The sequence below is a fragment of the Equus quagga genome, chromosome 1, assembly GCF_021613505.1.
Source record: "Equus quagga isolate Etosha38 chromosome 1, UCLA_HA_Equagga_1.0, whole genome shotgun sequence".
Classification (NCBI taxonomy): domain Eukaryota; kingdom Metazoa; phylum Chordata; class Mammalia; order Perissodactyla; family Equidae; genus Equus; species Equus quagga.
Genome location: NC_060267.1, coordinates 14,866,682 through 15,003,737, shown reverse-complemented (window position 1 = coordinate 15,003,737; position 137,056 = coordinate 14,866,682). Strand labels below are relative to the sequence as shown.

The following is a 137,056-nucleotide window of genomic DNA, read 5'->3' as shown; positions in this document are numbered from 1 at the left end:
AGACAGCTTCTGGCAGCCATAAGCTGGGGGAGGGACTGGGTGGCTGCACCTGGGTCTGAATAAGGGGGTGGGGGATTGAATCCCAGTGAATCCAGGTCAGAGACTACCCTCTTCTTAAAATACATCTATACAGGGACAGTTAACAGTGAAGGCATTTCTGGTTAAAAAGGCAAGAGAGAATTTCAGGAGATCAGGAATAACTGGCCCTTAATTTATTCCTTTGATTTATTCCCAGAGACACTGCAGATCTGAGAGAGAAGGTACTTTGTTGGGTCCTGTCTATGCAGGACCCAAAACTCAATAACTGGGGAAGCTGTCAGAGAAGAAACTACACTATAACCTCCTCCCATTGGCTGAAAATCAAGTCCTTGGGTCTCCTCCCCAAAGAGAAGGTCATGGTTGGAGCAGCCATCCAAATGCTCAGGGCACAGCCGAACTCTAGATGGGGCAAAGGTTGCATCTATTTTGCAGCTATTTGTGTGGTTTAAGCCCTCAAATTACAGTTTACTCCAGTGACTTTAAGAGAGAGCACTCTGTGTCTCTAAGTGGGTCTTGAGGAGCAAGAAAAGGGGAGAATTATCTGGATAATTCAGGTAGAAAATATTTCAGCTGTTGTGTGTTTGAAAGCTTATACCATCCAAATGAGTTGTGTATTTGGCCCTATCCTCACCCAGTTCTACTCCATTCTGACCCTTATAGATGCAGCTAGGGTATCTAAAGCCACCATCTGTCGAGGGGCGGGAGATGGCCCGGCAGCCCAGGTTCTGTGGGTGCTAATGCAGCCGGAAACTTGGCGCGATCGATGGTTCAGACCCAGAGCAAAGCAGGGACCGCCGCCCGGATCTGAGAACAAAGCAAACCCCGGGGACCTTGGGTTCCAGACAGGCCGGAGCCCCCGCCCATCCTCCCCGCCATTACCAGGAAAATACGAACGGTTTTTAGGCCCCGGGCCCGCGCGGAAAACGCACCCAGGAGCCCCCAGCCCTCTGCGCTGCGGGCGCATGGAGGCGCCGTAGGTTCCGGTGCAACTCTGCGCAAGGTGGGCTGCAGGCCCCGGCTGCCGCGGCCGCGCGTATGCCGAGCCTTAGGCCCCAGAGGCCGCCTTCCCGCGTCTGGCTCGGTGCAGGCCGAGCTGCCGGTTTTCCGTGGAGAAGCGAGTGGCCGGCGCCCACCGCTGCAGCCGGCGCCGGCTCTCGGTCGCCGCTCAAGGGGAGGCCCCGAGACAAAGGCGCCTCGGCCGCTGGGGGATGACGCGGACGCCTGGGCCGCGCGCTCCCCGACCCACGCCTGCAGCTCTCGGTGCCCTGGCCGGGGAGAGAGGGCTCTGCGGCCTCGGTCCAACTCCCCGCCCACCCGGCCCCGGCCCCGGGACGCTCCAGGGGAAAGGAGCCCGGCACTCCCCACAGCCTCGGCTGATCCGCGTAGCTCCCGGCCCGAGAGCGCCGGCAGCGCCGGTCGCCGCCCGAGGGCCGCCGGGGCCCCGCGAAGGAGGGGATGACCCCTGCTGGCCGGAGCCATGGAGGCGGCCGAGACCCAAACCCGCCTGGGCGCTCGGCCCTGAGCACCCCGGGCCTGGGGGACGCCCCATGAGTTCTTGGGAGCCCTCGAAGAACAGCCTGAGTCCGAGGCGCTGCCGGGCTGCAAGAACGGGCCTTTCTCCTCAGTGCCCTCCCTGTGCCGGGTACGCGGCATCCCCGCAGCGGCGGCCGCCCTCCCGCCGGGCTGCCCACCGCCAGCGGCTCTGCCCCGGAGGCTCCTAAAGCCTGCGCTGCCCGAAGGAGCGTGGCACAGGAGCCGAGAAGCTGGGCTGAACGAGACCAGACACAGCCGGACCTTTAGTCAGCGTGACCCAGCCGGTTGCCCGTGGGTGATTTCTCCTGGCCTAGCCGGAGCCACTTCCTGGGGACTCAGAAACCAGCCTTGCAGTTGTCAGTTTCCCGGACCCGGAGTGAAGAACTTCCTTCAAGGATAGGTCTGCGCGGATGGAACTCACCTGCAGTTCTCGCTAAGAAAGCTCCCCGTGAAAGACGCTGGTCCACATGCAGAGCATGGAAAAGATGTTCCATAAAATGCACACTTGGCCATACTGCTGACATAACCAATATAGGGAAACAGTCTAAAATGCACAGATATCTATATTACACATACATTCTGGACATGGAAAATACACTTCTCTAGAAAATATGCACACAGAGGCACTTTTATCTATTGTATGGGAAAGCAACCTCCTGAGAAAAGATTACATACAGCATGAATATCCACCACACGTAAAAGTAAAAATTTATTTACATATATAAACAGTACACTTGCACATGTCTACACAGTGAATGTACAGTCCTGCGTCTATTTAGCTACATGGGTGTATACATTCCATAGGACATATAAAATCAGTGCATGGAAAATGCATCCAGATATCAATATAGCCACATTAAACATTACATGGAAAATACATCATATTATTACATATATACAAAATGCATATCTACCCAGTGTATGAAAAATATCTTCCTTAAATTACGTTTGCATATGTGGTGTGCATGTCCCAAACACACTGAAGTACATTCTTTGGGTTCACATATTATGGTACTTGTGATACACATTTCTCTGGAGATCTTAAAAACAGTAGCAGGAGGAAGCTCAGGCACTGGCATGACAATCTCCATCGGCTGAGCCTCTTTTCTGTTCTTCTGTGTTTCTGTCTTTTAAAAACTCCTTCTGTGTCTACATGGATTGTTTTCATGAGTGGTCCCCCATCTCGATTTCCCTATTGTATCTCTTGTCTGAAGTCAGAGTCTACATTTAGAGCCTAAGTCCCATTTGCAGCAGGGTCTGACTGCATAATCACGCCTATATGGAATTAGCATTATATAATTAGGTTACCCCCCCCCCCCAACCCTGTGTCTCAGGACATGTTCTTTTAGACCTAATATAAATATATTATAGAGTTGCTCTGGGCTGCCAGTTAGGAAAGGGGACAAGGGGGGAGCACTGCGGCCCAGTGAGGTGTGAACCCTCCAGGTTGAGGTAACAGGCAGGTTCTGGGTTTGTGCTGAGCACTCAAGGGCTCCTGGAAGCTAAGGTTTGTTTAAATTTTTTAAAATTTATTTTTAAATCTCGAGCCTAGGGAGCAGCGTGACGCAAAGGCTGGACCTCCTCTCTAGTGCCCCTCTCAAATCCCAGAGCAGCCCCACTCCGTCCCAGCCAGCCAGGGAGAAGATTCTGCCCCACCCAGCCCCCTGCTCTAGGGCCCATCCTTAAACTCAGCCAGGTCTACACAAGCAGCAGGGAAAGGTTATCCCATAATCCACGCTATTCTCAACAAAACCCGTTCCCAACGCCTTTAGAGAGGCAGTAAAGCATTTTCTGGCACCGAGCGAACTCTGTCTTGGCCCCCTAAAAATTAGTCCCACTTAGCTCTTTCTTCAGCAGCTAAAAATGCGGGACTACCTGACACAAGCCTATGGAAAAATCTTTTGAGAGACAGTGCACTTACAACGAGCAGAGATAATGTTTATGAGTAGTTGGGTTCCATGTAGACGCGGCCATATTTTACTGTCCAAAGGAATCAATTAATTACTGCCTCGCCAGTCCCCCCAGCCTGCCGCTGCTTGGCTAAGCATGAGCGGCTGAGATAGATGTGCGTGGCCAGCTCGCTGGTCTTGTTAACAAGCCTCGTCATAAAGATGGAGATGATAAGGAGAGAGAGGAAGCCCTGGCGGCCGCGAGGGGGGGCCTCGAGGGCCCAGCCCAGCAGTCTGTGGGGCAGCGGCTGACTGAGCCGAGGAAGTGGGTGCGCCCCGGTGCCCGCTCAGGTTCATCCAGCGTTCTCCCCTTCTGGGGCGTTTGTGCTGGATAATTCCCTCTCCTCTCCCCTTCTCTGAATTTTCCCTTTTCTTCGTTGAGTCCTAAATTTTGAAGAACATTTTTTTAAAAAATAAAAATACACAAACCTTGGTCCGTGAGTGCCTGTCTCTCCCTCTGCCACGTTTGTTGGGGACCTGCTGCTGCCTCCTGTCTCTGCATGGTTCCGTTTCATCTCTGTCTGGTGCTCTCTTCCCTCCTTTCGCTCTCCCTCTGGCTTCACTGTTGCTTTTTCTACCAGGTTGGTGCTGGCTCAGGCCCCAATGAGCTTGTAAAAAATAATAATATAAATACCCCCTGGTTATCTCGCAGCAGAGTGAACACCCCCAGATAAGCCAGACTCAATGGAAAAAAAGAACAACTAAAACCTTGGATGTAATTGCTGGTTTGGGCTGCAGCACTTAATTCTGTTTATTCTCACCAATGTGCATACTTAACAGAGAGATATTGATATTAAAAGGCAGAGGGGAATTAATTTTACTTTTATAGTTATCTATTAAGAGCAGAAGATGATCTGAGTCTGCTTTAAAGGGACCAAAAAAGGGGGGAGGGAGAGAGAGAAAGGGAGGGGGAAGGGAGAAATATGACTGAGGGTGAACAAAGATCTTTGCCTGAAGAAACAATGTAACACTAGACAGAACTATAAAGTCTGGGAATGTACCAAGGCAGGACTCTCTCAGCTGCCCCCATTTGCAATCCGGTCCCCTGCACTTCCTGCTGAAATCCCAACCCTGACTACACAGCAGTATTCCAGGAAGAATCCATGCAATTATCCGGATAATTGTTGGGGGAGAGAGAGAAAGCATTTCCCTTTTATTATCTGATCCTCTCTGGTGTCTGTGTGGAGGAGGAGGGGGTCGCGTATGGGATACAGAGGAAAAAAAGGTGGTTGGGTCTCCCAATAGCAGCCTAGCCCCTACAGGATGGCTACTCCTAAACCAAGGAGGCCCTAGGCAGGAGCGGACAGATTCTGGAACATACTCAAGAAAGGACAAGAGATTTTGAAGGCCTCAGTGATTCACTTTCATTTTCCAGGATATTTGCTAGGCTTTGCTTTGTCTGCATAGACCTGCCTCATCTAGTATTGTAATTATCACAAGTAAGTGAATAATAGATAATTATAGGGGTGTCAATAATATCATTTATTTTATAGCTGCACAAGATATGATTAGAGTTAATGTTGGAGGCTCTGTTGGAGCCTGGGAGGCAGCAAGAGGCAAGGTAGAGAGGTCCCGAAAGTCTTTTTCTTTCCTATTTTTGTATGTGAATCTCCAGAAATCCCTAATTCTATAAATTCCCTCCCCAAATGTCTTAAGGAAAATCTCTAGGATTTTAGGGGCTGAGAGCTTACAAAAGGGGAAACAACAATTTGGTAGTTAAATCTCTCCCTTCATCTCAGGAGCAGTGGTCTCTGCTCTCCTCATGCCCCCCACAAACAAGGGCTTCATCTCAGTTCAAGACTACTAGGGTCACAGAGACTTAGCAGGTGAGGCCAGTGAGAGGAAAACCAAGGTGAGGGTCTTACCAAAACCAAGTTCCTTGCCATCCCCAAGTGGGCACTGGGCCCAGAGTGAAGCCCCCTTGATCCCAAATTGGCCTTCTTTCCTGGACCCTCTTCCCCAGGGACACCTGGATGGGTCAGAAGCCAGGCTAGGGCTGTGGAGGTCAGCTGGGGTAGTAATGGGGAGAATATTAAAAATACTTTTTCTTGTTCCTGGGATTCAAAAGACCAGAAGGCTGCAGGAGAGAGAGAGAAAGAGATTGCGATAGAGCCACCCCAGTGAGACAGACCCAGGGAAACCATGAAACCGGCAGGCCAGAATAAAAGGAAGGAGTGAAAGAAAAGGGGCAGAAAGAGGAACAGCAGGAAAAAAAAGACGGAAATAAACAGGAGAAGGTAGGAAAAAGGAAGAAAAAGAAGGAAAAAGGAGAGAAATGGAAAAAAGGAAAGAAGAAAGAGATTTGACAGAGAAAGAGAGGAAGAAGGGAGGCAGAAGCCGGGTCGCTCTGCCTAGCGGCCTCTAGCAGTCTGGGTGGGCGGGGGGCGCCATGACAAAGTGAAGGTCAAGTTAGCAACGTACCTTATAAGGAAGACGTCGGGTCCTCCATTTCAGCCTTTCTTTCTGCCAGGACGCGGCCGTGGCATTTCTGGTCATGTAAACACTGGACTCTTCGGGGCCTTAAAAATAAAAGACCCCTCTCTTCCTTTATTAGGAGTGAGCTCGACTGACTGGGGGAAGAAGCATCGGACAGAGAAGTCAACTAATGAAGACTCCCGGAAACTTTTCTCTCCTTTTCTCTCTCTCTGGCTCCGCTCCCGCCAGCTGGGGCCCCCTCCCTCCCTCCCACCTTCCTTCTCTCTCCCTCCCTCCCTCTCTCTCCCTCCTCTCTCTCCTCTCCCCATGCCGACGCCTCTTTTCTCTATCTCTCGATCTTGCGTCTCTCTCGCCACTGCCTGTAACCCTGAGCTCCCCACTCCCCTCCTCCTCTACAGCAGACTTCTAACTCCCTGCTATTTCACCACGAAACGGAGCAGGGTGTAAATTTGAGAGAAAATTAGCCGTCACAAAGAAAAAGTTCATTTACAGCTTAAATGTCTATTAAGATTTCCTTCTGAAAACAAGGCGGTACATTCGGTAAGGAGGACAAGTGAGGCAGCACGAGTGGGGAGGGTTGATGGGGTAGGAGGCTTGGATTTATTTATTTCTCACATCCAGAGGCGGAAAGAAAGGGGGAGAGGCAGGAAAGCGAGAGAGAAGCATTTTAACCCGGCAAGGAGTAAAGGAAGAGCCTGCCGCCGACAGGAGTGGGAGCGAAGGGCGCCCGCGCAAGGACCCGGGGATCCGGCAGCGATCCCAGAGCGCTGAGCCGGCTCAGCCGAGGCCTTGGGTGCGGAGAAACAAGTATACTAGATATTTGTTGGTCTGAGAGCTGGGGCAGCGGTAGGATGGAGGGAGGCAGGGAGACGGCGAGAGTGAGGCGGCGCGCTGGAGGGAAAGGGAGTTCCGGAGCAGCAGCGGCGGCGGCCTGGGCTCTGGGCAGCCGGCAGGCTCGCCAAACCAAAGACGCCCGGAGAGAGGAGCCTGAAGTGGAATCCTTGATCCTTTTCCTCCAGGGTAGCACTAGGGATGAGAGAGAGAGAGAGAGTGAATATTGTGTGGGGGTGTCTGCAAAGGGCTCACCTCTTTTTTCCCCTGGACCTCACAGCTTGTTTTTGCCTGCTCTGCGCCATGGAGCCTTTTTTAGTCCTAATCATCGCTTTTAAAATGGGAATTCTATGGCAAGGAAAAGGACTGATGCTCAGAAAGCAACGATGGGGGCTTCTGGTTAAAGCTGATTCTGCCTAGTTTGTTGTCACCTCCACCTTTCTCGACTGGAAAACCAGCCTCTGGGGTCAGTCCCCTCCCCCTTTTCCTACCTGGCTGAGGGTGCCTAAGGGCTCTCTGGGACCTGAAGTGGGGCCTGGGGCCCAGAGGGGATCAGTCAGGAGCAGTAGGGGTGGTCAGTGGAGCTGCCAGGCCTCTTTGCCGGGAGCCCTCCCAGCCTGTGTTCTGATAATGAAAAACAAAGGGGGAGGATTTGATTCTTCCTGCTGGTGTCTAAGGACCCTGGCTTTCAAAACCAGCATGTGCCCCCTGAGATCTAAGGTGATAAGCGTCTCTCCCACAGACATTTAATCTGGGCAAATGACCTACTGCCTGGGCTCAAGGGCTGAGAGGGTGGTCAGGGTGAGGACATGTCCTGCCAGGAAGCCCCAGAGAGAGAGCAGCAGGCCCTCTTTGGCGTTTTCTAGAGTTCTGTGGAGAGCATTTCTAAAGGTCAGATGGACTGGGGAGGCCCTTTCTGATGTCCCCTTCAGCTCTTGGAAGGGGGAGCCCCAGGATGTGAGGACGTTTGCGAGCTGGGACATTTCCCCCTAGTGTGGGAAGGACAGAGATAGCCAGACCTCATCCTGCAAAAATGTGTTTTGTGTCTGCGACAGAAAATTGGGAGCCACTTGGGAGATTTGGAGACTTGCAGGGAGTGGAGCAGGGCCAGATGCTCTGGGGAGGGCAGAGGCTGAGGTTGACTGCAGGTGGGTAGAAGAATCTGAGGGAACAGGACTGGAAAGGTATGGCCCAAACCCACGTCTTCAGAGAAGCCAAACACACACACAATGGGCCCCAATATTGAAAAACACCAGATGATCTGCTTCGGAGGGACATAAACAGGCCAAGCGGATGCAGGTTAATAAAACCTGCAAAAGCCCAGACAGGAACACTTAAAATGCCCCAGAAACAAAGCATACCGTGACAAATTCTCACCCAATGCACAAGTACATGCACCAGAATGTTCCCAGGCACAGAGGGACCTTCGTATACCGAGCCTCCACCCGTGGACACTCAGGTGTACCTGCCCAGCACCAGGAGCACACACACATTGCTGTGCCCTCCTAGACCTACCCACAGAAACCCTCGGGGGAGGGGGACCAAGCACTTGGCTGTGCACACACCCCACAGAGCCAGGCCCCGTGTCTCCTGAGCCTCAGTAATGCACGATCCATACCCGGAGATAAAAGTCTAGACAATAGATGGCTGTTTATGACAACGAGGCTCTCCAAGTTTGGGGCCAGGCGATAAATCTCTGGTGAATCTTCCTATAACTCAACTTCTGGCTGTAGTGACCAGAGACACAGACAGGAAAGCAGCAAAATGGGAGAGACTTTTCAATCCTGAGCAGAAGGCGACTTCCCCGATGGGGCACACTCACCCCATGTACAGTGTCACACTGTGGAAGGTTTTGGATCAAGCTTCAGAACACAGGCGAGTCAGGCTCCTGGCTCCGGGAAATTGGGGGAAATGTGCAGGCAGACGGCAGGGCCTGGAGGCTGGGACAGACCTACAAACCATTCTTGCTGCAGGCAAAGGATCTTTTTTGTTAGTGACCAGAATCTTGCTATGTGTCACCTGAATTTTTTCACTCCACATCTCTTTCTCTCTCTCTCTCTCTCTTTCTCTCTCTCTCTCTCTCTCTCTCCTTTTCCTTTTTGGATTGATGGGCTGTTCCCTTTTGCATTTTCGACCCAGGCGTCTGATTACAAGTAAAGAGGCACTGAAGTTGATCTCATAAAAATGCCACGAGCTCACTTTGATCTGCACGGACTGGGTCCGAGCCTAAGCAGGCGCTAAAGCCAGGGAATGGCGGCTTCAGCCAACCCAGCATCCTCCCGGCGGCCAGGCCAGAGATCCGGGTGGCCCAGGAGGGCCATCTTGCCCAGAAAAGGCATTTTCTATGCTGCTGCAACTGAGTTTGGAAAACAAGGTCCAATGGTAGCGGCTCCATTTCCAGACTGCTTTTAAGACATTTCCTTCATTTTAGAGCATTTGTGAGGGGGCCAGTGAAACTGGCTCGTAAAATGGGACTTTTATGGGGAGAAATGGGGTCGACTTGCTAGCCTCCTGGGACAATCCCTCCACAGAGGAAAGTGGGTGGGGCTGCGGGGGCGGAAGAGCTGCCCTTCTCCCTCCCCCCATCCAGTCCAGGGGCCTGGGGAACCACGGAGCAGCGTCCACCGGCTTACGTGGCCTGACTTGGGGCCTTGGGCTTGAGGTGATGGCCGGGGCTAAGGAGAAATGGGGGCCGAGAACTGGCAGTCCTACCGCCTCTTAGTTCCCTGGCTGGGGGTGGGAGGTGTACCTGGTGCAGTATAAACCACTGGCCTGAAAATCCCCAAGCACACTAGAGGGATTATTAAACGCAGCGGTATTACTCTAAGGGAGAGAAATGTGCAAAATGTGCAAGCCGACTTCTCAGGAGGGCTCACCGTTGCCTGCTCAGCCTCAGAACCGATGAGGGTGTCCACGCGCTTGTTGCTTATCGTTTTAGGGACTCCACTCGCAACTGAACTTCCAGTCCAAGTCCACCAGAATTCTAAAGGCCCCCTTCCTCCTCCCTGGCTTTGCCTCCCAGTTCAAGGTCTGTAGGGTGGGCTCCTTTCCCCACCACAATCTGCTCTCTAGAGTCCAGAGCAGCTGCAGAAGGTGGACCCGTGGCAAGGTGGCCCAGGGCTGTGTTGGGGTGCTGCACTGGAGTCTCCTGAGCCACATTCAGGAGTTACTGACCCCTTCTGGAGCTGCCTGTGGTGTCCCACTGGGGACGGGAAGGGTGCTGTAGTCTGTCGTGGCCCTGGCCAGAGTACGTGACAGCTGCTCAGACCCCAGCTGCCTGCTAGCAGCTAGGCAGGCAGGCGATGCTGACTGAAGTCACCAAGAGCCAGTGGGACAGGCAGGATAGCCGCGCGGGGCAGAGAATTTCGGGTGAAAGCTGAGACTCCAGGACAGCAGAGGGGCCACAGGCACCCAGGAGACAAGAGAAAAAAGCCGCCTCCACCCCAGGGAGTGCAGCATGCCAGGGTTCTTGGGAACCAATCTGGGGCCACGATGAATCTTATGTCTAGGGAGGCACTGATGCCCTGGGGGGCAGCCTGGAGCAGGCAGCTCAGTCTATACTGCAGAGCCCCTTGAATCTAGAGTCAGGCAGGGGCCACTAGCCCATCCCATGCACATTTTTTTTGCCAATCAATGCTTCGCTGACCTCAACGGCTGGGGCCTTCTCTCCTTGACCCCAGTAGCAATCTCCAGTTGCTGGGATTTTTAAAAGTTGTTGAAAAGTTCAAAGTCAGACCAAAACTAGAAAAAAAATTGAACTTTGTGCCTTGCTTTCAGGGGGAAGAATATTAATTCTCAGAAGCCTCTGTTGGGTGACCCTAGTGTTGCCTGGACATCAACTCCTTTGACATTCTTTCTTACCTTTCTTTTTTGTTTCAAGGAAATAGAGCCGCCAGCAGCTTCTTGCAGCCGCCTGGCTCACTTTTATGGTGGCCCTGGAATAAACTTTGGTGGTCAAATTCAAGTGCTTAGGCCCACAGCTGTCTCCTCACAGGAAGCGCACCCCCTCCCCACTGGCAGCCCTGGCGGTACAGAATTCGCCTTGGGGGCTTGGGCCCCACATCGCCCTGGAGGCCAGGATCGGGAAGGAGGCTGGGCCCTGAAGGGAAGTGGGGAAAGCCACAGCTGAGATTCAGCCCCTCCACACATCTGCAAGGGATGTGGGTGCCTCTTGCTGGCTCCTATCACTGTTTGGGGAGCATTTTGCCTCCAATAAACTCAAGCTTAATGATGTCAGCACGAACCCCATAAAAGCCATAGTCCATAGTTCCCCATCATTATAATTAAAAATTCTGGCCCCAGCTCACTCTATAAAAAGGGGTAAAGGAAGGAGGAAAAGCAACAGATTTTTCTTCTTGCAACCCCTTGCCGACAGAGAAGTCTCACACTTTAGCGAAGCCCCAATCTAGTTCTTCTCTGCCCTCAGTTAAGATCTGACTAGGACTAAGGAAGGGCTCAGGAAGCAGTGCCCAGCAAAGAATGGGGAGGGGGTGCCAGCGGCCTGTCCCTGGGTATTCCAGAGCCACCCGAAGACTGGGATGCATGGCCGAGGTGGCTTCACCTCAGGTGTTGCTCTAAAGCCTGAGGTAATTTGGGGGGAACCCAGAGGGTTGTGAAGAAATGGATTTGGGGGGCTGTATTTAGGGACAAGTTACCATTTTTTGTGGCTTCCCCATCTGGTTTTTTGGGGTCTCAGTACCTCATCAAGTTCAGCAAGGAAAATCAAATTCAAATAATATTTTTAAAGTGGAAACCAACTTTAACCAAGAGTTATGGATGTAAAGAGGTTTGGGGCCATTTCTGGCTTTCCCTGAGAGCACAATGGACTGAATCCTTGAGGGCTTCAGTTCCTCCCCTCCTACCCAAACAAATCAAACAAATGGTGCCCTGGCGGTTCCTCCTTGGATCCAAGGTTGCTTTCTGCTCCTGGCGGTTGCTCTGGCACCGAGTCCAGAACCTTTCAATAGAGTGATTTTCAGCTGGCCAGATGTGTCCTGCGGCATCTGGAGGTATGTGAGGCAAGCGAGGGCAGAACCACTGAGTCCACTCCTTGGGCTGCAGCCATCCAGGAGGCTGGCAGACCTGAGGGAGGGCAGGGGAGGGCTGAGAAACAGGAAAGAGTCACCAGGCCTGGCTGCAGCCCCTGGAAGCAGGGCCAGTGGGGACTTCCCCTAGGGAGTGGGGAAGGTTCCTCAGCTCCCTTCCATTGCCCTTCTGGTCTGTCCTGAAGAGTCATACCTGGCCCCACCACCCTCCTCACAGCCCCCAAATCATTCAAGGATAGGAGCCTCAAACTCAGACCCCTCACTGTATCCTTCCGTGACCCTGACACCGGGCTTCTTTTTAGCCCCCAAGCTGAGGCTGACCCCCCAACCCAAAGGGCCCCAATAGAGCAGATACATGGCTCTCATTCCAACCTTTTTCTTTGGAGTTTGAGACTTAAAAATCCACAGTGAATGTAGCTTTCTGTGCATTGATTGACAATAAAGGCAGGCATGAAATATTCACCCAGGGCCACTCTCTCATACTAAATATTTAACACAACATTAGAGAAGGTTTTTCCCAGACTTCACCAGGCACCGGCTGGGCGGCTGGCTCACTGCTTACCACTGGTTTATGACTAATCTGAGTCCCTAGCCGCCGGCAGCACAGCGAGCCAGACAAAGTTGGGACACTAGCTTGCTGCTGGGCTGCCTCACCTTTGGGAAACTTCAGTTGCTCTTCTGGGGAGTCTCTCCAAAGGGAAAAGGGAGTCTCGATGACACCCAGCCTTGGTCAGGAAGAGAAGCCCCTTCTTCAAACTCTTCTATACTGGCGCTGGCCCTCTGCGGGTTGGCGGTAAGAGTTCCTGAGAGGTGGGGGTAGGATTCACATCTCTGTCGGAATCAGGCAGTGGGGGAAGAGTCCTAATCCCCACCCTAGTCTCAGGCTGATCACGGGGAGGAGGCAAGACCCCCCATACGTGAGAGCCCTCCTCCTTCCCCCAATCCTGGGGAAAAGAGAGCAGCAGCTAGAAAAAAATACAATTACCCCCTCCCAGCCACCGCCCCCGCCCATCCCACCGCCCACCCCACCCCAACTCTCTCTCCTCCTTTGCTCGCTCTGTGGAATGGAGAGGAGGGGAGTGAGGAGAGAAAAACGAATACAAATCTGCAATTGATTTTCATAATGTTTCTGCGGTGTTTGCAAACCAATCGCCTGAAGGTCCCCATCTTACCTAAGAGAGAACCCCTCCTACGTCTGCGAAGTGCTCGGAACTGATATATGACAATATCTACTTTGGATCACGTGCTCCAGGAGAGAGACTAAGACGGATAACGCGTCATCTCGCCTTCCCAAATTTTCCCCCCTCGCTAGACTGGGTCCAAAACCTCCATCTGGAGCCGGCAGGAGAAGAGAACGATGTTTAACTCGGTCAACCTGGGCAACTTCTGCTCGCCGTCGCGCAAGGAGAGGGGCGCTGATTTCGGCGAGCGAGGCAGCTGCGCCTCCAACCTCTATCTCCCCAGTTGCACTTACTACGTGCCCGAGTTCTCCACGGTCTCCTCCTTCCTGCCCCAGGCCCCCTCTCGTCAGATCTCCTATCCCTACTCGGCCCAAGTGCCCCCGGTCCGGGAGGTCTCCTACGGCCTGGAGCCATCCAGCAAGTGGCATCACCGGAACAGCTACTCCTCCTGCTATGCGGCGGCCGACGAGCTTATGCACCGGGAGTGCCTGCCTCCTTCCACCGTCACCGAGATCCTCATGAAAAACGAAGGCTCCTACGGCGGCCACCACCACCCCAGCGCCCCGCACGCAGCCCCCGCCGGCTTCTACTCCTCAGTCAACAAGAACAGCGTCCTGCCTCAAGCCTTCGACCGCTTCTTCGACAACGCCTACTGCGGCGGCGGCGGCGACGCGCCTGCCGAGCCCCCCTGCCCGGGCAAGGGCGAGGCCAAGGGGGAGCCCGAGGCGCCCCCGGCCTCGGGACTGGCGTCCCGGGCTGAGGCCGGTGCAGAGGCCGAGGCCGAGGAGGAAAATACGAATCCCAGCTCGTCTGGTTCAGCCCACTCGGCGGCCAAGGAGCCGGCCAAGGGAGCCGCCCCCAGTAGGTAGCAGCGGCCGGGCGGACAGGCGGGCAGCGAGGGAGGGAGCGCGAGAGGGAGGGCGAGGGTAGGGGGGAGGCGAGGGGAGCGGGGACGGCCTCGTGTTTTGGGTCAGTCCGATTTTATGTGGAGTTTTATAAGCATTCAAAGGATTTTATTATAACCTACAAAGCCCTCTCTCCCAACGACTCGACTTTTTACGATGGAGAAGGGGTGGGGAGGGAGGGAAAAGGGCTCTTTGGAAAAGCCGGGTGAACCCCTCTCCCGGTTATCTCCCTCGGTCTGTGAAATTTTTAAAAGCGCCACCATCGCGGGCGATATTAACTTTGATCGTGAACTTAGAGGAGCATTTAAGGAAGGATGGGGAGCCGGGCCGCCGGGGGGTGGGAGGGAGGGGAGGGGTGGAGGGGGAGAAAGGGGAGGGCGAGGGAAAGACAGGGAGAAACTCAGAGAGGGGGAGAGGTGGGGGAGAGAGGCGATGGAGCAGAACCTCAGTCCGGAGAGGCCAGCCAGGGCTGCTCTGCTTCTTTTAAAAACTATTTTTGAAATGTTCAAACTATGTGTTGGCGGGTCCTCGAGCAGAACCGCGAGCAGCCCGGGGTCAGCGGCGACAGGGGGTTGAGGAGAGGCAGCTCGGGGCTCCCCTCCGCTCCAGGCCGGGGTCTCAGCGTTTCTGTGCGGTCCGCGGCCTCAGCGCCGGCCTAGCGGGGATGGCGCGGCCCGCCGCGCGTCCCGGGGCGCCAGGGCCCCCGGAAGCTGTCTGGGCTCTCCGGTGTCCCTGGTGCCTGCTCGCTCGCTTCCTCCCCGCCTCCCCACTGCTCCCGCCTGATCTCACTTCTTGGCGCCTGTTCTCCGCGGTTGCCCTAGATTTCTGAGGGAGGGGTGGTGGGCTCTCAGAGCCACCGGGAGGCAGCGCAGGAAGGGGCAGAGGACCGCGGCTGAGCAGGCGGGGGCCCCCAGGACGCACTTGGGCCCGACCGCCTCCCTTCTCCCCCAGACTCCGTCCGCCCCGGCGCTCTCCCGAAGGGAAGGGGCGCGGGCCCCGCGGTGGCCCGCGATCGGGTCGAGCTGGACCTGGCAGGGGGGTCGCGGCTCCCCCAGTGCTGCCCCGCGGAGAGCCGGCGGCCTGGCGGGAGGGCGGCTGGCGGTGGGGCTGGGAGAAGGGCCGCCGAGCGCTCAGCGGGCTGGGGTCGCCTGGGTCTCACGTGTCTCTCTCCCCCCTCCTCGCACTTGCCCCCTCCCCTCCCCTCCAGACGCCCCCCGCACCCGCAAGAAGCGCTGCCCTTATTCGAAATTCCAGATCCGGGAACTGGAGCGAGAGTTTTTCTTCAACGTGTATATCAACAAAGAGAAGCGGCTGCAGCTGTCGCGGATGCTGAACCTGACGGACCGACAAGTGAAAATTTGGTTTCAGAACAGAAGGATGAAAGAAAAAAAACTAAGCAGAGACCGGCTGCAGTATTTCTCGGGAAATCCTCTGCTGTAACCGCAGACCGGGCCCTTTTGGGGGAGGGAGGGAAAAGGGGGAAATTATTTTATTTTATTTTTATTTTTTATTTTCTAAATCGCCTTCTTTCTGCGGGTGGAAAACTGGACTGTGGCCAGGGCTGGCCCCCACTGCCGTTGCCCGCACTTCTTTCCGGAACCTCCTTCACCTTCGGGCTGACTCTCTCTAGGGGACAGGCCGGGCCTGAAAGGGGGTGAAGGGAAGTGTCTGACCCCTGGCGAGTGGACTCCGTTGGCGCCGAAGCCAAAACGCTTTATTTAAAAGAAAACACACCTCGCGACGCTGTCTTGCCGCTCGGATTGGGTGGGGGAGGGGCGAGAGGAGTGGGCGCTTGAGCGAACAATCCCCGAACTGAAAGCCTTCTTTGCCCAAGTGTAAAGATCCGCTAAGACGCCGTGTCCGTGAGGGGAGGCCTCGCGGGCTTCCCGCCCCTACCCCACCTGGCCCCACTGCTGGGGGCAGCTAAATGTGATCCCGCCTTGCTGTGAAATTTCTGTACCTTCGACCTGGTGTTAGGTGTGCAAAGTCCGTGTCCTACCTCCGTCTGCGCCCAGGCCCCGCCCGAGCCTAGCTGTTCGCCCTGTGAACGTGTAGAGCCTTCCTTTGAAATTTCTTAACTGGTGCATTGAGGTTTCCTAACCTTTTTCCAAGCTGTGCCCCACTCCATGGATTTATAGCTATAGTCGATGCAGTTGTTACCTCCTTTTTTTCTTATGAGACAAAAAAAAAAAAAAGGTGGAGGTAGACAGGCAGGAGGGAGATTGTATTGGGCGCCTCCTCCATGCTGGAGCCTGAATTTTTGTAAATACATTTCACAAGCGTTTCTTTCTACCCAGAGGGGGTGGGGGGAGGACCCGCCTGGAATGAGATTCGAATCACCCATCTCTCTCCATGTGCGTGTGTGCGTCTGTACATGTGCAATCCCCACCCTGCTCCCATCCCAGAGGGATTGCTGTGAATTTTTTTGTGTGGCAAATAAAGATACTTCATCCTGTTCAATATTATGATTTTATTTGACCCTTTTATAAGCCTCTCTCCTCTTAAAACGCTCAATGCTCCCAAGGCGGGGGAGGAGGCAGGCGGGCGGAGCCCGGCCATGAGGACAGGCACGTGAAGGCGAGGTAGGCCGAGCTGGCGGCGAGCCTGCACCCTCTTCTCCACTGGCAGGGGCAGAGCGTGGCGGTAGCTTCCTCCCGCCCTCGAGCTGAGGACATTCCCTGGCTACTCTTATAGCCTTTCTTTCTCACGTGCAGCTGGAGCTGCGTCCAAACGCCCAGAAACGCTTTCCGTTTAAGTACACGTTTGTTGTTGAGTTAATTGTAACCATCATCGAATTTAAATTTATAGGAATTTTCTTGGCTCCACCAAGAGCCCTCCCGCCAGATGTCTCCGTCTGTCACAGTTAAATATGTAGGGTTGGTGGTAGGGCTTTCCTTTTTTTTTTTTTTTCTCCATGAGAAGACTGTATTGGAATTTTTATATACAGTTTTGAAGGAAGGAGGGGAGGGGAGGAGAAACAAGCCCCCTCCCTTTCCTCACTGCGGGTGCCCCTGAGGGTGGGAAGGTGGGACTGGGCCCCTTCCTCTCAAGCACAAATGGCCAGGCTCCTCCAGACACAACAAGATGACAGGCTGGGGCCACCCTGATGTCTATACATTGGGTCTCCCAGAGTAGAAAGCCCTAGAGATTTGTTTCGTAAGAGGTTGGCATGGGTGGGGCACTAGAGAAGGAGATGACCGTGGGGACAGTCGCCACACCCATCTATGTTTGATGCGTGTTTCTGCTGTATAAAGATAACCGTGGTCCCTCCAGTGCTTTCAGTGAGGACAAATCTGGCAGTCTCTGATCCAAATTCGTTATTGAGGGGCAGAGATTTGGAACCAATTCTCTCATCTTTCCCCTCTCTTTGGAACTGTTCTTGTGTAATTCAAAGAAAATGTTTGTGTCAATACAATTCTGTTGAATGAAAGAAAAAGGCAGCATGACTACTGACTGTGCGTCTAGATTCTGTCACCGTTTTCCATGACAGGGATCCTTGCAGCTTAGGTGTCTGGATCTCTAATGTATAAATGTGAGTCTTGAGACAAAACTTGCAAACTGGTGTATATATGCGGCCCCACAATTTCCTCATGTGCCTGCACACGAATATTTTATTTGTCGGTGTGCCTATGGGTGCACGAGAAAGAATATTATCTGTACGCTTTTGCCTGTAGTATGGAGTAAACCTAAGGACATGGACATCCAGGGCTTGTGTCCTCTGTGGTGTGGAACCACAGGCAGTGTTAGTGAGTGTCGGCAGGGATGCAACTGAGCATCCTCTGTGTGTGTGTGCATGTGTGCCTATGAGAAACTTCTGTAGGTATGGTGTTTATCCACTCACATCAAGGAATATTGGGCCGCCAGACATATTTCCAATAAAATAAGATGGAGATAACTCTATAGAAAAGACCTGTTTATAAAGCAAAATATGAATCTCCAAAATCGCTCCTGATTTTGGAGAAAAATATTTAAATCCCGCAGCTACCACTTTCTCTGAAATGTGCAGCCCAGAAAAGGTCCCCAGTTGCAGAAGGGATTTCTGAAGGGGGGCGGGGGTCATAGTGAAAGAAAAACAAAGGCTTCTGTGACCCAGGCCCAGGAAACTGCCAGTCCTTGGTGACTCTCTGAAAGTGAGGAAAAAGGGGTCTCTGTCCCCCAAACAGACCCACCTTCGGCCCGGGATGTCCAGCCCCCCTAGCCGGTCGGGGGCACTCTAGGCTTAACCTCTCGGGGTAATCCCCTCCAGCCACCGCGCTGCTCGGGAACAAAAGATCCTCGTCTAGACGCCGCCATAAAGCGACCCCCCCGCGCCTCCAAACCCAGTTTCATTTCGGCCTTAACGACCCAGTCTGGCCTGTGTTAGAAAACGCTTCCGCCCTAAATAGTAAACAAATCCGCAGTGGAAGGTCTTGGCACCCCCAACACACCCCAGGCCCCGCTCCATTACCCCCTTGCCCCATGTTTTCCCCCTCTTCTCCTCCAACCTTTCTCAGCTCCCGGCTCCCCAGCCCCCTTGCCCCCCTCCCCCAGTAAATAAACCCGAGGCCGAGTTCAAAGTTTCCTGGAGCTAAGGAGGAATGTTGGTTGTAAAAATCCAAGTTTATAGCGCACGTGGGAGTTTACAAGGGTATTAAGTGGTGTGGGCTGAGAGAGAGAGCACTCTGGGCCCCTCCCCATCCCACCATGGGCTTTGGGGGTGCTGGGGGACTTGAAAGGAGAAATGGATTGGGGCCAGCCTTGGGTTGGGGTTTCTTTGTCCCTCAGACCCCTAGGTTGTTGGGGAAGGTCGATGCTAGGGCCTCTTGGAAGAGGGCTCACACAATCCCCACCAAGTGGGGCTGAGAGAGAGCCCACGGGTCCTAGGTGTCCCGGATGGAGAGGATGGGGAGCTCCGCTCTGGGGGAGCAAGAAGTTGTAGACCTGGCATCTGAAAGGTGAACAGAGTTGGGGGTACCTGGAGCCAGTTCTCAACCAGAGGGAAACTAGCTGGGGCTAATTTCTCGAGTGGGCTGAAGGCAAGAGGGCTTTTCTCACCAGGGCGAAGAAGAACTTTGAACTTCAAGGGAGTCAAGGGCACCCCCCCTTCCCTCTCCCCGCCCCTCTCAGGAATCTGTAGGGCAATTCTTTCTGGGCCAATATTCCCTCAAGGGGGAAGCCCCTGGGGTTTCCTGGTGCCCCAGGGCTGGATAATGCTGTTTACTGAACCCTTCCTGCTCAGATCTCTGCCAGAACCGTGTGCACGCGACTACACTCTTTATTATTCATATAAACCTTTGGAAAAGGCAACGCCTGGGAAGTTTTTATAACTTTGTTTGGCATAAAAGTTTTACAAGATTTCTCCTCCCTTTTTGAAAAAACTTAAAGTTTTGGTCTTTCCATAGAATGAAATCTCAGGATCTTTGGGAGCTTGGGGAGAGAGAGGCTCTGGGGCCCGGTATGTGTGACGGGAATGTCTGGGGCTGCTTCTTTCCGCCTAAGGCAAAATAAGGCTCAAAGGTTGGGGTCAATCCTTCCTGAGGCCCACTTTGGACTCAGCTTTGGGGAGTCCTTCCAGGCCTCCAGGAGGGTCCTGTCCACTCTGCTCTGGAGACTCACCCTTACAGACCCCGAAAGTCAGTGGGACCAGAGCCTCCCCATCACACCCTCTTGTTCTCCTGCAAGCATCATTCTCTCTCTCTCTCTCTCTCTCTCTCAAACACACACACACACACACACACACACACACACATAGCCCCTCACACACCCTCAACCCACTGCACAAAGTGGAGACCCATAACCTTGACTCAGACCACCGATTTGGGATTTGGGAGGATCTCTGCGCACACAGCCCTGCATCCCTGACTCCTGCAAAGTCCACAATGGGTTTGAAGAAAGACAGATTCAAAACACCAAGGAATTCCTGCCCAGAGGTTGCAGCGGTTGCAGGACTGAAGGAGGGCCGGCTGGGCTGCAGTCTGGGAGCTCAGAGAACAAAGGTGCCCGTGCGTGCGCGGGGACATGGCCTTGAGCTGCTAAGCCCACGGTGACCCCTTGGATCTGCCCCCCTCCTGGGACTGACAGATCCCCACTCTTTCATTTCCCCTGACTCCAGCCTTGGGGACACCAATTGAGCTCAAATTGGGGCTATTTTAACGTCCATCTCTGGAGCTCAGGACAGCGATGGTGCGACTCCTCCAAAGACAGGCCTGGTGGACAAGGCTCCTGTGGGGCGGTGGAACTTAAGATACCTGAGCCCTGGAACCGGCACTTCAGGGAGCTATCTGAGTCCGTAGGAACGTCCCAGCGCCCGCTTCTCCTTCCCTCTAATGGCGACTGCCGAGGCCTGGCCGCCGGCTGCTGGCAGCCCTATACTTCGCCTTGTGAGGAACCGAGTTAAGACTGAAGGCAGGAGAAGGTCAACTCCAAGCCTGAGCTGCGGGGCTGGGGAGGGGTGCGGCCGAGCCTGGGGCTCTCTCCCCACTGAGCCCAGCGCAAGAGAGAAAAACAAAAAAGGCTTGGGGAAAAGTCAACGGGAAGGAAAGCATTGAGGAGGAAAGAAAAGAGCAAAGAGTAAATTGCATAATAAAGAGAGAAAGAAGGAAAAGGGGAAATGAGGAAGACAACGAATTAAGGAAGAAAGAAAAGATCTGAAAAAGAGAAGGAAAAAATGAATTGCAGAAAAAAAGAGAAAGAAAGAAAAATACAAAGAGAAAGAAGCAAATAAAGAGAAATGAGGAGGACAAAGAAAGAGGAAAAAAGATGGAAAACAGATCTTCGAGAAGAAATTTAGCTGGTAAGGGAGAAGCGGGGCGGGGGTGGGGGGGGGGGGTGTCTCCGCAGTAAGCCGGCCCAACCACAGCCCTGGTTCCGGCCGGAAACCCGACCTACTGGAGCAACTTGGAAACAAATCATTAAAGTGGGGAGCAAGGCTTTCCCCCCAAGACATCCTCCCATCCTTCTCTTCCTCCCAAAGCTTCTCTCGGACATGTTTGCTGTCTGGTTTCGATTCAGGAGGCAAAGCTAAATAACTGGCCAGCTTAGGCAGGGCAAGAAAGCAGTTGGGCTGGCTCAGGTTAGCAGACTTGGGGAGGCACAGAGGATGTTTCGGGGTAAAATAAATATTTGGGGCTGTGTACACACAATCAAGCTCAATTTAGACACAGGTATAGACAGCAAACTTCATAGCATCTGAGTGCAAATGTGTACAATGTCCAGATGTGACAGCGACTCTGATGGCTGGGCTGCCGGTGTGGCTGTGAGATCTGGCGTAGACCAAAGGCCCCTCCAAGCATCCTTGGCCTCCCATCTCCCTCTCGTACCTGTCTGAAAATATCTTTTTTGGGCTTCTGAGCATTCTGCATTTTTCCTGGGCTTTGCCTGCTCCCAGTTCAGCGGGAACAGAGCCCGGTGTTGGTGAAGAAGAAAAGCAAATGTTTCCTTCAAATTTTGGGAAGAGAGTGATTTATCTGGGTCTCCAAAATGAGAGGAAAAACCCCTGCAATTTTCACTACTGGTGTGATTTTGTTTTCCATTTCCATTGAAGACACTTCAATACACACACTTTATTATTATTACATTTTATTTTACCCCAAAGGGAGAGACAATCCTCCTTTTTCTCTTCACCTTTGGAAATTCTCAGATGACTTTCTTAACCTTTTGAGGAAAGCCCGATAATTTTCCTTGAAGAAATCAGGGTGCTTCTGAGGTGCTTTGAGGGCTAAAGCCCAGGAAACATCCGAGGGCCCTTCCTGTTCATTGAGCACCACACTTTCCTTCTGTTTTCACACGGGGACTCCTGGTGCCCCAGCCCTCCGCCTGCCCTCTGGAACCCGCCGATAGTCCCAGCGTTCGCACAGAGCACCCGCCTCCTCTCCTTCCCTCACAGTCCCACAGGCGGCAGGAAGCCCAGCCCCCCATAAGTGCGGCCCTTCCAGGGTTCGGGCCGGGGAGGAAGGGCATGAGGTGCCAGGGCTCTTGGGCTGGGTGGGATTTGTCAAGATGTAGGCGCAGCCTGAGCCGGGCTCTGGCCTGCAGCTCCTGGATTTTCACATCCCCAAGTTGAGGCAAGAGGGAGCCTCCGACTCAGGCAGAGGCACAGGTCTCTCGGCACTCCCGGAAAGTTGGGGAAATGGCTTAACAGGGTGATTCTACCAACGCAGACTTTTCCTGGACCCCAATGCAGTTCCCCAGGGGCGCAGGCTTGAGGGTCTTGGCCCTGTGGGGCCGGGCTGGTGGGCGCCTGGCAGCGGCGGCAGGCGGGATGGCCGTGGCAGCCCGAGTGCCTTTGAACGCCAGGCCCGGACAATAGGACGGAAGCGGCCTTTGCTCGTGGCCTCGGGAAAGACCGAGCCCAAGGGGGCAGGGCTGGGACCCACATCCGACTGAACTTTCCGGGACCCGCACAAATGCTCCCCTCACCCTGTCCTCACTCTCACGTCTTCCTTCCTTTCGCCTCCCCTGGGGCAGAATCCCAAAGTCTGCAAAAACCCAACTAGTTATTCCTGTCTGCGTCGGCGCGGGCTCTGGTTTAACAGCCCCGGGTTTGCGTTTATCCTGCGTAATTAGAAGCAAACATTTGTCCCACCGGGGGTCCCACTTAAGCTGATGAATTTGATTTCTTTTTTCATTAATGGGCCGTGTTTATCATACTTCTAATTATTTCAACTTTAAACACTATTCGTTCTTGTGAGGAGGTGGGAGTCGAGGCGGGAGGCTCCTGCTCCCGGGGGGGATTACTTTCCTTAATAATGGCAAGGATTCTGAAGCGACTCCATCCCCTCCCTTGGCCGAGGTAAGGAGTGAGTTTGGGATGGGAGTCGGGCTGGTAGGGGGAGACAGGTCGTGAAGCCGAGCGACTCTGCTCCTCTCCCGCTGGCTCCCCAGGTTAAGCCTTGGGGCTTGCTGGTTTTAAGAGGTAATCTGGAATTTGTCTCCTTCACCCTCCGCCGCTGCCTCCCTCGCCTCCTCCCAGGCGGGGCTGAGACCCTTCCTCTGCGAGGCTCCTCGCAACCTTCCGCCGCCCCAGCCGGATCCCCGCCGGGCCTGGGCAGAGGCTCCGGTGGCGGAGTCCCGGCCCCGAGCCACTAACACCGAGAGAAACACTAGGAAAGGCTGAGGTGGCCAGGCCGCACCTGGGCGTGGGGGAGAGGGCCCAGCAGACCCCTAAACGGGAGCGGGGGCAAGGGCAGGGGCCTGTGATGCCAAACTCCAGGGACAGGCACACCAGGCAGGAAAATAAAGGAGATGTGAAAGAGGGGGGAGGGAACCCCCAAAGCCATATAATTCTCAATTGCTTTGGTCTTTAATTTCATCGCCCCATAAATGAGGAAATATCAGTTCCCATACTAAATTTTTATCCCCGGCTGATAAATATGACGGGGAATTTTCGTTGGGTCCTCGTAAAAGCGAACAGTTTCGATCAAACTGGTGGGGAAAGACTTATGCAGATAATACAAACAGAGTGGCCATAAAGTCTCGCCGTTTCCCGCGGGGTGGGCGGTGGGACAAATGGCTCCCTGGATTGACTGCCGCCCGGGCTGTCCCAAGTCTCGTCTGGGGCCTAAGCAGCCTAACCTTGCCCGGGCCAACCCCTGTGCCGAGCCCCCGGCCACCCCTGCAAAGAAAACACAAACCATCTCAAACCTCCCCTGGCTGGCCCTGCGAGCAAGTCACACGTTACACGTTTCCTTCCAGTTTTCCCCGGGTTCGGGGACCCCTGCGCCTGCTCTCTCGCCCCCTGGATGAGAGAATTAGGCGGATTTCTTTCCGAAGTCCCCCTCCAGCAGCCGCGGGCTTAGGCCTCCCTAGAAGCGATCCAGCCTCCTCACCCCACCAGCCAGGGCGCCCGGAGCTCCGGCCCCTTCCCAGCTAGGCTCCGACCCTTCGGAAAGTCGAAACCCGAGGCTTCCTCCAGGGAAAAATGCGGGGCGACCGGAAAGACAAGTTATTCTCCAGATTCCGTTTCCTGAGGAAGGGGTGGGGAGTTTAGTTCGCTTTGGGAGAAAGACGATGGAGAAACGGAAGGAATTATTTGAAACATACCTGTCCTTTATTTCTTGTTTCCCTTTATTAAAAAATAACGACAACAAAAATAGACCGGTCCCTCTTCTCCTCTCAAAAATGTCCCCCGCTCATTCGCTCTGTAAATGTCACTTCTCTGGGTCGGATTTTGTCGCTGTTAGTGTCCTGGTTTCCCGCGTGGTACGCGACTCCCCCAAACCGGCCGAGGTCCCGCGGGTTCCCTCTTTCTCTCTGGGAGTATCCCCTGGTTTAGTGGGGGCAAGGTCAACTGGAAAGCAAGGGCCGCGAGGGCCTGGAGCAAAGCGGCCGAACCCACTGCCTCCAAGGCCAAAGGCTTCCAGCCGCTGAGACGCTGTACCAGGAGCCGCCCACCCAGCCAGGCCCAGGCCGCGCTCCCCGGTGCCTCTGGTGGCCGGCTTCCTCCTCCCCTGACCCCTAGGTCCCCTCGGAGCCTTCTTTCCCGGAGCAGCCCTGAAGTGATCGCGACCCCCTCCCTGACCCACCTCGGACACTGCGATTCCCCGTCAACCCCCCCAGAGAACTTGCAAGTCAACCAACTTCCGTGACGGGGCGGTCCCCGAACTGAACTCCCAGCCCAAAGGGCCAAGCCCGACCAACGACGAACGAGGACGCAGGACAGCAGAAACTTTAGTCCTGTTTGGGATTCCCTAACTTTTTCTCCCTTTCTCTGCCCACTGGAGCCTTCTACCCCAAGCCTCAACCCTACTCCCATTCCATGGGGAGAAGCGCGGGCGGGAGCCGAGGAGAGGAAAGGGGGAGGTGAGGAGAGGGGAAGAAGTACCTGAATCCTGTCTTGACCTTTTAATTTGAATTTGACTGTTTTGAGCCCCGAGTTGCCTCTCTCTCTCCCTCTCTCCCTCTCTCCCGTGTTTACCCCCCGCCTCCGCCCCCCTCTCCCCAGGAGGTACAGGCTGGCTCCCGAATAAACAAACCGCATCTTCCCTTGGAATGGGAGAACCCCCCCATTCCCCTCCACCCCCTCCTGCCCCTGCCGCCCCGGGGGCGCTTCCTTTGTTCGCGGGGAAGGGCTCCGGCGCCCGTACCCCGAGGCGGCTGCTAGGTGGCGCTGTTACTCCACGCTGAGCGCTCCGCCTGCCGACAACTTGACCCCGCTGACGTCACGGCCGTCTGAATCATCAAGGCCATTTTCAAATCCCATTGGTCTAGCCGTCACATGGTGAGGACCGAATGCGCGGATAATTATGGAGCTGATATTTCCCCCCCTCCCCTTCTTTTCCCTCCCGCCCCTCCAAGCGCCCCCCCTCCCGGATGGGGAAAAAAAAAAGATGTCAGCTCCTCCGCTGTAGTATTGCTCCTTAAAAACCCCTCTCTCTGAAAATGACATGCCCTCGCAATGTAACTCCGAACTCGTACGCGGAGCCCTTGGTTGCGCCCGGCGGAGGAGAGCGCTATAGCCGGAGCGCAGGCATGTATATGCAAGCTGGGAGTGACTTCAACTGCGGGGTGATGAGGGGCTGCGGGCTCGCGCCCTCGCTCTCCAAGAGGGACGAGGGCAGCAGCCCCAACCTCGCCCTCAACACCTACCCGTCCTACCTCTCGCAGCTGGACTCCTGGGGCGACCCCAAAGCCTCCTACCGTCTGGAACAACCTGTTGGCAGGCCGCTGTCCTCCTGCTCCTACCCACCTAGTGTCAAGGAGGAGAATGTCTGCTGCATGTACAGCGCAGAGAAGCGGGCGAAAAGTGGCCCCGAGGCAGCTCTCTACTCCCACCCCCTGCAGGAGTCCTGCCTCGGGGAGCACGAGGTGCCCGTGCCCAGCTACTACCGCGCCAGCCCGAGCTACTCCGCGCTGGACAAGCCGCCCCACTGCGCCGGGGCCAACGACTTCGAAGCCCCTTTCGAGCAGCGGGCCAGTCTCAACCCGCGCGCCGAACATCTGGAGTCACCCCAGCTCGGGGGCAAAGTGAGTTTCCCTGAGACTCCCAAGTCCGACAGCCAGGCCCCCAGCCCCAGTGAGATCAAGACCGAGCAGAGCCTGGCGGGCCCAAAAGGCAGCCCCTTGGAGAGCGAAAAGGAGCGGGCCAAAACCGCCGACTCCAGCCCAGACACCTCGGATAACGAAGCGAAAGGTAAGGCCGTCCGGTCCGCGGCCCAGCTGGGAAGCTCGGGCACTTGGTCTTCGGGGCCGGGTCTGGGGCGGGGGCAGGGGGAGGGTTGGGCCGAGGAGGCCCTGGAAGGTCCCGGGAATGCGACCCCGGCTTGCGACTCGTGCCTCCTGAGCGCCAGACTGGTGGCGCGTCATTTGGCAAGGGAAGGTAAGCGGCGAAGTGGAGGTGCCGGGTCGGCAGCGGCTGTGGGCGCCGAGACCGGGGGTGGCGCGCACCGCGGGCAGCCTGCAGGCGCCCGGTGCTGCCCAGGGCGAGTGACTGCTCCCGAGCGCGTGCTGGCTTTGGTTTGCTTGCTCTACGCTGGTGTCCTGGGGGGGGCTCATGTCGCCCCCCGCGCCCCCCCTGCTCAGGTCAGAAGCTTGCAAAAAGCTTAAAATGGCGATCTTGGGCCAGGGACTAGGGAAAACGTGGGAGAAGGGGGATTTCGCTTTACTGCGTTTTCCCAGTTGAAAATTGTTTCCTGCGAAGCGCGATTTGTTGTTTGTGGGTCTGGTGTGTGCCTGTGGTTTGCGCTCCTGCGGTTTTTGGCTCGGCCGGGGGCCTCGGGCAGCGGGGCTGGGGCCGGAAGAGGTGGAGGTGAAGGGCTGCCCGCCACGTTCCTCCCGCCCCAGATGCCTAGCTTGGGGATGGCGTTGGAACAGGGCATTTGGAATGATGTAAGTTTTTTGTCTCCCCTTCTAAATTTTTTCTTTTCCTTTTTTCTAGTTAAATTAAGAAAAAAATCTTTTCGTTGCTTTCTAAAAGCAGCTTACAAATGAATGGTTGGAAAATTTCTGTGTGCGTGGCATGCGATCTTCTGGAAGGGAGTGTGCCTCTAGTTGAATTTCATTGTGATTTTGGTTGAAGAGAGAAAGCCTAGCCAGAGTTCAAGCTCAGGGTTCAAGATTCATTTCTGCTGCAGGAACTGGGGGCCTCCAGGACCTTTCTCTGACATCTGGAGGAAGAATGTGGAGGAAACGGGAGCAGTGAAGGGGGGCTGAGAGGACCGACTTTCCCTAAAAAGTTGGAGCAAAGAGCATCAGAAAAGGCCCAACTGGGAGCGGAGAAATAAACCTGCTCCCCATGGCACTGGCTACTGGAAGCTGTATATAAGAAGGGCGGCTCACTGAGCACAGAGGCAGATGAAATAGTGAGAGCTGAGCAGGTTGGGGGCGGCCTGGATCTTGTGGCGCTTTGTATATGGATGCGGTGCACACGCATGCCTGGCTGCAACCCGTGTCACACTTATACACACCCCTCTCGCGTGCTCTGCGCACACTCATGGATGCCTGCTCCCACACACACACATATGCATGCACTCTTGGGGCGGGCAAGGGCAGAGCCTTGCCCTCTGGGGTCTCCTCTGCAAAGGTGGCCTTGGCAGATCAGTCCATGGAGACCCTGGCCGAAGATGAGCATGGGTGTGTTCATGGGGGTGAGGGGAGGGTGAAGCACATGTACCCAGGAAGCCTTCATTGGGGCACATGAGTAGCATGAAAGTTTAATTTTATACTCTCTCCCCAGACCCTGGGCTTGGTTGGGGTGTAGCTTTAGGGTAGGAAAAGCTGCATTCTAGCCCCATCAAAAGCAAAGTCAAGGTTAGCAAGTCCACCTCCAACCTGGAACTGCCCCCATTCCAGCAGGCTCCCCTTCTCTCCTGCCCTCCCCACAACAACCTAAGCCCTCCCACCCCAGCTAACCCCTCTCAGTCTTCCCTGTGCCTGTGCCCTTCTTGCCTCCCCCGCTCCCATTTTGGTGTCTCCATCAGGCTAGAGGCAAGAGGGCTTTCAGCCAGACTTCATCATTTATAATTTCCCCCCTACCCTCCCCCAACCCAACAACCCCAATAAGAAAATAAACAGGACATAGTTGGACATGGAGAGCCTTTAAACAATTTGGCAGGAGGTTGCAGGTGCAGAGGTGGGAGCAGAATTAATGACATTTGGATGTTTTAAACTACTGCCTCAAGTTTGCATTTTTCTGGTCCTTCCTGGTTCTGCTAGGGCCCCCACCCCACTCCCCATCAAGGTGAGATCCAGGAACCTGGCAGTTTCACTTGGTGTACAGGGGAGATAGAGTGTAGAGTCCTTTGCTGGGTGCCCCTCTCGGGTCTCTGGACTCTGAGTCTTTCCCTAGAAAAGATGGCCAAGGTCTCTTCTGCTGCTTAAGGAGCAAGGCTGGTCTATTTCAGCAAGAATGTGTGCCAGGGAGAGAAGCTATCAATAAGATAAAGGGAAATACAAACTATTCTTATAGTATCTCCTTATATAAAGAGACACATGTGTACATGCCTATGTGTCTGTATATCTGTGTAGGAGTGTGTATGTGCAGGAATACACATGTATGTGCAGGCATACATACCTGCATAGTCTAGGCAGGAGATTTCCAGGAGGCTGCATTTCCTCAGGATATCTCTCTCCCTTGACCTTAGGTCCTACGGCCAGGGCAGTTGTCTGAGGACCCTCAGCATGCCCAGAGCTGTTGCCCCTGACCTCTGCTGCCTGCACAAGCCCCCTGCCTCAGCTACTCACACCTGGGGGAAATGGCCAGGAGAGGAAGAGCTGGCCATGGGAGATCGAATGGAGCAGAGTTGCTCTGTGGCACTTCAGGTGGGAGCAAGGGCTGGGGGTCTGGTGCAGGGACAGCTGCAATGGCCTCTGGCCGCAGAGACTGGGGCGATGTTCCTCCGCTTAGTTGGAAGGGGTCAAAGCTCTCTGGGAATTGCTCTAGGCAGCATGGTGGACTCTGCAACCTGGTGTGGGGCCTGGAAAATGCTTATCCTTCTGGTTGCAGCTTTCCAGAGCTGGAAGGGAACAGAGAGGAGGGAAGGCCTGGTGAGCTTCAGAGCACCCACGAGGGTCAGCAAACTGAGGGAGAGTGGGAGTACTCAGAATCTGCTAGGTCAAGGTGGATTTGGGTAATTTACATTTAATAAGCACTTTGGAGGCAAGAACCTTCTGTCTTTCTCCCCTGTAAGTCTAGACCCCAAAGACATTCTGAGAGCCCTGAGCCCCAGAGGACTGCACCAGCCGGGCCTGTGGGGCAGAGCAGCTCCCCAATGCTCCCTCAGCCGCCCCCACAGCAGGCTGGCAAAGGCTGCAGCATGCTGCGAGGGCTTGCCTCTTCGAGGGTTACTTATGTAAATAATGTTATTTTTAACAGAGGAGATAAAGGCAGAAAACACCACAGGAAATTGGCTGACAGCAAAGAGCGGAAGGAAGAAGAGGTGCCCCTATACTAAACACCAGACGCTGGAATTGGAGAAAGAATTTCTGTTCAATATGTATTTGACGCGAGAGCGCCGCCTGGAGATTAGCAAGACCATTAACCTTACAGACAGACAAGTCAAAATCTGGTTTCAAAATCGCAGAATGAAACTCAAGAAAATGAACCGAGAGAATCGGATCCGGGAACTGACCTCCAATTTTAATTTCACCTGAGCGCGCGGCCTCCCCTCCCCCTCCCCTCTTCCCCCCTCCTTCCTTTCCCCGCCCCTCCTCCCTTTGTGCCTGGTGGTATATTTTTTTTTCCTCCCTGAGTATAAATGCAACGCGCCTGCAAAAAAGGCAAAGACCTCAGACTCTCCTTCCAAGGGACCTATGGTTCGTGCTGCGAAGATGCACCGTCCTAAAGCATGAGAAATGGCGTGCCGGGTGTGGGCTGTGGGGTGCCCGCATAGCCGAGGGTGGGAGTGTGGCTGGTGTGTGTGTCAACCCCTCACTCACCCACGCACTCACGCACAGCATCCTGTTCTCCCTGCAAAGTTAAGGTTGAATCCACCCGATTGTAGGGGAAAAAAAGAGGACAAAAATCAACCAGAGAAGGTCTGTAATCTCGCAGAGCACAGTCAGAATTGCTCCTTCCTTGCTGCATTTCCTTCTTAGAATAATAGACGTTTTGGAAAGTTCGGCTAGTGTTTGTGTGTTTGTTGTAGCGCCCAGCGCCTCCGCCAAACCCCTCTCCGTGTCTTTACCTCCCAGTCGCTCTGGAAATCTGCTTGAAGTCTCGTATTTGTACTGCTTTCTGCTTTTCTCCCATCCTCCCAGCACCCCCACATTCCCCATCCACTGACATCTCAGAAATTCCATCCAGAGGAACAAAAAAAATTAAAAATTAAAAATAGAACATAGTGAAGCAAAGACAGAATGTCCCCCCCTCCAATATCCTCCTGTCCCTGTCTGGGAGTTGTGTTATTTAAAGATATTCTGTATGTTGTATCTTTTGCATGTAGCTTCCTTAATGGAGAAAAAAATCCTAATAAATTTCCAGAATCGTAATCCTCAAATGGGTGGTTTTTTGTTTTTAGTGTTTTTCGGTGACACCCCCCCTCCCAAAAGAGGCTGAGTGTGTGGATGTGTGTGTTTTGTGTTTGACTCATCTCCTAGAGCCTTTCTAGAATGTCTCTTGGTGGGTTTAATGTAAGTGAGAGACCATAACGTTGATTTAAATATTATCCAGGTGACCACAATAAGTCAAGGTCATAAAACAGTAATGTCAGGACGGTCTTGGTGCGCGCGAGAGGTGGATTTTATGATCTGCAAATATAATGTGGTGCTGCAGTAAAAGATGCATTTAAAGGTGACTGGAGGAGGGAAAGAGGCAGAGAGCAAACTGCAATCTTGAGGAGCAGACGGATCTGATTGCCTGGGGTGCTGGGCCAGGCAAACCCCACCGCTGCTGGGGGGAACCCCAAGAGCCCCCCACCTATCCAAGGAGAGGAATAAACTTAACCGCCGGAGGGGGACGAGGAGCTCAGCCACCCCCCCTCGACAGCAGCAGCAGAAGCGCGGGCAGCGGCAGGAGGAGGAGGCAGCAGCGACAAGGTAAGAGAAGCGGTTTCTTGTTCTTCTCTTGGCGGCGGAATGGGGACTAGCGGCGTCCCCAGGTGCCCGGCGCGCAGCGGGCAGAGCAGGGAGGAAGGTGTTTCGGGCATCCGTGCTTGCTGAGAGCCCAGGCTTGCCTTGTGGCTGCTCGCAGCGGAGGGCAGTGGCCGTGAGCTCCCTTTCCTCCCCTCCCCGGCCCATTGCTGTGGGGTTCGGCAGTTAAAGGGGTAGATTGGTGGTTTTTGGCTTTTTTCTCTACATGGGCACTTAGGGTCGCCTTGAGGTCGACACATGGGTCTTGATGTCGCTCAGTCTGGTTGTCTGCTGGGGGTAGCAGAGAGGGTGGGCTAGAGAGGGTTGGAGCTTGAAGCTTAGGTTTTCCTGCTTTCTGCTGGCTTGGATGTGAGCCTTGTCCAGGCTCTTGGTCCCCACGCTCCCTGGCCGTGGGGCTTTACGAGGCAAATGGCCTGATTGGAAGAGGCTCTGGAGCACAGGCACCGTGGTTTGGCCACCCATAGACGCAAGGAAGCTGGAGTCTAGCAGAGAGAGGGAGAGGATCAGAGGAAATCTAGAAGGAGAGCTCAGGAGAGCCAGATGGACAAGACAGGGGACCCAGCTCAAGAGTGGAAGGACACTCCAGCTTCCCCCAGGGCCAGGGCCAGAGCCAGGGGAATAGCTCCACTGCGGTGCTGGGGGCGGGGCGGGGGTTTGGCGGCTGGAGGTCCCATTTCACCAGAGTTTCCCTGAGCAATTTGCTTAGACCAGAAGCTGATGAGGCAGTCAGATCCCCTACCCACTCAGCCACCCAAAGTCTACTCTCTAGTCCTTAGGGAGGTTGTGGGGGCGGAAAGGGGGACGGGGCTGAATTTCTTCCTTCCCCAACCCCCTTCCCTTCTCCTCCCGGTAGATGCAAAGCCGAATCTCCCGCCCTGCTCGCTCAGCTGATCTGTGGCTTAGGTAGTTTCATGTTGTTGGGATTGAGTTTTGAACTCGGCAACAAGAAACTGCCTGAGTTACATCAGTCGGTTTTCGTCGAGGGCCCCAACCCACCTATCCCACTTCTCCCTTCCCCGGTGGGACTGCCCCACAGCCCCCTCCCAGATAGGGTACAGTGGGTACAGACTGAGGAGGGCAAGTTGTGATTGGGGCCACAGGACAGGTCTGGAGAAGCCTGCTTTGTACTGTCCGCCCTCAGCCTGTCCCAATGCCTGTGACTGAGGGAGAGGAGTTTCTCCTGCAGCTATTGTTTCCTGGGCCAAGCTGATGGAGACAGACAAAGAAGGTCTAGCCAATTCCAAGGAAATTCAGGAATTTGAGTAAGAGGTGGCCTGATGGGCCAGCTCAGTTGGGCAGCAGGGTGAGGCAGGAGTGCTAGGAGACTGAGGAACACAGAAAGGCAAAGCAGTCTCTGGAAGGGTTAGCTTCTCTCACCAGCCACCTCCAAGGAAAAAATACGCCTCCAGTCAGCTGGAGCTGGAACTTCCCCTTAGAAAAGTGGGGTGCCTACGGGGGGGGGGTGGATCCCAAGAGTTGGAGAACTCTGAGCACCAGCTCAGCCACCTCCCCTTCCCCTTCTACAGCTCTGTTTCCAGGAGAAGGGAATATTTGGGGTGTTAGTTAGTGAGAGGAAAGCCATCAAGTCCAAGTAGAAACCCCTCACACACACCCTAGTGGGGAACGTCAGGGCAGGAACCTGGCTCTGGTCTCTGTCTAGCTGTCTGTGGCCCATAGGCCTTGGTCTGTTGTGTCTGTGGCTGTCAGGCAGCTGCTTGTCCTTGTGCTGTGTGGAAATGTCTGGGTGAGCGGAGGCTGCCAGCGCCCACCATTACCATATTGTTGGGAAGGTTGTTGGCTGATGCCAGGGGGAGGAGGGGTGGATAATGGGGTCAGGGAGAATCTGAGAAATGTGAAACTTTGCAAAGCTTCTTCTCCTCCTTTTCCCTCCTGGTCCCTCAATTCTGGTCCTGGTTGCTAGAGAAAAGGCTCTCAAAAAAGGTTTCTCTGCCTGCAGAGAAAAATGGGGGGGGGGGGTCAGGAAAATGGGGAGATTTACCCCTGTTCTCAGAGAGACTAGAAAAGAGAAAGCCAAAAGGAGGACAGGTTCTTGGTGTTCTTACTTTGGAATTATTATGATTATTAAAACATTATAAACTTTCAGACAGGGGAACAAAATCATGTCCCGATGTCAAAATATATACATGGAGTTCCATATTCTGGCAATTGTCTGTGTGTGGGGGGATATTTGTAACCTTGTATAAGTGTGGGTCTCTGCTTCTGTATCTCTTTCTCCTCCAGGTCTCTCAGATCCCCAGTACATAGTTACCAGCATACCCATGTATCTTTCTCTCTCTCTGTACAAAGAGATTTCTTTTGACCCCAAGGAGGCTGGAGGAAAAAATGGTAACAGAGTCTTTCTTCTCCCCAGCTGAATTTGTCAGTCTGTCTTTCTGTCTGTCCCTCAGCCCTTTGTAGGGGAAAAAAATCTCTTCCTTTGGAGGCAAGTGCTCAAATCTCTCTATGGCTCCCGGGAACATAGGTTTTCAGAGAGGAAGACCAGCTGGGTCGAGGCAGGCAGGGGCTCCCCTAGTTTGGGAGCCCCCAGCAGTCTCTGAGTTTTCAGGCTATCAGAGGCACAGGGCCAGTTGGAGTGAGGGGAGTCCCAGGCAGGGGCGGGGGCTCCCGAGTGCCTGGCTTGGAGACAGCATCCCTGATGGGCCGAAATTCACCAATGAACGACTTCTGCGCTTTGGGTCTTTCTACCCCCCCCCCCCCCCCCCCGTTTCCGTTTCAGAGCCGCTGGGCTTATGGAGGGGGGGTGGCCACAGAGCCATGGGTCTGGGTGTGTCCCCCCCCTCAAATCCTGAGAAATGGGACAAGTTTTCATAGGGCCAAGGTGAGGGCCAGTCTGGTGGCCAGAGTCCACCCCAGGGCCCTGGGGCCGTGGATCATGGCTAAGGCAGTGGTGATTATTTATTCGCTTCGCTGGAAGGGAGTCTTCAGAAGAAACAGCGTGAAGAGGAGGGAAAAAATTATCTCTCTCGTCTGCGGATATTAAGATGGATTTTTATTTCTTAAAGGACCCTCCCCGCCGAGAGCGCATAAGCGTAAACTTAATATATGCTCCGCAGCCCAACTCCAGAAATCGCAATAAAAGTTAAAACCTCCCCTACTGGTTTTTTTTAATTATGATATGGGAAAGAGGAGCAGGATTTATAGAGCTGAACTCTCGGCGTGTGAGTGTTTAAGACTTGCGGGAGAAGGAGGAAAAGGCAAGAGCTTGCCAAGGAGAGCTTTGGTCTCTGAGACACCTCGCCGGCTGCCGCTCGGCTCAGCCTGGCCGATCCCCTGTGGCCTCCCTGGGACCTCGGTTCCCCAGCACACTCTGCCCGGGCCCACGGCCTTGCCTCGGCTCGGAGATGCAGCCCTTCCCGAGAACAGGTGAAGGGCAGCGGCGGCCGGGGACGGGGGCCGAGGGTGGGAGCGTCAGGGCACGGGCTTTGTGTGGGTCCCATGGAGGGGAGGATGTTTGCAGTCCGGGGAAGGGCCGCAGCCCGAGTGGCCAGGCGGGTGCCTTGGCTAGGAGGGGTGTCCGGGCCGGGCGCGAAAGCACGGACAAGGTGGATTGTGTGTGGACTTTGGCCGCAGACGGAGCGAAGCGGGCTCCCAGGCAGAGGCCAGCGGCAAGGCAGGCAACCGGATGTTGAGTCTGTAGGAAGGACCTTGAGGTCTGTTTAGTGTTTGGGCTGCCGGGGGGCGGCGGCCGGGAGTGCGGAGCGCGCAGTGCGCGGGGCGCGGCGGTCAGCGTGGGCGAGGCAGCAGGCCCGGCACACCTCTGCAGCTGCAGGGCCGGGTCCAGGGCGGCTGAACTGAGGCCGACCACTGGTCAGGGCATGACAAATAAATGCAGTGAGGGGTCTTTCTTTCTTTCTTTTCCACGTGAGCGGTCCTTTCTTTTTTCTCTTTCGGAGATACCTGGATTTGGTCCAGAACAGGTTGCCCGCGGGAGGGCCCCGCGAGCGGCAGCGCTCAAGGGAGGGAGAGAGGGAGGGAGGGCGAGACAGAGGGAGGGAGGGAAGGAGGGCGGGCAGCGGCGGCTGCGGTGGCCGGGGCTTCCCTCCCCCGGCGGGAGGCGGCTGCCCTGCATCTGTGGCCGTGGGGAGCCGAGGAGCAGGTAACGAAGGCGCTTCCCGAGGCGGGATTGGACCAAGCCAGAGGGACCGAGGGACGGAGTCTTCCGGGTCTCTGCCCAACGCCCTGGAGGGGAGAGAAGGTAGGGAGATCGGCGCCCGCCGGCCTGGCAGAGAGGCCCTGGGCAATGTTGAACCTGTATTTGATTTCAGGCTCACACTCATGTTGTGAGTCTGTCTGCCTCCGGAGATGCGGTTTGCCTGTCTGTCTGTCTGTCTGTCTGAGAGGTCCCAAAACCTAGGCTCTCCTTCCAAAGGCTGAAAAAATCGGGAAAATTCGTCGGAGTGTGCACTTTCATTCATTGGATTCTCTGTAACTCAGCCGGGCTGGTTGCTGCGCCCCCAAGTTGGAAGGGAGCTTGCTGGATGCCGGATCCCCTGGTTCCCTCCGCCACGGGCTGAGTTTCCGGCTCCAGGTTCGCGGGTTGCCCTGAGGTTTGAGGCCAGACAGCTCCTAGTCTGGCAGGGAGGGCGGGGGAGAGACTAGCAGCTCTGGCCCCTTAATTGTACTTCGGACCCGTATTGTCTCTCCTTTCGCCACCTCGGCTTCCTCAGTCTGGGCTCCAAAGTCACTGCAAATTTTCTTGCGACACACACGCACCACACCAAGATCAGGTAACAAGGCGCCCAGGGCCGTGGGGGCTCCAGGCAGAGAGCACCCCTAGCTCTGAGGCTGCTCCCCCTCCAGCCACTTCCCAGGCTGGGAAACTAGACCGGGTTGGGGGCGCCGGAAATAGCCCCGTTTGCTGCGGGGCGGCAGGGCAGGGGGCCGGCGGAAGGCAGGCCGTGGCGTTGAGAGGGCCACGTTCACAGGCCCTAGGGGTTTCACTCCTGCTGGGCTTGGGGACCTGACTCCTGGTGTGTAGGGATCCCGGATACCCACCTGGGGTGGGGGCAGGACGCGGGTCTCCTCGCGGCAGGCCAGAAGAATTCAGTCTCTGCTTCCAGCGCAGGCCTTAGCTAGGAGGAGTTGTGTGTGGGTGTGTTTTTCCCAACAAAGAGGGATCAGGAGAGAGAAGGGGGGAAAGTAGAGGGGAACCAGGGAGGGGGCGGGGAGGGGGAGAGGGCAGCGGAGAGGTGAAATGAGCCCATTTCAGGGGGAGAAGGAAAATGAAAGCAAATGGAGCAGGGCCTCCTCCGCGCGCAGGCAGACGGGCGGGTGCTGACGAGCCGGGAGCGGGCTCCCTGCCTGCAGAGGCCGGGATGGCCGGCTGGGGGACGGGGAAAAGCCTGTTTTAAATTTAATCCGAACTTGACGGTGTGGATTGAACCGGAGGGAATTTAAATCACTAAAAGGGAGGTGCAGGGCAGGGGGAGGGGATGACTCTAACCTGTCTTTCTGTCTGTTTGTCCTTCCCACGGTGGTGCTAGCTTGGTTGTGGTGGCAGCTGTCCAGGTCTGAGGTGATGGAGTAGGGTGCCCCTCCCCCTTAGGGGGCTCTCCTGTGCCCTGTGAAACCTTTTGGGGTCGAGGAGGCACTCTAAGAACCAGAGTGGATGCAGAGCTGCCAGCTAAACCTGGGGTTCCCCAACCCCCTCCCCAACAGAGACTCCCAGTGGCCTCCAGTCCCTTGGTTTTGCCCCAGCAGTGCTGAGGAAAATTGAAGGGAGAGGTGGGGGTGAGAGGGAGTCTGGGAGTCTGGCAGGAGATTCAGCTGGAGTCACTGAACCTGGGAAGACAAGCCCCTCCTTCTTGGTGCCCCTACACTCTTTGTGCCTCCACACCTACAGGCCTGGATTAGGGGGAGCCTGAAGGTCTGCTTCAGAGCCCTGAGCTACCACCCCACCTCCAAAGGCAGAGAATTGGGGTACAACCCACGTGCAGTTGTGCAGTTGTGGAACCTGAGGGCCCTCGGCCTGGCCTGGTGAACTCAGGGACTCCCAGCCTCTTCCAGCCCCCTCCTCAAGCCTGCCTCTCTCAGCAAGGCCTAGGCAAAATGGGGCATTGGTGGCGAGGGGGCTGTGGGCGAGGCCTGCTTCCTGATCCACAGCTGTGTCTGTGCCTGAGTGGGGAAGGTCTGAGTTCACGGTCTAAAACGAAGGTGACAATCTCCCCTCAGTTTCTCGGGGAATTTGATGGCAGCAGGGAGCGTGGGCTGAGTGATCCTGGGTGATCCCGCTGCCCTGCTGCTGCTGCCTCTGCTGGGTGGGCAGGCAGGGTGGGCAGGCAGCTCCAGAGTTGAAAAGAAGGCAGTGGCCAAAGTGGGGTAAGAGAGAAAGGGGCATCTGTTTACAGCCACTGTGTCTGAGGGGCTCTCCCAAATAAAAGAGGCCCATAAGAGAGGATCTTTAGGGGCATCTTTCTTCTAGGAAAACCGAGGTTGGGGCGGATGGGCCTGTCGCCTGGCAAAGATGCAAAGGAGGAGCCGGCGTGAAAGCTCCTTCGCCCTGTCTTCTTCGCTCCTGGGTGGATGCCTGGGCCGAGATGGGGTTCTCCATCCCAGAGGCCTAGTGTACCCACCCCAGCAGGTCGCCTGGGAGGGGCAGGAGAGGAGGCCTCTTCCTCCTTTGTGTCCGGACAGAAGTGGCCGCTGCGCCCCGGAGCTGGTCCCGCGGCAAAGGCCCGGCAAGCTAGCGGACTGCACAATGCCACGGCTGCTCCGCCAGCCCGCGCCCTGCCCCGTCCTGCCTGCCTGTCGCCGCCCTTCCTCCGGCTCGCTTTCTGCACGTCTTCCTTTCCCTACTCTCCTGTCTCCTTTCATCTTGCCTCCCCTCTTTTCTTTAATTCTCCCCTCTCTCCTTTTTATCCAAATTCTCCGTTTTCTTCTTTCCTTCCCTCCTCCCTTCCTTCCTTCCTCTCCATGGGCCTGGCGCCGTGTTTCAGATGTTCTTTCTCAGGCTGTCTCAGGCTCAGTCTCTCACAGGCTCTGTCCCCTGATGTCCTCTTGGTCGCAGTCTGGCCCCGGGCCTGCTGAAGGCTACATGTCTCTGCTTATCGCTGCCAGCAGCCTCCCAAGAGCTGGGCAGTGTCCCCCAGCCACCCTGGCTGGAGGAGGTGCTGCCCGTGCTGGGGATTTGGAGAAAACCTCGGCAGGGGGAGAGGAACCTCCTGTCTTTTCCTTGAACTAGTGAGGGAGAATTTTTGATTGACAGCTAACCCGACTCCTTCAAGGCCAAAGAGATATTGTGTTTCTTGCTGTAATTTAGATTTCCCAGGCCAGTCCAGTCCGGGGGAGGGGAAGACAACCGGAGCCGAGGGTGAGGAGGCTGAGGCCCTGGGGTCGCCTCTCCCCAGCCAGGCACTTCTCACATCCCCCCCCGTGCGTCGAAATCCCAGCCCCGCTTGACCGAAAAGGAAAGAACCAGAGAGGGGGAGGAGCAGGGACTGGGGAGGGGGCCTGGCAAGCTGGGGTCAGTGCTGCAGGCTGCAGATCTACCCTTCCCCCCTCAACTTCCCTCCCCCCCAACACACACACTACACTCTCTGGGACACCTCTTTCTGGCCTTCTCCACCCCAGAGGAGACAAGTCAACAGAGATGCAGGAGAAAACTAGCCTCCGCCCCCACCCCTGGCATTTGGTGCCCTCCTGGGGACAGGAGTGGGAAAGAAGGGCAGGCATCTTGGGTCTGGGAATCCTTGTCCTTCCCTGCTGCCTCAGAGCCTGCAGCTCAGCCTCAGCTCCTGCCTATTTCCCTTAGCGCAAACTGGGGCTCTTCCCTTCTGACTCTGAAATTGCACCCCTCCTCCAAACTCACTGTGCCATGCCTAGGATGCATCTGTCTCTGGGGACCCCACCTGCCCTTCTGCCCCCCAGCCAACCTCCCTGCCCCTCTCTTGCACCCATTCTGAGAATTCCTGCTTGCCTAAAGCCCACCTTTACGAAACCATCATGGGACAGTCTGATGGAAAGCAGAGGGCTGGGCAACGAACCCCAAATTCAAGGAGGAGGGTAGCAGCCAACTTACTGGGGGGAAGAATCGAAGTTGTCTGATCTTTCCTACAATCACACTGCCCCCTCCAGAATTTCTGCATCAGACCCCAAAGAAACCGCTCTCTCCCATCCCTCCGTTGCTTTTTTCCCGTTCCAAAACAGCCTACAATTTTATTTAATGAAAGACACATTTATGAACAATCAAATGATCCTCATAAAAATTTTATTGAAGGACGTAAAAACAAGCTACTTGCCCACGACCGAGGTCGCTCTCTTGCCTTGCCCGCTCTCACCCTGGCTCTCTGCAGACAGAGCCTGGGACTGACTTCTTTGGGGGAGGGGGGCAGGGTGTCGCAGAGATGGAGCTGGGGACAAAGTAGGGCGAGCAGGAAGACGGGATGGGGACGCCTCACTTAAGTTGTGTAGATCTCTCCTCCACTTCTTCAAGCTGGCAAAGAAAGATAAATAGACATAGACAAATTTAAAATAAAGGCGCTTGCACATCTGTGTCAAAGCAAACAGAGGACTTCTGATGATAAAGGTGTATGAGGTCCCGAGGTCCTACCCCTCCCACCCGCGGACCACCTTCCCCAAGCTTCCTCTACCCAAGATTTGGGGGGCTGAGTTGGCCAGTGGCAGAAGGACGTTCCCCTTTCCTTCCTTCCCTCCCTCCACCCCAGCTTCCCCAGTCCCCTCCCACCCTCCCTCCCTCGCTGCTGCTGCTCCTGAAAGAAATACATACATACACACCATTTAAAAACGCATTTTTAAAAGCCACGTTCCGAACTGACAATCGCTGATCTCGGCTCGCGCAGAGACTGCGGGAGCGTCGGGGCCGACAGAGACGGATTACGTCAAGAAATAGTTCCTCCACCTACCTCGGCGGCCTCTCCGTCCCTGCGGGGCTCCCGCGCCCAGCTCGGCCCGGGGGTCCGGGGACCCTGGCTTCGGGGACTGGCATTTTCACCCCATTAAGAAATCCGCCTGGGGGAGGGGCGGGAGGCCATCTGCTTATGGGTGGACATGGGCCAGGGGGCTCCCTGATGAGATACGACTTGTCCTGAGGGGGTGGCCGACGCCTCGGGTCCAGAGTCCCGGACCCCCAGGAAAACGCAGGTCGCGGGGATCAGCAGAGAGAAGGGGGTGGGAGAAGAAAAAAAAAAAAGCAAGGAAAAAAAGCCCCTGCGCATTGATCCGCGCCGTATTTTTGGGTAAATACGATCACGTGGGGGCCGGGGAACCAATGAGCTGCGGGGAAAAGGCTGGAAAAATAATTACCTGCCTTGATTGTTCTGTGAGCAGATAAAAAGTACATATACAGTTCATACAATAATCTTATGTATGTAAAACCCCGTTACGATGTCGGCGACGGGGCCCATCAGTAACTATTACGTGGACTCGCTCATCTCCCACGACAATGAAGACCTCCTAGCGTCCAGGTTTCCGGCCACGGGGGCTCACCCCGCCGCCGCCAGACCCAGCGGGCTGGTGCCGGACTGTAGCGATTTTCCGTCCTGTAGCTTCGCGCCCAAGCCGGCCGTGTTCAGCACGTCGTGGGCGCCCGTGCCCTCGCAGTCGTCCGTGGTGTACCACCCGTACGGCCCCCAGCCCCACCTCGGCGCCGACACGCGCTACATGCGGACTTGGCTCGAGCCGCTGTCCGGCGCCGTCTCCTTCCCCAGCTTCCCGGCCGGGGGCCGTCACTACGCCCTCAAGCCGGACGCCTACCCCGGGCGCCGCGCCGACTGCGGCCCGGGCGACGGCCGCAGCTACCCGGACTACATGTACGGCTCGCCCGGGGAGCTGCGCGACCGCGCCCCGCAGACACTGCCCTCGCCCGAGGCGGACGCCCTCGCCGGCAGCAAGCACAAAGAGGAGAAGGCCGACCTGGACCCCAGTAAGTTGGGAGCAATTTTCCTTTACAACCAGCGCAGGAGGGGAGGGGAGGCCGGGCGGGGGGAGCCGGATTACAGCCCCTCGGAGCGGCGCAGGGAGCGCGGGAGAGGGGCGAGGGCGAGGGGGCGAGGACTCAATAAAAGCGAATTACCTTGCGGAGCTTTCAGGGGCAGGAAGGTCTGAGAAGGGGGCCCAGGGAGCCAGGTTGGAAGAGGGCTGAGGGGGGCTCCTATCCCAGGAGCTGGCTTTGATGAGAGACCCCCGCCCCCAACACCCCCAGCCCAGGCTTTTTGGCTCAGTCGCTACTTTCGAAGAAATGCACACAGGGCCAGGGGATGGGGTGGGGGCGAGGTTCATTTTATGGTTGGAAGTGGGATGGGAGAGAGATGAACAGGACACTGGGGGCAAAGAGGAAGTACCCCAGGGAGAGAAATCACCCCTACCTCCCAGCCAGCCTGTGTGGGGGGTCCTCACCCCACTAGAGATTTGTAAGACAGAAGGTCCATGCACTTCTCCCCCAGGAGCATTGGGTGAAGGATCTGGGGGATTTCACAGCCTGGGAACTTGGAGAGATCAGGACTTCCAGAGTTGGGGGAGAGAAGTGGGGTCCCAGTCTCCTTAAACTTGAGAGCCCTCTTCTGAAGGTCTGCAGGAGAGAGGGCTGAGAATGAGGGTCAGGGACGAGGAGTGGGGAGAGGCAGCTCCCCAGATTAGAGAATTATACACATACATACACACACACACACACACACACACACACACACACTCCAGTCAGGGAGACAGGAGCCTTCTGAGTATTGCAAAGAAGTGTGTGTGTGTGGGGGGGGGGGGGGGGGGGAGGGGGGAGCTGCAGGGCCAGAGAAAGGGGAAAGAAGGGGAAACAGCAGGGGAGGGGGTGCAGCCCCCTGGGTGTGAGGAAGTGTCTGGGGGAGTCCCAGGAGGGGGCTACAGGAAATCCTTTCCTCCAGCCCCATAAGGGGCCAGGGCCTAATTATACCCCTCTGAAGGCTTTCCTCCTTGCCCTCAGCTACTCCCATAAACCTGAAATTGGAGGCTTGGCTCCTGCAGAGCCTGTCCTGAGGCTGGCAGGAGGGGGGCACTGGAAGCCAAAGAGGGAAGCTGAGATATAGGGGAGCCTGTCCTCCAAGGCCAGCAGCTCTCCAGGGAGAGGAGAAAGGCTTTTCCCATCCCAGCATCACCCTGAGAATTCGCCTCAGCAGGGTTGAACTCCGAGAGCGAAGACAGCGGAGACGGGCGCTGGAGAGAGTCATGAGGGGCTTAGGGACTCTCAGGGTCAGGAAGCAGAACTGCTGAAATTTCAGGACTTGGTCGTGGGCTGGGAGGATGGGAGGGGGCAGAGGAGGAGGGAAGTGGGGAGGAGAGAGACCTCGCTATAAAAATAAAAAACAAGAGAGAGAAGCGTTTATGGGCCTATGAAACGGTTGGGAATTTGGACTTTTTATGAGGATATTCTCGAATTACTACTCTTGAAGCTGAGGAGCAGACTGTAGGGGCTTTGATAGCTTCGATTTCCTATAGTTTTAGGTGCTGGAAACTGAGGAGCGGGGAGATGGGGAGGGGGCAGAAGGCAAAAGGAGTAAGGGGGGAAATTCCTAAAAACAAAACGTGTCCAAATTCAGGTTCAATTGATGGGTTTGGGGAGCCTGGTGAAGCCTGGGGGTGGGGGTGGCAGGGGTCCTGGGCTGGAAAGGGGCTCCACTGACCCCTGCCTGTGTTTGCCCCTCCAGGCAACCCTGTGGCCAACTGGATCCACGCCCGCTCCACGAGGAAGAAGCGCTGCCCCTATACCAAGTACCAGACGCTGGAACTGGAGAAAGAGTTTCTCTTCAATATGTATTTAACCAGGGACCGTCGGTATGAGGTGGCCCGGGTTCTCAACCTCACCGAGCGGCAGGTCAAAATCTGGTTTCAGAACCGGAGGATGAAGATGAAAAAGATGAATAAAGAGAAAACCGACAAGGAGCAATCCTAAACCCTGCCCCGGCCTGCTGCCTCGGCACAGCCAAGGGAAAAACAAAAAAAACCCCACAAAAATACCCCAAACCAGGCGGGAGAGAGGACGAAAAAGAAAAGGAAAGAGCAAGATAGAGAAAAGCCAATCAGCTTAAAAAGGAAAAAAAAAGGAAAGGGAAAAGGAAAACTCTTGCAATTTGGGAGGGTTCAATGTTGAGAAATTGGTGTTTTAGAGTTAGTTCTACCCAGCGAGGAGGAGGAGGCGGGGAGAGAAACCGCGTTCTCTTCTCCCAGCGCAACTGAAATAAATGACACACTCAAATGTGATTTTTTTCTCCTTTCTTCAGAGAAGCCAGTACTTGAATCGCTATATTTCTATTTTTTTTCCTGTATTGTATTTGGTCCGGGTCATCCCTCCCCAGGCCTGGGGTGCTCTGCGTGCAGATTTTGTACAAAAAAGACACACATACATATACAATAACGATTCCCAGCCCAGGCGCTGAGGGTTGAGGGCCGGGGACCGTGCCGCAGGCTGGGTCCGGCGGCTCAGGCCGGCGCCTCGGGCATGTACATAGCAGTGTCTCCTCTCATTCCCAGCGTCCGTCCTGTAATGTGCTTCTGTTTGTTATGGTAGAACAGCTCTGTGTTAATATATCGAAGTCACTTAAAAACCCAGAAATCCAACTGCATCCAGTTCTCGTTATTTCTCCTCCCTGTGGCTCCCAGGCTGCTGTCCTGGAGGAGGCAAGTGCTCAGATCCTTTGGGGGAGATGGGAGCCAGCAAAGGAGCTCCCTCTACCTTGGAAGGACAAGTGCCTGCCGCTTCTCTCCAGGCAGGGTGGGGTGGGGGTGGGGGCTCCAGAGGTAGTGTGGAGGCTGCTGAGGCCATGGCCCAGCTTGTGTCTGCCCCGGCTGGCTGCCTGCGAGTTTCCTGGTAGCTCAATGGAGTCATGGGTGGGTGGATGGGGGCACGGCTTGAATGGTTTTCCCTAGCTGTAATTAATTGTAATAATTTATGAGTACATGAGATCGGAGGGAAGAGATAGGTGAAGATGAAAGTTGGGTGCTGGGTGAGGGCCCAGGTTGGATTCTTGCCTGCTTGTTTTGGTGCTTCGAGCGATGGCTGCGGGGGGGAGGGAGGGTGTGCGGTGAGCGGTGAGGAAAAAGGCTGAGCAGGCCTCAGGGAGCAGAATAGACGCTGAGGATTGTGCTGAGAGTAAAAGAAGGAAGATGCAGAGAGCAAGAGGAAGTAGGGAAGGAAGAAAGAAAGATGGAAAAGGAAGGAAGGAAGGGAGAGAGAGGGGGAGGAAGGGCAGGAGGGAGGAAGAAGGAAGGAAGGAAGATAGGAGGAAAGGAAGGGAGGGAGGGAGATGGCAAAGTCAATACAATCAGAACTAGATTTAGTTTCTACTTCTCAGTGCATTCTCAGCTTCTCTCTCTCCCCATCTCCTAGTTCTCTCTTTTCTTGTCTATCTCTCTCTGGTGTTTAGTTTGAATGTTGGTTTGGGGGTGACCTGGTTTTGCTGAGCGGCTGCAGCATTTCTGGAGGATGGTGTGGCCAGGGCCCAAGGATTAGCCAAGAGTGGAGTGTGCCCTGGTGGCTGTGGGACCCCAGGCGCAAGAGTGTGGGGATGTGTGTGTAGCAGCCCGATGGGGCTAGTCAGCTGCACCGCACCCCATAGTGCCTCCCCAGAACCGGCAGTTTTCATCTGCTAATCAGAAGCAGACACAAGCTGCTGGGTCTGCTTCGGCCCGGCGCCCCCTTTCTCGGAAATCCCCCAATCTGGAAACTATTAAACTCAGACTGCTTGAAATATAGCCCTTTAATATCTCAGGCTGCCCATTCTGGCGAGGGTACAGGGCGTTGCTCCGAATACTTGGGGAATACCACCATAAAAGAAAATAATTGGGGACCCCAGTCCGTGTGCAGCTCCCCCCATCTGTCACCTTACAGGATTGGTGAGGCACTTACAGGGACCAGCCCCTTCCCCATCATTTGAATCTCCTACCCGCTCCTCCCATTGAACACTCCAATTTCGGGGGCTGGAGGAAGGTGGGAAGGGGTGAACATTTTGTTTCGATCATATTTCGAGGGGGTCCATCAAAAGTCGCAGGAACCCTTTGGTTTTCCTAGTCACTGAAGCACCCTCTCCTCTTTCCCCGTAAGAGACCTCCTCCCCAATTGCAGAAGCGATTGTTTTCTCGGTCATTTTGAAAGGTGCTTTGCCCGTATTTTTCTCTCTGCTCTCGGCCTCACTCCTCCCCTTGGCCATTTTGTCGTCTGGGACCCTGGCCTCAAGTCTGCACCGGCAGAGGCCCAGGCATCCATCTCCCTTGGTCCTGACCGCGGGACTCAGGCTTCTCTCCCAGCCCGGCTCGGCGGCCTTCCGTGCTCCCACCCCGCCCCTGCTCCAAGGCCCTGTCGCCTCCCCTCATCCGTCAGCGCGGCCTGCTTCCTGCAGCCCGCCCAGGCCGGCCTTACTCCGGCAGGAAGGAGGGCCACAGGGCTCGGAGGGCCCTGGCGAGAGCGTGGGATCCAGAGCAGACCCACCCGGCCCAGCCCACTGTTCGGAACCAGCTCAGCCTCCAGCCTGCAGGTCAGGATTGGATTCGATTTTTATTTATGACAGTTTGTGAATTTAAACAGCAACACAACACACATCTGGGGAAAGAAACGAAAGCTGGGGGGAAAGAGGGGCTAGCAACCGCCCTCCTGCCCTAATCTTCCCCTCCCACCTCTCCTCTGCTCCTTTGTCAGATTCACAAAACCCTAAAGGTTGTTCCACTTGGGAAGGCAGCGGATAGGTACATTTCCGCAGCCCCGAAATGCCACTTTTATGGCGCTGTTTGTCTCCCCGCGCTGGATTCTGAATGGGGTCGAACAAAACAGCAGCGCGGAGCTGGCTAGACGTCTGGGCTTAATTGTTTTATGGTTTAAATAAGGTGGACACTCTTTCCTTTGAAATCGGATTATAGGAATGTTTTGTCTATGGCCCACGGAGAACAGGACCTCACTGGCTGGGAGGGAGAGGTGGAGAGAGAGCGCGCGTGAGAGAGAGAGGGATGAGCCACAAACCGGGGGGCAAACAGCCGGAGAAGTCAGAGTCCCACCGCAAAGTCCTGCAGGCGGCGGCGGCATAGGCGGTGCGGAGCCAGCAGCAGGGTAAGAGGAGCGAGGAGCTGCGGGTGCGCGCCGTGGGCAGGCGGTAGCGGGAGCTGCTGAGCGTGCATCTGCGTGCGCGGAGGTGTTCCGAGTCCAGAAATGCGCGTGAATGGGGAGAGATCGCTGCAGTTCCTTTGCACAGGGTCTCCGTGCGGGAATGGAGGGTGACAAAAAAGAGAAAATAGTGTGAAAGCTTTGACAAGGTTTATTTCGAGAACTTAGAAAACAAAAGGACAGCGGCCCCTGGGGCACTCCCTTCCGGGGACCTCTCTCTCTCTCTGTCTCTCTCTCGCACCCATTTGGAAACTCCTTCCTCCCACTTCCCACCTTTGGGCCAAGCCTGGGACCAGCTTGTTCTCTCTGTTGGCTTTTTCCCGGCCGGACTGCATTGGAGCAAGTGGACGCGAGGTGGCGCTGTTGCTCAATGTTAGAGGCGGCGGCTGTGCCCCGGCCGGCCTGGCCGCACTGACATTTGAGGCCCGGCCCCGAGGAGCAGCGGCGAACAGGCCTCGCACCCGGCCCGGCCCGGCCCCACTGGCTCTGAGCGAATCAATCCTCTCACCTGCGAGGTGTAAATAAATCGCGAGTGGCGGAGGGAGATGGGCCCTCGCTCTGGTAGCAGACTCGGGAGGCTCAGGAGGGCGGGCGTCGAAAATAATCGCTTTGCGGAGGAGATAAGCACGAAACGGGCAGCGCGTAATTAACACAAAAAGGCAGCATGACCCGGACAAACGAACATAAATCCGTGGTACCTAGGAGGGCGGTGCAGGCCTCGGGGCGAGGGACAGAGACGCCTCAGCGAGGACGGCTGCTTGCGGTTCCTTTATTTCCAGGCTCCGGGAGCGAGATCAAGCAGATACGTGTAAAAGAAAAAAAAAATCAAATGAAAGAAAAAAAAAGAAAAGGTGAGGGACCCCCAAAAGGGGAAACCAAGTCCAGCGAGGGATTTGGGGACTGGTGGGCCCTCCGAGCAGGCGGTGATGGCGGCACACTCGGGACAGTCGCATTCCAAGACACAAAGACCGGGAAGAATAGCTCTGTGGCAGGGTTTTCGCTGGACCATAAAATGTCGACATATTCCCCCCACCCCCTAAAAGATAAGGCGCAGGCCCCAGAGCGGATCCGGCCTGCCGAGCCTCCTCTTTCCAGGTCGGGAAAGGAAAGTATTTATGACGGTCCCCAGTGACCCAGATGCTGGGAGCCTGGAGTCCATCTCGTTCGTTTAGCTCGGTACCCGCAGAGCGGGCTCCGAGAAGGCAGGACTGAACCAAGGCTGGAGCATGCTCTGGTAGTGGAGGAGACCTGTGGTGCCCCCCACTTTCCTGGACCCTAGGGAGGCCTGCAGCCCTGGCATAGTCCTTCTCTGACCCTCCCTCTTGCCACTCTAGGGCCAGAGTTGGGGTATTGCAGAGTTTCAGCAGTCCCTAACTCAGATGGGGGCAGGTTCCTCCAAATTCGGGGGATCATGGAAGCTCTCTGGCTAGGGCACCCATGAATCTCCTTTGGGAATTTGGCTGAGAGTCCTGTTTCCCCAGCAATAATAGAGAGACTGGGGGGGGGGGGTGCTCATTCTCTCTATCCCATCCTCCCCTGCACTGCCATTCCTTCCTCCATCACCAGAGCTGGGCTCCGGATGGGGAAGAAAAAGATCTGGTTTTCTAACTGCTTCCTTCCTCATCCAACCCTGAAACCCCAGGATGTGGAAGGAAAATAGCAAATTTTTTCATGATGCAAAGAGCTAAAGATGCCTGTGTGCTTGTCAGATGTTATTTTCATATGTCCCCGGGTGTGCATGTGTGTGCAGGGTCTGTAAGGTGACAGGGTACTTCCAGGCATGCATGACAGTTTAGTGAGCAGCATTTGATGTTTCAGGAGCGAAGGTAGCACATACAGTATGTGTGTATCCTGAGTGTGCCCCAGTGTTGCCCTGTGTGTCACAACCTCACAAACCATGGAGAGGGAGGACAGGGAAAAATCATTCTTATTCCTGTTCATTCCTATGCACACAGCACACACATCCACAGCTCTCTCACTTTCTCCCTTTTCTCTCTGTCTGTGTTAAGCCCACATAACTGTACACACTCATGGCCAAAGAAGCGTGCTGATGGACTAAGGTTCTTTCATCTATTAGAATTAACTTGAATTTACCCAGTCTTGGGAATGGGGGGAACCCCCCAGAGAAAACGTGAGTAAATATTTAAAGAGTGTCTGTTGACAGTTCCCATCCACATCCAGGCCTGGGCAGCCTGCCTGGGAAAGGGGGGTTGCGGTGAAGCCAGAGGGCTCCTCCAGGCTGAGCTGGCATTTCCTATGGGGTTAGGGTATGTGGGGACAAGTGAGGGGCCTGCTCCAATCTCCTCCAACCAAGACACAAGTAGTTTCTCAAGAAGAAACATCCTGGATCAGCCCAGCCAGAAGCCGGGGACCCACCAGCTGCTCTCTCCTTCTCTGTCCCCACAAACAGCTTTGCTCTCAGTGCTCCCAGCCAAGCTCGTGGCCATTGCCTGGGCTTCCTGCCTCAGGCAGGAGCTGGTGTCTGAAGAGGCAATGCAGCCCTGACTGGGTATATGGAGTGCCCCCCACCTCTAGCCCTCTTGTCCCCACAGAAGGCAAGCAAGAGAATCTTAAGGATCTAGGGAAGACAGGCCTGCTTCCCACCTGGGAGGGGCAAGAGACATGGAGGGTTCTGATGCCTGAAATATTGGGGGGTGCCAGTGTGCTTGCTCCTCCTCGGAGCCCCCAGACTTAAGGACGCCCCTGGGGAGCCCATCTTTTGGGTTAGAGGACCTGTTCTCTTGCTGCCATTCAACCCCCTGGAGGGTCTTATACCTGTTGAGGTAACCTGAGTTGACCTGCTGGCTCAGGTACCTCTCTCTGAGAGGAAGGAAAAGAGAAGGGGGGGGGAGAGGCACCTTCAAATCTGAATGCGCACCTTGGAAAAACTGGCCCTAGCCATTAGCTGGGGCTGGCTCACCACCCCCCCACACACACATATACACACCACACCCCCATCCCTCCCCCTGCCTCCCCTCCCCTTCCTCCAGGTCCCCCTAGCCCTGAACCCCTCAACCCCCCGCCATCTCTTCCTTCTCTCTCTCCCTCTCTCTCTCTCTCTCTCTCTCTCTCTCTCTCTCTCTCTCTCTCTCGCCTGTCTTCATGTCGTGGATTGATGAACGCGAATCGCGTGTAAGCGCCGCCACCGCCGGGAGTCTGAGGAATTCGCCTGGGCTGTTAAAGGAAAGAGCTAAGTGCGGGAGCGCGAGCTCTACCTACCGACAGTGAAGAGCGCCGCCGCCGCCGCCGCCGCCGCCCGCCCGCCGCCCGCGCCCAGCCCGGAGCTGCGCTGAGCCGGCGGCTCTGCACCCAGGCGCCCCCCACCCGCCCACCCAGCCCCAGCCCAGCCCCGGGGAGCCGGCCGGCCCGGGGTTCGCTCCGGGGGGAGGGGAGTTTCGGGGTCCTGGGCGGGGGAGCCGTGAGCCAGCGGGGAGGGGGCCGCGGGTTTTCATGTGCCCAGCATGAGCTCCTACTTCGTCAACCCCCTGTTCTCCAAATACAAAGGCGGCGAGTCCCTGGAGCCGGCCTATTACGACTGCCGGTTCCCCCAGAGCGTGGGCAGGAGCCATGCGCTGGTGTACGGGCCCGGCGGCTCGGCGCCCGGCTTCCAGCACGCCTCGCACCACGTCCAAGACTTCTTCCACCACGGCACCTCGGGCATCTCCAACTCGGGCTACCAGCAGAACCCGTGCTCGCTGAGCTGCCACGGAGACGCCTCCAAATTCTATGGCTACGAGGCGCTCCCCAGACAGTCCCTTTATGGGGCTCAGCAAGAAGCGAGCGTGGTGCAATATCCCGACTGTAAATCCTCCGCCAACACTAACAGTAGCGAAGGACAAGGCCACTTAAATCAAAACTCGTCTCCCAGCCTCATGTTTCCATGGATGAGACCCCACGGTGAGAAGCCTTTTCTCTTTCCCCCTCGGTCTCCCGCGCTCCGGGGTCTCCCCCCTCCCTTGCCTCCTTTTTGTCTGCCCTGGCTTTCCCTCCTGGCTTTGGGGTCTCTCCAGCCCCACCCCCGTGCCTGAGTGGGTTTCTCGAGGTTGGGAGGTTCAGCTGGGGGTGGGGCGCGGAGCTTGCCTGGGTTATTTGGGGGATTAGGGTGAAGGTGGGGGGAAAGGTGGTGGCTGGGTGCAAAGGGTTAAAAGTCCTTTTCTCCACCTCTGTCTGTCTGTCTGTCTGTCTCTCCCCCTCGCTATCTCTAAAGTCAAAGTTGGGGAGGTGGCTGGGAAGGGGCCCGAGGACCCTGAGGTTTCCAGCCTTTGGAGCAAAACGGTTTCTCTATAAGGCAGAGAGCTTCAGTCCAGGACAGTGTCCAGGCTGTCTTGGGGCGAAGGGAGACCCCTGTTTCCCTCCCCTAGCTGGGTCAGAGAGTGGCAAGACCCCAAGGACAGGTGCTCTGACTCTCTGGGGTACCCACTGCCTCCTCCCAGAGAACTAGCCTTAGGGCCACAACCCCAACTTTGCTTTACTTCCCTCAGTTGGAGAGAAGAGAGGGAGCCAGAGAGGAGAAAAAAGAGTGCTTGAAAGGAGAGAGGCCGTGCAGATTGGGGGGCTCTGAGGTCCTGGGGACCCTAGCCAAGCTGCCCCCAATCAAAGGCTTGTGGGGTTTCCCTGAGACCCTCAGAGTGGCTCAGGTCATGAGCCCCTCCAAGGGTGGCCCCTCATGGCCCAATTTCGAAGTAAAAGGGGAAGCGAGAAAGCGACAAGTTCCAGCGGAGATGGCCCGTGATTTATTTGCTGGTCTCCAGTTAGCAATCAGGCCAAGCCGTGATACATTCCAGATCAATTATTTTTCTTCCTGGCAAAGCACTAGGCAGAGAGATTCGAGGAGTGGGCAGTGAGCAATGCCCCTCTTCTTTGCCCCCAGACCATTTTTCTCTCTTTTGGAAACAGCCTCTGTCCCAAGCCCTGCTCACCAAATGCCACTCTGCACTTGTAAACAAAGCTGTAAGGGCCAGTTTCCTGGGGCTGCAGGCCTGGGGGGACTCTGCAGTGCTCCCCTGGCCCCTGCCACCCCCTAGTCCTCAGACAGACCCCAGTCCCTGCCCCCACCCCCACTCCACCTCCCAAGGTGAAGCCAAACCCAAGCAGGCCCCCAAACTTTCCTGCCTTTGCCTGCTTCCGCTCTGGCCTTTTCCTCAGGAGGGAGGGGAGCTGGGGAGACCAGAGCGGGGACTTGGGGGGAGGAAGAGTGGCAGGGGAAAGCCGAGCTCCCACCCACACATAACGAGCCTGGGGTTCTGTTCTGTCCAGCTCCGGGGCGGCGCAGCGGAAGGCAGACTTACAGCCGGTATCAGACCTTGGAACTAGAAAAGGAGTTTCTCTTTAATCCTTATTTGACACGAAAGCGCCGGATTGAAGTCTCTCACGCCCTGGGACTGACTGAGAGACAAGTGAAGATCTGGTTCCAGAACCGAAGGATGAAGTGGAAAAAGGAAAACAACAAGGATAAACTGCCCGGAGCCCGAGATGAGGAGAAGGTGGAGGAAGAAGGAAATGAGGAAGAGGAGAAAGAAGAGGAGGAAAAGGAAGAAAACAAGGACTAAGCAAAAAAGAGAGCCCCCCCCCCCCCTTTAGCAACTCCCTTGAAGTTTCGTTTTATGGTAGCAGATAAATTGAGAAGTTTACGACTGTCATTTGCTTTTATAGAGAATAGAATGACGCTCACAACTCTACCTACCTGTCAGATACTGCAGCTCTGGTTTTATTACCTTTGGACTTCCCCCATCTTTATTTGTTTGGGGGCTGGAGGGGGGAGACCGAGACGCAGCAGAAAGTTCGGAGTCTCTGTCTCAGTCGTTGCCCCACCACACACACTTGTCCCTACCCCCACCCTCAAAGTCCTGCCTGGATTTTAAGGGCCGAAACCTGGCCTGTTTGCCCCTCTCTCGGCCCCTTCTTGCCACACTCCCACCTCCCTGCCTGTCTGGTATTTATTTTAGAGGGGAGCCCCCTCAACATGCGGAAGAAGACTCATGGCTTTGTTTTTATGCTAGGGTTAGTGTATGAGATTGACTATTTTTCAAAAGAAAGGGAAGAAAAAGTGAAGAAAGGAAGGAAATGAAAGGGAAAATGTTTAAAGAAATTAAAAAATGGTAGCAAGGAATATTCCATCTCCCTGCCTGGGGCTCCCCCCTCAGACAGATTCCCTTGACTTCCTCTAGAAACCTGATGGAAACCTGAAGGGGTTGTGGGTCTCTCCCCTCCCTGTGTTCCATGAGGTAGATGGGAGCCTGCAGTTGCCGAGAAAATGCTACCTAGCCATCCCCTGGTCACTGGGGCCCATGCCTTCCTCCCCTTTGCTGTCTGATTTCTGTCGTTGGGCCCAGCTTCCTCTGAGCTGCATCAGTGCTGTCGCTCAGAACTCACCATAATCATGAAAATAATAATAATAATAATAATAATAAATCTTTAACATACTACCTAAAGGGAACCTGCAATAATCTTGAAAAAAAATAAAGAAGAGAGAAATTTTTAAAAATCCTAATATGGGAGAAAAAAAGAGAAAAAGCTTAAAATAAAAAAAAAGAAAGAAACCTCCAACGTATTTTATCACTACCTATAGAAAGAAATCCTGCTTTGAGAGTATTCGTAATGCGGTTTTGTTGTCGTTTGTTGCTGCTTATTTCACTAAGAAAAACCCAACAACTGAGACTGCCTAGCCCGCCGGTCCTGTGCGCTTTTATTGTGCTTCTAACCCCAGTAGAGTAGAACTAAATTGCACTGAATGTATAGTTAACTCTGTCTTGAATTCTCTGTTTATGCAATGTGCTCGAAAGAAAAAAACGTTAAAAATATATCTATAATAATAATTTTTGGTCATTTGTCTTTATGTCCAGCTATGAATGTAGATTTTGTGTCCCGGCAGCCCTGTTCCTGGTCCAAGTACTTTGTATTGTATACGTGAGTCATAATAAAAAAGAAAGGAGAAAAAATATTTGAAGCTGGAATGACTTGCTCTTTCTCCAATGCCCTCCCCCCATCCTCCTTATCCTTCCCTCCCAACACTCTGGAAAAGGTCTTCTCCTCTGATACCACTTTGGAGTGGGGGGAACTTGCGTAGAGAGGAGCTAGGCTTGAGAGGGCAGGCTGGGCTGGGAGGGCAGGTGAAAGGGAGAGAGGTGAAGAGAAGGAGGAAGAAGAGCAGGATACTCTTGGGAAAATCTTGGCTCCAAACAAAGTGGGTTTCTGGATGCCAGGATCCCAGTGGGAAGAAAGCGTCTCCCACTTATCCACCTTCCTCCTCCTCAGCCCTGGGCTGGGCCCAGAGAGAGACTCTGCCCCCATGCCCCTCCCGCAGCTAGGCCTTTTCCTTCCACGGCCTGGGGCTGCAGATGAGGCAGTGGGGTTCTTTCTGCTCTCCACATGCCCCTCGTGGCCAACTCTTGGCCCCCAGTGCCCAACACTAGAACAAGCAGCCTGGAGGACTTGGCTGGAAGATGCCTAAGGGTGGGGCCTGAGGAAGCTTAAGCCTGGGAGAAAGGAGCGAAGAGGAAGGTGAGTGAGGTGGCCCACCAAGAGGCCTGGGTCCACATTCTGAAATTCTAATTCGGCCAGCACAGAGCCATCACTGTCACCCAGCCCACTTGCATCTGCTCCAACCTCTCTTCTGGCTGTTTCAAGCTCACTCCTGGCTTCACCTTGGCAATTTGGCAGCCTGCCCTGGCCTCATAGTGCTGGCCATTGACCTGCTGAGTGGACTTGTCCCCACCCCAGCCACAGTAGGGTAAGGAGAGTCTTCACTGGACTCCTCATTCCCCAAAATAAAGGGTGGAAGGCTAAGGGACTCAGGGGGCAAAGGGGTCTCTTATTCCCCCCGTAGAGGGTCCTACATTGTTTATGCCAGTAAGATTCTGGTCAAATAATACCAAATTCCAGAGATACAAGTCATCTGACTCAGTCAGGAGAAGGGGAAAGGGGAGGGGAGGAGATCCTCTGGTCTTAGAAACCAGACCAGACCCCCAAAGACTGAAATGTTTTTGAGGCCAGATCTTTCTCTCTCTCCTGGTCACTGATTTTTCCAGACTTAGGCCCAGGCCGACTCTTGAGTAATTTCCTCGGGGCCTGGGTCCCTGGCTCCGACCTAAAGTGGTCCTGAACACAGGACCGGGTCAGGTATCATTGATCGGGGACTCCTGCAGCCCGCGGGAGGCTGCCGATTGGAAGCACAGGCTGCGGGCAGCCGGGAACAGCTTTGAGCAGCTTTGGGGGAAATCTCTCCGAACCTGGGGTCCCTGCTGCGAGCTGTGGCGCCAGCCAGGTAACTCCATCTGCTGCCGGAGACACTGGCTACCCACCGGGGAGGCCCGAAAAGAGAGAATTTCGCTCCGACCTCAGGCCTTCCCACGGGCGTGCCCTCCAGACTCCGAGGGCCGGCTAAGGGCCGTTTCATTTTTAAACGGAGAATTATGATTGCTATTAATAAGAATCGCTGGCCCAACAGTCGAGTGGGTTGAACCCTACATTAAGTGGCTCCGTAGGACCTCGCTAAATTTTCCCCACATCAAATGTGCCCTTCATCCCTGGCCCTGCTCAGCAATGCCCGTGGCCCCAAGCCCGGCGTCGGAGGGCGGGGTGCGTCTGGCGCCCGGCATCGCTTGAGATGCGAGGCAGCATCGGGTGGGCCAGAGCAAGGGAGCTCCAGCCGCCCCTTCTTGCAGCACCCGCTCCCCCACCCCTTCTGCCCACCGCCTCTGTTTTCTCGTTTGGAGAGAAAAGGAGGTAAAACTCGTTTTATGGGGGAACTTAATTGCGAGCGGGATGCGCTGCCTTCAGAAACGCGTCCTCCCAAATGCTCCTGACGTCCCATTAGCGGAATGGGGACCATTCGGCTGCGGCAGATAGGACTTTCTCTCATTCTTTACTTTTTTATTAGCCAATCAAAGGGTCTTCCGAAAGCTATTTGTGATTTGTGAAAAATAGTATCTTTCAAAATGCTGAGTTGAAGCATCTCGCTCATTTCGCCTTGAATTTATTATTCTAATCTCAACCGTAGAGACGGGATAATGCAGCTATTAAGTTGGGGGGCAAATTCGTTTCCTGGATTTTTTTTTTTTTAATCCTCGGCGTCTTCTCTCCCTCCCCACGTCATTGCAGAGGCCAAGGGAGGTGCGGGCCTGCGGGGGCTCCGGGGGTGGAGGAGGTAGTGAGAGCCCTAAAGGGCTCCTTGGGGGGACCCTAGGATGGGAGAGTGGATTGGCGTCCCCAGCCTCACCTTCCCCAAATGAGATGCCCCAGGGCTTCATGATGCTGGAGAAAGTTACCCCACCCCAATTAGAGCGAACTCCGGACAGGTTGTGCCACAGACTAGAAGTAAAATTTCCGGTGAGCTGCCTGCAGCGCTGTCCCATTCTCCCCGAGGCCCATTGTGAAAAGCTGGGCCAGCGTTTCCTTGTCGTAATTTTTAACTACCTGTTATAAAATTTATGGGTGGGTTTGTAAAAGAAACGAGGTCCCTGCATCCGGCTGAGAGAGCTGCTTTGCTTACTGTGGAGGAAGTCTGGGGAGGGGATGAGGGACCCCCTGTTGGTTGGGGTGGGGTACCCAAGCATGGAAGACCCCATGCCAGCTCTGTGTGGGACTTAGGGGAGAGCTTTGGGCCTTCACATCTCCAGTTGGCGGGGAGAGTACCTGAGCTTCGACTGGTTGGCAAAGAGTCTCTATGAGGGAACCTATTCTGGTTTTCCCCACAGTGGACTCATCACTAAAATTAGGGGTCTGGAGAAAGGAGGGGGGCGCCTCAGGGACTCGGAACTCAGCACGGAAGGAGGGCTTTAGGGAGGGATAATGTTCTTTTTTCAGGGCCTCCAGGGTGTGTCCCAGCTGCCAGGACACTGGAATTTTTCTGAAAAAGGCAGGCGGGTGTGGGCCACCTGACAAGACAGAAAAGGCTTCAAGGCGCCTTGCACCTAAAAGAAAAAGAAATGGGAACCAAGATCCTGACCTTTAAGTTTATTTTCAATTCTAAAAAGATTGGGAGTCAGCTGCCGTTTGAACCTAGCAGTTGAGGAGAGCTGACACTAGGGATGGTCTTGGGGGAAAGTGTCATTTTCTCTGAGAAAGGAGCTAGGGCGCTTCGAGGGTTCTGGAGCCTGCTCTCTAGTCCCACCCATCCTGCTCCCTCCGCAGCACTGCCCAGGGCCGGGGCAAGCGCTCTCTGCTCTTCAGACCACGACCAGGTCAGCTTGCTTGAGGCTTCCAGCGGCCTGCCCCTCCCGTTCTGTCTGGGGTGGAGTGGGGGGCTGCTGGGGGCACCCCATTGGGAAAGATGTTCTCTTCCCAGAAAAATAGGTAGGGGTAGGAAGCGCACCCCTTCTCAGTCCCTCCACCCCGCCAGCCGTCACTGCCCCAATGTCACAAACCTTTGCAATGCTTCGTTCCCCCAGATCCAACCTTAATACCCCATTTATTAAGGAAAATATTTAAAATTCGGCATGGCAAAGGGAGGCAGCCGACTCAGCGCCAGAATCCTTCCTTCTCTCTTCTCGCGTCCTCCCTTTGCCCTTTCCGCGCTAGCCTGGAGCTGTCCGGCCCCGTGGGGAGTGGGCGGTGGGTGGGGGTGGGGTGGGGGTCGGGGGATGCTCCCTTTTCGAGAGAATTGGGTAAACATGGCGACCGCGGCGCCCATTTGCACACGCTACACAAATGCATCGCATTCCCGGTTGTTTGCAGAAAATTTACAGCTGAGTAATAAAAGTTTACGATCGACTCACAAGTTGGATTGGCCACAAGAAGTCATGTGGATTCCATCCATGAACGTGAACTTTTTATTGTGGTTTGTCCGTTCGGAGCGCTCTGCAGAACAGTCCTCCCTGTAAGAGCCTAACCATTGCCAGGGAAACCTGCGCTGGGCGCTCCCTTCATTCCCAGTATTTTTTTTTAATTAATCAGATTAATAATTATTTTCTCCCCCTATTTAATTTTTTTCCTCCCAGGTGGAGTTGCCGGAAGCTGGGGGCCACCTGGGGAGGGGGGAGGCGGGGAGAGGCAGGAGTTGAGGGCACCTCTCTCTCCCTTCCCAACCCTTGAGCCCCCCAAGGGGCAGGAGGACAGCGGGAGCAGGAGTTGCGATAGGGAGCCGCAGATGCCTCCGCCCCTCACCTCTCCCAGGCTTTCCCTCCTGCCCCCTTCTTGCAACTCCCCTTAATTTTGTTTGGCTTTTTGATTATTGGGACTATTCTTTTTTATTTTTAAATTTATCTAAAGTATATGTATGTGTGTGGAGCTGAGACAGGCTCGGCAGCGGCACAGAATGAGGGAAGACGAGAAAGAGAGAGAGTGGGAGAGAGAGAGGCAGAGAGAGAGGGAGAGGGCGAGTGACAGCAGCGCCCGGTAAGTGTTTCCTTATTGGTTCAAATATGTAACTAATGGTCCGTAGCTGGGTGGCGGTTTCAAGATAAGAACAGCAGCGGCTTGTCTTGGTTAGAGAGGAGAGGGGGCTGGCGAGAGGGTGGGCGCGTGGGCAATTATGGGGAGGAAAAGTGGGTGGGGGGGCGAAATTGGGTTAAACTGGAATATGGTAGTGGGGGAAGTGTGTTTTCCTGATGTCACTGTACGCCGAAGTTGGGGGTTGGGGGGCAAGAGGACTGCGCCTGTGGGGCTCGAGGCCGGGGTCCAGTGCGCCGATCCGCTGCCTGATGCCCACCGTGTCCTTACCTGTTATAGATCTGCGGCCTCTTGGCTAATGGGACTGGGATGGAGGAGGCCCTGAAGCTCAAACTGCAGGGCAGGAGAGAGAGAACCTGTAGGCTATAACCATTGCCCCTTGAGCAAAGTCAGCCCCCCAACCCCCAAACAAACTTTCCAGCGCCCACTCCCTGCTCCGCAGCCCCCTCCCTCGCGGACTGCGCGACTGCTAGAGCTCACACATGCGCAGTGCCAGCCCAGGGCCGGGCCGCGGAGCAGGAAGAGAGCGCAGCTAGGCGGGCGGCGGGGCCTGTTAATTGGCAATTAGGGGGGAGGCTGGTGGCTGGTGCGCGTCAGCTGAGGGGAGAGCGTCTGCCCACCCCCGGCTCCCGCCCCTACTCGAGCGGATGGGAAGATGGGAGGTGCGCTGCACTGCCGGTGGATGAGTGGGGGTGAGAGTGGGGGTGGGGGACGCGGTACTCAAAAGCCATCTTGTGCTTGAGGAAAGGGGCCAGTCGCTGTCTCTCCCCTGGCCCGGTGTCCCCACCTCCAACCGCAGCCACGCCACCCAGGATACCCACTGGGCTGCTTCACCCGCCTCGCCTGGCTGCTCTGGGCTAGAATCTGCTGTGTCTGGGGCGGAGGTGGGAATTGGGGAGGCCCCAGGCTGGGTGGAGACAGGCCCAGGCCTCGCTGGCGAGGCCTCCTGCGTGAGTGGAGGCAGTGAAGACTTAAGGCGCGGCTGGCTCCTGGGGTAGGGACATCAGAATTGGGCGGCCCGGAGGGTCCTGGGAGCTCGAGATCTTCCTAATAATTGGTGCTAATGGCGTGTTGTATAGTCTTAACCCGACACATATGGTTTCATAACACAGTGGCTTAATTTCTTCCAAATGTACGTGGCCCTGAATGTGTTGCAGTTTGATATATGACCCCGCCCTGCTCCCTGGCCTGGGTCCGAGGCGGCCGCATACGTGTGAGCTGCTGTTTATAAAGGGCAACGCACACACAAGCGCTTACACACCCAGGTAGACACACCCCAGAGCCGGGGTGGGGGGCGGAGCGCATATTCCTGGAAAGGCCTGAGAGTCTGGGGGCCAGACTCACCTTCAATCCGAGCCCAGAGCCACCCCCCGCCCCATCCTCTCCCACCAGCGCGACTGGGCTTCTCCTCCAAGCCCGAGTGGGGGAGGGGATCGCTCCTTGATTTCCTGTTTAAACCCTGACCCGTCTCCTGGGGGCGTGGGGGGGGGGACCTGTTTTTATCAAATTCTTAAAAATATAGTTCGACTGCATTCAAATCACACCCCTTGAGCCCGAGTACACGGTGAATCTTCCCTCCCCTCCCCCTACAACCCCCGTCGCATCCTCTCCTGCCCCCCCCCCAAAATTCCCCTTTCGCAGCCGACATAAAGGCCTCTGAGGTATTCTCCCGGGGGAAGAAATGGCATTTTCTCCCCCCCCCCCCCCCCCCAACTAGGACTGGTGTGTCGGCAGAGGCGTCTGCCGAGGAGCTAATTTCGCGTTCCTTGTTTACGATCGAGAAAAGCGCTTGGCTCTCCCCAAATGGGCCCAGCCCGCCGCGGCTCCGGCTGCCTCGCGCTCGCCCGCCGCTCCGCGCGGCCCAGGCGCTGACGCCCCGGGGATCCCGGCCGCGGCCGCCGAGCCCGGCCTGCGAAGGGCCAGGGGCATCCGGTGGGCCGGTGGAGGGGCCCCGGAGGCCTGAAAATAGGAGCCTTTCTCCTGGCGTAATGTGGGAACCGCCGACCGGTGAGGCCTCTATTTCTGTCTTTCGCCTGTTGTATTTTGTTTGCCCCCGCTGGCTGCCCTCGCCCCTGCAGATGGCTGCACTGACTTGGGGGGGGGGGCACGAGAGTCTCCTTTGTTTGCCCCCAGGAAAACAGTCTCCGGAGAAGGCCAGTGGGGATTCACCTGGGACATCGGAGGGGCCCCCTCCCTTCGGAGAGGTGGGCCCGGCTAGGCTGGGGTGTTTCTCTCGGCCTACGGGGATCTAACCGAATGCGCTGTTGGTGAGATTTCAGGGTGCTGGGGTTCGTGGTGGACGGGTTAACAGAACCATCCTGAGATGTCCTTATATAATATTTTTATCAATTGATTTTCTATCCCTTCCTGGCTAGGGTCCTGCAGACCCCCACACCCTTCACCCCTACACTGCTCCTCGTAGACTGAGAGATGCAGAGAGCATAGCAGCAGTGACGGGCCTCGGTTTCCAGTTTTCTAGTCTGGCCGGGAATAAACCTGGCCCCAGCCGCCAGCCTCCTCCTTCCCTCCTTACTTTCGATTTTCTTTCCCGTCTTTCTCTCCCTCTCTGGGCTCAAACAGAAGCACAAGAGGGGCCGTCAGTGGCAACCCCCAGCCTCCTTGCAGGCCAAGCTCCCTGCAGACGTGGTCCTTCGTGCAGGAGGGCACTGCTGTGATTATCTAATAATAGCCAGAGCAGCTGAGAATAGAATCTGGCTCAAGGACTCTGCACACCCAGGGCTGAGGCTAGGAGGCACTGAATCTGTGGGTCAGGGTCTGGCAACACTCCCTGGAGCCTCTGGCCCCCAGAGTTCCCCTCTGAGTCCACTCTTTGAGCACCTCAGGCCTGCCCCTTATGGGCTTTGTCAACCTAGCCATCAGCTGTATTTCACGTGCCAGTTCCTGGTTAAGGAGAAATTGGCAAAGCAAGCCCTTTCTCTCTCTTGTCCGACAGTTGTGATCCCCAGGAAGAATTCGACCTTGTTTGGAGAAGGCGGTCTTGTTGGGTTGCCTGTTGTGTTCCAAAACCAGGCTTGGTAGCTTAATACATTTATTATATACAGGCTCAAATGTACAGACTCGGACTTATGCATGAATATATACAGACTCATATTTCCCCGGTAGTTAGTTGTGTGTTACCATGCCTTTATTCGCTCGACACCGTTTTATGTGCATGCAAAATTTTGTTAGCCCTCACTGGATGCGAGTGGGCTCAAGGAGGCACTGGGTGCACCAAGAAGGCCTTCTGTGCGTGCTCTGCTGGAAATGTGTGCGCGTGCTGGAATCGGAGTATGCGGGTTCCAGTAACCAACGGATGCCACAAAGCCTTTCTCAGACCTTATTGCCTTTGCAGTCCAAGCAGCTGGGCTGGGAAAATACTGAATCCCCTCTAGGTTCTCTCTATACCTCCCTGCGAACTTCCCCAACTCAGAGACTGTTTTACCAGGGGGATCCAGTTGTGTTGAAAGTGATCTCTGTGGGAAACTTTGATGGGTGCAGTGGGCCTATGAGCAATTCTGAGCGGTCGGTTGGGCCCTGGTGCCGTAACACCAGGGGCGTGGAGGGAATTGGTCAATAAGGTGGCCTCTGGGCAGTGATCTGGGGCTGCTGCCTGACAGGGTGCTTGAAGGGGCTGGTGGAGAAGGCCAGCCAGAATGGGTAGGGGTGCAGTGAACATCTGTCCCCCACCAATGCTCGTCCTGGCTGCTCACTGGACCCCAGATTTGCCTGCATTTGTGAGGCAGTTTGGGGGCTAAATTCTCCAAACACTCAGATCTGGTTACTGGTGGGACTGCATTTTAATCCTCTCAGCTACCTAAGCCAGGGAGAAGGCTGACGGGCAGTGCCAGAGAAGACGCTCGGTCTAGCCGCCTGTGGGCCTGGAGCACTGAATGTGGGCTGAGGCTGGGAATTAACCAGCGTCCTTTTCTAGCCTTTCTCCCTTCTGGGGCCAGGGAAAGACAGAGCAGGGGGAGATACAAATGTCTGTGAAAAACCCCATGAAAGAAAGGACAGGAGGAGCTGGCGGGTTTTCCTCCACTCCCTAGGCGATCCGGTTCCTCCCAGGACTCTCCTGTCCGGACATGCTGCGGTGCTGAGGCGCACAGCTTTCTTCCACCTTTTCCCTGCCAGCATCAAGCCTCCGGCTTTTGGGCCTCAGCCACCCCGAGGTGCTAGCGTGACATTACCCCCAAATTGCGCCCCTCACCCAGCCCACGGCCTCTGCCACGGCCCCGCAGCCGCCCCTGTTTATTGTGTCTATGAGTTGTTTACTTGTTTTGTCTGCTGCCACCCTGCGTCAGAAACCCGCCAAACCAGCAAACTCACCCCGGAGAACAAAGTGCAGCGCTATCCCGAACTCCCTCCCCTTTCCGGCACCCCGCTCCCGCCATTACCTCCTCCCTCGTTGTCCCTTTCCGAGCGGAGGAAGCAGAAATCGCCTAAAATAGGGCAGCTGTTTATAGGGTTGGGGGAATTATGGGGACACCATAAACCTCCGGGTGTCCTGGTGGTGGAGAGACAGAACAGCCCTCCCCTTGCCTCCGGCTTTTCTTCCTTCCGCCCGGCAACTGCTTGGTTAAGGGGGCCACAGTCATTGAGAAAGTCGAGCCCCCTCACCCCACTCCCCACTCCTTTCTGCAGGAGTTTTCCCTGAGACACAGGTTGTTGGGTTTAAATCAGGGTAATGTTGGTGGATTCATGAAGCTAGATAAAGCATGTCGCTCTCCCCTCACCCTCCCTTCTCCTCAGCCCCCCAAAATAGCAGTGAATTTAAGCAAATCCTACAAAATTAAATTGCCCCTTCGCTAAAGATCCTATAAATCTGCAGTCCCGCCAGGTGTAGAGTCGGAGAGGCTGGTGTTCGCCTCTAATTTTGCTCCTGGCTATCAAATCTAAAAGAGTATCATCGAAATAAGTAATATTCTCGTTTCTGAAATTAATTCCCCCCTCCCCATCTCTCTCCCTTTTTTCACCAGCGCAGATGAAATGGTTCTTTTAGATCTGCAAACAATAAAGGATAAAATTATTTATAGGGAAATGAGGACGATGTTTCATTGTTGGCTTACTGTTCCAGAACATAATAACAATTTTATTTTCAAGTGGGAGAACTTAGACCAGGAGAAGGGGAAGAGGAAAAAAAGTGAGGGGAGGCAGGGCACCCACGCACAAAACTCCTGCTGTATATAACTTTTGTGACACTTACAGTTTCCTCATGACAATTCACTGTGACGTCATAAATGCCATGTTCTTGAATTTTACAATTCTCATAAACCTCCAAAATGGGTCCAAGAAGTGCTCTGTGTGCAGGGGCATAAGAGAAGCCAGGAAGCTGGGTATCCTTTGGCCCAGCCCAGGGCAGCACACTCACTACTGCCCCTCCTTCCTCATCTGACACCCTCTTGAGGCCTCATTCTGGAGACCAAAAACATTCTGAATATTCTGGATTTTAATTTTTTCTCCTCGGCCAAGGAGGGGCACTTGGTTTGCCTCTCTGAAATGTCACTCAGCATCTGGGTTCCCTCCTCATTCCCCATGGGCTGAGATACTGTGTCTGAAGGTTCTCTGCATGCCCCCTCCTCAGTTGATACTCAGCTGCTTTGGATAGAGGTAGGAGGCCTGGGGGCAAGGCCCCAAAAAGCCAGAAATGATTTCTTCCAGAGGGAGCCACAAGGGGCTCAGGGCTGGGACAGAGGTGCTTGGGACCTATTTTACTTTGACTCTTCAGCCAGAGAAGTGAATTGAGAAGCCAAACAAACGCAGATGTGGGAGTCTGTGTCTGCTGATGGTAGCAGCATTATGTGGCGTGTTGGTAAGGAAGGGTCAGGCAGAAATCTGGAAGGAGAGAGAGAAGGAGGAGAGAAAACATGACAAGAGTTAGCTGAGCCCCTCCATCTACTTTTCTTCTCTGTTTAATTGCAAATAAAGCAAAAGCAGCTCTGGCAGCATCTCAACCTCTTAGCTCAAAAGAGGAGTCGCCAGCCCAGGCCTTGGAGGTGTTTGGGGCAGTTCTCAGGCGCTTGACATGCCCCATCTGGCCTCTTCCTCCTTCCCCCCTCCCTGCTGACCCCCAACTCCATTCAGCTGACCAGCCTGGGCCCTGTCCCCAGAATATCAGCACCCCCAAATGGGATTCATTTCCGGGTTAGGTGTGTCAAATTTCACTTTTATCCAAGTGTCTCCATGCCTGAACTTTGAAAGGAGAGGAGCGTTCTTTTTTGGAATGCAATGTGTGTGTGTGTGTGGGGGGGGGGGGGGGGGGGGTATGTGCTCAGACAACTTCCCCACCATATCTGTGAGAAACTGGGGGCTCCTTGGGGGAGCTGTGCTTTGGTGTCCCCAGGCAGACCCAGCTCCCCGTGGCCAGGTTCTCTGGCGGTCTGGGAGACTCTCTCTGCAGTCCTTTTACTCCACATTCTCTGGAGATCAAAGGAGCTCGGACACAAAACACTAGGCATTTGAAGCAGGATTCATTTTTGTAATTTTTAAATTAAAAAATCTAATCATAAGCCAGTCAGGCCAACTGAGCCGTTGCTCTAGAGCAGCAAAGCCTTAACCAAACAGTGCAATTGTGAGGTGAGGTGAGCTGACCAATTATTGAAACTCGGCTTTCTCTGCAAGAGGGATTTCAGCCCTCACCCAGTGGCACAAAAGGGGCTGGTGGGGCAACTGCTCCCCTCTCACTCTGGAAATAGAGAATTGGAGGGTGGGTCGGGGAGCTGCAGTGGCTTCCAGGCAGCCAAGCGCCCAAGCCAAGCGCTGCTGAGTCCTGCGGCTCCAGTGCCGGGGTCCCTGACCAGCCTCCAGAGGCGCCGAGCTGTAGTTGGTGGCGCCGGCAGCCAGGAATAGAGTGTGTGTATCTGTGTGTGAGGCTGGGTGAGTCACAGACATCTGCGCAGAGTTGGGGGACCTGGGGAGAGAAGACTGGAAGAGCACAAACTAAGCAGAAGCTCTAAAAAAGACTGTCCCCAAATAAAAATTCCAAATCTTATCCCTCTCACTTCAGATACCCTTCCCCAAGAAACTAATATGTTTTCCAGAGCAGAGTGGAAAATAAAGGCAGGCAAGGTGAGGCCTGCCCAGGAACCCCTTCAGGGCCAGAGTCTCGTCCCCCCCCCCCCCTCCCCCGTTCAGAGCTGCCCAGGCCACAGCCCCTGGCCTGGAGCGGGCAAGGCTGGCGTAGGAGCGCTTGATTAGCCCTGGGAAACCCCCCAGTGCCCACCCTCCAGTGCAACCCTTAGCCTTGGGGACTCCAGGCCAGTGACTGGCCCCCACTCAGGGCCATGGTGCCTGCAGTAAGTTCCTCTCCTATAATTAGCACTCATGAAAAGCATGTGTTTTGGGTTGGGGGGACTGGAGCAGGGAGCAGCAACTTTCCTCCCTTTATTCCTTTTCTGTGTTTTTTGCATTCTGTCTTTGAATCCACTAATTACAGCTCTGAAAGCAAAAATCTGCTCTCGCACAGCCAAACCCCCTCGGAATGCCCGATGCCGGAGGCAGGCTGAAGGGGCAGAGCCACTCGGAGACCTGCGGGCCTGATGGGGTGTACTCTGATTTCTCTGGGCTTGTTTTATAGAAACAAAGAACAAGTTCTCCCCCCCTTCCCAGGACTTGTGCATATTTACAGAGCTCAACTGCAGTTTTCATAAAACATCTGTTCTTGCTTCTGCTGATGAGTTCCCATAATTGTTTTCAGACAAATTTAACAGGAAAATAGAAATATATTTAGAAAAACCCAAGTCCCAGCTTTTCCCCTATAGACAGTCATTCTTTCGCCAAAAAAATAAAATTAACATGAAATGAGAAAAGGAAAATATAATCCAATGGAGGGAAGATTGGGCTCATCTGACCAGCTCTCCCCCCTTAGAGCGAATCCTTCCAGCAAATTTCAGCTGCATAATTAAAGATCTAACTGAAGGAAGGCGCTTCTTTCCTCAGGAACGGAAGGTGACGGGGGAGAGTGTGTTGGAAATTAATTTTACCAAAAATCCTTATGCTGTGGGGGAATTTATTTGTATTTCTGCTTCTCTTTCTCTCCCCCGTCCAGCATTTCTGCCTTTCTCCCCCAGCAGCTGGTTTCTGTTCATTATAAATCGGCGAGACCTTTCAGTCTCTGCCCTCTGTTTAGGGACGTAATAAAACACTTAACTTTCCGGGGCTGAGACTTACATTCTGCTCTTCAGGTCACCCACCCCCGTGCCCACCGCCTTTAGGCCCCCAAGGAGTCTCTCCCCAACTTTGGGGCCCCTCTCCCCTCCAGACGTGGTTTAGGAGAGGCTCAGGGAAACCCAGGCATCCTTGCTAGGGAGCTGCAGCACATGGTGCCCCAGAAGCCCCTTCTTTCTTCCAAGTTCCTTCCTTCCCCCACCCACCCACCCATAAAAGAAATTTTAAAATACGTAGAAAATCAACACTCATTGAAAGCGAAACCTCATTAAGACATCCTATCTTCCATCATTCAATTTGTTGTACATTTGCAACAATTTAATATCTTGAAGGAAATATCACTGACATGATTTATCCCTCTAGCAATCTCTCTCTGAAATGGGGGGAGGGAATTTACTCTCTCTTCCGGCCTGTGCTGCGTGTTACACCACTACCCTTAGGGCAGGAGGGAGGCTGGGACACTGAGAGTAGCTACTTGTGTCCAGGGGTGCACTGACTTGTTCCTCTGCTCATTCCCCTGGGTCTCCCCACCCCCAGTTCCCTCTCCCTCTCCCCCTCCAGGGGGCCTGGAGCCCCAGCCAGCTGTTGGAAACCTCTGTCCAGGCATGCCATGAATTTGAGGACAGCTGGATTCTAGAGCGTAATGCAACTCACACTGGTGTCTGTGTACCTGCCATATTACCCCAAAATGAGACAAGTCGTCTCAATTTTTTTTTTCTTAATTTAAGAACCTTCTATTCTTCTCCTTCAACTCCTTGGGGAGAAGAAAGTATGGTCCAAGAGGAGGAATCTTTATAATTATAGGGGGCTTTCTCCTACCCTTCTAAATACCAACAAACTTCCCTCCTTTTTGAAGGATTGAGGCTGTATTTTTAAAACCCAACACACACGTTGTCTGGCAGGAAGACTCTTCAATCCCATAACGAGGTTCATGTATTAACTAATACGTCTCTACCAGCTCCTACACACTGTCTGCTTTTGGGTTCGAAACTTTATTTTTCCCCCCTAGCGACACTCCAGGGAAACCTTAACGCTACAGAAGATGAATAAACGAGTTTTTTCCCAGCGTAGTCCCGTTTATGGCTTTATTGCTACCCATTGATTACTCCGCTTTGTTACACAGAAGGAAAAGATCATAAAATCCGGCGACATCCGGGTTCTTGTTATAGCCGCCCCCCCCCCCCCAAAAAAAAATGGTGAAGGGAAAATAGGAGCCTCGCCTGCTCCCTCTGCTTGCCCCACCGCCCCCTCTTTGTCAACTCAAAGTGTTTTCACCCTATGTCACGATATCAAATTAAGTTTGGATTAATCAGGAGAAAAACCCCGTCTGCACACCTTCCGCTGTTTCCGTTCGCCCACTGCGGCTCGCTTAGGAGCCTCGGACTCAGCTGCCTTTTCCTAACCTTCTCTTCCTTTTCCTTAGCCCCAAGGTGGAAAGAAAACGGAGGTAGAGGCTGCTGAGAGGCCTGGCCCCACCAGGTGTGGCTGGCCCCTGGGCTAGAGCTCTCCAGAAGCCCTTTGCTGGAATCTCCAAGCCCCAGAGCTCAGGTCCAGGGGCGCCTCTCTTGGCAGGGCAGAGAGTCTGGAGGGGGCAGGGGGCTTGTGACCTGGGCAGGGGCTTGAGCCTGCGGGACACTAACTGTCCATCAGAGCCCCACCAGCCTTCTCTTTCTGGCTGGATCCTATGTGAATTGCCCCACCGGCCCTCGCTGGCTCCAAATCATAAATTCTCACCAACATAAACAGGAGTTGATGTGTCTAGAAAGACTCTCAGAGTTCTTTCTTCTTCCTTTCTTCCTTCCTTTCCCCTCCCCTCCCACCTTTTACTTCTTTCTTGCTCTTTTCTATTGTATTTTCATACATTTTCCCTTTTAGGCAAAAATGCTGCAAGAGTTTCCCCAAAAAGGGGGTCCTGAGGAGGAGGCAGAGGGGGGCTGGGAGGAAGAGGGAAGCAGACGCCTGGCCCTTTGCCCCCTTCTGCTCTGCCACGGGACCCTTCAGTCTCACCCTTAGCCCTTTAGACCTAGTGGCTCCCCACATGCCTTCTACACCCCGGACTCTCAGCCACACTCCCCTTCCTCTGAGCACCGTGTTTTATGCAATTTATTTCTACTTTTGATTTTTTTTTTAAATTACTGGGGATAAAATATGCTGGTTTAGTGATGAGAACTCACTCCATGGAGTGTCAAACCAGGATTTCCTGTAGGATTTCTGGGGCTCCCCTTGAGCTGGGAGGGAACTCCTCCCATGGAGACGTAATTTTAGAAGGGGGCAGATATAAAAGACGAAATCAGATTGAAAGTACACGGATTTCTCCAGCCCTGGCACTGACCACAGCACAGCAAAGTTAGCTGGGGCTGAGAGATTTTCTGGGAGTGCAACTCTGCCTGGAGTGCAAGGCCTTGCTTGTGGACATTCACCCTTTCTCCACCTCCAAATCAGTCGGCCCCTCCTCATATGTATATACACACATATATATATGTATATCTATGTATATATATTTTAAAAATCCAAGTCTTACTTTCAAAGCACACACTTAGTCTCAACTAGGGAATCAACAGAAGCAGAAGCGATTTTTTTCCCCCTTCTTGACATCTGGCTTGCGATTGGCTGGAAGGGGGTCAGCTGACTTTGTCATTTTGTCTGTCCTGGATTGGAGCCGTCCCTATAACCATCTAGTTCCGAGTACAAACTGGAGACAGAAATAAATATTAAAGAAATCATAGCCCGACCAGGTAAAGGCAAAGGGATGAATTCCTACTTCACTAACCCTTCCTTATCCTGCCACCTCGCCGGGGGCCAGGACGTCCTCCCCAACGTCGCCCTCAATTCCACCGCCTACGATCCAGTGAGGCATTTCTCGACCTATGGAGCGGCCGTTGCCCAGAACCGGATCTACTCGACTCCCTTTTATTCGCCACAGGAGAATGTCGTGTTCAGTTCCAGCCGGGGGCCGTATGACTATGGATCTAATTCCTTTTACCAGGAGAAAGACATGCTCTCAAACTGCAGACAAAACACCTTAGGACATAACACACAGACCTCAATCGCTCAGGATTTTAGTTCTGAGCAGGGCAGGACTGCGCCCCAGGACCAGAAAGCCAGTATCCAGATTTACCCCTGGATGCAGCGAATGAATTCGCACAGTGGTGAGTTTTACAGCTCCGAGATATAAATTAAATAAACTGAACTGGCTTTATGACCGGCTTCCCTAGAAGAACGGGCGGAGAGAGTTTTTTATGGCCCCATAAAAACAATCACGCTCGTCTCCTCGCCGACGCCGAGACAGGGCCCCCTCTTCTGCCCCCTCTGCTCGCCTCCCGCTTGCTCACAGGGGCCTGGCCCCCTCGGCCCCTGACGGATTGGAGGGCTCCTAGGCTCCAAGGCGAGCTGAGGGGGCAGGAACAGGGCAGGGGAGGAGGGGAGGGGTATGGGGTGGGGGAGCCCCCCAAAGTCGAGGAGTCAGTCTGAGGAGAAGGGAGGGGGAGAGGAGGGGGCAGAGAAGTGGGGAGAAGTTTCCAAGGAGCTAGGATGCTTGGGGAGGTGGGGGAGCCCAGTCCTTGAGAAATGGGGCCCTCATCCCCAGTGTTTGGCATTTTTCAAAAACCAGCTTTTAGACTTACAGCTTTCTGCTTGGTTCTCGCCCCCTATCCCCTTTTCTTTGTGACACATACCTACCAACCTATGGAGGAGACTGAAGGAAGTTGGGATCCTGGCTGTACCCCCAGTGGGGGTGGGGCAGGGCAAAGGGGAGAAGGCTGGAGCCCGAGGGGGCCGTGAGCTGCTTGGCCAAGTTGGGAGGGTCAGGACTTTGCTAGGCTAAATCGTCTGTGGAGGATGCCTTGCTGATTGTTTTTAGTGTGTTTTGTGCCCGGATCTCTAGGGGTCGGCTACGGAGCGGACCGGAGGCGCGGCCGCCAGATCTACTCGCGGTACCAGACCCTGGAACTGGAGAAGGAATTTCACTTCAACCGCTACCTAACGCGGCGCCGGCGCATCGAGATCGCCAATGCGCTCTGCCTGACCGAGCGACAGATCAAAATCTGGTTCCAGAATCGCCGGATGAAGTGGAAAAAAGAATCTAATCTCACGTCCACGCTCTCGGGGGGCGGCGGAGGGGCCGCGGCCGACAGCCTGGGCGGAAAAGAGGAAAAGCGGGAAGAGACAGAAGAGGAGAAGCAGAAAGAGTGACCAGGACTGTCCCTGCCACCCCTCTCTCTCCTTCTCCCTCGCTCCCCGCAACTCCCTCCTAATCACACACTCTGTATTTATCACTGGCACAATTGATGTGTTTTGACTCCCTAAAACAAAATTAGGAGTCAGATATGGACCTGCAAGTCAACTCTGGACCCTCTCCCTGACCGCACAAACTCTCTCACCACGCGTCTTCTCCTCCCTGCTCCCTGCTAGCTCCTTCTCGGCTCGTCTACAGGCCCCTTCCCCCGCCCAGGCCTTGGGGGCTCCGTCCCTGAACCTCGCTTCAGACTCCAGGGATCTCCCTCCAAATGAGGACTTGGCCCCCCACCCTCTCGGCGCCCCCACCCCGCCCCCGCGCAGAGAGCCGGCTCGGGCCCGGGCCTTGGCTCCGGGGCCTCAGGGCCCGGCCTGGCAGCGGGGAGGGCGGGAGGCCCAAGGAGGGCGCGTCGTGGCCCCGCAGCAACCCCCAGGGCCTCCCCGCAGCCCCTGCCCGGCCCCTCTGCCCCAGCAAATGCCCAGCCCAGGCGAATTGTATTTAAAGAATCCTGGGGGTCATTATGGCATATTACAAACTGTGACCGTTTCTGTGTGAATATTTTTAGCTGTATTTGTGGTCTCTGTATTTATATTTATGTTTAGCAGCGTCCGTGTTCCAATCCCATCTTAAAAAGGAAAAAAAAAAGAGGGAAAATTACAAAAAGAGAGAAAAAAAGTGAATGACGTTTGTTTAGCCAGTAGGAGAAAAAAAATAAATTAAAAAAATCCCCTCGTGTTACCCTCCTGTATAAATCCGACCTCTGGATCCGTTCTCGAATATTTAATAAAACTGATATTATTTTTAAAAGTTTATATTGGGGTTTCTGTCAATTCGCTCGCCCGCCGGCCTGGGCTGGCAGCTGGAGCCGGCTCCGCGCTCCGCGCCGCCCGCCGCCTGCCAGCCCCCGGCCCCCGCTCGCCTGCCCCTTCCCGGGAGCCGGCCGAGCCGGCCTCCCCATCCTGCGGGGCGCGCGCTGGGGGCTGGGAGGCCTCTCGGGGCTCCCTACGCGGAGCAACACACTCACCCCGCAAAAAAGGCCGCCAAGGATTTCGGTGGGGGTGGGGAGAGGAGCCCGGGTGAGCGGGTCGGTCTCCACCCCACACAGGCCTTTCTTCCTGCCTGTGGCAGTCTGGGGGCCTCGGCTTCTGAACCCCAGCCCCCAAAGGCCAGGACGGCAGCACCAGCCAGGCCCCGGGGTCGCCCCCGCGCCCGCCCGGAGTGAGGAGGGGGCCCCGCGTGAGCCGCCCAGGCCGCGCCAGGCCGACTCTTGCGAAACGTGGCGGAGGCGGCGCGCCGAGGGGAGAGCAGCCCGGCGGCCGGAGCCCTTCGGGAGGGCCCGAGCGATTCAAGGACATCGCGGGAAGCAAGCCTGGAAACTGAGCTCTCGCCTGCTCTGGGACTCCTGACGTGGCTGGGACAACATTCCTTCTTCCTCTCAGCCCCAGCCCCTGTCTGGTTCCTGACTCTTTCTTCTCCCCTCAAACTCGGCGGGTGAGGAGCGCAGCCAGACCCTAAGCCTTCCCCAGCTCAGGCCTTCTCTCCTAAGCCCAGCCAGGGAAACCTGAGTGGACCTAGGAGTGAGGTAGTGAGGGGGTCTCCCGGAGGGAAAAAATCCGCCAGAGTTTTCCAGACCTTCCAGATCCCCGCCAGCGCCCCCTCCAGCGCCTCCGCCTGCGGGGGGTGGGGGTGCAGGAGGGGGGCCTCTCCTGGCAGGGGCGGAGATTTCCTGGGGAGAGGCAGGCAGGAAAGAATAAGACTTGGGGCTAGGGGAGGGGGGTGGGAAAGGGCCTAATGGCTGCGGAGCCCCTGGCCACAGGCTGTGAAGGTTGCCCCGGCGCCTGCCCGGCCCACCTCCTCCATTCCCCAACTCCCAGCCAGGTCCTTTCCGCGCCTCCACATAGCTCAAAAATTGCTCTCCTGTGGACTTTCTGGATCCAGGTCCCTGGAAAGCCCGATCCAGAGAAGCTTTTTCCCCAAAGGGCACAAAACAGGCCTTTTTCTCTGCCCTGCTCATATAATATTTGTAGAGGCTTGAATCTTGCTTCTCTGTGCCGTCAATTGACATGTATTTTCTACCCAAAATATCTGACATAGGTACCACATGAGGGCCATGCACAGGATGCAGAGCAGTCCTCCAGCCCATTGTGTCTGGTTCTTCTCACACACTCGCAGGCACACACACAAAATTGCCTTGTGGCCATTCCGGGGTCCGTGGCATGGTGAGGTGGTCTACTTAACTCCACCTGGCTCCTCCCCTCCAGGCTCATCCCAGAGTTCCCAGCACTCCAAACCTCATGACACCCCCCCCCCCCCCCACTAGTTCTGTCCACCCAGGACCCATCCTTCTGGGCAATCTGTCTACCTCTCCAGAGGTTGGGTTCACTTTGCCATGCTGACAGGCACCTCCTCAGCAGTAGCAGGCCCTTGGGGCCTCCGAGGAGAGGGACATCGTACCTTAGTTTAGAGAACCTGAGATAAGCCCCCTGAGATCTCCAACCTGGGCAGGGGCCCCCCCTGCCTTCCACCATTTTCGAAGATTGGAAAGCCCTTGGGGTGAGGAAGACAGGACTAGCCGTTACAAAAAAACCCACTCTGTGCATCTTAAATGAGGCCTCCTCTTTCCTTAAAGTTAAATACAATTTCAAAGGCCATTTCGGGAGTTTGTTGCAGCAACAACCAGCTTCTCCTCTACGCGGTGGAAAATCCAGCAGCCTAAAGGCAAACCGGCGCGCCAGGCTGCAATTCCTAAAAGTAGACACCAGGTGTCGCTGTGGGCTCGTTGTCCCGGCTACCCCCCAATTCCAAGAACCTTTTTTTTTCTCTCCCCCTTCTCTCTCTTTCTCTCTCTCGCTCCCTCTCCCCCTTGGTTGGGCTTTGCCAACATATCAAGATGCGTTTCGCCGGCTTCCATCACTAACCTCCCGGAGGTCATCAAGCCAAATTTATGAGTGGCCGCTGGAGTCACGTGACTCTATTTAAGGCTCCCTTATTTGGGAAGAGCGCATAGGATAAAGAAAGAGATATCTCCACCTATAAATTGTGCACTTTGGAGAACAAAAAACCCCTCAACTTCAAAGAGTCACAAATCACCCTTAATCAAAAAGGGTGCAGAAATTTTTTTTGGGCCCTCCCCGCCATGAGCTCCTACGTAGCCAATTCATTCTATAAGCAGAGCCCCAATATCCCTGCCTATAACATGCAAACTTGTGGGAACTATGGATCGGCCTCAGAGGTGCAGGCATCCAGGTACTGCTACGGTGGATTGGACTTAAGCATCACTTTCCCACCGCCTGCGCCTTCCAACTCTCTCCACGGGGTAGACATGGCTGCCAACCCCCGGGCTCACCCCGACCGCCCCGCCTGCAGCGCCGCAGCCGCTCCGGGACACGCTCTGGGCAGAGATGAAGCGGCTCCTCTGAACCCCGGGATGTACAGTCAGAAGGCGGCTCGCCCAGCGCTGGAAGAGCGAGCTAAGAGCAGTGGGGAGATCAAAGAGGAGCAGGCGCAGACAGGGCAGCCCGCCGGACTGAGCCAGCCACCGGCTCCGCCACAGATTTACCCGTGGATGACCAAACTGCACATGAGCCACGGTAAACTTTAGGACTTCATTTTGCGCGCTCGGGTCCGCCTGGGTTTTATAGGCCATGCGGGGCAAATAAAGAAAAAAAACCTGCGGCCATAAATTTTACGATCCAGGCATCAATGGCTCGTAAAACTGTCCACTAAAAGGCTTAGAGGCTGTGTGCGCCCAAATTTACGACGACATAATTGGATCATAGGAACAAAACGTGTATAAAAGGCAATATTCAATTTTTGGGGGAGAGGGAGGGAGTTAAAAAAATAGAGGGATCTGAAGGGTGAGGAGAGCGGGGCTCCAGAGCGGGGATCCCCCCGCGGCTCCCTCCCTCCCTCCCCTGTGGAGCCGGCTCGGCCGGCTCTCGCTGCTCCGGAGGATTCCAGCGACGCGGGAGGGGCGGGAGGGGGGTCCCCGGTGCTCGGATCTCGAGGGTGCTTATTGTTCGGTCCGAGCCTGGGTCTCCCTCTCCCCCCCTCCTCAGCCCCTCCGGCTGCTGAGTGAAGGCTGCTCCGGAAAGTTTCCTGCCTGGGCGGAGGCGCCTCTCCCGCGGCTGGGCTGGGCCGGGCCCGCCTGCGGCCCGCCGGGCCCGTCCTGCCCTGCTCGCCTCCTCTCCGTCCGGCTGCGGGTGGGGGCCTGGGGCTGGGGTGTGGACGCTGGGGCTCTGCACGCTATTCACCCCTTCCTGGCTTGGGGGGGGCTTATATTCCAGAGACGGACGGCAAGCGGTCCCGAACCAGTTACACGCGCTACCAGACTCTGGAACTGGAAAAAGAATTCCACTTTAACCGCTACCTCACTCGCCGCAGGCGCATAGAGATTGCCAACAACTTGTGTCTCAACGAGAGACAGATCAAGATCTGGTTCCAGAACCGCAGGATGAAGTGGAAGAAAGATTCCAAAATGAAAAGCAAAGAGGCTCTTTAGAGGCAGCGAGAGGCCCGCAGAGAGCACCCGAGCCCGCTCTGGTCCTGCACCTTTCCTTTTCCGTTTTCCTCTCTCTGTATTTTGGGGCAAGGGCGGGGCTGGAGCACAGGCTCCCGGGCCGCACAGACAAAAGCGCTTTCCCTTGACATTCCGCATCTCCCCGACCCCGTCACCCCCAGGTTCCCGCAGGGCTGCGCGCGCTGCCCGGACGCCCCTCAGTTCTGCTCAGCACCCGGGGCCCAGGGCAGGCTCCGCAGGGGCTCCCCAGAGGGCTGTGGCCTACGGGCTGGTGCTGAACGAACCTGGCGTGGGCTGCCTCTCAGGCTCCCAGCCCCAGCGTGGCAGCCAGAATGAAGGTGGGCCCTGCGGGTGCCGCAGGCCCCGCGCCCCGACCCTCCGGCCTCGCCCTCTCCTTTGTTCCGGGGCTGAGGCCGGCCAGGCGGCTGCGGGCTGGCAGAGAGAGAGAAAGTGGGTGCTTGGCGGAGTCGCGGCCAGACTCGGGGTGCTTCGTTGTAGTGACTAAACTCGATGTTCATTTTTAATGATTTGCATATGAAAGGGGGGATGACCGAACGTCGGCCTAGGGCCCCCTCGGTTGCCCTAGCTTTCCAAGCCTTCCCCCTCCACCCCAAAGCCCGCGAACCTCTCCAGCCTGCACCCTCTGCATGCCTGCTCAGGCCCCCGGCCTCAGAACACTAACTAGCTCATCTATTAGGGTTCCCTGCCACTGGACCCCAGCAAATAGTACTAGAGGCTCCCAGCTGCCCAATAGTTCCTGCCACGACTTTCTCTGCCCTCCTGCCCCATCGCTGTTATCCAACTATTTATTAACTCCAGGTCTTTCCTGAAACTATATTTTGTCATATCAAATAAAGACAGAGAACAAGACTAACATACGATGCAGCAGCTCCTCTCTGTTTGGGGCATATATTGGGTTAAAGCGTCTATGTGGGCTTGGGGGGGGGGGGGCAGGTTGTAGGGGGAGACCTGCAGTTTTTCAGCCTTTCCTTTAAAAGAATTTTTAGGAGCTTCTAAGAGTATTGAGAAGCGGGAGGTGAAACTGAGCTGCTTTCCTGATCCCTGGCTCCAAGAAGGGGCTCTGAGGGAAGGGCAGGGCACGCAGCAGTCTGTACTGGCTTTCCCATGCAGTAGCTGTCCAGGGAATTCAGGCCTCTGCACCCCATTCCCACCTTGGCTGGGCAGGTCTGAGGCTGGCAGCGGCCCCCACTGTGTGTCAGAGCTAATCTGCAGGGACCCGTGGCTCCACGGTGCTCAGACTTAGGCCCTCTGGGCCTCTAAAGATCTCTCCCAGGGCTAGGTGGTCCCTAAGGGGCCTCACTGGACATGGAGGGAGGGCTGAGCCCTCAGCCGAGGGACCCATTTGGTCCTGGAAGTTTCCTCAGAAAGAGTTGGTCCTGCTTGATTGAAGGGGCGCTGGGAAAGTTGGAGGAGGTGTGTGTCTGCTTTCTAAGATATTGCGGGAGGGGGGGCAGGGAGGGCAGTCTGCAGTGTGTACCTGCTTGGCAGGAAAGGTTCAGACTGTCTCCCCCAGCTCCTAGGGCGTAGGGCTATGCAGGACAATTAGCTGGGAAAGGAGCTGCATAGACCAGTGCCTGAGTTGTGTGTCTGTTTGCCATCATTTATCTCAGTCTTGGGGATTTTGTGTGGAGGGGGAGGGTGGGCTAAAGGGAAGGAGAAAAGGCAGATAATTCAGGTGGTGCCTGAGGCTGGCTTGGGCCCACGCTCTGCTCTGCTCCAGGCTCCTGGGATGAGATGGGGGAGGAAGTACTTTCTAGGAGAAACAAATGTGGGAAGGGTCCATAAAACTTTACTGCATTTCCTCTCCCGCCTCCCACCACGGGGTGATTTCCTGGAGCCAAGCCTAGGCCCCCCACACTGGGGGGCGGGGTGGTTCAGGAGCTGGGCTAGAAGGCTGCTCCAGCAGCCATGAGGGAAAGGGAACAGAAAGGCTCTGGGGAGGGGCAAGGGGGATATTTATGATTATTAATGCTGATGCTCCTTGGATTTATTATAAGGACTGACTTCTCTGCATCCCACTGCCTAAGCTACCCGTCTGTCATTTTTTAAAAGATCCAAGAGCCTTTCCTCACCCCATGCCTAGCATGTAGGAGGTCTCAAGAAATGTGTATTGAACTGCGCCCAGCCCATTGATACATCCTTCCCCTTCACCCTGCGCTCGCTCTGGCCAGGTTAGGGCGTAATGCCTCTCCTCCTTGACTCGAGGCAGAGTCAGCCCGCCCTGCACTGACTCCTCTCCTCTCTCACACCTCCCCCCCTCAAATAAAATGTGTAGTATTCTTCAGGGAGTTATTTTAATTTTTTCTCCATGCTGAGTAAAACTATTGGGCGAGCGGTGAAGCGTGGAGAAACACTGGCGTCTCCAGTGGGTAACAGTTAACTAAGAAAGAGGCCGTGGTGCCCATCATCACCGCCCCAGCCTCCCTGGCTGCCAAGTCCCCGCACTTCTTCCCCAGGGGATGCACCACACCCGGAGGAGAACCAAGGGCTTTGCCGGGGTGGGGCAGTGTTGCTCAGACCCACGGGGCAGGGCACACCAGCCCCACCCACTGCCTGCCTCCTCCCTAAAGGGTTTGGGCCTCTCTTTCCCTGGAGGAGCTGGAGACTGACTCAAGTTGGCCAGGTCTGGGTAGACACAGCCATGCCTGCCTGTTTTCCCCGCTCTTGTCACAGTCTGCAGGCTGCACCCAGGCCCCAGCCTCTGTTTCAGTGGCATCGGAGGTGGCCACAATCTAGCCAGAGGCCTACGACCTACTCCCCTGCAGGAGTAGGTACACCCCGACCCTTGCTTTCTTCCTGAGCAGAGGCTTATGCTTTGGAGTCTGGGGTGGTTCCCCCACTGGCCAGTCTCCTCCAACAATCTCCAAGAAGCAGGGTTTGGTATTGCTCTGGGGAGTTAGTGGGGGGCTTCTGGGTCACAAACAGAGACCACGGAGCCTGCCTCTCCACTTTGCCCTGAGACCCACCCCCTCTGGCATCGAGAAAGAAGGGGAAGAAGCGTGACTTACCTTCCCTTCCCGGGGGAGTGGGAAGAGGGGGACACGGCCCACTCTGAGCAATTAGAGGAGAGAGGAGGAAAAAAAATAGGAGGAAAAAAATATCAACACGACCTCGAAGGCGACAAGTCCTTCTGGAAATAGTAAGTAAGTAAATAAATAAATAAATAAATGAGGATCCACCCTCTCCCCCCTCCCCGCCCTGCAAGGGGAGTGTGGGGGTGGGGCAAAGGAGCAGCACAAGGGCTTTTTAGTGTAACTGAGCATTAGAGAAATACGCACGGCTTCTATGTGAATTTAGGAGTTTGAAACTTTTGGAGGTTATTTATGTGAATGGCCCGAAGGCAAGCCCGTGAGTGGCTCTTGGGGGACCACGTGATGTCATTAAACCAAGTTTTATGGTGTAGGGAGAGCTGACAAACCCACAATATATTTACATCATATATAATCTTAACTGTCCAGCCACGCAGCTGCTGGTGAGGTTTAATGCTAGGACAGAGGGCCTGGCAGTTAGAGGGGATTACGGCGCTGGGGACGATGGTGAGAGAGGTTACATCTTCGCAAATGAATCCCAGGCGGACACTGTAAGTTAATTTTCTCTCTCTCTGACCCCTTCTCCCGTTTACCTAATCCCCCCCTCCATGACAGAAGGCAGTTCCCACTCATTAAAGCGGTGGGGGAGGCCTTCCCAGGCAACCCCAGGCTGGAGTGGGAGAAGAGGAGAAGGAGCCGCTGGGAGGTAGGAGGATGGGGGAGCTTGTCTCCCCAGGCCAGCCCTCCCCTCCCTGCCCCTCATTCCCTCCAGCTGCAAGTCAAGTGGGATAGAGAGAGGCCTGGGTTCTTCTTTGCCAGGTCTCCCTGGCCCCCTCTCCCTCCTCAGTTGGGAAGAAAGACAGCGGCAGACACACGGGTGTTTGGTGCTTGCAGGAGTGTGTAGTGTGTAAACTCTAGGCGCAAGCGCAAAGCGCCTCTGGGGCCCCCTGGTCCAGGGAGGGCTCAGTTCAGTCCTTGGCCAGTGAGCCAGAGTCCAGGCAGGGCAGGCAGCTGGGGAGGGAGGAGGGAAGCAAGGCTTTGGGACTTCTGAGCCCACAGGCTGAGACCTGAAATGTCGGAAACATCTTAAAGGTGGACGGTTGAACCCAGGGGGCCCCAAAGCATTCTCTTTCTCCTCATCATCAGGCCTCCACAGTCTGGGGGGTCTTAGTCTCTGTGGGCCAGTATGGTTTCATGCCTCCCTCTCCCTCTAGCTGTTGGGGTCTTTCTTGGCATCTCTAGCCCTTGCCTGAGGTAAAACTAGGCCCAGGAGGCCTAGAGGTTCCTGCTGTGAGTGGCGTGTACATGGGTGGGAGAGTGGAGGCAACGTCTTCACTAGGCTGGCCAGGAAAGCCCCCCAGCCCTGAGGAGAGAGTGGCCTCTGGGGGATGGAGCCATCAGGGCCCAATATGGGCATGGTACCCGGGGCCAATATCAGGCTAGGGCTCCCTTCAGGTTTCTAGGAAGGAGCAACAGAGGCCTCAGGCAGGTATAGGAGGCAGGTGTCCGCTACACCTGCCAGTGTGTGCCCTTCCCACGGTGTCACCCAGAGCCAAGCCAGGAAAGCGACATCACATGAACTCAAGCTCTTTGAAGGGGCCACCGGATTCCTGAGGGATTCCGAAGCAGGGTGGAAGGCGGTGGTCGTGAAGGGCGACTCTTCTAGGCCACGGGGGGAAGGGGAGGGAGCCGAGGGGCGAGTCAGGTCTGTGCCTTCCTGGAGGGGGAGGGACTGTGTTGGCGCGAGGGGGTCTGGGCATCCGCATTGTGGAGAGGTGCGGTTAGGGGACGGGGAGGGGACGCAGTTAGCTTGCCCCTGCCGCCCAAGGAACGAGGAAGAAGCAGGAATCAAGCAGAGATGGAGAGCCTAGGCAGACTGGGAGGGTGAAAGGGGACAGAGACCCAAAGACACAGGGCGGGTGTCTGAGCCGAGCGCACCCCTCGCTCTAGGTCTGCCGCCTGAGGGAGGAGCGGGACGCAGAGAACCCTCAGATTTCCCTCAGCCCCGCGCCAAGATTCGGCCTCGCCCACCCTCCTCCTCCTCTGCACCAGCGCCCCCCCTCCCCCCATCCTCTCCACTCCTTTCTTTCCCGGGGAAGCCTTAGGATCCCAGAGGATGCTCCCCACAGCCCTTGGAAAAGTTAACTCTCAGTTAACCTCCCTCCCTCATTACCGGCCCTCTTCCACTCTCCCCTCCCCACCAGTCTGCGATTTTGAGGGTTTCTGGAAACTTCCCATCCAAGCAGCAGGGAAATGGGAGTCTCCCTTGGTCTCTAACTTGACTCTTGGCCTCCCCAGGGCCTTAGGGAGCGAGTCTAACAGTCTTTAACCGAGAATTTAGCCCGGCGAAAGTTCCGCACCCAGGCAGGACTCGCTGCCTCCCCGACTCCCGGCCACATCTCAGTCCTATTTCCTTCCGCTCCGTGAAGACGGGTCTATGAGGCTGTTTCTGCTTTACAGACTGACACAGTGTCTCTTGAGGGTTCTATGTCTTCCTCGTCCCCTCTTCTGTTTCTTACGCTCAAAAGTTCCATTTAATTTTCACCCCCTCTTCCCACCGCAGTAATAATAGGTTATCATCCTCTCAAGTAATTTGCCCCAGCCAGTTTTTTATTGGGTGTTTTTTGGGGACAAATACAAAGGGAAGTAGAACAAATACAAACGAGGCCCGAGATTGTTGGTTTTCCCACCCCCTCCCCCGCACCCCAATTTGGGGGTCTCTCTGGGGCGGGGGATGGGCTGTCAATCAGGTGCCAAGGTGCCCCAGCCAACCCGGAAAGCTTTTAATTTTGTTCCTAGGTGTTTAACCCTAGAAGAGGTCAAGCAACCAATCAGGAACGCGCTAAGCAGGGTCACATGGCCGCGAGCAACCAATCAGCCAAAAAGTTCTTGAGTCTCTATCTCGTCCTTCCCCTCGACTCCGCTTCGTCCCTCCCTCCCCACCTCCCCCTTTAGCTACTGGGTCCGCCCTATCTCAGTTGTGAAGGGGAGGAGTGATGCTGAGAATATTCTGGCCCCCTCCTTCTGTCCCTGCACCAGCTCTGGGGAGCCTTTGGCTTGTGTCTTCTAGTTCTAACAGAGTTGTACCTCCAGGTCAATCTCAATTGTCCAGGGATCTGAAGTCGTGGGGGCGTCCTCTGGATTATTCTAATTTTTGCTTGTGTGATCCTATCCAATTCTCTGGGCTTTATAGATGCGGACTGTAGACTAGGCTGTCCCGCAGGTGTGGCCGTGAACTCCAACCCTGAATTCAAATTCTGTCTGTGATGATTCCCTATGCACTTACCTCCTAAAGGTTTCCATTCTCTTCTGATCCTTCTGGGCGCAGGTGGGGTGATTAGAAGAGACTTCTTTTGATTTATCTTTCTGGAAATGCTCCAGGAGCCATTAGCTTTATCAGACTCCCTTAGGCATGGTTGGGGAAGGGAACAAAAGTGGAAACTTTTTGAAATTTGTGTTTGGTACTTTAGTTTGTTGAATAACTTTGGGCCAGTTTAAAGAAGAGTTCTGGAAAAGGGTGTGAGCACAGAAAAGCAGGACCTCACCCCCAGATTAAGGAGTTGAGGGATTTAAGTCCTTTTCCTTTCTATTTTTTAACAAGATATGATAATGATAATAGTAGTAATAAGTGATGATCCTCTGTCCTGGCCAATTGCTGTCAAAGGACACAGCTGGTGAAGGTGTGGATTTCAGTGTTTGTGTTTACTTGGGTCAGGTCAGAACAAGCAATGGGTGAGAAACTGTTTCTGAGCGAGAGCACCTGATGTCACAGAGTGTGCATGTGTGGTGGAAGTGCTTATGTTTTTTGAACACTTGGGCTGGGCCCTGAGCCGACCCACTGGTAGGTCCAGACTCAGGCATTTCTCCCCCCACCCGCCAGTCTCCAGGGCTTTGTTCCAGGGTTAATTTTCTGGTTGAGTTCTCCTTCCCTTCCCTTCTCCTCCTGATCTCCTGCCCTCCTTGTGCTGACTGAGGGGCAGGAGTTCTGATGGGCTGTACCACCCAGACCTCTAAGCCCTCCTCTGGGGGCATCTAGGGTGCAGGAGTGGGAGGGATAGCCCAGTTTGAGCTGAGCTTTGTCAGCACTCCCTGCTTGTTTGTCTTCTGGGTGGGACTGATTTGGGGACAATTCCACAGGCCAGGTGGGAAGGATTAGGAAGAGAAGCAAGAGGGAGACTGGCTTTTCTCAGAAACTGTTGAGTCCCCACTTCTCAAGTCACCTTCAATCACACTGCTCCATTTACCTCTTTCATGAGTTAGGATTAAAGCACGTACACTTATTTTTCCCTGGTAGATGGTGTGGTACTCTTCTCTGAGACCAACCCCCACCTCCAGCATAGAATTCTCACACCAGAGATTCCAGATCCCACGAAAGGTAGAGAAAGAAAGACAGGGGAGATTGGCTCTGTCTAAGCAGACACTGGGAAGAGAGACCTTGTCACCTCAAAAATCTCTCCTAAAATCCATGTAAACTTTATCTATCTCTTTGACTTTCCCTCTTTCTGTGTAATTGCTTTGAGCTAAGATTTTGAGCCGAACTATCATCCTGGGCTTCAATTCTGTGTTTTCTTTTGCCGGGGAGACAAGCACCACTGTCAGCCTCCTCCTTGGTGGGACCTGGAGACCCTGGAGCCCTTTGAGGTATAGAAGGGAGGGAGATAATCTGTATTCAGGACCCCAAACTAGGTCTTTTGGGATTAGAGATTCAATTTAAGGAAGAGACCAGTCTGCTAGAAGGCCAAGAAAATCACATCCCCTTTTATTGGATCCTTGTAACTCAGAATGGTATGTCTTTTCTGATAACATCTCCTTTGGCCGCTTTGATGGGGCCCCAGGAACCCAAGGAGTCTGGACTGAGGAATTGGGGTGATAGAGATCTCTCTGCCTTTGAGTCCTACAGAACTCTGGGATCCTTCTCCCTCTCCCATTCCTAAGGCTCACTGAAGGGCAAAAGGGGAACAGAGCCGCCCAGGAGGACTCACTGTGTGTTGTGTGGTGGTGGTGGTAGGGTGCAGCTTGGGACTTGGGAAAGTTGGGCTACCTTATCCAGGACCTTATTCAGCCTCTGATGGCCAGGCCTTAGAAGCTACAATGAGAGGCTGAATAGAAGGCTCTGGGCATGCTGGGCAGCCAGTGCTGGGAAGAGGCTACTTCTCTACAACTGACATACATACAGAGAAAGTTCCACCATGATCTGCAGCCCCACATGGACTGGGTGGAGTGTGTGGGCTCAATTACCTGGTATCCCTTTGGTACAGAAGGGGCTGCAGCTCCCAGAGGGGTCTAGCAGGCTGGGTTCTGCCCTTGAAGGATCCCTACTTCTCCTAGGTCCTAGCCCTGAACATGCAGAAGTATGTATATGTGCCCAAGTGTAGTATGAAAGAGCTCAGAAGCCCAGGTTGGACACAGCAAACCAGGCTTGAACCAACTTCCCAGTCCTTATCCTGCCCTATTTTTCCAGTCCAGCCTGGAGACCATTTGTCCTCCTCTCCCTACCCCTGCCCTCAAGCCCTGGGCCACTGTTGAGTTTCCTCTCTTCTGCCTCCCTGGAAAACCAAAACCCTGGAGCAGCCCCCCCCCCCCCCCCCAGATGGTGGCAGTCAGGCTCTTGGTGACTTTTATTGTCCTGTTGGCCTGTTGGGTTGTGGGGGGTTGGAAAGCCATGCAGGACTATGGGGCCAGACCCTTATCTGATCAAATTCCCCTTTACCCGCTATTCCAGACTCAAACTCCAAATCTCTCAGGGCTGCTTCTTTGCCCAGACAGTAGTGAAAAATCTTGTGTAGTAAATACTTCTTTAAAAAGTCAACTTTCTGCCTGGAAAACTCTGTGTGTGTGTGTGTGTGTGTGTGTGTGTGTGTGTTTGTGTGTGAATGAAGAGAGTAAGGGTCAGGTCTCTCATTTTAGATGGTGTCTCTCCCCCTCCTCTGGGTGGAGGATGGGGGCGTGGGCTGAGATTTTATTGAGGGTGCCTTTCCTGTTGGGAGTAGAGACAGGTCATAAAAGCCTCGAGGAGGCTGTTTTGATCTGGAGGCTTCTCAGGAAGTAGCATCTGAGGTTTTGCTTTGTAAATCGCTCTCTCCCAAGTTGGCCAGCTAGATTGGATTGCACTTTCCTGAGCCCACCTGGGGCCCCTCCTTACCTCCTTTTCCCCAGTAAACCAAAGGAGAAAAATAAAAGGGAGTCCGGGGCTCCCCAAATCTTCTACCTCCTATAAGAAAAGGGCTCATTGGTGATTTTTTCCCCCTCTCAAAATCCCAGATTTAAAAATCATGCAAGCTCTCATTTTCTTTTGCCCACACAGACCTTGGTCCCCCAACCCCTCAATTAAACAAGAACTAACACTGAAGGCAATCAGCTTCTGAGCCTGGCAGTGGATACCATGACTCCTGGGGCCTCTATTCTCTTCTGGGGCTGCTGTCTCCCTGTGACCCCTTTCCTGACCCCAAGCCCCTCTTGACAAAGTGGGACTTGAGGTGTATAAGAGAGAGCTCATGAAAAAGGGATGGGAGAGAGGCATATAGAAGACCCCATCTAGGACCGAGTGAATGGAAGACATGCTCTCTGCAACCTGTGCTTGGGTTTTATGTAATTAAGATGGGTACAGGGTGTGTGTGAAAGCCCACAGGCTTCTCACATCTCTCTCTAACCAAGCTGTCTCCAAACAAAATCATATTTTACCTAAATGGCTCCATTTTGTAGTGTTAATGAGCCTTTCCTTCCTAAAGACACCCCAACCTCCCAAGGGTCCCTCCCCTAAGCCTTGGGCTAGGGAGTTGAAGAGAAAAGAACTAAAGAGCCCTCTACCTCCGTCTCAGTTCAGGCTACATCAAGTAAGGATGCTCTCAGGCCCAGGCATCTCGGCTCCTATCCATCTATCCATTGCTAGAGAAATGCCCATGTACTGGAAGTAAGGCCATAGATTATGTGAGTTCCTGGGCCCTCTTAGCACTTGTGCAGGCTCTAGTTTACCCTCATTTATTTCTCAGAGAAGTCTGGGATGGGGCATCCTGAACCCACAAGCACTCAAGAATCTCCCTCATTCCTAGGACTCCATGCAAATATGCATATCTTTATAGAGAGCTGAGCAATCCTATAGTTGTATATGTGAAAACATATTTACAGATGGCTCTATGTCTATACAACAGGATGTATGTTTCATGCCCCTCTCTTCCCCATATTTAAATGCAGATTTATAGATCTTCAGATTTATAGATCCACAGTGAACATAACAGTCCTCTGTCAAATTCCTGTGTGCACATTACCAATCTTTCTATAGTGGTGGGTATATACATTGCAATGCATTGGTACAGCTCTGTCTGAAGATCTAGATGAATATTTGGTGAGGTTTTTTTCTCGGTGGGAAGAAACTGCATGTGTTGCTCAGTCTCTCTTTTGAAAATTTTATCCAGATTTATGCAATGGTCCCAACTCATAAAATAGCTACATGTTGAAGCTACACATTTGGAGATCTTTATAGTCTTTGCAGTTTTGCTGCAAACTTAAATATTTGAGAATATGTTTAGAGATGGTTCCATAATGTATGTATCTATATGTAGGGGCACAGATCACCCTCTAGAAAGATTTAAATTTACTGCATCCCTCTCTCTCTCTCTCTCTGTGATCAATAAAGACATCAGGTGAGTAAGGATGGGAAACAAATACCTTTTGGATGTTTTGCTAATTAAAGCCAGTGATGCCGTTGCTACCTCCAAGGCTGTCTCTAAATCTAGTCCAACCGAGTTATCTGCCCCCTCAAAACCCACTCCAGGGACCACAGCCTCTCTCCAGGTTGTCCTTGTCACCTGAAGTTCCAGCCCAGGCTCCCCAACCTGCAGAACCTCCCAAGACAGCTACTAAGAAAGGAGAGTGAAGAAAGGGAGCAGTCCTCCAGACCAGCTCCTCTGGGCTTCCAGGGTGGAGAGGCTGACAGAGGCACGAGAGTCCTCTACCCCAGCTGGGCCTTTGAAATTTAGGGAAAAGGGTGTTCAAGTCTCTGGACTATTTTTGTAGGGTGCCCAAATGGTGCTAGGGTCACTGCCCGCCCCATAGGTGCTCCCTCCGCGACTGTTCTCGGTGCTCAGGGCCCAATTAAGCGGCAGCCTCGCTCCCGGCAGCCGCGCTCTTATCGGCGGCGATTGATGCCTCCGCGGCTCCTGTATATCATTTCCAAGATTTTTTCTGTCCAACTCCTCGGCTCCTTTGGCTTCCGCGGCTTTGACTAATGATTGCTACAGATGCCAGCGTCTCCAGAATCCTAATAGCCAGGCAGGCGGACTCTTATTTACCCGGCAACATCGCTGCGGGCGAAGGGGGTTGGGGAAGTAGAGTTTGGGGTGCCGTAGGTTGGGGTACAGGGAGAAGGTTGTGACCAACTCAAGTTTCAATGAACTTCTTTCCCGGTGAGAAAGACATTCCCAGCTCCCTCCAACCCCTGAGGGAAAAAATAGAATAATAAAATCCTGCTAATGGTAACTCATTGCTTGCCTCATTGGAAAGGATCAAAGAATGAACAGGACTTGGGAGAATAATCAGAGAAGTGTTTATTAGTTGTAAATAGATGAGAGATTAAGCGGAAAACCAGAGGTTTGGGGAGGAATGAGTTTTTTCTTCTGGAGGAGAGAAAGGGAAAGAGATGGGCCAAGGCCACGGTGAGAGAAGGGGCTCCTTTTCCTTATTTCATGTATTCCCCTGCCTCACCCCACCCCAGGTCTATTCTTCTCATAAATTAAAATTCCGCCCTTCTTTCCCTTCCTTGCCTCACCTTCAGTCACTCCGGAGTAGGGCAGCGCTGACCAGCGTGGTCCTGGACGAAGGTGGCCGCAGCACCTCCAGGAGGCTGCTGCCGCGCCTGCCGGGGCTGCCAAGGTGCGGGGCCGCGGAGTAAAAATCACCCCCAATTGCCCACCGCGGGATGGGGCCGCGGCCAGGCCGTGGGTCCTGTCGTCCCACTCGCGCTTGGCGGCGGAAAGTTGTGGCCGAATTTGCCTCTTCAAGCGCTTGTGGGCCGCAGGCGCGGGGCCCGGGTCCTGGAGGAAGCGGCTCGAGCTCCCCGCCGAGCTTGGACCAGGCATCGTGCTTCCTCGGGTCTCAGTCCAGACCTAACACACACTTCATTCGAATGAAGAGAAAATACGGAAACGCGGAGCGGCCAGCTCCGAGCCCAGGCGTGGAGTGATAACTCAAACTTGGAACATTTCTCTATCAGAGAATAATGGAGCACAAAATAATTCAGAAAGGCGAATGGGCAGGACCACAGTGTCAGAGCCGGCGCCGCTGCAGCCCGGCCGCGCTGACAGCCGCAGGAGGACCATTTCGTTGGAGTGTAGGACGAGGCAGCAGCCCCGGACCGGACCGAGGCTGCCGAGGGGCGATCTCTAAATTACAGCCCGTCAGGAGGACTCGGAAATACAAAAAGGGAGCCGAAAGATTTAAACAGTCGGAGGCAGAGGCGTCCCGACGCGGCCAAAGCGAAAATCAATCACGTAATTAAAACGGGGAGAGGGCGAGGCCCGAGGCTGGGGGTCCCGGGTTCGGAGGAGGCGGCCAAGGTGCGGGCCCAGGCGGCAAGCAGCCCGGGGATGGGGCCCTCCCGCCGCGGCCAAGCGCGGAGGGGCTGCGGGGCAGTTTACTGCGGATCGCTATTGATTCCCGCTGTCTGGGAAGGGCAGGCTGTGCGTCCTCTCCCAGGCCGGATCCTGGAGCCGTCAACGGCCCCTTCTCGGACTCTCTCATTTCCATGGGGTTGTGGCACGCAGTTAAGGGCTGCTCCCCAGGTCCCAGTGAGACCACAGATGTCTAAACAAATTTGTCTGAGAGCCCAGGTGGCACCAAGAGGTTGCCCCTGGGTTTGAGGGGTCAGAGGGAGGTGGCACCCTAGTTTCAGGCACTTACATATTGCCCTCGGCCTTGATTTCCCCAACCCAGGAATCAAGGCATGTCTTTGGAATGACTCCCACCTATGGGCCGAGGCTTGGAAGAGGAGAAGGAGGCCAGTGAGCTTATTAAATGGGAAACTTGGGGCTGAGCAAACTGGACCCCTTTGGGCCAGGAAGGAGAAGGAATAGTTCCTCAAAGAAGAAAATACGGCACACAGGGAGCTCTGTTTTGTGAGGGGACGATGTTCTTGTTATTATTGAGGTTAATAATGGTAATGATCTGGTATAGCTGGGTCAGCCCCAGGAGACCGAGCTCTACCCGGTCCTTTATCGCAGAGGTTTCTCTGGTGAAGTAAAGGACTCCCCAACTTTGTCTGTGGTTGGGGAGAATGAAATAAAAGTCTTCTCTCCTTTCCTCGGCCCTTTTTTCTCCCGCTCCTTGAGAACTCCAGAAAAAGGGAATCTTGTAAATTCTCCGTCACCCCCATCATTTCCCTCTGCTCTCTCCAGTCCACAAAAATGCAAATCTTTGGGCACTGGGCTTTTGAGGGGTGCCCTGATGAAGTTCAGCACGCTGATCAAGTCTCCGTGAATTCTGTCTCTGACCTTGGAGGAGACCCAGGATTTTCTTGCTTGCTGCATGGAATTCTCCCTCTATCCTTAGCCTTTCCTAGTCTCTGCTTTCCTTGGTCCTGGGTGTCTGATCCTATGGGTCTCTGGCAGCTCAGAGGCCAAAAACAGATTAGGGCATCTTGAGATGCCCTCATCAACCCCCCAAAGGGTTCTCGGCTTCCTACGTCTCTTTAGTTCTGGGAGCATGAGTTCAGGGAGCTGTCTATAAACCACCTTAAAGTCAGCCTAATTCCTGAATCTCTCGAAATCGCATTTAGGCTCCTTTAAAAGTAAAAGTCCTTTCCCTTCAAACAAGAAAAGTTCAGATTACAAATCTCCAGCAGAGCAAACTTCCTGCAGCCCGGAGTCAGAATTTTCAACAACAACAACAACAATATTCATAGTAAGAAGAATTAAAGCTTTCATCACAGAGAGAAAGGGACGCCCCGGCCCAAATTTTAAAGGGGATATAATCCAGCAGCCTTGGATGGGAGTGGGGGTCAGTGAGCCCAGGATGAGCAAGGAAGAGGGTGGGGAACCCAACCTCTAACTAACAATTTCTCCAGCATAAAAATGAAACATCAAATTCGTTAGCCCAGGGCCCTCATTTTTCCCCTTCCACATTATAACTAGTTATTGAACTCGCTGGAAGATCTAAAGGCCATTTGCGAAGAGACAAATTTCAATGGAGTTTCCCCATCAATAACCCCATGGCAGTGACCTATTGGAACAACTCAAACACCCGAGGTGAAATGCAGGTCACTCTGTCTAACCAATATTAAAATGCGGCCACTTTTTAAAAAGCCACTTTAAACGAGATTTGAGGAAAATTGAATTCCAAGGAAGGCAAGGCAAGGAGGGGGAAATCCACAAGAAGACCTTGCCTATGGTCTCGGAACAAACAAGAGAAATTCATCTTTAATATTTTAAAGGGGGGCAAATTAACATTCTATGATTGCTTTTTTTTTTTTTTTTTTTGAGACTATAAGCGATTCCAGGAGGAAAAAAAAAGGTTGAGTATTTTCTGGTGACACGTCTGGGTTATTAAAATCATTTTAGACCAATTCATTACTTTTACTGACAAGAGATTTAAGAAAAAATCAATTAAGCATTTGCATATTCTTTTGCATACATTAGCCCTGCCTGCTGGCATTAGAAAGGGACAAAAACACACATATATACATACACATACAGGGGAAAAAAAGGGATAAGAGTCTTGCTTTAGTTTGGGGTTTTCAAGTTGCTTGGAGAAAAAATAAAAATGAAATGAATTACTTGATTGTATACCATCTAAAAGTCAATTTATTTGAGGAAGAGGAAAGAGACGTTGCCATTTTTAATCTCTAATACAACATCAACAAAACCACATACAAAAAAAATCCTGCACTTCTGAGAGTAGGGAAAGACATGACCCTCATATTCCTTCCCTTTGCCCTTCAGATCCTGAGTTGGTTCTCCCATTTATTTTTCTCCTTAGGAAAATCCAGGGAGTCTGAGAAGCGAGATTCTAATGCAGCACAGAATCTGTGGAGCCGCTGAGGTCTCCCAGCCGGCAGCTTGTTACCGGGGAGGGGGGGTATGGGTTAGCCACCGGTCAGTATGGTAATCTGGGCACAATAAGGCCTTGCACACAATGGACACATATTTTTCTTCAGCAGTGTCAGAAGGGAAGCGCTTTGTACTGAAACATGTTTCCGAAAGAGAAACCAGATCCAGATTCAGATTAGAAAGGAGATGGGGAGGGGGCATTTGGAAGCTGGCGAAAGGTGGTCAGGAAAAATAAAATCGGGGCAGCGAGAGGCAAAGGCAGAGCGGGGATGGAGACCCTTGGGCTGGCAAGGCAGGAGTGCGAAGGACAAAAGGAGAACCTTTTACAGGACCAGATACAAGGATTCATCACAGGCAAGCGCCACGTTAGTGCCCCCCCCCCCATTAAGCCAGTGCAGTGGCCCTCTGAAGGGAGTTTATTTCTGTGCTCACAATAATATCCAAGTGAAAATGTTTGTGTGTATGTGCGTGGTGGAGTCTGGCTTACTATTTTCCCCATGTGATAGGCGACTTCTTTCTATTAAGCTATAGGAGCCCAAAGACAGTTTTTTGGGTAAATGATGTAGATGAGTGTGGGCATATTTGGGAGACTCTCCCAGATTTCACTTTCTGGATGTGCATATTGAATTAGCTGTGCAAACCTGGAAGGAGAACCCCACATATTTATGGCTGCATAAGGAGGCATCTAATATATCAATAACTATTAATAGTATGTATGCATATATATTTGTTAGCCATAATAACTGAAGACAGACTTGGCATTCATCTCAACTCTCTCTATCTACTTACACATACTGGCCCGAAGTGGGATTCCTGCTCCTGCTCTCTCGACCCACCTGCAGCAGCTCAGAATCCGGAGGAGCAGGGGTGTAGGATGGGCAATGCCTTGGGAAGGACTCCCTAACAAGCCCAAGAGGGTGAAGAGATTGAAGAGAGTTGAAGCAGGGGCAGAGCTGGTAGAAGGAGAGTGTGAGGGCTGGGAGGATGGGAGCCAGGCGGAGACCTCACCTCACCAGGTGGGGAAGAAAATATTCTGGGCCAGGATGGGGTGGGGCAGCCTGATCCCTGTGCAGGCCTGGGGGTGGGGCTGGAAGGCTCTCTCCCTCAGCAACCCTCCCCTCACCCTACCTGAGCTCTCAGGAGCTTTGGCTCTTCCCATGGGGCAGCGTGGGGCTGCGGTTCAGACTTTTTATGTAGGTCAGCATTCAACATTGGTTTTCCTTTGCTCTCTTCCAGCAGCTTATAATTAACTCACCCCTACTACCAATAATGACAAAAAATAAAACCCTCACATACTCCAAACCACTATCAACCTTACAGTCTCAAGTTCCTCTTCCGGCCAGACCAGTCAGTCCTCACAGGAGAGGGTGCTGGACAGGGGTGGGCAGGGGTTTTCAACCAACTTTGGAAATTTTGGAATCTCCTCCAGGAGATAGTCGACTTCCAGGGAATTCCTGTTCCCTCACCCACCTGGTGGCAAGGGGGGGCAGGAGGCACTATCCTCATGGAGACAGGGTATCCAGGGAGCCCCAAGCACTGGCTCCTCCCTGGTGAGCCTGGGGAGAGGGTGGGAGCCTGAGCATCTGAGGAGGGAAGGTGGCCAGGGGCCCAGGCAGACCTTCAGCCCCTTTGGGCATCGCTATGGCCCACCGCCTCTCTCCTTCCAGCCCTTAGGGTGAGCCCTCATTTGGAAGGGGGGCCCCCTCTCCTGCATCCCAAAGGTGGTGAGAGATATGTTGGGAATCTCCCGCCTTCAGTCGCTCTCTCACAAGGTCTTTATTTTTTTCTTTCCCCTCCTCATTCCCTTAATTGCAGATGTTCTAATTAAACCCTCAAATAGTTGTTATGCCGTTTTAAAAGGTACTTATTCAAGTGTCAACCAGGCTGGGCTGGGAGGAGGCAGCGTAGGGCGGCGAATTAAAGGTAGATTGACTAATCACGGCGGCGATCATAATAATAAAATCAGAGGGAAAAAAATCACATTACGACTTTTCGTGGAAAGGAGGGAGCAGGCAGCCAGCGGCCGCCAGCCCTGCCGCCGCCGACACAAAGAGTGCGGGCGATTCCGCGAGACTGATTTATGACGTTTTACAGCCCTATAAAAGCTGTAGCGACGAGGCAAGCGCTCCTACCACCGCTGGCAGATTTAGTCTAATAAATAAAACATAAACAGTTAACTTTATGTGTCACTTTTATTGTTATCAAGTAAAATATAGCTGAGCCCCGGCAAGCTATGATTTTAAACTATAATTGTTATCAAGTACAACAAGGGGACCTGGCTCCCTCCCTGGGCTCTCCCTTCTGCCACCCCCCCCAACTCTGAGTAATGGGATCAGTTAATTGGAATTGGTGGCATGATGTGGCCACACCAGCTTGGGGGGGGGGCAGTCAGAAAGCAGCCGTTCCTTGCCCCCTCCCTCCTCCATGGCCCTGCCACCCCACCATCAGGGTATTCCTGTGGGTGGGTGGCAGAAAGAGGGGAGGGGGCAGGAATGGACTGGAGATCCCCAAGGCCCGCCCAGCCTCCCCAGTTTGGTAAGCTCACCCCTCAGCCTTTGGAAGGCAGCCTGGAGCTGGCCCTGGGGAATGTGTGTTTACATGTAAACACATGTGTTACATGGATACAATCCCAGGCCGGAAGCAGGCTCTAGCCAGACAGGCCTCCCTCTTAGCTAGGTCTGCCCTCTGTGGGGATGGAGAAAGAAGAACTCCCAGGGCCGTGGCTGGGCCCCATCACTGGGCGCTGACTCCTCGCAGATCGCTCTCCTCCTTGCCCCAGCTACTTAGGAACCAGCCTTGGAGGTAGCAGGAGGTAGCAGTCAGAAAGCAGCAGGCCAGATGAAATGGAGAGTGGAAACAGCAGCCAGCGGTAGAAGAGATCCTCTCCTCTGGGGCTGGAGCAGGGAGGGTCAGTGGGTACTAGGGGAGGGCAAGACTTTTGAACTCTGCTTTTGCCAACCACTTCCTGTCTCTCCTCAGCCGGGGGGCTCAACCCCCAGACCTCCAGAAATGACGTCAGAATCATTTGCATCCCGCTGCCTCTACCTGCCCTGTCCAGCTGGGACCCTGCCTCGCCAGCCCCCTGGCCAGAGGGTTGGGTGAGTGTGTGTGGGGAAGGGGGCTGGACTCTGGTATCCTTGGATGGGGGGCACCCCAGGCACTCCAGTCTCCTGGGCTCAGCCTGGGCCCCTCCCATCCAACCTCCACTCCAGTCCTCATTCAACTTCCTCTTCCTCCGAAAGAGGGGCGCTGCCCGGTGACCTACACAGACTGAGACAGGATCGCCATGAATGGAGACCTCTGGAAAAGCTCAGGAGCCCAGGCCCAAGGGGCCCACCGGAGGCCCAAGCGGAGACCTCGGGAGGGAGCTGAATCACAGCCTCCCGACGGCCCCCCAATGCCCAGGCTTTGGAGGGGAGCTGGGGGCTTCCCATCTCCTCTTGCAGGGGAGGGTTGTCAGTCAGCGGGGTGTGCACTCGGGGCACCCCAACCCCTGCCAGCTAACCCCACATCACCACCACCACCACCACCCCCAACACCACCACCACCACCACCACACACAAAAAAAATTGGATACATTTTGAATAAAGCGATTCGGTTCCTTATCCGGGGACTGGGTTGCTCCGTGTGATTGGCCGGCGGAGTCACATGGTGAAAGTAACTTTACAGGGTCGCTAGCTAGTAGGAGGGCTTTATGGAGCAGAAAAACGACAAAGCGAGAAAAATTATTTTCCACTCCAGAAATTAATGATCATGAGCTCGTATTTGATGGACTCTAACTACATCGATCCGAAATTTCCTCCATGCGAAGAATATTCGCAAAATAGCTACATCCCTGAACACAGTCCGGAATATTACGGCCGGACCAGGGAATCGGGATTCCAGCATCACCACCAGGAGCTGTACCCACCACCGCCTCCGCGCCCTAGCTATCCTGAGCGCCAGTATAGCTGCACCAGTCTCCAGGGGCCGGGCAATTCGCGAGGCCACGGGCCGGCCCAGGCGGGCCACCACCACCCCGAGAAATCACAGCCGCTCTGCGAGCCGGCGCCTCTCTCAGGCGCCTCCGCCTCCCCGTCCCCAGCCCCGCCAGCCTGCAGCCAGCCAGCCCCTGACCATCCCTCCAGCGCCGCCAGCAAGCAACCCATAGTCTACCCATGGATGAAAAAAATCCACGTTAGCACGGGTAGGCAACTTTGCTTTTTGCTCTCCCCCTCCCTCCCCTCTTCCCCTGCGCTCCCCACCCTCCCCGGCCCCCTCTGGCCCCCGTCCTCCTTTCTCTCCTTCCCCCTCTCTCTCCAGGAGCGACTCTGGGTTAGCACAATTGAACTGGATTTACGAGCGAGAATGGGTAATTACATCCCCCATAAATTTTATGGCTTAGCTACTCTGGGCAGTCCGAGCCATGTGCTACGATCTGTTATGTATGTGTGAAAACTATGCTCGCTTTCTAAGGGCGCATAAATAATTCAGTGTCGTTACAATGAGGATTCCCCTCTTATTACACTACAAAGTCTCCAGCTTCCTTCAACTTCTTTATAACCCATTTAGCTTGATGAGTTTATTTCCACCACCCCCTCCTCCAGTTCCACAGAGCTGAGGATGGGGTGAGGGTTGGGGGCGGGGAGCCTGCTGCCTCTGAACCCCACTATTTGCTTTTCCCCTCCCCCTCCTCCCAGTGAACCCCAATTATAACGGAGGGGAACCCAAGCGCTCGAGGACAGCCTACACCCGTCAGCAAGTCCTGGAATTAGAGAAAGAGTTTCATTACAATCGCTACCTGACCCGAAGGAGAAGGATCGAGATCGCCCACTCGCTGTGCCTCTCTGAGAGGCAGATCAAAATCTGGTTCCAAAACCGTCGCATGAAATGGAAGAAGGACCACCGACTCCCCAACACCAAAGTCAGGTCAGCGCCCCCGACCGGCGCTGCGCCCAGCACCCTCTCCGCAGCCACCCCGGGCACTTCTGAAGACCACTCCCAGAGCGCCACGCCGCCGGAGCAGCAGCGGGCAGAGGACATTACCAGGTTATAAAACATAACTCACACCCTGCCCCCACCCCATGCCCCCATCCTCCCCTCACACACAAATTGACTCTTATTTATAGAATTTAATATATATATATTTTTTGGTTCTTTTCTCTCTTCCTCCCACCTTACCCTTGTCAATTCCAAACAGACAAAATGGATAAACAAACAAGCCCCCTGCCCTTCTCTCCCTTCCACTGTTAAGGACCCTTTTAAGCATGTGATGTTGTCTTAGCATGGTACCTGCTGGGGTTTTTTTTTCCAAAGCCATTTTGGGGGGTTATTTATTTTTTAAGGAAAAAAAGCTGCAAAAATTATATATTGCAAGGTGCGACGGTCTGGTTTGGGTGAATTTCAGGGGAAATGAGGAAAAGAAAAAAGGAAAGAGAGATTTTTAAGCCAATTCTCCTCCTTCTTCTCCTCCTCCTCCTTCCCCCCTCTTTCCTTAGGCCTTTTGCATTGAAAATGCACCAGGGGAGGTTAGTGAGGGGGAAGTCATTTTAAGGAGAACAAAGCTATGAAGTTCTTTTGTATTATTGTTGGGGGGGGGTGCTGGGAGGAGAGGGAGGAAGACAGCAGACAAAGCTAGATGCATCTGGAAGGCCTCTCAGAGCTGTTCAGTTTGAGGAGCCAAAAGAAAATAGAAATAAACTTTCAGTTCAGAGAGGCAGTGTATAGGTAGACTCTCCCCACCCCCTCATCGTGGTTATTGTGTTTTTGGACTGAATTTACTTGATTATTGTAAAACTTGCAATAAAGAATTTTAGTGTCGATGTGAAATGCCCCGTGATCAATAATAAACCAGTGGATGTGAATTAGTTTTACGTCAATGTCTGATGGTTTCTTTTTATCCCCCTCCTCCTTCTGGCCTGATAACATCCTGCCTTCTCCATAGTTGCCTAAGTTTACTCAAAGCAAACACACAAACCTTAACTCTCCACTCCAGTTTTCCAATGTCCTTAGAGAATCAGCAACGGGGTTGGGGCAGGGGTCCCTCAGAAGAGGGGAAGTGGAAGGTTAGGGCTGACTTCTGTCCCTTCCTTGAGTCTGTGGAGGAGCCAGGCTCTCCTGGGGGCGCTTACAGTGGAGCTGGTGAGGCGGTGGGGGGGGGGGGGGGGCGGGAGGTCTCACTTTTCTGTAGTTAGGCACAGTGCTGTCTATTTCTCTATTTCCCTCGCCTCTCTTCTCTCTGTTGAGTAGGCCTGTCTAATTTGCAGACAAGAAGGCAAGTTTAGGGAGTGGGAGAGAAGGAGTTTTCATCTTTCAGGGCTCTCTTGGGAGGAGGGATTAAAGAAGATGCCCCCTCAACACGCACGTTCTCCTTAAAAGAAGAAAGAGTTTGAACTGGTGATTTTGAAGCAGCAAAGTGACCTGTCAGGATGGCTTCTCTGTTTGTTTAGACTTGGAAAGAAGGGTGAAGTGGAGGCCAGAGGCCTGGGAGGCCCCCTTGCATGGGTAGGCCTCAAAGCCTGATGCCTGGAGATAAGGAAGAACTTTTATTTTTTTCCGTAACTTTTATCATGGACCTGCCAGGTGTTGAGAAAAGACACAGGGAGAGGCAGGGACCACCCCTCTTCCTACAACCTCCCAGGTCCCAGCAGGGCTTGGGGATAGCCTGGGGATAGCCAGAACAAGGCTCTCTGGCTGTAAAAAAAAAAAAAAAAAAAAATTTTAATTGTTTCCTTGGGACTAAAAAAAGAAACAACAACAAAAAGAATCCTGGCCTGGATTTGCTTAATAATTAAGCTAAAGGCTCCCAAATAATTCTGGTCCTGAAGACCAGGCCCTACACAAGTCCTGCTCAAATTTTGGCTTTTTTGTCAGGAGAAGGGGGGATTGGGAGCAGTTGGTGAGCTTCTCGGGCAATTTATCCAAATTTCAGCATGGAGGGCTATCAGAAGTAGAAGAGAGAGGGAGAAGGGATCTGGAGTGTGTAGGACAGCCCGGGATTCCCCTTTTCTCTCTCCCCAGATTCCAGCATGAAAGGCCACAACAGGGCCAAGTAGTGAAAATCTGTTGGCTGTGCTTCGGATTTATTTCCTCTTGAACTACTTGCTGGCTGGTACTTGGAGTGGCGTGTGTGTGGGGTGTGTGTGTGTGTGTTGGGGGAATGACTTGTCCTGCAGGTCTACTTTCTCCTCCCTCAATGGTACCCTGGAGACAGAAAAACACGCTGCCTACAGTGTGAGGAAGCAGGGCCAACAATTATCTGGAGTTATTTTATGTAATCGAGTGAATTAGGGGCCAAATCTGACAAAATGATAGCTCCTATCATTTTGGGGCTATTGACTTTGGGGCAGGCAAAGGGGGTCTAGCTGTGCTTGGGAAAAGGGAAGGAAGGTCTGAGGGGTGGACTTGGGTGTCTTTCCAAGCCTGTGAGCAAGCTAAGATGGAAAGAGAGGGGACAGAGAGGGAAATTAAGATTCCTAACTTTGCGCGTTTGGTTTTAGGGGCATTCCTCCCCTCTCCTGCAGAAAGTAGAAGAGACAAGAGCAAGAGGGGAAAATCACTCTCTTTTATTTCTTAAGCTCCTCCTGGAACTTGCTGAAGGGACACTCTTTAGCTCAGGAAAAGCAGCATAAAGGATCGGCAGTTCCTTCATTTCCCCATCTTTAGGGGCTTCCGGGGAGTTTCTCCATCCTCCTCTCATACATACACACATAGTCCTTCTCTGTGTGTCTCTTTCTGTTCCTTTTGGTCTGAAAAGGGAAAACATCAGAAATCCATAATTCTTGACAACTAAATCCCCTTATATTTGAGTTTTTGAAGATTTTGGCCTCTGGCCTTCCCTCCAGTGGGCTCCATTCTCTCCTCTTTCCCCAGACCTCTTCTTTGCCTTGGACCTGACCATCCAGAATGGGATCCACTGCTGAGAAGGGCTGTGGTGTGGGCAGTGGGGCGTGGGGGGCCCACTTCGGCCAGGGCCCCTACTCCTGCAGTCTTGGTCCCCCGCTGCTGCTGCTCCACCCCTTACTGCTCCAGCCTCCCTGGGAAGCCTAGGCCAGGGCTTTTACTGAAGTTGGGTTGAGCAGTGGGGAAGGCTGGGGGGGCGGGGAGGACGCAGCCCAGGTTCACGGGGAGGACACAGCATTTTCTCTCTCATCGCCTTTATATTCGGCAGCGCCTCTGACCTCTCCCCCACCCCCATCTCCGACCCTCCCAAGCCAGCCCTGGCTCAGCCCCTGGTCTCCAGATAGGATGCCACACTGCTTTTGTAGGGCTGGGGATTTCTTGCCCAGAGTAATGGGAGAGGCAAGGCGCTTGAATGCCTGCTAGCGCATTGTATGTCTCTCTCCAATGGCTAAGTAAAAAGAAGACGGGTGAAAACGGCGACACCAATCTTCCAAGGTCCTCCTCTCCAAGCACCAGGAGATCCCCACAGGTCAAAAATCCCCTTGACATGTAAGTAGTTAGCACTCGATCTGCCGGGGGCGAGGAGCACAGCAGTCTCAACTCTATCTCTGTTGCCATTCAATTTTTATCTCACCTCCCGCTCTTGGGGAGAGAAGGCGGGAAATCCGATCAGGAATGGAGAGTTCTGCTTGGGGAAAATGGAGTTTCTGCGCGGACTCGCGTACCTGAGGAGTGAAGCAACTTGGCTCCCAAAGGAGAGAGAGAGAGAGCCAAGAAAGTGAGCTGGGGGGGGGGGGGGGGCGGGGGGGGGAAGGACTGGAGAACTTTGTTTCTCTGAGGGCCTCTTGCTGCTGCTTGTAGGAAGCTTGTTAACAGAGTTTTCTCTGCAATCTGTGCATCAGTTTTTTTCATGTGTGGACTTGGCGGATTGCAATCCAGAGACATCTTCCTGCTGTTAGATGTACGTGTGTGTGTCTTTCAGGGGGTGGTAGGGAAGATAAAACAAAGAGTTCGCTGGAGCGTGGAGCCAGGGTACCCTCTGCTAGGCACGGCTTGTCTGCTCTCCTAAGATGAGGGGAGACTGATTCCACAGGGGGCCTTTGAGATGGAGGGGGCTAGGACAGGGAGGAGCAGCATTCTGGGCAATTCCACCATCTTTTTTCTCTGCTTTTTGCCTAGTCCTGAAGGAGAGTGCCCTCACAAAGCCACTTCTCATGGTTTTCCATAGCTGCTTTCAGGCACCTCATCTTTAGAGAGCTAATTCTAATTAAAATATTCCCCTTTCAAGAGACCCTTCCCAGGCTTGGGAAAGGGGAAGGAGGCTCCTCCAACTCCAGCGGCCACCAGAGCAGAGGGAATATGGGAATATTTATTACCTTTCTGGATATCATTACCTAAGAATACAATTTTATGAACTTCCTAATCTGTTAGCTTGATTTATCTGGATGGGCAGGGGCCCAAAATAAACATTTGGGGTATTTGGTAGAAAAAAAAGTCTTTGCCTCTAACCAGTCTTCCTGATAGAACTGACCACCCCTTTGGCCTGCTTTCAGTGCACCCTGTATCACTTAGCCCCGTTTTAATTTTTCTCCTGCAGCGTGTGGCTGCTTTGGGTATCCGAGTTTTAGCTGCCTCTTGACAGTTAAAAATGGTAGAGTGCCCTGTTTGAACCTGCAAGCATCCCTCAGCCACCTCAAAATCTGTGCAGCTGGAGGAGCTTGGGTCCCCTTTGGATTTGGGGTGCAGAGAGAAACTAAGGTTTGCTCCTTGCCCTCCGGGTCCAGGAGCCCCTTCTCAGACCTGGCTCCCCCTCCACTCAGGATTTTTCTGTTCTCTCTGGTGTCAGCTCTGGAGCTTCTCTGAACATAGGGTCCATCCAGAAGCCAAGCCCACATCCATGGAGCAGGGGTGAGGGCCTCTGTGGCTCCGTCTTCCTGTTTGCCAGTCCCTGCAGGCCCAGCTAGCTGATAAATCAGGAGACAGGGAAGACAAGGATGGGTGGAGAGGGTCTCCCAGAATGTTTGAGGATGAACAGGGTTACAGAGCCTAATAATGGAAAAGGAACTATTTTAAATTTCCAGTCACCATCAGCAATTGCCAGATTCCCTAAGATGTAGGGTCCTCCAAGGTCTGCTTTGCCAGCCATTTTAGCAGTGTGGGTCAAGCCCAAAGAAGTGTCACCTCTCCTCACTCCTCCTTTCTGACCCTCTCTTCCCAGCATCACAGATTGGGAGAGAGAAGTATATTTGAACTTCCAGGCAGAGAAACCCTAAAACTGAGCGTGTAGGAGGCACTGCGAAATAGCCCAACCCTAGGTTCCCGCTCTTGGACTCTGGTTTCCCGGGAAGCCAGGCGCCAGAGAATGGGGCACAAAGCCACTGCCTCATGGGCGGTCCCAGGTGCCCTTCTCGGAGCAGCCAGGGTCTTGAGGATCGAGAAATGGGGCCCAACTGGGGAAAGGCGAGATGCGAGGGGCCAGCAGCGGCCTGGCTCCTCCTCCGGGTTCCATCCACGCCGCCGCGTCAGCTCCAGGCGCAATGTCGCCTTCAGCTGGGTCACGACCCCGGCTCGGCTCGGACTGCGGACAATAGGGTGCGGGGCGGGGGCCGCGGCTGCGTGGCCGGCCAAGCGGGTTCACAGCGCGGTGAACTCCGCTCCACCTCCCTGCCGGGTCTCGCCCTTTAGAGCCCAAGATCCCTTTTCCTGCTCCTATTCCACCTTCCATTTTTTCGCGGAAAATTGAACAGACTCTCAGTTGCCTCTCGACCTACCAGGACCCCACCGGTACCACCTCCAAAGAAGGAGATTTCACTTTCTTTAGAAATGAAAGGACAGTTTTCTCCGAGTTACGAGAGTAGGAAACGGGACCCTCTCGAGACTTTGGTGGGGACGGAGAGGGCAGATCTAGTTAGCAGCACAGCATCCCAAAGCCGGACTTGGCGGCTCTGAAGAGTCCCAGGCCATCAAACCAGCAGCCTCCTCCACCCGAGGAATCCGGGCCAAGAACCGGTCCTCCCCCCGCCTCCACCCCAAGTCATAAGAAGAATTGCCTCCCTCTTCCCCTGGCCTTTGTCTCTGGATGCCAAGTTAGGATTAGGGCTCTTATAAAAGGGGAAACACGTTCTCAGATCTGATGGGCAGGGACAGGGCTGGGCTATCCGTGGGGGTAGGGGGTGAGTCACCTGGGAGATGTCCCCCAACCAGTTTGTTCTTGTTGGATCTCTCTCCCCACACCAATGATGACCTGGCTCTTGTTTGTGACTCTGTCCATTTGGGCGGTAGCACAGTGTTTGTAACTTCGTACATGTGGAGTCTTTCCACTTAGCTGGAACAGACTTTGGAAAATAAGGTTACAGAATAGGAGCTGAGTTCTAGCTGGTGGAAAAAAAGGCAGGCAGTCTGGGGAGAGGAGAAAATGGGGGAGGTATGGGATATTCGCCCTGCACAGTTGCTCCTGCCTTTAGCTGCCTTTCTCCAGCCCCCCACCTCACCCCTATCCTGCCTGACAGGCACAAAGGCATGATGGGGAGATATGGGCCTCCCAGCTGGAAACCTCTCCTCTTGGACTCAGTCTCTCTGATGATTTTGAACCATTTTGGAATGTGACTGCCTCTAGCTCTGTCTGTCTGTCTTTGCTCGGCTGTTTCAAGGTCTCTGCCTAGCATTTCTGCTGCTTTCTGTGCTCCCTGTTTGCTCACATCCTTGCTCCTCGGCCCCTCTCATCCTGCAGTAATCCTCTGGGACAATCCCCAGCCCCAGTGCTCCTCCTTGAACTCCCTCCAACTGAGAAAGCAGAGGAAGAGGAACCAAAAGGTGGGGGCGCCAATCTGGGAGCGACAGCTGAGGTTCAAAGGTTCCTGGCTGAGCCTCTAGTCCAGGCAACCTCAGGGGCCCATCTGACTGCTCCAGAGTGGCCCCTGGGCCAGCCGCAAATAGAACAAGGTTTTATAGCCCAGGGCAGATGTTGGCTTAGCTGTCTCACCCAGATTCCCCTTTATCTCTCCTCCACCAAAGAGGGTCCCCACTACCTTTGTTCTCTTTCCGTTTTCCCCTCCTCCCCCTCCTCTTCCTCTGTTTGATCCTTCCTTTCCCCCTCAAATTATTTCTTTAGATCTGGAAGCATCTGTTCCTTCCTGCCCCTTCTCCTCACACCCTCCTTCCCTCCTTTCCCCCCCTTCCTCCACCTCTAGCAGTCAAAGAAGCCCCCAAATTGAGGGCCTCTGGCCTCTAGCCTGTCTGCTATCCCAGGGCCCAGAGGTCTTTGAGGCCAAATCTTGAGACCCCTCCCCAACCCCCAGTCACTTTTGTTTCATTCTCCCAGCTAGAGAGGGTCCTCAAATTACATGATTTGAGTCTTGGCCCCAGAGGCCAGTCTTTTCTCTCACTGGGACAGTTACCTGTTAAATTCAGGTAAAAGCTAGCACTCTGAGGTGGACGGGTTCAGGGTCGGTGCTAAATTATTTACATAATTTCGCCAGTTCTCTGCTGGGCTCTTTAGGCTCCAGATTTGGAACGTATCTTCCTGTTCTGACCATAGAGGGGAGGTGGCTTTTTCTAACCTCTCTACCTGGTGCTTCTTTATCACCCTCTCCTGCCCCTTCTCTTGCTTGCAAAGTCATGTTCTGAGCAATTAGAAAGTCCCTCAATCCCTCCCCAAATTCCAAGCCCTAAACTGAGGAGACCAAGGCGATGTCTGCACCGGGCACGTGGGACGGCTGCTCTTCTTTGTCTTCCAAAAAACAAAAAGAAACAAAAAAAAGACTCCCTCACATCCTCCTTCCTCCAGGCATATCTAGGAATATGTGGTCTCCAGAGTTTGAGGGAGAGGGTGGTAAACTCAATCAGGGTAGACAATAGCCTGTCTTTTCCTCTCTTGGCCAATCTCGTTGGGTCTGAGTCCAGATAATTCAGGCCCAAGACTCCTGAACTCTGCCTGGTAGACCTGTCTCTGGCAAGAACCCACCTTACATGCCAGAGTCCCAGACTGGAATAATCCCAAGGTCCTTGCCCTAGTGCCCACAGCTGAAAACTGATGGAAAAGAGTAAATCCTCCTGCCTCCCTCCCCTCCAGCTTCATCCTGAGCTTCAGGCCTGCCTGGGATTCTGCCCCCTCTTCTCTCCTTGAGGACTGGTGGTTGGCCAAGAGCCCCAGATTCACGTTTCCCAAGGCTCTGCCACTCAGTTTCCATGGTGATGAGAGGCAACTGAACTACCCCCTCCTTCACCCTCCTTCCCCTGACTGGTTGGACAGACCTAGACCAGCCAGGATGTTCTCTGGGGGAACTTGATCTAAGAAAGATAGAGGAGACAGGAGCCTGTATTTTGTTAAAGCATCTCTGTGAATTAGTCAGGATGGAAGAGGGAAGACTGGGGAAAGAGTTCATCCCTCCAATCTACAATTTCATAGTTCTTTCTCTCTGCACACATGTTTACCTAGAGGCACACCCTCAAAACACACATGATACATACTTGCAAGGACCTCAACACATTCATTTCTTTTGTTCATGTATGCATAGGTGGGTGACTTTGCTGAAACCGTGTGTGTGTATGTGTGTGTGTGTAGAGGCGATGAGTGACGTAGAATAACATCTCAACTAGAGTGCCTATGAAGTAGGTTCTTTGACTTACCACTGATGTCACTACTGACAGAGGCTTTTGCTGTCCCTGCTTCTCCATACACTGCTCTAAAAGGCCTGCCCATTTGCTGAAGACCATGTGGCCTGAGGACTCATCCTTGATCATGCACTTGGTTCCTAGGCCTGGGGTGGTTAAAGAAGGAGGTGCGAGTCAGAGGCCTCTGGAAGATCCGATTCCTCACTTAATACTCTCATTTCTATGTCAAAGTAAATCAAAACCACACATATTTCTCTAACCCTCCAATCCACACCATTGTGCCCATAGGCAGGTCCTAGGAAACCACCACCACCACAACAGCAGCAGCACCTGCAGAGTAACGACCCCCTAGGGTTGTTGACTGCCTTACAGTGCGATTGGAGGATTCACTGGACTGATGTATGGAAAGTGCTTAGATGAGTGCTTGGCATCCAGTAAACTTTTGTAAGTGCTATGTATTATTATTATTAACAATAGTAAGCATTTTCTTAAGTGCTTACTATGTCCCAGGTACTGTGCTAAATTCATTATCTCATTTGGTCTTTACAATAACACCATAAAGAAGTTGTCATATCCCCATTTTAGACAAGGGCAAGCTGAGTGAGGCCCAGGGACTTAATGACATGCTGCACTGGTAGAGTCAGGACTCCAATCAGACTTGCCTGACCCCAGAGTGAGTGTTCTGAACCACTCCAGTTCTTTGCTCATGATGGACATGGGCACCGGCTGTTAGGATGCGACTGAGTTTGGCAGGAAGCACTGATGAGGATGTGGGGCAGGGCCAGCCTGAGGGCAAGCAGGACTTAAAGGAACCTGCATTTTGGTACTTGGCTTGGTCTTGTTTTGGCAGCTTCTCGTCCTCATCAACAACAAGCTCTGACCCAGTGCTGCTCAAACGTTTTGGTCTCAGGACCCCTTTACACTCTTAAAAATTACTAGAATCTCAAAGAGCTTTATCAATATTCACCTTATTAGATATTAAAACTGAAACCTTTTAAAATCTTTTTAAATAATAATAAATCTATTACATGTTAACATGACTAACATTTTATGGAAAATAACTATATTTTCCAAAACAATTTAGTGAGAAGAATGCCATTGTTCTATATTTAGGCAAATCTCTTTAATGTCTAGCTCAATAGAAGATGAATGGATTCTCATATCTGTTTCTGCATTCAATTTGTTGTGATGTGTTGTTTTGGTTGAAGTATATGAGTACATTGCCTTATGCAGATATGTAGTTGGGAAAGGAAGGACCTCGAAGAGCTCCTGAAAGGGTTTCAAGGACCCCCCAGGGATCCTTGGACCACACTTTGAGAACCACTGATCTAACCAATTGAGATAACCAGCAGAAGGCACTCTGTAAAAATTATGTTGGACAACATTTTAGCTCTCTCATGGTGCTTCTAACTCCGAAACCCATCATCACTTCACTATTCCATGATGTATTTGGATTGTGTTATCTTAGGCTAGTTATTCAGTTTTTTTATCCCATAGATAGATAGATATACATACACAAACACATGCTGTTCATGTCATAGGTGCATGTTCATTATTTTTAGTATGACTACATAGAGTAAAATATAGATTTATAGATAAAACAGCTTTCCTATGTTTAGCATTATTTGAGATGGGCAACTTAGCCATTAATATCAATCTTGTTTTTCAGAAGGGGAAACTGAGCCAAAGAGGGGTAATGAGACTTGGTGAAGATGATATGCTCAGCAAGTGGTGGACAGTAGACTAGAATTCCTGTCCTCTAACTCCTAGACCTGTGCTCACCCACTCAGAATCTCTCTTTCTAGAGACATGGCTGCATAACATGCATCTGGAAGGTGTGTGTGTGCCTTGCACAAACTGTTTATGAAAGTATATATGATGGTTGCATTTATCTGAACATATCTATGTATGAGAGGAAAAGCCTATCTTGTACCTGCATGCAAAGTCACAGTTTTGTTGAGAGGCACAAGGTACCGCCCTGCCAGTGTTTCTCCTTCCTCACCAAACTCTCTATGCATCTGTGATCTTGGGTTGGTCTGTCCGTTGTCAGGGACATCTCTTCCATCCAGGTCACCCATTGGTACATTCTCACCAAGCGTATGTAAATTGCCCAGATCTTTACTTCTAGCACACAGATCAGGCACACCTGGGGGTAACAATACAATCCTCCTCTTCTTCTTTTTTTTCTGTACGTCACATCTAACATACCTTTTCAAGACAAGTGATCTACAAGTGTACAACCAAGAAACACATGGCCGTGTGAACGGAGGTGTATATGTGTCTCTGCAGATGCAAATGTGGAACCCTTCGGCGTCTGTATACTTGTCTAGATAAGCCCAATGCAAATGTATGAGCAACTGGGGTCTCAGTTCTTTCATTAGTGTGATAGGTATTTATTCATAAATTCTATATTTTACGGCTGTCTGAGGCTCGTGTTTATGCACCATCCAATGAGAAGAACCATCAGAAGGAAGTCAGGCTGCCTGAATTCTAGTCAGAGCTTTCTGCCCCCAGTTGCCTTAAGCAAATCACTTACCCAGTGAAAGCCTCCACTTCCTCATCCACATAACGGGGGGAAAGAATTACAGTGTCAGCCACGTCTCTGGATGCAGAGTGTAGAGGGAAATAGTAGGAGATGCCTAAGTGAACATGATTCTTTTTCTACTATGAAACAGTTCGAACAAAATAGTAGAGAGAATAATATCAAATGCTCATATACCCATTACCTCACTTTAACAATGGTCAACCCATGGCCAATCTAGTTTCACCCAGATGAACCCAACACTACTCATATATTTTGAAGCAAATCCCAGACATCATAGCATTTCTTCTGTGAACAATTCAATGAATATCTCTAAAAGATATAAACATTTTTTACAACATAACCACAATATGATTATCATACCTACTTAAAAAAAAGTTAGCAAAATTTTTTAGCTTTTAAGGAGTGGAAAAGATCTTAAAAAACACAGAATGGCTGACCCCTGTGTGTCTCACGCACAGTTTGATGAATATCAATAAGGGAAAATAAGAATGGTGAAGAAAGGATGGAGTTTCCTTTTTTATTTCCATCTTAAAATCCCAGTTCACCTCCAGAAATTCCCCTTTATTCATTAGGTCCATTAAAAATGGTCTGGGAGGGGACCCTGGAGGTCTAAATATGGTGGAGGCAGCCAGGAGGGCCTTTGGAAGATACTGCAGATCTCATCATGGAAGAAAATAGCTGTCGAGCCAGAGGGAATCTGAGCAAAGGGTCTGTCAAACCATTCTTCCGCATCAGATTTCATCCTTGGCTTGCCAGGCACTTGAGAGATATTGGAAGTCTCATTGGAGTTATAGATCTCCAAAGACATGCAGATACATGTAATAGCATCTTCATACACACATCCAAAAGGTGATGTGCACAGAGGCAAATCCATCTGCTCATACACAGGTCAGGTACAAACACATGCAAACATTCAGAGGCAGATGCAAATGTACGAGTACACATTAGCAAACTCAGGCATGTGGGAAAACACAGAGACACAAATCCAAACACTCAGACATATGTTAATATGCAGGGATACAAACATGCAAATATGAAAAGCCAAATACAAAAGCCCAGAGGCCTGCAAATACATGTTGCACCATTTTTACTCATGACCGGTTACTATGGCCAAGCCCCATTCTAGCTGGCTCCTTTCTTATCCCATCACATGGAGTAAGTACCAGCCAATGCTACCATCTGTGTCACATTCATGCAAATGCACCCCTGAGATAAGTCATCTCAAGGTCTTCCTGCTGCCTCTGCCAGCACAAGTTCTCTATCCTCCAGTCCCCTCTCTCCCCAAAAGAGAAGACTGAGAGTAGTGTGGCATGGTACGTATGTGTGCGTGTGTCCACATGAACATATATTTCTTTGTCTTAACAAGTCAGCTTGGTGAGAAGGGGGAAGGACACTGGCCATGTATGGACTTCAAGTCCCCTCAAGCTGACAAGGGAACATTGCTTTGCCTATGCTGTGCTATAGCTGTAGGTTGGACTGACTTTTCACTGAATCGATTGACCCAAGTGAGTGTTTTGGCATCTTATAGACATGACCAGAGAGCTTTCTCTGGACCTGAGTGAGGCTGTCTCATTTGTCTGGGTTTGATTTCTTGAGTAAACTTACCAATCAATTCAAAGAATAAAGGCGATGGAACTGAGTGGGTGAGGGGTGGACTAGGCTTTGCACAGCCACAGAGTGATTTTGAGTCAAAAGGGAGGGACAGAATCTGACAGTTTCCAAACAAGATCCATCAATTAACTGGAGGTAAACGAGTGGGGTTATTTGGCACTATGTTCACCAAAACTAGTCAACTGACTAAAATGTTCTCATTTCAACCAATTTTTGTGAGATGCAGCAATAGCAACAGCATCTGAGTCAGGAGACCCAAGTGTGTTTGCATTGAAAGCTGGGTCTACATTGGCATTTAGAGTAGGGAAAGTGTTGTGTGACTGTATATTTGGAGGGATAAAGTAGTGAGGCATGGCTGTGTATGTGATTACATGAGTACCTAGATCTGGAACTTACAATTAAATCTTTGGCAAGAGAGTAAAAGTTGTGTAGTATAACTGGGTATTTTCCTTTAATATGAAATCAGAGAATGTTAGATATTGAAGGGACCGTAGAGCACATGTGGAAACTGAGGCTTGGAGAGTTTTAAATGACTTGTCCAAGGTCACACAGCAAGGAAATGGCAGATACATATTTAGACACCATATTAGTTTGCTAGGGCTGCCATAACAAAGTACCACAGACTAGGCAGCTTAAACAACAGAAATTTATTTTTTCCCAGTTCTGGAGGCTACTGGTCCAAGTCAAGGTGTTGTCAGGGTTGATTTCTTTTGAGGCCTCTCTCTCTGGCCTGTAGATGGTCCTCTTCACATGGCCTTGGCTTCACATGGTCTTCCCTCCGTGTGTGTCTGTGTCCTGATCTCCTCTTCTTATAAGGACACCCTTCCTATTGGATTAGGGCCGCCCATTGACCTCTTTTTACCTTAATTACCTCTTTAAAGACCCTATTTCTAAACACAGTCACAGTCTGCAGTACTGGGGGTTATGACTTTAGCATATGAATTTTAGGAGGAACATACATAATTCAGCCTGTAAGAGACACCAAGGCTCTGGACCCCCAGTCTATTGTGCCCACATCAGCCTGATGAGAGATCTGGTGGATTCTGTTCTTGAACTGGTTCAATTTTGTTTTGTTTCTTAGGGATGGAGAAGTTGTTATTTAGTGCCAACGTAAGATTTAAAAATATTTTCTGGAGTCAAAGTCCAATGGGAAACTGAGTGACTCCTGCCCGAGGAATCTGGGATTAGACAGACCACCAAAGATAGGGTAAAGAAAGTTCCTACCCAGAACCTTTGGAAGCTACTCTGAAAGGTTAACTCAATCGCCTCAGGGGGATGAGAACTTACCTGGTGTTTTCAGAGAACACAGGTGTCCGACTTTCATGGCTGGCAAGTTCTTTCTTATGTATAATCAGCATTTCTCATACTAAGCTCAACCTCCTTCCCTTGCCTTCAGTCCTGAGAATTGGACAATAGCAAGTTTTTTCCTTTGAAGCTTGAAGAAGGCTTGACAACATATTAAGGAAAATTTTCTATTCCAGACAGCCTCTTTCTCGCCTCTTCTGAGGCTGGAGGTGGGGAAGTCAGAGGCAAAAAAGCTGTGCTTACCACTCTGCTCTCTGCCCTGAGACCTTCGGCCCCTCTCCAGGCCCTGGCCAGCTCTAGGGAGTGGCACGGATACAGGGAGCAGGGAGAGGCTGACTAATTTCACAGAAATCACAGATGGGCTCCAGTGGGGTTATGGAGCACGGCGTGGGTATGATGACACATGTGCCAAAAAGTGGCCACAACCAGGCAGGAAGGCTCACATTATTATGATGGTTGGCGCCTACATTCTCTGCCATGGAAAGCAAGCTTGGATCCTGGGGCTGGAGGAGCAATTCCAGAAGTATCCAGCTGAAATGCAAAGAGAGCCAGATGCAGCATGGTGTTGGGAAGAGTACTGGTTTGGGGATCCCAATAGCTGGGTTCTGGTCTCTGTCTGAGCCTCAGTTTCCCTTTGTTCACAATGAGGTGGTTCAATTAGGTTATCACTAAGATCCTTCCAGCTCTGAGACTCTAAGCAAAAACTAGAGGATGCTGGGGGGCAGGGAAGGAATACTCTTTGTAGCAAATCAAATGATGGACTATGTGTCTCCGTGAACCAAACCAGGCACAGAAAACTCTCCATCTTCATTCCAGAGTTGGTGGGGGGCGGGAGAGAGGGGGTGTTAGCTGTGGTGTCTCTTCATTTGACAACTCAACCTTTTCCACAGGGTCCCTGCAGACACACCATGGGGAGCTTTTTCCCTTAGGGACCCTGCCCCTGAGGGGAGGGAGGCAAAGATAAGATGGGGCAGGATGATGGGAGGGTGTCTGCATGATGCCAGCAGCCAGGTAAAAACAGAGAAATCAGCTCACTATCTGCTTAGTTTCAAATATCAGAATAAAGGGCTACAGTTTTCATCTGAAGTTAATGGATAATGAGATGCAGGATCAGCCTTATGTAGTGATGCAGTTTAAAGCCCCTGGGAAGGCTCTGTTTCCCCCTCCCCAATTATCCTGCCACTGAAATGCCTTAAGTTCCACCATTAGAGCACAAGGTGTTAAGTGTAGTCCTCTGCAGATCGCATCCTTTAAAATACAAAAGCACCACTGGGATACTTTATCAAACAAGGATAGAAACAGAAAAGTAGTGCTTAAGGCGGATGCTCAGGGAGATGAGGGGCTCTAAAGATTAATCTCTAGATACTTCTCAGTCTCACATTGGCTGACCCTGGTGAGAAAGCTAGACTCTGCCTGGGGGAGGGAGTGGGAACTCAATGACTCCTCTATAAACCAGGTACCCTAACTAGAGGTATATTTCTAGTCTTGGGAAAGGGGTGAACTCTAAACGGTATGGGTAGTCATCATGCTGAAAAAATCACAGGGGCTGCCAGTAAAACTGAATTCAGAGAGATGAAAATGCCGATAGTGTACATGCACTTGGATGGGCCACTGTAGAAGCCACTGTAGAAGTGCCTCGTGGAGCCCCCTCCCTATGGGCAGAGGATGTAAAACTATTTCATAAAAAAAAAACTCAGTTTCATTTCCATGATTATCTGCTGTTTAACCCAGGAGGCATGATTTGGAAGTGTTAAAACCTAGCAGATGGGGAAACACACAGCCAGGGTTCAAACCTGGCTATGTGACCTTGAGCAGGTGACTTAACCTTTCTGAGATTACACTTCCTCATCAAATTCAGTATAAAGCACCTGGCATATAGTAACCCTCTATAAATGGAAGCTATTATAGTTATGGGTATTGACGGGGCTTCAAGACACTATCCGTGAATTGGAACTAAGTCATGGAATGAATGACCACTATGTTCAGAACAAATCAGAAGCCCAGACCCTAATAATTCATGAATAATCTTCTTCTTACCTGGATGAATCCAGTTTCTTTCTAACTTAATTTTACCTCTCAAGATCTGGTGATAAAAGAAGCAGAAAGAATTCTGGACTGCTCTAAGCAGCCTGGAAACCCTAGGTTTGGGGCAAGGATGGCCTTACCCACGGAAAGGATGGATGTCTGCCTCTATGATATGGTTTAAGAAAAATCAACAGCCACTCTTACACAAATTTATACAGTGCCATCTGCCATGGGTCTGAAATCCCATCATTATAGCTATTTCCTTCCATCTGGGCAATGGCTCCTGAAGACCCCTACCAAAAAGCACACAGTCTTCTGGGAGAATGTACATGTCAAGACACTGGTGGCTTCCTAATATGGTGATGTGGCTGTTACCTAGTAGAGATTGGGCTAGGACTCAGGACAGTGAGCTTTGATAGGACTGGGGATACGAAAGGGCCAGAGGCAGACAGTGGGAAATCTAGTCAGCAGAAAGACATGAGGACTACAGAAAGAGGAAAAGACACCAAATGGGCCATGGGACCCACCAAAATATCAACTATGCCATCTATGGTTTAGAGAGCTTAGAACGGTATTCAATTCTCTTTTCCAGTTCTTCTTGATATTGACTCTACCTAGCTCTTACACCTGCAGTCCAGACTTGCTTCTTCCCAGGAGCAGTTGTGTACTTGGGCAGAGAGGTGAAGAGCTGACCTCAGTGTCTGGGTAGTCGAAGCAGCAACACCCAGGATCTCGATGGCAGGCCAGGCAGCTCAGTCTCTGACCAAGACTATCACGACCCTGGCTACAGTTCTCCACCTGGGGCCGGGGCAAGGAAATGAGTAGCTAAGAGTGTGCTCTGCAGATCACTGGGACTCCGGGGGCCTTTTAGGTGGTCCAAGAGTCCACCCAGAATCTGTCACCCAGAAACATGTCTCTGGCTTGTGTTTTAATTATAATCTCTGAGAAGATAGAATTTCTATTTAAAAGTGCAAAGAAATGAATATTTTAAGAAGTATAACTATTGTCATGGTTATTCACTCAAGAAAAATATGGGTGTGAATATGCATGTATATATAAATTTATATATATACACGCATACACTCATATGTCCTCCTTCCTGCTTTCCTCCCTCCCTCCCTCCCTTCCTTCCTTCGTTCTTCCCTCCCTCCCTCCCTCCTCTCCTTCTCTTTCCCTTGCCAAAGAGGCCAATGAGACATGTGGGGCCTGGCATCTCTGAGGTCTGGACTGAACAATCTGAAGGCCACTGGTGTGGATGCTACCTTTGCAGGACTGGCCATACTCCTCCAGTTGACTCAGATGTCTTGGCATCATGGTGGCACAAGTCCTCTCTCCAACCTGATCTGCCTCTAAATGCTGTGCAGCAGTTTCTGCCCCACAAAGAGCAATCAGAGAAGGAGGCATTTGTTTCCTACCACACATCCTAAATATTGCTGTGATATCAGGGAAATAATATTAATAGCTACAGATCTCTGGGCCCCAACTACTCTCCTCCCTAACCTTTCCTCTTCTAAATTGTGGGGAAATTTCCTTAACAGGGATGGAAAAAACTGGGAATGAGACAGGAGAATTGGGAGTGGGGAGACTGTGCTAAGCAGGTGTAAACATAGGGAGGGGTTCTGTAAGCCTCCATCTCTGAGAAGGCGACGTCGTGGATGGGAGGAGGAGAAGGAGCTGAAGGGTGGTAATTAGCTTATTATTGTTTCCCCTGGGTGTTGTGAGAATTCCTTAAGAGACACTTGTGGAAAAACAGAGGGAAGACAGTAAATACACATCTAATGATATGCTAAATAAATTATTATTGTTATTATTATGACTATTATAGCAATTGCAACTTGCTCCTTGCATCCAAGTTTCCGCTAGAGATGGGAATTGGTCCCCTTTCAGCCAGGCCTCCACTGCTGCCAATGTGCCCCCAGACTCCCCCACCCTCAGGAATGAGTGGAGTAATTGTGCAGTGTGGACCAGGCTTCAGCTAACAGCCAGTCTCCTGGTTTCCGCTGGAGAGCAGATCGGGAGCCGGGCATCAGCACGCAGGGCCTCTGCCTGGTGCCTGCTCTAGCAAGGGAAAGAAAGAAGAGAGCTTTGCCAGGGCTGGCAGGGCTTATCCCTGGGGAGGAACTTCCTGACTCCCAAGCAAGGAGACTCAGGGAGGGCAAAGGCAAAGGCAGACAACTGGGGACGGGTCACAGAAAGAAAGGGAAAATATACAAATTAGGGATACTCAACCCAGAGAGCCTGTGGAATGCCAGGAACTGTCAACAACACTGTCTGTGCATTTTGCTGGGGAGAGGGCAGATTGTTTTTATCGGCTTCTTAAAGGGGTCTGGGACTCAGAAACAGCTAAGAGCCATTCCAGCCTAGGTAAAAGGGCTCAGGACACTCTAGGCTCCACAGTGTATGGCCAGTGTCTCTTCATTTTCTGCCCTATAGCTGAGGACAGGCGTTATCTGAACCCCACAGGTTCGGAGGTTTACAGCCACTGTCCCCTCTACGTCCCGGCCTGAGCCCAGACACCTGCCCTGAGTCCCGCTTAGGCAAACATATGTAAATGCAGGCCCCTGCCTGCCCCCTCCCTGCATTTCTTTAGGGAAAGCATCCACCAGCCCTGTAGGCATTAGGTGTTGGGGGAGGGGAGGGCTGGGGGTTTGAGGAGGAAATTCTCAAAAGCTGGGCGACTAGAAATGAGATTCCAGGTTTAACTTAGCCCCTCTCTGGACCTCAGTCCCTCACCCAGACACAGGGCAGACTGCCTCTAAAGATCCTTAGCAGAACAAGGAACCAAATGTGGGGGAGTTCTCCCGGATCCGTCTTGATGGGAGAGGGGAAGGCCGTCCCTTCTCTATAGGGCAGGATCCTCACCGGACAGGAAAACTCCGAACCTGCCTGTCTCGCCCCATTCACTGACAGTGACCCGCCTGTCCCCAAGCTCCCGGAAGGAACTATTCTACAGGGACCAAATTGGGGGAACAACGACAACAAAAAAAATAACTATTTGAAATAACCCGATTAGGGGGTGTGACTGGATCAGAAAATTTGGGAGCTTTTTAAAGTTAAAAAAATTTTCTTAAACATTAATTCTGATCCGTTTGGTAGCATCCCTGGGGCAGGGCTGAAGGTTAGAGAGAGGCCTGTCCTTTGGCTGGGTTGGCTGTCTCTCGTTGATTTATTTTTGTTTTATTTGTGTATTTCTTTCTCCTTTTTCTGGTGAGGAAGATTGTCGCTGAGCTAACATCTATGCCAATCTACCTCTATTTTGTACCTGGGACACTGCCACAGCATGGCTTGATGAGTGGTGTGTAGGTCCACTCCAGGGATCCGGACCCGCAAACCCCGGCCGCGAGGCAGAGCGATGGAACTTCACCGTCACGCCACTGGCTGGCTCCATTTGTGTATTTCTCAATGGACCACCAAGTGGTGGTTCCTCCTCGGGCCCCTCGGGTGGACAGGCAGCTCCTTCCCAGCCCTGGTCTCGGCTCCGGTTTAGTTTTCGTATACTTAGGGGTCTGGCAAGCCAGGGGGCTGAGGTGAGGGGAAGAGGCACAGGGGGAGGCAGAGCCTGCCTTGCCCCCTCCCCCATTTCCTGGCTCCAGATGCCTCATCCCACCCCTCACCTGCCCCCATCCTGGTCTGGAGCTGCTCTACCAGAGCCCGCTGCCATGTGATCTCTCACCTGGCTCCAGCCCGGGTACCCAGGTGCCTGCTAGCCAGTGGTGCCCGAGGAAGGTAAGACTCCCTCTGCCAAAAGCTTTTGGATTGATTGCCATTCAGTTACCTCAACAAGTAGGTATTGGGGCCACCCCTCTGTGCCAGGCAGCAGATAGAGTTCCTACCCTGGAGAAGCTCCAATCTCATGGGCAGGGGTGGGTGGTGAGTGGCACTGGGCATTTAACCCCAGCCCAGGGGTCTCCACTTCTTTCCCAGCATCCTAGAGATCGTGGAAGCTGGGCTGGCTGCTGTGACAGTGCAGGGAAACTTCCTCACACAAACCATTCAGCAAAGATGTCTGTGACTCCCTGATTTAAAACAAACAACAACAAAAAAGGAACTTGGCTTGGGGGTGTCTTTTTCTCCTGGGATGGTTGGTGGCAGGGGAAGAATTGTGGAGCCTGGGCCCAGGGGCTCCGGGTAGGGACTGGTGGGAGAGCCGTGTAGATGTGAGTGGAGAAGTGAGATCTGGACCATCAGATCCATGTTCCCTGCTCGTTAAAGTTAAATTCTCCCCATAAAGGCCCAGGGCAGGGCTGTTCGGGAGCTGGAGGGGCCCCTGTGTACCCAGAGAAGAAGGAACCCCAATTTGGGAAGCAACAGACAAGGAGTGGCCCAAGGGAGCAGAATTAGGTCCCTGAGGCCCAGGCCTCCCAGAAAGATGGTGGGAAAATGTTCCTGAAGCCCCCATCAGAATAGGCCCAACAGTCTAAAATTCACCCCTCAACCCACCAGGCTCCCAGTCCCAACCAAATGGCCCCCCAAGGGCACAGGTGAAAGCAAGCTTTATCTGGCCACATTACCTCGCTTTCCTGGCCATATTACAACAGAGCAGCGCCAGTGAAGTGTACCCCACTCCCTGCCCTGTCCCTCCTAAATCTCTTCACCTCTGAAGTCCACTCTTGGAGACCCCAAAAGTAGGGTTTAAGAAATGCCCTAGGAATGCGGAAGGGGCTGGGCGGTAGCCGACCTGTCTTGCAGTACAAGCCCACTCCCTCCCTCAGAGCAGAGCACCTCTGGGTTGTAGGACTGTTCTCTGACTCCTCTTCCGAAAGACCCACGCCCCGTCTGCACCAGCCCCTCACAAAACCAGTTCCCGCCTTTGGGTGGGCACCGGGGGTCCTCCTTTCCTCCCTATCTGCTCCTGAGAACCCCAGTCACCTCCGTGTGCCTCCTCTCCTCAAGGCTTCCTGTGTTCTGTTTACCCTTTAGGTAACTCCATCCCTCCATAAATAAAGAACTCTGCTAGCTGGTTTCCTAGATAGCCAGACACAGCTTTTCAGTGGGCCCCTCGACATATTTCCGTGAACAAGTCTCTCTCGGCCCCCACATATAAATAAATATGTCTGTAAAGAGATAGACTGGCCTAAGCCCCAATACACACACATCACGAGATAATTACACCCTTATATACATACAGATATCTCTATAGAGTTATATTCACAAGTGTCCATAACTCTAGAGAGAGCGCACAGCATGTACATATAGGACTATAATTACTTATGTCTATTTTTATAACTATGTAGTTATAAATAGATATGCCTATATATAGTGATAATAATATAGAAATATCTCCAAAGCCATATATGGCTCTAAGTGAATGCCCTAACTACCCTATATCACAATCAATAAGTGTATATCTCCTGATACATAATTCCAACGATATACATTTATCTATATAGCTGCTAAGAGACATAAATCTGTCAGGATATCAAATGTCCATAAAGCTGGATGGCTATAAGAGAGCCGTATATTTTCCCATATATAAATCTGCTCCTATAACTATTGTATACGCACAAATACAATGGAAATAATTATATTTTCCTGAAGCATCAATCTGTGAACACAACCACAGCACATTTAGGTACGCTCAGAGCCAGAGCAATATTTTCTAGACATCAGTCTGTCAATAGACACCAGTGCCTCCAAACAGAGAGAGTTATAGTGGGAGTTATAAATAAACTCTCCAGATGCGAAGGGATCACTAGAACTGGATGGAAACGGCTCTAAGCCGGCTTTTCTTCTTCTTCGTAAGATATTCTTGAAGCGAGCACGGTCACATATGTGAGGACGCAGAGGTGGCTGTGCACTGCTATTTTCCCCTAAGGAGGACTGGAGGTCGCTGGACTTTGGGGAACCATGTGGGAGCGGGTGGCGGGCCGCCCAGCAGCCCCTTGCGTGGCGGGCTCCCGGTAGCTGAGAGCTCCGGCGAGCGGAGAGGCCTAGGGAGAAAAATGAAGCGGAGTCGGGCTTGAGTCACTTTGCCCCCTCGGAGGCCCCAGATTCGCGCACCAGGGAAACCCCGACCGACTGGGCATCCGAGCCGAAAGCAGGAGGGGCGCGGAGGCCGGGGAGAAGGGGTCTACAGGCCGGGCTGGGGAGGCCGAGACCGAGCGGCTCGCCAGCCGGTGCCCGGCGGCCCGGCGCCCCATCGCCGGGGGCCGCTGCCTCGCCCGGCGGCCGCCTGGAACGCCGGCCCCGGGCCCTCTCGGCGCGCCCTGCCCTCTGCGCTGCCGCCGGTGTTATTTTATTGTTATTTCGTCCGATTCGTTATCGTGGCGTCCTCCGCCCCGTGTGGTTTTCAAAGGCGAGGGCGCCTGCGGTTCTCTTTCGCCGTGTGCGCTGGTCTTGACGAAGTGACTCAGTGGAGGGTGTCTTTCTCCGTCTCTTTTCAGACCAGATGGGTCACCGGCTGTTGAAAAAGAATCCAAACCTCTGAAAAGGTTTGTGATTTAAATCTTTTAAAAGTTCTCACGCTCATTTGTTAGGGCCATTTTCTTTTAAAAAGTTGGCTAATTTATGTTTTTATATTTCCTCTTTGCTTTTTTTTAGAATACAATTGTTTTGGAAGTGGGGGGGGGGAGGATTTCGTTAGACCCGAAACTGTGGGGCGCCTTCGTCTCCAGCGAGCGTCTTGTCTCTACACCTCTGAGTCCCACCTCCCCCAAAGAAATAAATTAAGACGATTCTCAGAAAATTGTACCTGGAGAGAATGAGGCGGACGTGGAAGGATCCGGGACCGTGGTCTTCTCTTCCTTTATGGAAATCCGCTCCGCTCCAAGCCCGCGAAGGAAAATTCTACGTGCCTCGACTCAACCCCTCCCTTCTGTCTTTTTTTTTTTAGAAAAGACCCCAGGAAGGGAACTTTCCCTGGGCCTCCCGGAGCCCCGGCCTCACTCGCCCCTCGTTCGGGCGGCCATAAATGTTTTTTTCTGCTCGCGTCTCTGCCCCGCAGCTCGTCCTCCGGGGCATCTCTGCCGCCAGGCCGGCCGGGCCCGGCTGTGGTCATCGCCTCATTCATCTCTGCCCCTCGGCCTGACTCTGCACGCTTGGCCTCCCCTTTAAAACAGGGGCTCCAGAGCGTGCCCAAAGCTCCTAACTACCTCCGTATGCGGGGTCCTTCCCCTGATCGCACAAAGCAAAAGCCGAAGAAACAGAAGCAGGACCGAGCGGCCTGCTGGCTCTCCCTCTCGTCCTCTGGCCGGAGGACCCTATCTGGGGAGGGGTTCCCAAACTCAGCCCCCAAGGGCATATGAAGAAGCTAACTTCCTTCCTTCCTTTCTTGTGTTCCCCTCAGATGCTGTGATCCTGACTCCTTCCGTGTCCCGGCATCAAAATACCTCCTCCTGCATTTTATTGTTACCCTGCTAGGGAGGGACTGTTAACTACTGTTTTTATTGTTATTTATTTTTTATTGTTATTATGATTGTTGTCAGAGATTTGTTCACCGGGTTCAGGGGACAGCAGCCAGGCCCAGAGGGAGGCCTGCCTGTCACACGTGCACGCACACACTCCCAGGTATATGCCCACAAACGCCTGTTATGTTCAGGCCCCTGCGCAGCAGCTCACAGGAGGCAGGCCTGCGTGCGGCCTCCTGCCCCAGCACCAAACAACACACTGCCAACGCACGCCAGCGTTCAGGCGCAAACACCACCCCCGCACGATACCAAAACCCACGCACACGAGCGTGTAAGGAAAGGAAAACATAAGGACCCACTTGCAGAGATTTCTTCTCTCCCACAACCTGGAGGGGTGAGTCAGGCCTGTGTCTTTTTCCCCGAGTCTCTCTCTTTCTCTTTTTTTTCTCCTTGTTTACAGCTTCAGAGAGCTCAAGGCCCATAAATCTTGAGGGGCCTACAGAGCGCAGAGCACATTTGTATGCATCGTTAGGACTCGCTAATACCTAAGCCCATTAACGAGCGTGTATGCGCGTGGTTTCCGGTGTGTATTAACTTATAGTTAAATTCTGGAGGAAAGGGCATTGTGAATTAACATAGACCAAATCCATCACGCGCTTCTGTCATATCAGATTAGTCAGCCATGGGTTTGGGGGAGCGGGTTACCTGAGTCGGGGTGTACCCACCCTCCAAACTTTCTGGAACAAGCCTGGGGGTCTAGGGGAAGACAGGACACTCGTACCCCAGCCCCGCGTTCAGCTCTCCCAGGCCAGCAGCTGCACACCTGCAGGATGCTGGAGGGGCAGGGGCTCCGGGCCGGGAGGCCCCTCCGGCGGAGGGAGGCGGCGCGGGGAGGCCCCGCGGGCGGCAGGCCGGCGTTGTGCTGGGGCCGCTAGGCCCGTGGCCGCTGGGCCGTCTGGTTTCCGCTTTCCGAGAGAACCGAGAGGAGAGGAAGGGCAAGTGGAGTCGCTGAACTTTAATTAAACCGAAGAGAAGACGGTGGGGGGAGGAATAAACGATCGGAGGAGGAGGAGGCCGCGAGGCCGAGGAAAGGAAGCGAGTCCGGCTCGGGCGGGCGCGGGAAGCCTGGAGATCAGCCCGTGGGCGCGGAGGCCGGCCTGGCGGGAAGGTTTTCCTCTCCGCCCCAGGCGAGGAGGCTATTTCTAGCCTTAAAAATAAATAATTTTTTTTTTTTAAAGAAAGAAAAAAAGGAAAAGAAACAAGAGGTAAAGAAAAGCAAAATTCTTTCTAATTATATAGCATGTTTCAGCCAGGTGTTCGTAGTTCCGATGACTCAGGTCCTATTGGAACCCCAAGGATCTGTGTAATTGGGCCTGGACAGACAGAGATGAAGGGGGCCAGTTCTAGAGGAGGAACGGGGGTGGAAGGTCCATCGCTTGGGGTCCTGTAGAAAATGCCAAAGACAAAACAAGTTAATTATTGTGTCCGTGTAGATCTAGTTGCCTATTTAAACACAGCGGTGGGGGCAGGGGGGAGAGGACGGACAGGGAATAACCGGGCCTGGTGGGGCGGTGGAGCGGGCCGCCGGGAGAGAAGATGCCCCTCTTCCCTTGCGAGAGCAGCTTCGGGGCCCCTCGGCGAGGCTCGGCGGCCGCGCGGCAGGCCGGGGCCGGGCTGGAGCGGGGGCCGGGCCGGGCTGGAGCGGGGGCCGGGCCGGGCCGAGTCGGGGAGGGGGGCGGGGGCGGGGCGGGCCCTCCCCGGGCGCTGTGAACTTTAGCTGGGCCGCCGCCTGTCAGCCGCAGAAAGCGTTAAAGGTGCAGCAGCCCGCGCCAGCCTCCGCAGCCGCCTTTGTACGCGTGATTTATGACTTCAATCTTGGTTCACCGAGAGTTCACACGGCTTTCGCTGCTGTTGAAGGTTAAAAGATGGTCTTCGCTTGACAAGTGGGACTATTGAAAATTCCTTCTTCTTCGTTTTTTTTTTTTTTTTAAGAAGCGAAGAGCAGAGGCTCAGGAGAGAGAAAAAAAGTGGGGGGGGAGGGGTTGCAGGTGGGGGAGAATAGTAGATCAGGAAAGTTTGCCCCCGTACATTTAGGATTTTTTGTAACTAGGATTTGGGAGTGTATGTTGGGGAGGCGAGTGGAGAATAGGAGGAGCTAGGGAAGGATTTAAAGATTTCATCTTTGGAGGCCAAAGGAGTGGCGTTTTTAAAAACACAACTCGTGCTTAATTATCTGGATAACTTGGATCACACTCAACTGATCTTCCTTTGGAGACCAAAAGTAGGGCCAGGGAAGGAGAGAGCTAGGGGTGAAGGGGCAGGCATGTGGTCCCCATGGCAGGAGGTGCCCACCCCGGGTTCTTGGTTGATCATCCACCTTGCCTGGTAGTGGCTTTTCAAGTGTGCTCTTGTATCCGCAGATTTGGAAAAGGGCTTTTAGGTCCCAGTGTTTCAACTCCCTTAATCCTGTAGATTTAGCCTGACATGCATATTTGATGCAAATGGCAAGGCTAATGGGAAAGCTGTAGAACTGGAATTAGAAATCCTTTCTAATGCCAGATCCCCTTGGCCCATGATCTGCTCACTCCTCCTTCTAGCATATTTTTAAATTTAAAAAAAAATTTTTTTTTTTTGAGGAAGATTAGCCCTGAGCTAACATCTGCTGCCAATCCTCCTCTTTTTGCTGAGGAAGACTGGCCCTGAGCTAACATCTGTGCCCATCTTCCCCTACTTTATATGTGGGGCACCTACCACAGCATGGCTTGCCAAGTGGTGCCGTGTCTGCACCCAGGATCCGAACCAGGGAAACCTGGGCCGCCAAAGCGGACATGAGCACTTAACCACTGCGCCACCACGCCAGCCCCCCTTCTAGCATTTTGAGGAAGGTGGTTCCATAGCAGAGATGGTGGTCAATGATCTCCTAATGGCCAGAAGGTAAGACCTCTTTGTGGTCAAGGCATCGAGTATTTGGAAGAACAAGAATCTCTCCTTTTATGATTCCCTGGGAGAGAGGAGATCCCCTGGAGCTGTGAGGGTCTGAGCAGCAATTTGAGCTTCCTTTAAGATATATTTAAATCCCCTAAGTGGGAATTTAGGATTCTGGCTTTTGGGGAGGGGAGCAGCGGAGAGCTGGGCCTGGCGTTGGGCATGCCTCCCTAGCCCTCTTTAGGCCTTTCCTCCATTACTGATGCCATGTAGATGTCTTCTCAGGAGGTCAGAGTCAGTCCCTCAAACCCAGATCCTGGAACCAGCTGCATCCACACTAGAAGGGGTGCTCCCTGTTTCTCCTCCCGCAGAGAGTTGTAGAGGCCTTCCCCCAAAACACAGGGCTCCTGGGCAGTCCTGGTGACAAGGGAGGAGGGAAAGGGAAGAGTCAGAAAGATGGCCACACCTCCCTGGGACACCGAGCACCAGCCCCTCCTCTGGGTACCCATATATAAAGAGCAGAACAGACAGCAGGGAACACACAGACCCCAGAAAGCCAGAGTCCAGGTCCTGACGTCACTTTGGCAGGCGTAGCCCTCTGACCTCAGGAAGGACAGACGCAGTGTGGCACTGTGTTTAGAAGCTTATGGGGAGGACTCAGCCAAGGGAGCCAAGAAATCTCTTCCAGGTTCTGGCTGGGAAGCAGAGGCCTCTGGAAGTAATGGCTGCACTGAAGTTCCCTTCCTACCTCCCCCGACTGTGTTCCTCCCTGGGAGATAATTTCAGTGGGCTTGTGCTTATCTGCAAGTCTGAAATAATATGAATTATTAATTCATAATTAAGACTGTTGATTGTGACCATTGCTCTCGGGTGGGCTCGTTTATTTCCTTCTCCTCCGGGAAGCAGAGGGTAGCCTCTGTAACCCCCTGCCCTCAGGACAAACTGAGGCCAGGCCCCTCTTGATGGCAGCACTTGAACTTGGCCCCTTTGTGAAATGGTTTCCTCATTACTAGTCAAGTCGTGTTGCGCCTCACAGAGTATTTGCACTCAATGACCCACCTCCCATGAACTTCAGATTTCAAAGTGCTTTATAGGCTTGGCTCTGCAAAGATTTAATTGGGACTGAGAGTGAGACTCCAACAAGGGAAGCAGCTTGGCCAAGCTCTGTGTGGAGACAGGAATTAAGGCCTGGTGGCGGGGCTCCCAGTCTGGGCTCGCAGTCGCAATACCCAAGTGATGGGCAATCAGGGATGGGCATTCTGCCTCCCCTGCCCTGAGGAGCTGCTAGTCTCCCTTGGCCCTCTGGGGACCCCTGAATACACACTTGGTTCCTTTTCCTGACTGTCCTTTCCCCGCTCCCCACTCCCCTGTAGGAGGCAAAGGCTTGAAGATACACCATGCTCCCGGATGGCTGGGGGAGGGGAAGTGGGATCTGCCAGTTGTTTCACATCTGTAACAGCCTAGAGAGGGAGAAAATTCTATCCCATGAGATCATTTCCATCTAAATCCCCGCCTGCAGCTCACCTCCCCTGTACTGAGACAGTTCTCTTTATCCCCTCGCCCTCCTTTCCTGCCCTCGGAAAAGGCTGGTAGAGAGGTCGAGGCAGCTCCCACGGCTGGGGGGGAGACACAAGTAGAAAATGAGGGAGGGGGCCTCAAACCTGCTACTTCCCAGGAGTTTCACCCCAGTTCCTCAGACCCAACTCAACACCCTGGTACCAGGGGCCTCCCTCCTCCTTCCCCCAACCCTCCCTCCCTGAGGCCATGGCTGCTCGAAGAACACCACCTCTTTCCATAGGACATTCGGGCACCCAACCCCATGTGTCGCTCAGTGCCTGTCTGGTCCAGAGGGAAGCTGGTGGTTGAGCCAGCACATCACCACTTCGTGCCCCAGTGGAGCGGCCCATGGAGTCACCTCAACCATGATCCCATACCTCACTAGCTCTTCCCCGAGCTACCCCAGGTCCCTGGGTCTCCCCCAAGCCAGAGGCAGGTAGGAAGCCCATCCGGAGTGTCCCTTGGAGCTGGCGAGTATATTTTAATTTACTGTTTGATGGCAAATAAAGAGACCTTGGGAAAAAAGGAAAGGAGCCACTGTGCCCGCATCCTCCCCACCGGCCCCTCCTCCGGACATTGGCTTTCTCCAGGAAACAGTGCACTGTTGTTCTTGGACGACCATTCCCCACCATCTCTGTTCGGAGGGTTTGAGTTTCACCCTCCGTTCACCCCCATTAATCACCCCAGCAGCTAAACATCACCCAGCCCCCTCTGGCCCTTTCTCTTCTTCTTGCCCTTAGTATTCATGGCGGGCATTCCTCACCGATGCGGGCCCACACAAAGACCCCTCCTCCCACACAGGGTCCCTCCCCCACCCCAGCTACCCTGTCCCCATGGGCACTCCTCACCCTTCCTCCTTCCTGCTGTCTGACCGCCAGCTCCCACTCTTGGACCTCATTCCCTAGCTTTCTCCACAGCCACTGCCCCTCCAGTGTGGAGTCCTCACCACACCCTCCTTCAGGTGCCCCATCTCATCCCCACAGCTCCTCCCCACTCTCTCCCCCGCTTCCTCCATGTCCCATCCACGGTAGCCCCTACCTGCCTTTCTACCCTTCTCCTTGCTTCTCTTTCCCTTCCCCTCCCCAGAGGTGCCCTGGGTCCTTCAGGTACTAGCTTTGCAGCACTTCCTTCCAGCCTTGAGAAACTGAGAGGCAGCGTGGCTCAGTGGTGAAAAGCACTGGTTTGGGATTCAAATCCCACATCTGTCACGTGCTGGTTGTACAACCTGAGGCAAATTACTTAACCTCTCTGAGCCATCCATAAAATGGACAGACCACTTGACTTTAGAGAGTTGTTGTGTAGATCAGATTAAATTTTATTTGCATAGATCCAAGCATTCAGCAGGGGCTTGATAAATGGTAGTTAATATTAGAAGCTTCTTGTGAGGAGAGAAAAGGATGCTCTTCAGATTCCAATAAAAGTGAAGGAGTTGCCTCCTCCAGCACCTGAAAGGGAGGGATAAAAACGAGCTTGTCTTGCAGAAAATCAGGGCCCCTTTACCAGGCAGCCATACTCCGCTGTTCGCCCCAGAGGGTCTCACTTTTTCCTGCACACTGGAACTCCCTGGGGAGCTTTAAAAAATGCGGATGCCTGGCTTCCCCTCCAGTGTCTAATTTGGTTGGTCTAGAGTAGTGGCCAGGCATCCGGAGTTTTAAGAACTCCTCAGGTGATGCTAATATGCAGCCAGGGGTTGAGGTATGGGTCCTAGGAGGTGATGCAGGAGGTGAGAGGAGCTGCCACTTTGCCCTCCTCCTGTGCATGAGAAAAAAGCAGGGAGAGGAAGGATTCTCAGCAGAGAGCTTCTTGCCAATGTGGGGCATCCCCTCAGCAGCCGCGTTGCTTCAGTGCAGGAGGGTATCACTTAGCACTGGCTTCTCTTCAGATCTCTGGATCTCAGAGATTCTCGTCCTTTTCATTTCCTACAACTATTAGGATTTAGAAAGGGGCCACCCCAAGAAGAAACAGGGGAATGGACATATTGACTTCCTAGAGGCCCCTCTTTCAATAGAAAATGTATGGTCCCCAGACCACCAGCGACAGAGGCAGAGGTAGCTAGTGGGAAAATTTGTAGTTACATAGTAAATGGAGTTTCTACCTGGTTGCTACAATAATAGGCCAAGCAATTAGGATACAAGTTTCCAGGATCTTTTCCTATATTTCCAAAAAGATAAATCACCCCCAGGAACAGAATCTGCATATTGTAATTAACTGATAAATATTTCATGCCTGGTTCAAACTTTCTCCTCTTCTATTTAATGGCCACAAACTTGAGCACAGAGGAAACGGGAGGGAGGGGAGGGAGGCTCCACATTGGCTTGAGGGGAGGGAGAAACTGTCTCAGCTGCTTCTGTCCTTGCTTTCCTCCTGTTCCTTTAAGAAAGCATTGCTCACCTGGAGAACATCAGATCCCAGGTGGTAGAGGGTGTGACTTGGGCTTGTTGGCCTCAGCCCTGACCTCTTCCAGGAGATACCAGTCTCTGGTGACCCTGAGGGCACTGGGAGCAGCAGGCTTTGGAGTCCAAGGGCCCAGTGTTTGCATATAAGCTCTGTTCTGGTGTTTATTAACTGGTTGGCTTGAGGCAATTTCCTTAATTTATCTGAAGCTCAGTTTCTTCATCTGTAAAATAGGCATAGCAATCTTTTCTTCGTAGAACTGCCTGTGCCCACTAGGCTCTCCAATGCGTGATTATTATTATCAACAGTAACAATTTCTAATGAACAGTCACCCCATTGCATTGCCTTCCACCCTCCTTTGTCCCCCCACCCCCCCAGGTTTAGGACACTTAAACAATTGAACGTTTACTGGCAGCAGGGCGAATGCCTTATCTCATTTAGTCAACACAACAACTCTATAAAGGGAGTATATTATTATCCCTATTTATTATCTGTTATGCAAATAAGGGAACTGGGGCATGTAGCATTAAGTGTCTTGCCTAGGGTCACACAGTTAAGTGTGGTTAAGAGCACAGGCTGGGTAGTCTGACTGTGTAGGTTCAAATTTGGGCTCTGCCGTTGGATTAATAGCAGTAGGATGCAGCATAAGCTACTTCACCTCTCTAAGTCTCAGTGTCTTCATCTATTTGTTGTTAGTGGCGTCGAGTGGTTTCCGACTCCTAGTGACCCCATGTACAGCAGAGAGGAACCCTGCTCTGTCTTTTTGCGCCATCCTCTCACCTTCCAGCGCTGTATCAGCCAATGCTCCACTGCTATTCATGGGGTTTTCATGGCCAGTTTTTTGGAAGTGGGTGGCCAGGTCCTTTTTCCTAGTCTGTCTTAGTCTGGAAGCTCCGCTGAAACCTATCCACCATGGGTGACCCTGCTGGTATTTGAAATACCGGTGGTATAGCTGTCAGCATCACCGCACCATGCAGCCACCACAGTATGACAACCCGCAGATGGCGGTGAGGTTCCCTGATGGGGAAACTAACCCAGGCTGTGGCAGTGAGAGCGCTGAATCTTGACAGCTAGACCACCAGGCCTAGGGAATATTAATGGTACCCAGAAGGTAATGGTGAGACTTAGGTGAGAAATGCACATACAGTGCCTACCTCAGTAATGGCACATAGTAGGAGCCCAATAAATATTAGTCATCGTCATCATCGTCATCATCATCATCACCATCATCACCATCATACCACCAGTGGCACTCAGGGCCATGGTGTCTCCTGCTCTTTGGTGTTGTTTGGACGTTAAGTGTGTGTGAGGGTGCTCCACAAGCCCCAGAGCTGCTCTCTCATTAACTCCCCCCACCCCACATTTCGGTACCCAGGACTTGGGAAAAAAGACACTAAACAGATTATGACTCCATTTCGGGAATTAAATCAAAACTCAAGACTAACTCAATTTGGCTTCTGAGGAGAGGGAAAGGTTAAAAGGGAGCGAGGAGGCGTCTGGGTGTGCTCTCAGAATTGTAATTGGTTCTGGATCCTGGCCCCCAGCCCACGGGGATCCCCTGAGATGGGGGAGTGGAGGAGCCCTGGAACTCTGTGTCACCTGGAGGTGGGTGCAGGGGTGGGAAATTGTCCAGGAACATTTCCCCAAGGGGGAGCCTCTCTTCACAGCCCTTACTCAGCCCAGCCCTGGATTAAAGGGGATCCCAAGACTGGATGGGGGCGGGGGCTTAGACGCATAGTTGGACCTCAGGAGAGTGGAAGGGGTCCTGCTTGGGGCAGTCTCCTCCCTGGAGAAATACCTGTGCTGACCTGCTCCTCTTTAAAGACATCTAAGTGATACTGATATTGCCATCTCTTATGTTCACATGTGTGTATTAGACAGCCCCAAACATGACGCGCGTACGTGTATAACCATGTATTCTGTGTGTGGATATCCACCCAGCGCTCCTTCAGCGTTATACCTTGGCCCATGTTATTCTGAGCACTGTGAACTAAAAGTAAACATCAACTTCTGCTTAAGGGAGAGTGATAACTTTCCTCAATATTTTCTTACTGCTATCACTCTCCATCCAGGCTTAGAAAGACCATTACTTCCCATTATACGGAAGGGGAAATGGAGGCTCAAGGAGATGAGTAGCTTATTCAGAATCCTACACACAGTGTAGGATCCAAGGATGATTCCAAAACAGAAACCAGTATCCTGGGGGAGACAGAGTGGGAAAGCCCCCACCTTGGCCCTGATCTGGAGGCCTCAGGCCTCCCCCAAAGCCGAGTGGTTTGGAGACAGCGCCCGGGAGGCAGGTGCTGTGGAGGGAGGGACTCCCCGGCTCGCCAAACAGCGGGGCCTCGGGCAAGAGCGTCGCCAGCGCGTCCTCATTCTGCGATTACTGTCAGGGGACCATCCATCAGCACCGCCCCGGACGCTCGGCCCAGACTACCCGCCGCCCGCCCGGGTCTCTCCAGATCGCATTAGCGTGGGGCGAGGGCGCGGCGGCACCGGCTGCTGGGAGCCTCCGGCAGCCACGCTGGGGGCGGGGACCTGGGGTGCCGCGCTGGGTCCATGGCAGGGGCGAGGCAGAGGCTGCTTTAGGACCTCTCCCCTTCTTCCAGTCTCCCTCTCTGGAGTCTAAGGGCGATGGAGGGGGCGCTAGAACCAGGGAAGGGGTGGGGGAACCCAGAACACAGAAGGTTCCAGGCAGGAGCCAGGGTATTGGGGGAGGAATCACCGGAAGCAGAAAGAGAGTGAGAAACACCTGTAAAGGGGAAACAGGAGAAAGGTGGCTGGGGAGGGAGAGGCGGAGAAGGGGAGGCAGAGAGTGTGGGCTAAAGGGAGAGAAGGATTTAAAGGGAGAGGAAAGAGAGGATGCAGAGGGAGAGAGAATGGGCAAGAACAGATGAGAGACCAGAGAGTTGGGCTAAAGGGAGAGAAGGATTTAAAGGGAGAGGAAAGAGAGGATGCAGAGGGAGAGAGAATGGGCAAGAACAGATGAGAGACCTGGGAAACAGGGTGGAAAAATCCTTAGAGAGAATCTAGTGCAAGCCCCTCATTTTACAGATGGAGAAACTGAGGCCCGGAGAGGGGAATACCTTATCCAAAGACCCACTCCAGCTGCTGCTGGGCTAGCTCTTGGCCCCCAGGCTCATTTATTCCTTCAACCCATGTGTTTGGAGCATCTGCTCTGCTGGGCACTGGGGCTGCCAAAATGATGCAGGATCAATTCCTGCCCTTGGGATACTGCAGGCCTTCCTCAGGGGGGCGGAGGGGCTGAGCATCCAGAGGAGCTCCCTCACCCGAGCCAAGAGGCATTCCCTCAACCCCACCTCTTCTGGACACTCAAACCGTGCCCCCCCCCCCCCCCCCCCCCCAAGCCCTGTGCCCTCTACTGTTCTGCTTATGTCCTCGTGGAGTGTGGCATTTCCATGGAAAAACCACCTCCTCCACTTTCCGCAGGACTGCCCAGGAGCTGAGACAGGTGCTTGAGAGTTTGGCCAACTTGTGCTGCCTCCCATGGCCAACGGGCTGGGCCTGAAAGCAAGGCCCTTCCTCCCTGCTCAGTTGGTCCTCGGGGGATGGGCAAACCCCACAGGTTGCAGTGAGATCAAAGCAAGCTGTGGTAAGCAGGATTCAGGTTGGACACGAGGAAGTACTTCCAAGCCCCACAGTCTGGAACCATTTTTTGCTGGGACTCTAAAGCAATTGTCTTTCCCTGAGGATGGAGTTGGCACCATCTTGCCCTCTTCAGATTCTCCAGTCTGCCCAGTGTGAGGCTTTGTGCTGGGCTGTGGGGGGTTCTGGAGAGGCTGGTCCCTGTGCCTGGCTTTGTGCGCTAGACAAGGATGTGCTAATGTCTCCCTGGCTGCCTCTGCAGTCACTGCCAGGCCTGCAACATCATGTAATCCCTGGATCCTTTGCAACTCCCAGATCATCTCATCCTTCTTCCTGCCTCGGGGAGAACTGTGTTGGAGTGGTTCCATCAACCCCTCCACAACCTCTCTCCTTAAAGCCTGTTCCCTGACAATCAGGAAGTGCCTCCTTATGTCTAAACTTGGTCCCACCTTCCCCACGGTCCATCGTCATCACTTGACTTGGGATTTCGTCATGACCAGGCTGAAGCCATTTCTACAAACACCCCTCCCTGCCAGTGATACTCCCTCAGTCCTCAATGCCAAGGCAGGGAGTAGGGACAGCCTCCCTCCAAGAGCTCTGCAAACTTCTCTTTGTCTGAAACAAGCTCCTAGGTGCTGAGGTGGTGGTTGCTTTAAAGAAGGGGGCCTCTTTCCTCCACAGCGCATTTAGAGGGAGGCAAATGTGAGAGAGTTTCCAATCCCAGAATCTGAGTCTCTGCTCCGGTCTTCGAAGAGTCATGGGGCTCAGGAAAGGAAAGAAATGAGCAGAGCGGGGACATGAGCAGCGTCTCAGGGATGGGGCCCCCAGAGGGCAAGAGAGGTGGATGCTCCTGAAGTTCCAGACTAAAGACCCACAGCGAATTTCGCTTCATTCCTTCTTGCAGGAAAAGCGATACCCTCAGGATCTAGCCAATGAAACAGCCTGGGAAAGAGGGTATTTCTGCAGCCCTGACACTTTATCCAGGGGAGGGTGTCAGCTTCACCCCAGGAGCAGTGCCAGAAGCTGAGAGCTTGGGAGCAGACAGTGAAGCCATTCCTCCAAGGGCGGGCTAGATGAGGGGTTGGAGCACCAGCCCCGAAAAGCGTCCAGGGAAGCAGGCCTTGGCAGTAACTCTGTACCTCTGTGCTGACTCCACATGCATTGTCTCGTGTAAGCCTCAGTGCCGGGCTCAGTGCCTGGCACAGGCTTGTTGTACACGTGGATGGATGAGGAGCCGCGGGAGGAAGGTCACGGTCCTCCATTATAGATGAAGAAACAGAGGCACAGAAAGGTTAAATATCTTGCTCGAGGTCACCTGTCTCATCAGGGCCAGGGCCAAGTGGCAGTGGAGAGCCACTTTGGTGGTTGAGGGTGGTGGAGGGGAGGGAGGCAGCAAGGAAGGGACTAAACTATCAGTCACCACACCAGGGGACAGAAGAGAGTTCTGTAAAGAGATGACTCTCTGGGAAAGATGGGATTTAAGACCATGCACGTTTTAAAATCCCTCTTTGAAAGCTGCTTTGTGACAAATACACAGCCCTGCAAATAACATGGAGAGGTCAAGGGGAAGACCTGGCCATTGAAGACCAGGAGAGAAAGCCGATGCTGAGAGGCTGGACACCTGACCCCAAGACCTTTGCTGAGAGTCACACAGCTCCTAAATGCTGTGTGACATTAGACCAGCCACACCCCTCTCTGAGCCGCTGAAGAATGGGGATACCAGAGGAGGAGGAGGGTGCACGTGGGCCAGAAGGGCCCGTCACTGTCCTCAGGGGAGCAATTGTAGGCATCAATTTCCCACTTCCTTGGATCTATTCTTTGTTGTTGTCGTTTTTGTGTGATTTTAATTATTTTATTTTTTTCAAATAGGAAATACATGTATATGGTTGAAAACTGAAAAAGCACCAAAAGTTACACAGTGACAAGTACGTCTCCCTGCCCACCCTCAGGACGACCAGGCCACCCGGGGCCTCTCCCCACTGTAACCACAGTAACCACCGCCTTGTATAACCCTCCGAACATATTCTCCCTTCCTCCTGGCTTGCGCCTTGAAGTCGCCATGAAGCTGAGTTGAGCACTGAGTTCTGGGGAGAGGTGGGGGGACACACCTGGACCGCTGGGGCCTTGGAGCCCCAAATACTCAGTTTCCCCTCCCGCCCTGCTAAGATGGCTGCACGCCTCAGGAGCGCAGAAGCCTGGCAGGTGAGAGGGAGGGGTTGGGGGCCAGGCAGAGGCAGGAACCCTCTCCAGGGCTCCAGTTCCCCACGCTGCCCCCACGGGGCTCTCAGTGTTGGCCTGGCAGAGGGCTCGCCCCATTGGGTCCACTCAGGTTCTCCAGAGAACAAGGCTCCACACCTTCCCTCTACTACCTGTTGCACTGTTGGGAAGTCTTTCTTGATGTCTAATTCGGACTCCCTCTACTTTAGGTGCAGCCCGTGGCTTTTTATTCTGCCCCAGTGGAGACAGAGCATCCTCTTTGAGGTGATGACTCGGTTCCCTCCCCCCACTTACATACACCAGCAGCCACACTCCCCTCACCTTGAAGGCCTCTGAATTCCTAGTCCGCCCCTCATGTCCCACCACTCCATCCTTGCCTGGTACATCCCTTTGGTATTATTATCCCAAAGAACACTTTGGTCATGGGGGTGATGAAATCCCAACCTACAGTGAAGTGTTCCACCAGAGTCAGGGGGTAAATCCACGCTAGTCCCCTTGCCAGCTGAATCTCCCCATTTCTGGTGATGCCCCAGCTCTTGCACTTGTGCCCATCACCTTGACCCCCAGATCCTCAAGCATGGCCTGCAGTGAGAGAAGGTACAAGTTAACCTCCAGCCTGGGATGGCCTCCCCCTGCACGCCCCTCCAAACCCTGTCCTGGGTAACCTCAGCCTTTGCATCTACTCACTGAGCAATTATTATTGACTCTTCCAGGTTCTTGGGATGCATCAATGAACGAAACAGAGACAGACCCCTGCCCATGTGGGGTTTACGCTTTAGCAGGGAGAGATAGACAATAAACAATACATTTATTAAATAAGTAAATTATATTTTATATTAGAAGGTGATAAGGGTTACAAAAAAAAAGTAGATCGGGGAAAAGGGATCAGGATGGAGGGGAAGTCTATAATTTTAAATATGGTATCAAGGAGGTCTCATTGAGAATATAGTATTTGAACCAAGACTTAGAGACGAGCGGGCAAGTAAGCCCCACAGACTTCTTGGGGAAGAGTATTCTAAGCAGAGGGAACAGCTGGTGCAAAGGCCCTGGGGCAGGCACTTACCTGGCAAGTTTGTGGAACCTGGAGGCCAGCGTGACTGGTGTGGAGTGAGCAAGGAGATGTGTATGGGACGGCGTGACATCAGAGAGGTAACAAGGGGCCAGATAATCTAGGGCCATGTAGGCTGTCTTAAGGACTTCTACCTTTACTCTGAGTGAAATAGGGAGGAAAGACATGAATGGACTTAAGTTTTTAGATGGTCCTTCTGTCTTTTGTGTTGCGATAGATTGCAGGGGGCAAGAGAAGACACAAGGAGACTTGTTGAAATGTTATTGCACTAATCCAAGTGAGAGGTGAGCGGCTTGGACCAGGGTGGCAGCAGTGGACGTGGGGCGAAGGGCCCGGATTTTGGATTTGGTGACAGTTTTCTCTTCCTTGGCTCCCATCCCTTTGCTCTCTTCACTCTCTTCTCTAGGTTGTGTGCTTTCTCTTTCTTGAACACTGAGAGCTCTGTGAGGGGGGCTCAATTCCTGTCCCTGGGATCTGCCCCAGCCTCCGGGGCAGGGCCCGAGCAAAGGGCACCAGGTCCCGGTGCTGCCACGGAGTGACTGACAGGCAGGGCGGCCCGGGTGGGCAGAGAAGGCTGCTGTCTCTACAGAGGACGTGATGGACAGTTATTGAAGGCGCTCCTCTGGGGGCTCCACTCCGGTCTTCATCTGAGCCGCCCTCAAGGAAATCGTAACCAGCTCTTAAAAACATGTTAAGACCAAAGCCGTGTGTGTGTCTGAGCAGAGCTTCGACAGCTACTTAACACGGGGGCCTCTGGGCCTTTGAGTCCACTCCCTCTTGGCTGGCCCTCTCCCCCCGTCTGGCTGGTGTTTATCGGCCAAGACGTTGTTTAAATCACACTCGTTTCCTGTAAACATTTCACTTGAAATGCCATCCGCTGCTTCAGAAATGCATCTGTCACAGCTCTGGGGCGTGCTTGAGGAGCCTCGTGGGATGGCGCCCCGTCTCTCTCTCCTGTCCCACCGTCCCCCCTCCTCCCCGACCCATCTTCTCAGGTTTCACGCCATGAGAACTACTTCCCCTCAGTGTAACAGGGCACTTAGTGCCAGGATTATTTATAACAGTTGAGATGGCAACAGGCTATGGGGAGCAGCCCAGCCCGTGCACACTTTCTCTTACAAAGCTCAATAAATGGACCTGGATCACTGTTTACCACCTGCTGTCTCGGTCTCCTCTGTGTTTCCTGCTGGCTTCAAGGGGCTGTGGGGGATGGGGGAACAGGGGTCTGGACCAGGCCAAGGCTGTCCTCAGAGGGTAAGGTGCTTATAGACCAGGTCCTGAATAAAGAGACCCCCTCACTCTATTTCCTCTCACTTCCGGACAGGCACTTCCCTGCCTCAGGCGAGCTCTCCTCTTGGAAATGAGCTGCTCTTGGGGTCCATTCTCCAGCAGGGAGCCCGCTGCCCCCCGAGGAAAGCTGGCATCATTCTGCTACTGCAGTGGCAGACCTGGGAGTCAAGCTGAGGAAGGCGTCTGACCTGGACTGGAATGGGAGTACAGGAGGTTCTGGGGGTTCTTCCAAAGAAATATTTCGATTGGCTCACTTCAGGCTGGAGTGAGGCAGTGGGATGGAGGAAGTCACTTAAGGAGGACTGAGAGCTTTCTGACCATCCTCCTCCTCCCCACAATTCCCTAGTTGTCCTGATTTGAAGGCTCTGGGGTGTTGGGGCCTGGAGGATGGTAACCCAGTTAATGGCTCCTCTCCCAATCTCATTTATTTGGCCGGAGTCACATTAAGGAAAGGCATCGTCAGACCTCCTCATCCTTCCCAGAGGCCTGATCCAACCCCTCCCCAGACACAGGGGCCCCTCCACCTCCTTCCCTCCACACCTCTGCCCACCCACCACACCGATGAGGCTCCTAGGTGAGTTCCAGGGAGACCCCAGGTGAGAGACTTCTAGAAGACAGGGAGGGATCAGGGTCAAACCCAAGGTGGGGCAGGCAGGAGAGGCAGCCCTGGTCTTTGGGGTCAAGCATGCCCCTTTACAAGCCAAATGAAGAAAAAAAGTTCTAAGGGGAGCATATGACTCCATAAAATAAAGGGACATAATTGGGAGCGATATCTAATTTATCTATTGAATGCCTCCTACGTACTCTTTTATCACTTAGATGGACAGAATATAATTGGTGTGCTGAACGCCATCAATCTCAGGGCCTGGGCTTCCTGTGCTGGCTACACCTATTACTGTCAGATTATGACACTGTAATACCAAGATCAATGACATTTTAAATGTGCTCCAGTTATGGGCAATTGCTGACAATAAAAACAGTGACAAATTGATGAAACTTGGGCAGCGATGATCTGGTGTCAAAAATAAACCATAAATAATCTGCTTTCCAAACTGGGAGAGGTGCTTGGGACACTAGCTTAGGGGAAAAGGCCCCGGGAGAGGAGACCCATCCCTCACACGGCATCTTGGCCACTCAGCAAGCCCCACCTGCTTTGGAAAATTCCCTCCAGGCTGGCCTGCAAGGCCCCAGCGGGGAGACGGAGAGGCAGTCTTTGGGGAGGCCCGGAGCCCCTCCAGAGAGTCCCCATCACTGGGACTTTGGGAAGTGCCCCTGTGTGGCTACCAAGGCGGAGGCTACACACGTTCACCGAGACACTGGTGGGTGGTCTTTTGGGGTCCTGCCCACTCTGAGGAATTAGGGCTGACCGGCCGAGTCACCGAGTCAGACTGAACCAACCTTAAAACTGGGAGAGACCTTGAATCTCTCTTCCTGGAGGGACCGGCTCTGTCCTCCAAACTGGCTGGCAGAGGGACCTGGGTCCTCCCTACCTCACCTGCACCTGCCCCAGGCATCCTTTCTCCAGGCCACACCTGCGTCCCTCTCCAGGAGATGATGGCAAGACTTAACACAGATGCTTTCTGGGTGCCCGGCACCAATGCAGGTGGGGATGGGTTGGAGGAGTGTTCATATCGGGATCACGGAGAAGAGATGAAAAAAAGAACATTAAAAAACGAACAAACAAAAGGTGAATGGGGGCTGCTTCTCTGGTCTTGACTTATGTCACGGGTTTCTCCACGGAAGGGGGCTCCAGCGCTTCAGCCAGCAGAACTCTTTCGGGGCGCATTAAGGTAGACCCTTCTCTAGTTTCTTGTTTTTAAGGGATTGCCTTACTTTGTAGTGTTGCCCTCACTTTAATAGTCACATTTCTTCATATGGATGCCACCGCCCCGACTCCAGCGACAGGGACCCCCGCTAGCGGGAACCCTTCGCAGAGCAGCTGCTCCAGCTGAGCTCCATCCAGGTGTTTCACGCATCTCACCGTTAATCCCCCAGCAGCCCCGAGAGGCAGGTGATCTTCTCCACGTCTCAGAAGGGAGGAGACAGATGCTCTGAGATTTGGTGACTGGCCTGAGATGGCACAGCCGGTGAGCAGCAGAGCAAGAAAGGAATCTAAGATGTCTCCTCTAGGCTCGTCCTTTTCCCTCTGGCCCTTTCACAGACCTTTTTCACCCCATTTTACAGAGCAGGACCTGGAGGCTGAGGGGCTCCCTAGAGAACCTATAGCTAGTCAGGTCAGAGCTAGACCTAAACGTAGCTTTTCTGAATCTTCCTGTATTACGTCTGTGCTCTTTCTGGATGTGCCGTGACAGTCTCCTGCCCTGGGAGGCCACCGTGCTCCAACTTTGGCCGCTGACAGGCAACAGGGGCCACAGTCTGCTTGGAGTCAGGCAGAATGGTGCACTCTGCCACTTGACAGCTGTGTGACCTTAGGCAACCTACCTCACCTCTCTGAGTTTCAGGTGAGAACTGAAACGACATAGTGCATGATAAGCATTTGGCATGGAGCCTGGCCTTCATAGGCGCTTCCTAAACGGTAGTCATAAGCGAGAGAACCGGGACAGTGGAGGGAAATTTGACAAACTAAAAAATCAAACAGAAAAGGGAGTTACTTAGGGGGCCACACACTGAAGCCCATCTCACCTGGAGTGCCAGTGCCGAGGGCCACCCCACAGTGGCCGAGTGGTGGGACTGTCACAGGATATATAAGAAGCCTTTCTCAGTACCACAGAGGTTTTTTTTTTTTTTTTTAGGACAAACAGTTTAAAACATTGTTTTTATATTAAGACACATAAAACATACTATGTAATAAAATGCCAGGTTTGCATAATTTTAAAGGTGAACTTAAGGCCTCAGAAGAATTTGGTCCTCTGCGAGGGCCCTTCACGCTGAGCCCCGAGACCACTGGGTCCAAGTCACCCTCCTCTCTCTATCGTCGAAGGGACTTTGGCAGAAGTTTGAGAATCCTTGTGTCGGGGACAGAGCCTGGGCAAGAGGCACAGTCTCTGACTTTGTCACTCTTTAAATGAGCAAAACAAACAACACCACTGTCCCCACCTTCCCACTGTGTAACCTTCAAGTTTAGCCTTCAGAACGTGAAGTACTTGGTTTAAATTATGACAACTTGTTTCTGATCCCTTCCTGTCTAATCATTGCTAACCAAACCACCCATCATCAACCGGCTGAGTAGTCACACTTTGTAGGAGGCTGGAAAGCAGGACGCTTAAAGCTGACTGGATTCTTAAGGAACAGCCCGAAGGCGGACCGTCACTTAGGTGCGCTCACCCTTTATGAGCGAGGAAGGAATTCGCGCCCCAAGGTCTGGCTGACCCGTCCCTCTCTGCCCGGACACTAGGCCTCCCAAGTGCCCTCTGTTGGCCCAGCCTTGGGGCTGCCCAGGGCTCAAGGCTTCTGTGTCCTCAAAGGGCCCTGGAGTGGCCCTTGACGGTTTAGGACCCCGCAGGTCATACTCCTGAGGAGGGCTCAGCAGCAGCCACCACCACGGCCGTCTACAGCCATGCTCCCAACTCCCGGTCTTTCTAGGGTTTTATTTTCTTCTTAATAGTACAAGTAATATATATTGATTGTGGAGAAATTTAACAGTCCAGATAGGTGAAAACGAGAAGGAAAAAAGTCCCAGTAGTTTCCCCACCCAGGAAGAACCTTGGTTAGCTGGGCAAGTCACACGACTGGGGCTGTGCTGACTTCCACCTGTTTAATGCAAAGCCTGCAGAGTGTGATCGCTGCTGAGGGTGGGGGTCGGGGAGGTGGCGTTCCGCAGGGCATGCTGCTCTGAGAAATCCCAGAAGCCCGTCCTAGTTCCAGGCTAGGGAACTGGGCACAGCCTGCCTTGAGGATCATTAGGTTGGTCTTTTGGTGACTCTAGAGGTTGGATCCAGAGGACAGGGGGCCTGCCAATGGATCCACCAGCTGTTCAAATGGCAGGCTCATGGAGAATTGGGCTGACCAGACCCCTGCCAGCCTCTTCCATGGTTTTCCCTACACCTACACCACTACATGATATGAAAAATTTCTGGAATAAAAAACAAGTCTAGGGACCGTCCTCATGGCCTAATGGTTAGGTTCAGCATGCTCTGTTTCAGTGGCCCAGTTTCAGTTTCTGGGCACGGACCTCCACCACTCATCAGTGGCCATGCTGTGGCAGCAACCCACATACAAAATAGAGGAAGATTGGCACAGATGTTAGCTCAGGGTGAGTTTTCCTCAAGCAAAAAGAGGAAGATTGGCAACAGATATTAGCTCACA

The 137,056-nt window shown here is 53.4% G+C and overlaps 7 protein-coding genes and 3 long non-coding RNA genes across 13 annotated transcripts; 8 read left to right on the top strand and 2 right to left on the bottom strand.

Annotated features, from left to right (window-relative positions):
* Window positions 1-6,272: 6,272 nt before the first annotated feature.
* On the bottom strand, window positions 6,273-13,097 carry LOC124238966 (uncharacterized). The gene is made up of 4 exons (XR_006888470.1): window positions 13,006-13,097; window positions 12,488-12,636; window positions 8,611-11,870; window positions 6,273-6,983 (listed from the first exon to the last, which is right to left on the bottom strand). It is a non-coding gene; the product is annotated as an uncharacterized LOC124238966 (long non-coding RNA).
* An 83-nt stretch (window positions 13,098-13,180) lies between these two features.
* On the top strand, window positions 13,181-16,453 carry HOXC11 (homeobox C11). Its single transcript, XM_046660154.1, has 2 exons — window positions 13,181-13,875; window positions 15,127-16,453. Exons 1-2 carry the CDS (start codon window positions 13,191-13,193, stop codon window positions 15,357-15,359), a joined length of 918 nt encoding a protein of 305 aa, XP_046516110.1. The 5' UTR covers window positions 13,181-13,190; the 3' UTR covers window positions 15,360-16,453.
* An 8,728-nt stretch (window positions 16,454-25,181) lies between these two features.
* On the top strand, window positions 25,182-30,323 carry HOXC10 (homeobox C10). Its single transcript, XM_046652436.1, has 2 exons — window positions 25,182-26,028; window positions 29,209-30,323. Exons 1-2 carry the CDS (start codon window positions 25,278-25,280, stop codon window positions 29,484-29,486), a joined length of 1,029 nt encoding a protein of 342 aa, XP_046508392.1. The 5' UTR covers window positions 25,182-25,277; the 3' UTR covers window positions 29,487-30,323.
* Window positions 30,324-34,989: 4,666 nt separating this feature from the next.
* Window positions 34,990-39,943, bottom strand: LOC124234832 (uncharacterized). The gene is made up of 3 exons (XR_006887424.1): window positions 39,806-39,943; window positions 35,940-39,375; window positions 34,990-35,123 (listed from the first exon to the last, which is right to left on the bottom strand). It is a non-coding gene; the product is annotated as an uncharacterized LOC124234832 (long non-coding RNA).
* Window positions 35,081-95,258, top strand: HOXC4 (homeobox C4). Of its 4 annotated transcripts, none has more exons than XM_046652255.1 (4): window positions 35,081-35,139; window positions 92,386-92,504; window positions 92,649-93,592; window positions 94,086-95,258. In XM_046652255.1, the coding sequence occupies exons 3-4, from the start codon at window positions 93,154-93,156 to the stop codon at window positions 94,439-94,441; spliced, it is 795 nt and encodes a 264-aa protein (XP_046508211.1). In that variant the 5' UTR covers window positions 35,081-35,139; window positions 92,386-92,504; window positions 92,649-93,153; the 3' UTR covers window positions 94,442-95,258. The 4 variants fall into 4 exon arrangements, with proteins under 4 accessions (XP_046508211.1, XP_046508194.1, XP_046508184.1 ...); XM_046652238.1 differs by lacking the exon at window positions 35,081-35,139 and adding an exon at window positions 56,634-57,348; XM_046652228.1 differs by lacking the exon at window positions 35,081-35,139 and adding an exon at window positions 90,922-92,275.
* HOXC9 (homeobox C9) lies at window positions 40,276-43,124 on the top strand. The gene is made up of 2 exons (XM_046652264.1): window positions 40,276-40,824; window positions 42,572-43,124. Exons 1-2 carry the CDS (start codon window positions 40,287-40,289, stop codon window positions 42,814-42,816), a joined length of 783 nt encoding a protein of 260 aa, XP_046508220.1. The 5' UTR covers window positions 40,276-40,286; the 3' UTR covers window positions 42,817-43,124.
* On the top strand, window positions 49,082-52,939 carry HOXC8 (homeobox C8). The gene is made up of 2 exons (XM_046652277.1): window positions 49,082-49,911; window positions 51,271-52,939. Exons 1-2 carry the CDS (start codon window positions 49,476-49,478, stop codon window positions 51,561-51,563), a joined length of 729 nt encoding a protein of 242 aa, XP_046508233.1. The 5' UTR covers window positions 49,082-49,475; the 3' UTR covers window positions 51,564-52,939.
* HOXC6 (homeobox C6) lies at window positions 56,043-70,611 on the top strand. The gene is made up of 3 exons (XM_046652217.1): window positions 56,043-56,195; window positions 68,369-68,714; window positions 69,449-70,611. The coding sequence occupies exons 1-3, from the start codon at window positions 56,043-56,045 to the stop codon at window positions 69,754-69,756; spliced, it is 807 nt and encodes a 268-aa protein (XP_046508173.1). The 3' UTR covers window positions 69,757-70,611.
* HOXC5 (homeobox C5) lies at window positions 72,178-75,143 on the top strand. The gene is made up of 2 exons (XM_046652293.1): window positions 72,178-73,389; window positions 74,086-75,143. The coding sequence occupies exons 1-2, from the start codon at window positions 72,936-72,938 to the stop codon at window positions 74,298-74,300; spliced, it is 669 nt and encodes a 222-aa protein (XP_046508249.1). The 5' UTR covers window positions 72,178-72,935; the 3' UTR covers window positions 74,301-75,143.
* Window positions 95,259-118,003: 22,745 nt separating the features above from the next.
* On the top strand, window positions 118,004-132,607 carry LOC124235519 (uncharacterized). The gene is made up of 4 exons (XR_006887508.1): window positions 118,004-118,126; window positions 130,084-130,139; window positions 130,641-130,695; window positions 131,145-132,607. It is a non-coding gene; the product is annotated as an uncharacterized LOC124235519 (long non-coding RNA).
* Window positions 132,608-137,056: the final 4,449 nt, after the last annotated feature.

Coding starts and splice junctions, on each gene's coding strand:
- HOXC8 (XM_046652277.1), top strand. CDS start 49,476: ATGAGCTCCTACTTCGTCAACCCCCTGTTCTCCAAATACAAAGGCGGC. Junction 49,912..51,270: donor TCCATGGATGAGACCCCACG/GTGAGAAGCCTT, acceptor TGTTCTGTCCAG/CTCCGGGGCGGCGCAGCGGA.
- HOXC9 (XM_046652264.1), top strand. CDS start 40,287: ATGTCGGCGACGGGGCCCATCAGTAACTATTACGTGGACTCGCTCATC. Junction 40,825..42,571: donor GAAGGCCGACCTGGACCCCA/GTAAGTTGGGAG, acceptor TTGCCCCTCCAG/GCAACCCTGTGGCCAACTGG.
- HOXC6 (XM_046652217.1), top strand. CDS start 56,043: ATGGTCTTGGGGGAAAGTGTCATTTTCTCTGAGAAAGGAGCTAGGGCG. Junction 56,196..68,368: donor GCTCTTCAGACCACGACCAG/GTCAGCTTGCTT, acceptor GCCGGGGGCCAG/GACGTCCTCCCCAACGTCGC. Junction 68,715..69,448: donor GCGAATGAATTCGCACAGTG/GTGAGTTTTACA, acceptor CCGGATCTCTAG/GGGTCGGCTACGGAGCGGAC.
- HOXC11 (XM_046660154.1), top strand. CDS start 13,191: ATGTTTAACTCGGTCAACCTGGGCAACTTCTGCTCGCCGTCGCGCAAG. Junction 13,876..15,126: donor GGCCAAGGGAGCCGCCCCCA/GTAGGTAGCAGC, acceptor CCTCCCCTCCAG/ACGCCCCCCGCACCCGCAAG.
- HOXC10 (XM_046652436.1), top strand. CDS start 25,278: ATGACATGCCCTCGCAATGTAACTCCGAACTCGTACGCGGAGCCCTTG. Junction 26,029..29,208: donor CTCGGATAACGAAGCGAAAG/GTAAGGCCGTCC, acceptor TATTTTTAACAG/AGGAGATAAAGGCAGAAAAC.
- HOXC4 (XM_046652255.1), top strand. CDS start 93,154: ATGATCATGAGCTCGTATTTGATGGACTCTAACTACATCGATCCGAAA. Junction 93,593..94,085: donor AAAAATCCACGTTAGCACGG/GTAGGCAACTTT, acceptor CCCTCCTCCCAG/TGAACCCCAATTATAACGGA.
- HOXC5 (XM_046652293.1), top strand. CDS start 72,936: ATGAGCTCCTACGTAGCCAATTCATTCTATAAGCAGAGCCCCAATATC. Junction 73,390..74,085: donor CAAACTGCACATGAGCCACG/GTAAACTTTAGG, acceptor CTTATATTCCAG/AGACGGACGGCAAGCGGTCC.